The following is a 106762-nucleotide window of genomic DNA, read 5'->3' on the forward strand; positions in this document are numbered from 1 at the left end:
AGCCTCGCTTTAAAGGTGCTGGGTTTAAAGCTGAACTTTAATATTATAATGCAGAGAGATGCATTTGGGTGCCAGCTTGTTTGGTGCATAAATCTGAAACTAATGCTATAAAATGAATGCTATCTTCATAAAAGTTTTCTACTTAGCTCTTCTCTCAAACTGCTTTAAAGGGGCACGGATTCAATTTTATGGTCATTTTGGCAGACACTGCGGCTGAATTATGCTCTCCGTATATTGCAGTAACGTTCAGCAACACTGCAAACTATACCCTGCACAAAGGCAGGATTTATTGTGGTACTTGACTGTACATGTGCTTATAAATTTACGCTTTGGGGGATCATTAGTGTTTTGAAACTTTGTGCCCTGACAATAGATTATCCTATTGACATCGCCAGGTATGGATTAATCTGCCAATTAGTCCTGTGCATGCAGAAATGACCCGTGGAGCGACCCGTTCGTAAACTGTCGACCTCTGCCTATGGTTTACAAAATCTTACAGACAGTTGTGTAATGTTTTAAGACACGTATTCCACACGTGATTGAACTGGGCTTTGCTTTACATAGTACGCTAGGGGCACATTGGGGTGGGAGACCCCTCCCTCTTTCAGTAAATTCAAATCCATGCTGGGGTATAGCAGAGAGGATTCGCCATGTGTGATTCGCTCCACATGGCCAACGCTTCGTAGTTGTGCCAAACAGCCCGAAAGACGACAAAACAAATGGCGTGGCTGCACTCATTTCGCCCAAAGATACCCCCTCGACGTGACCAAGAGCAAATGGGGCCTGCTGTTGGACTTTGAGTTGTGGATCAGAGAGGGCATGGCTCCACTCTTTGCAGAAGATGGATGCCGTCATGGAGAGTAGTAGCCTACGTGTCATTCCCACAATGCGTGAGGGCCCAAGGAGTTTCACAGGACCTTTCCCCACTCAAAATACGTACAACTGAATGCGCTCTATATGCAATTTGACAATATGGTGTCAAAAAAAATCATTTATGAGTGGCCCCACCCCCTTTTCCATCCGCTGTGTCGCCAATATAGCGCACTTAGCACAGCCGTGCGCACAAGCCCTCGCAATATCAGCGTCTCCCTGCTATGGGCGTGCGTGCGCGCACCGCCGTTTTTACTATTCCTCATTTGACCAATGAGAGTCGAGGCTGTGCAGAGAAAGGCACACGAATGTGATTCTAGTAAAGATACACTAGTTTCTCACGGAATCCCTTTACGCACAAAGCTCGCCAGGTTTTTTCCCAACACCAATCCACTCTTCCCCTCCTTTTTTTCTTCACTCCCCTTTGCTGTCCCCACCCCAGACTCCCGTGCAATTTTCCCCAATCCCAAACACTTAATTGAGCAATTGGGATTCCTCACGTGTGGGCTGATTTGTAGTTTGAACACGTGGCTCATTCAAAAAAGCCGGAATAGCTGAGGATTTTTTTCTCTCCCCCCTTCTTCTTCTTCTTATTCTAGGCTCTAGACTTAGAGGCGGGCGCCAGCCTTACCGTGTGTGACATTCTCTGTCTCTTTGCCAAGGGGTTTGGAGGAAGACACAAAGTAGTTTCTCCTCCTTTTCACCCAGCCCGCCATCGTTCGGAGACACGAGATTAATAATTGAGCATTTATTTATTGCGCGATAGAGACAGAGGGGCGAGGGAGCGCAAACGCACTGTGAGGCTGCCAGTTTAAATCTATCTGTGGCTTGAACGACCGGGAAGCACGCTACAGCCACTCCGTAGTAGTAAAGGCGATTTAGGCTACTCCAAACACTGCACATCCGCGAGAGCAAATAACTATCTCTCCCTCAGCGTAAAGATTGTCCCTTTCGGCGCAGAACATGAATAAGCTATACATTGGCAACGTAAGCGCAGAGGCGAGCGAGGAGGACTTCGAAACTATCTTTGAGCAGTGGAAGATTCCGCACAGTGGTCCATTTCTTGTCAAAACTGGCTATGCGTTTGTGGATTGCCCGGACGAGAAGGCAGCAATGAAGGCCATCGATGTTCTTTCAGGTGAGACAATCTGGGGCAAAAAGGTGCTATTAGGAAATTATCCCAAACTGCTGCAATTGTGTGAAGATTGCTTTACTTCTGGTGTTGGTGGTGGGGGGGTACCCTATGAGAAACGCATGTAGTCCTGTAGGATGGGGGTGTATCCAAGCGTTTCTTTCTCTCACACAACCTTTACTTGGCCTTTTGACACCGTGGGGCTCACACAAATGGCTTCCCCCAGGTTTGAGTGAAATTCTGCCCTTGTAATTTGACTGAGTGTGGCTTGGTAAAATGCTAGAGTAAACTCCTCAGTGTGAGCAATGCACGTTATGTCCGTTCAGGGCAGCGAGCGGGGGTTGTGGAAGCCGTGAAGTGAACCCTTATTGTGAGCTCTATCACACAGCCCCAGCTTGGCACGATTGAAGAGTAATGTGTCGTCGCTTTCACCAGTTTCTACTGGAACTTGCACTCTTCTCCAGGTTTCAAAATACAGGCCTTCTCCAACAGCCTCCACTCGCTATACTGTGAAGCCATTTCGTCCATGCTGACACACCAGGTGGTTTAATTGTGTTGGCCTACATTTGGCCAACACAAACTCAGGCAGGCAATCCACATTTAGCCTTTTTTTGTACACTAATCACTCCAACCCTTCACGGCTTGTTGTCTAATTTCAAGTTAAGCGTGCACCTACAGAACACGTAACAGCTGAGCTAAACTCGTTCACTATTTTACGAATAGTGCTAATGTCAGGCTCATATGTCCTCGTGCTACCAGTGGCTCGCACACTTTGAACAATTTGTGCTCCTATGCGAGAAATATCCAGCTCGCAGTCATGCTTATGTATGCTTCTCTGGATTTTTAGTAGTAAACATTAACCCCGGTTTTCTTTTTTTGGGGGGGTTGTTTTCTCAGCAGTATGGAGGCCTACACGAGATGTCATGTGGTTAATGAAATTAACGTTGCTGTATTTTGATAATCTAAATTTCTCTTTTCTTTTTAAGGTAAAGTTGAACTTCACGGAAAAGTTCTCGAAGTGGAGCACTCGGTCCCTAAACGTCAAAGGTACGTGGGTTTTTATTAAATAGTGCTTGGTTAAACTCGTAGAAGCCCCGCATATATTTTTAAATTGTAGTCACCCTCTCTTCCTCGTCACTCTTTTTTTTTTTCTTCTTTTTTTTTTCTTTTACTTTGACCTCGTGTGTGTCTGTGCGAGTGTGTTTTAATAATGCTGCATGTGTGTTTGTTGCCAAGCTTTACATATTTATTTTAGTTAAAATACGTACGCCCATCACCCCCCCCTCTTTCTTTTTACCCTGAATGCTTTTTGGGGTCAAATAAAAGGGGCGTATGGCGCTCTGTTCCTTCCTCTCGCCATGACTGAGGGGGTGCTCCCAAAACCGTCGTGCATTTGAGTTAAACCACCTCATGGTTGTCTTCTCCTCGCTTGCTCCATTCCCTCTTGTGTGTATGTGTTTAGTGTATACGTGCAGTTCTTGGCGATATTAAAGCACAAAGCTCAGGGCGAGTACCAAAGTGTGCAGGCTGAAATGTGTGCTGAGTGAGTGCAGGCTGGATTTGAGGCGTACAGGCCTTGTGAAGTCGTCCATTTGAGAAGGATCTGCCCGTCATTCTCCCTTGTTTGCCCTACGCTTCCGCCCTCCTCAGCACATTGTGCTGCTGTTGCATGAGATGGACTCCAAACGCGAGTGGAATGGGAGGTTTGGGACCCAAGTCACGAAAACGCTATGGTTTCAGAGTTAGACGCCCGTAACCACACTGGGCGGTTCGGTGTATGATTTCCAAAGGTGCACAATATATTTTTTTGTGTGGTCCTCGGAATATGTGCAGTGGACTTAAAAATAGGGGCTATTTTTGACATGGTGTGTGTATTTTTATATTTGGTGGCGATGCTGTTTGGTGAAAAATTAGCATTTCCTGAATTAAATTGCTTTTGGTTGATGATAGTTGCGACAATTTCTGACTAGTATTGCAGGTTTGCATTGTTTGCTCTCAACGTTTAATTGTGATCTGCTCTTATGTAAAGAAATGGGTCACACTTGAAATCACAAAGTCCTGCTGAAACACGTTGGCATAAAAAAAAAACTGCTCCCCGTGACTTGTATTTATTTAAAAAAGCGTTTTGGATATAAAATGGAGCAAACGCAGAAATCGCGAGACCTTTACATGAAATGTATTTTCCACGTGGACATCATAGAAGCATTTCCCGGTGGGCTGTTGGTCTAAATTGTAGCTTGGTTAAATAAACCAGGTGTACTTAAATGAGAATTTGCGTCAGATCTTCAGACGTCCCCTCTAAACGCTGTGGTGATTGTGTTTTTGTGGACACCGCAGAGTCGAGTTTGCGCCACATTTCAGAAAGGTAAAAAAACGTGCCCTTCCTTTACAACATGGAACACAGTCAATGGGAACAGTATTCTGAGTATAAGCTACACACACGCGCACACACACGGACTCTGGGGCCCCTCTTTGCACTCCAGCTTGAAAATATGAACTGGGGGGCTTGGCCAATCACCTTTGAACCTATTAAGGGGGAAGTGCTAGAGCAGACGAGAATCAAGGTGGGGTGGCTATAGTTTGGAGTTCATACAGATTCCACTGAATACGATGACATGGTTTGTGGGGATGTGGTATTTTTATAGTTTCAAGCGAACCAGGTTGGAGCCGAATTACATATATATTTTTGTGCGTATTCCCATGGCTCTATCACGCGTGTGACCAAAAGGGCACCAAAATTATGATCTATGCATTTGGTGTAACATTGGGTTTGTCTTAAGGAGTCTTAAAAAATGGGATAGGCATTAACAGAATAACGCAACGTAATTATTTAATTGGAAACGCATTTTCTGCACATACACGGCGCTCTTGGTTATTTAACTTTGAGTTAATTTATGAACGTTTGCTTTTTACGTTGCATGACCTTTTTCTAAAATAAAAAAAGTGTTAGTCTTTTGAAGGAAAAAAAAATCCGCCATTTTAAAGATAACATTCACTTATTCTCGCCAATATCTCCTTTATACGATTGTTCTGTGGAAAGCGTGTAATTTTTCTTCAGCTTAAAAATTCAGTTGTGTAAAGCTCTGACCTAGTTTTATATTTTTATGTATTTGTGTATGTATACATTTAAAAAAATAAATAAATAAATGGTTTTAAAAATCTCCTATGATGCAATTGCACCACAGGTAAACCCAAACTGAGGTGGTGTATAGGGTTGAATTCTACTCTACTTGGATATATTTTTTATTTTTTTTATTTTTTTCAACAACTTAAAAAAATGCAACTTGCCCATTCCCACGTGCACATATGTGTCACATGTACAGGAAGAAAGAAAATGGCATGGTTGTAAGGGGGTGGTGGCCCCACGCATGTATGCGTGGGTATGTGTATTTGAGAGGAAGACCGACATCAAACGCATGTTTAAATGTACGCAACTTCCTTTAAACTCAGTTCTTTAGTAACATTTTAGTCCTGGTGATTTTGTTTCTAAAGCTGGGTTTAAATTGTAAATTAAATTGAGAGTGTACTCAAACTTCTCATGGTTGCTTATAGAAATCACTCCTAGTGTAAGAATTCTCGGTCACAGGGTCAGCGTGGGGCCCCACCTGCACCCCCCCCCCCCCCTCCAAAAAAAAGAAAAAGATGAGTTGGGGTGCCAGAGAATTATGAATGTGGCCCCTTGTTTTACTTGGACTGCAGGCAAATGCTAACTCTCCCTCAGTCTAGACTCAAATCAGACTGGCATTGCACTTATAGCTTGTTCTTAAACCTGTTCTGTAAGATCTGGAGGTAAAGACATCGGTGCGTAATGGCTTTTTGCATATGGCAAGCTCTAACTGTTCAACTCTGGAACTGCCAAGAATTTCAACATATCCAAGTGCATTAATGTAGTTTATTGGGTTCATGGTTTGCATGCACGTAAGGCCTGTGAGGGCAGTGGAAACCAGACTGTGTGGAGTTCAGTCATTCAGAACCTCTGCCTTCTGAATAAGCAGTGGCTGTGGATGGGCGTTGAGCACAGACCTCGTGTGTTTCTCTCTGTCAACAATGGTGTTGACGTACAGTGCTTCATTATGGGGGGGGATGAGTGAGGAAAAGAAATGGAGATGACTACAGGTATCATGTAGCATTATTCTGCTCAACTTGTGAACGCTGTTGTAGTATACATTTGCATGCTTGTGTATACGTGTCTATTGAAACCACCTGTATGCACGGTCTCCCATCAGGAGGCCACAGGTCTCAGCTGGGCTCCAAGAATGGGGACGAATGTGTAGAATGTTGGTCCGTTTGAAAGTAAATAAGGTGCTCGGCCTCCTCCTGGCCATCACATGACGAGCCAACCCTAGTCACTCTTGGCCCTCCCTCCTTTCCTCCCCCTCCCACTTTTAACCCTGCTCTACATGTTCCTGTCAGTGGACTTGTCCGTGTCCATGGCAACGGGGCCCCACCCCCACGGGGCAGAGAGGGCCCTTGTTACCCTTGCTTGAAACTGGGCTATCCCCCCCAATACCACACCCCACTCACACAGCCTCACACACACCCACCCCTCCCCAAATCAAAGACTGGGACTGGGGAATGTATACCACCCACACCCCCACCCCACCACATACCCTGGCTGACTTCTTGTGTGTGTGTGTGTGTGGGTATAGGTTAATCCAACTGGAAGTGCTTTGTGCATTTGCACATTTCGCATGGCGTTCCCACCGCAATGCAGAGCATACCAAATGTGTGGGGAGATGCTGCAAGATCAGCCAGGAATGGCACAGTGGGCCGGAAAGGGCTGAAATTCCTGGTGGGAGTTATTTGGGAAGTTTTCTTTACAATTTGCCCATTTAGAGTTAAGTAGTTTCTTTAATGCGTGGTACTAAATATATTGTACCCCTATAAGTGTGACTGTAGTCCTAGTGGCTAAGTTGAGTAATTTCAGCTTTATGGCCCTTATTGCAGCGGTCTCCAACCTTTTTTGCGCCACAGACTGGTTTATGCCCGACAATATTTTTCACGGACTGGCCTTTAATGTGTCGCGGATAAATACAACAAAATCAAACTGGTACCAAAAAAAAAGATTTATTCATAACACACGTGAAAAGACCCAGGAAATCAGAGTTAATGATCAAAACGATAACAAAATAACGCTGAAAACCGATTTTAAAAACCCTGAAAACCATACATTTCCCACCTGAGCCTCAACTCTTGCGGCCCGGTACCAAACGACTCACGGACCGGTACCAGCCCGGGGGTTGGGGACCGCTGCCTTATTGTACACATGCAGTACAATTTTTAGTGTGCGCACATTCATGTATGGCAAGTTTCAAATTTGTGTAGTAAATCTTGATCTTAAAAATTAAGTTCACTGTGTAAAAGGGGAGTTCATCAATGCTGCATGTTGAAAGGTGCCATCTTGTGCAAACTACCACACTGTTAATAGTCTTTTTTTTTTTTTTTTTTTTTTTCTTTAAAAAAAAAAAAAAAATTCTGCCCTGTACATGTAGATCCAGAGGAGCTCAGGGACATTTGAGGGAAAAGAGTGAAAATATGTAGTGAAATTCTAGACTTTACACAAAGGGCAAAAATGTGCACGTAACGCTAAACTGCCTGCACGGAAGTGTGTGTGTATAATGTGCGACGTGTGTGTGTATAATGTGCATGTAAAGGCGATGTGGAACTGGTCTGGGGTCAAGGTTTCATTCCACGTCGTGTGTGTGTGCATGCCTCAGCTCCAAGCCATATGTACGCCTTTTCTTTAGGGGGGTGTGTGTGTGTGTGTGTGTGTGTGTGTGTCAACAGGCAGCGGACTTTGGAGTGGCTTGTACTTTTCTCACATTTTTACACAACATGCAGACAGACCCTTATGAAACTTAGAGTAACTGATTCAGAAGGCCTACTGTCTGCATGACCTCCACACATAACCACTACACTTATGCAGCTGTAAACATAATGAAAGTGGGAGCCATAAGCAATAATTCTGTCTCAATTATTCCTTCCTATGCAACAATACAAAACTCAACTGTTTGTCTCCACTTGCGTCTGCTGCATGCACACTCTGAACAAGCGGACTTTTTTTTTTTTTTTTCTTTTTTTGACTCTTCCTATGTAGTGTGATGTAAGGAGAGACGAGAGAGGGGAACCCCCCCCCCCCCCCCCAAAAAAAAAACCAATGGGTCTGAGCCTTGAAGTTGTTAAAATCTTATGATTCTGTACTATAGGATGCATGCTAGAGTCAGGTTGCGTAGATGAAACATTTTAATACGTTATTCTCAGTGCGTTTCCCCCCCAGCTTTCTTCTTGATGCATCTTACTACTACCACCATCTGTTGGATTTACTTTTTATTCCCCCCCCCCCCCCCCCCCCTGTCCCCTTCTTCCCCTTGTCACTCTTTGCACTCTGTAACACAGCTGGTAATTTGGGAGAAGGGCGTGGTGTATGTGATTGTGTGCGTGTGTTACATTAATTTGAATTTTGGGAAACTTGAAACTAAACTACCCCACTTGTGTTTTGTTTTTTTTCTTTCTATTTCATGCAGGCTGTTTCAGTACACCTGAGTTTAGAGTGGAATTAAAGACCTTCTGTCAGTGTCCATCTTACTGAGAAATAAGTCCTTTTGTTTTTTTTTTTTGTTTTTTTTTTTAAAAAAAAAAACCCCAAAACACAAACCTCTTCTGTACTATCCTTGGTATTGTCACTTATTAACTAGCTGTTGCTTTCTCTTCCATCTTTTGTCCCATCTACCTTCACTTTCTTTATCCATTCACCCCTCACCCTCTTTCTCTCTTGTTCTCTCTCCAGGAGCTGTAAGCTGCAGATCAGGAACATCCCGCCTCACATGCAGTGGGAGGTGAGTGCTAACAGGCTGCTAACCGCTTCCAGGGCGGGGCACCATGGGGCAGCCCAACTGGGCTCTCATTTAGTGGCCTCTGGAGTTACCTTGCCTCCTTTTGGGTTTCAATTGAGCATGCACTTGATGATTAGTTTGACTTTGGCTGCTGTAGCTTAGTGCAACATACTGACCGGTATCGGTGGGTAAGGAGGGTGGGGGACTCTTACTAATGTCACTAGGCAGTTGACAGTCGGGATTAGAAGAGATTTTAATTTGTTTTTATTAAATTTTCACTACCTTTGAGTGTTGTGGTGTTTTGGCTTTTTATAGAAAAACAAAAAAAAGATTTAATGAGGGTAGACTCTCCAGATGATGCTGACGGGCTCAGGCAGGAGTATGTTTGTAGCACTGGTTCTACATGCGTTTGCTGCTTGCAGAGACTTGTAAAACAAAAAAGCTGCTTGCTGATGTTTTTAAATGGGGAAACGTGAGTTGATTGTTTTGCCATGGTGTCCTTCACCACTGATCACATGGGCTAGTGTGTGTGTGTGTGTGTGTGTGTGTGTGTGTGTGTGATGAGGCTTTCACTTTCTATGTGTGTTCTTGCACAAAAAAGTGGAAATGAATTAAAAATAAATCAGTGTTGTCTGAAGGGTTGTGAAAGATTCATGCAACCCAGGGGTTGGCCTGGCTTTAAGTCCTCCTTTAGTGTATGGCAGTGCATTTTTTTTTTTCCTTTAAATTGTCATTTTACTTGTTTGATACTTGTGAATTTTTCTTTGTCTAAAGCATACAATGCATGTGGGTATTGGTAGTTTTATTATTTGCTACAGGTATCGGTACCTGACATTGAGAAAGGTGGCTAAATAAAATCAGCCCTTGCTCAATTGTATGCAGACCACTGCAACAGATACATCTGTAATGCTTTTGTCAGGTTTGAGATGGTTAGCGGTGCAAGCTCACATGGAAGTGAGGTGGATCTTAATTTGCTGGACACATTTTACGCAATGCACAATTTGAGGCTTATTACGCTGTTGCATTAAACTGTAAAAAAAAAAAAAAACTGTTTATTTTAAGCATTGTCTGAAATAACAGTTCAAGACTTAGTGTTTGCTTTTCAGCTCCAAAATGACAGCTGCTACATAAAGTAGTATTTAACAGGGTGTATTATTTGACTTGATTTTTGAGTTTCATAGTGTACCTTGATATATTAGACACCCCCCTTCCAAACAAATTTTCTCTTAGTTCTGTAAATTCTTCAGAAAACTGATTTTTAAATTTTACAAAATTGTTCTCAGATAAGTTTATGAGGTTAAGAAGTGAGTATTCTGATAGGTTTAAACTAAGCTGACGTAATTAATTTGCACAAAAGCTACACGTGAAATGGGGGGTGGGATGAATACCAATAGAAATGTTGAGCTTTGACATGGTCAGGACTTCAAGGCCGTTGCCTGATTAGTAGGGGAAAGAAATGGTCTGTGTTGAGCAACAGTCGTGTGTGTGTGTGTGTGTGTGTGTGTGTGTGTGTGTCATGCGTAGCACCCCCCCCCCCCGCATTTAAAAAAACAAACAAAACAAAAACTGGTGTCTGCTCCACGTTCTTACACACTAATCTGCTGGGCACACCTAAAAGATTTTTTTTTTTTTTTTTTTAAAGCTTTGAAAATGTTGCAATTTATCTAAAGTCAAAATTACGCACTTACATGTGGAATGTGGCAGCTTTAACACAGCTTTACGTGACTCCCTCCCCCCAGCTACGTCACCTCCACTGCAGAGGTTTAGCTGTCTTGGCGTGTGCTTGCACTGCAATTTATATATATATATATTTTTTAAAAAGAATAATAATAAAAATCTGCTTTGTAAAGACCATGGAAGCCAAACAAGAGAATTCTCATATTCAATTGCACAATTGTTCCACACTGTTCTGAACTACAAGAGTGTAAAGGTTAATGCATGACTTTAGATTTCAGCCTGCTTCAGTCAGTATGATCAAATGGCTACGGACACGCTCAGGGTTTTTGTATTTTGTGTAAGTAATGGTGGGCTCGCTTTGCCTACGCATGTCCCTTAACTTCAGATACACCCATGTTCTTACTATGTAGCGAGGCAGCTTTCTCTAAAGGTGACATGGAGATTCCTCTCCCCTCAAAAGCGAGGGGGGAGGTGATTTAGAAAAATGGAGGAACTGAATAGAAAGAAGTCTTTTGATGCAAAGGCCTTGTTTGTATCTTATCAGGTAGATAAGACAAACGGGTCATATTTTGTGTGTGTAAAAACCTTCCAGCTAGAGAATGGTGGCGAGAGTAGCAGCGTGTTCACGAGCTGTAGTGAGTGGGTGGGCCTGGACTGTTTCCCCTTCCCTTCCATGTGCGCTGATTCACAGAATGTGTAGCATGAACTCACACCCCTCCCCCAGCTGCTGCTGTTTCCTGCTGGAATGTACCCCACCCTTTCCTGAATGGCCTGGATTCCCATTGGCCAGACTCTGTAGATGGACAGGCAGAGTAGCCAGCCAGCAGCCAGTAACTCCTAGCTTCAGGGAACTCGTATCGGTGCTGGAGCAGCCAATGATGGAGAGTGGAGATGGCAGAGAGGCGGGAGGCCGTCTGGTTGGTGGGTTGGTAGGGTTGGGGTGCGAGGTGGGACAGACGGGGATGCGGTCCTGTTGGCTAGAAAGTGGGGTTGAGCTCCTGAGGGTGTGGCCATGGGTTCAAGCATGGTGGAGGTCTTAGCTCAGATGGGAGCCGGCTCGCTCCCCCCTCCTCCTCTCGCTCACATTTGATCACATCTATGAAACTAAGTCCCGTGGTCTCGTGATTTGAGCGGATTGCTAGCATGGTGGGGTTCTCTGTTATGTGCATATGCTAAGGTTTCTCCCAACGCGCCTCTTCGATGTGTGGATTCAACATGCTGATGATCTTAATCTGGTACATTTGCCACTATTCAAATCCCACAAACAAGTCCTTCATTATGCAATTTATGCTTTTGTCTGCCTTTTACAGCGTTTCTAAGATTTTCTATTTAAAATGTTACTTATGTTTTATTAAAAAGAAACAATTAAAAATAAAGAATGAAAGACACCAGCTTCCCACAGGGAGTGTCATATTTTGAGTTGACAAGCTTTTACAAGAAGCAGCGAATTTATCAGTGTAACTCATCTTTGAACTTGGGTCCAGAATTGGTGGAGTATGTCCCGGCAGTGGGCTAGGCCTGTTCTTCTGGATGATCTTCTGTTCACCAGTGGGTTCAGATCAAATCCTTTAGACACAATGTACTCATTTTTATTTATTCATTTTATTTTATTTTTTTCTTCCCTCTCCCCTCAGGTTTTGGATGGTATGCTTGCTCAGTATGGTGCAGTACAGAGCTGTGAACAAGGTAAATATGCTGTTGATTAAGCCTCGTGTTACAAGACACACCCTGCACTGAAATCAGTTTTTTCCAAATCCTTCCTTACTGTACAATTGTTTTCAAGTAAATGCTTTATTAGCTTCCTAATGAAATTTTAGAGTAACCCAGGTTGGTCAACTTTCACCGTCATTGTTGGATGTGTGCTGACTTTGTGTATTCTCACAGTAAACACTGATACAGAGACTGCAGTTGTCAATGTTCGGTATGCTACCAAGGACCAGGCGAGGCTGTGAGTACGCACACACAGTATTCACGTCATTAACCTCTATCTCATCTGTCTTGATGCCTCTGACATGAATCTGCTCAAGCTCCCCCCCCCCCCCCCCCTTTTTTCCCCTTCCCCCCACATTGTGTTTGACACAACATCAAGTTCCTCTGTCAAGTGTTCTTACAGTGCACCTGATTTCCTCCTTCCAACACCCAGTCTAGTTTAATTTGACATGCAATGATAACTGGGGCTGTGTGTGTGTTGGAGATGGAGGGGGTTAAATTGGCCATCTGGTGCCCCCTGGTGTACATGTATCATACTACTCTGCAAGAGTGGTTGGAAGAGTCTCTTGGAATAATTGATCAGTTCATTAAAAATCTAAATCCTTGAGGCTAATGAGGGAGATGTGAGTGCTGACAGGATAACTGAAAGGTGGCGTTTGGCAAGATCCCCAGTACCTGCTGGGAATGTTGAGTTTGGACCTTGTTCTTAAGACACAAATAATTAGCATTAAAGCCTTTGTTTAAATGTCCCTACCTGCTTTTGGTTTCCTCAATTAATGAAGAGTCAAACTTGAAGCTTTGTGTAGGTCTTTTACTCAATGTCTGCAAGCCTTTTGCTCTTAAATTAAACGTTCGGTAGCAATCGAGAGGTTAACATGCCAACATCTTTAATTCTTTTCAGGGCAATGGAGAAGCTGAATGGATCTATGATGGAGAACTATACCTTGAAAGTGTCCTATATCCCAGATGAGACGGCGGCACCAGAGGGTCCTCCAGCAGGGGGCCGGAGAGGCTTTAATGCCCGCGGACCCCCTCGGTCTGGCTCTCCGGGTTTGGGCGCCCGGCCTAAAGTGCAGTCAGACATCCCACTACGCATGCTGGTTCCCACGCAGTTTGTAGGGGCGATCATTGGCAAGGAGGGCGCCACTATCCGCAACATCACCAAACAGACCCACTCAAAGTACGTACACGGAGGTCAGGAATTATACTCGGCATCGCATGTCAGCGGTGTCCTCCTTTCCTTTTCTGCACTGCTGGCCGTTGAGCAGCGATATGATGAGCGCCTTTTCTTTGTGTCAGGATTGACATCCACAGAAAAGAGAACGCAGGTGCTGCAGAGAAACCCATCACTATTCACTCAACCCCTGAAGGCTGTTCGAACGCTTGCAAAACCATCATGGACATCATGCAGAAGGAAGCCCTTGACACAAAGTTGTGAGTTTATAACAAAATAAGTAAATGTGTACCTTAGTTCAGTTTTGTCACCTATTAACCTTTGGCTGAATCTACTGTTACACTGAACTAAAATGAGGGTATAACTGCAAACTGTGATGCTGTTATTTATAATTTTATAAATAAATCACTTTGACAAATCGTATCAAAGCTGCTTCATAAAAACAGCTTTCCACGTCCCTATAATGGCTCACATTTTTAACTTCTTACGAGTTCAGACGTCATATCTTGGCTTTGCTTAAAAATATATCAGCCCTGTCTGTTTGCAGCATGTAGGAAAAGTAATAGAACTGATTGTATCAGATTTTGTTTTTCATTTGACTTCGCAACCCCTTTTCCCACAGTACTGAGGAGATCCCACTAAAGATCCTTGCACACAACAGCTTTGTGGGAAGATTAATAGGTAAAGAAGGACGCAACCTGAAGAAAATTGAGCAGGAAACGGGGACCAAGATCACAATCTCACCGTAAGTTGCAAAGAGTTCATTGAAACTCTACCTATTGACAGTTTGCAGTCTGTGCAGTTGGCTTATAAAATTACACCACACTTTGAGAACAAAATAAGTTCTAATGCACCTCCAACCTTTATTCTGTCCAGTCTTCAGGACCTAACCCTGTACAACCCAGAACGGACCATCACAGTAAAGGGCTCAATTGAGGCATGTGCAAAAGCTGAGGAGGAAGTGATGAAGAAGATCAGGGAATCCTATGAGAGTGACATGGCTGCTATGAACGTAAGCAATTTAAAAAATAAAATTTGAATGAATCACTTTTTCAAAGGGGAAATCTGAAGTAACTTTGTTCCAGTAAATATAAATGTGACCGGTCACATTTATAAGTGACGTAGATGGTCTGTTAATGTTCTCGGCTTTCAAGTACACTGGCCAGACATGGCCGTTAAACAGGCCCCGGGTGGGGGAGGTGGGGATTTTCTGGCAGGTCTTAGAGCAATCAGGATACTTTCTGTGATTAGGGTTTACATAAAATCAAGAAATCAGATAACAAATTAATCTGCTAAGGAACTGGAACAGTGACGTTTACATGTACGGGAGTGATCTGGAACTACCATGGTGTAATGGCACTCTTTCATCCTCAGTTTTCTTGTAAAGATACGTGTACATTTTTAGTGCTTTATTTTATGTATTAAGTCTTCAATACAAAAGACACTTCCACATGTCAGGTATTGTGAAATCAGTAGAAAGGAATACTTTTTTTTTTTTTTTGCTACTCCAGTGGCTGTGGGTGAAGAGGGAATTTTGCTTAGTTTCCTAGCAGAGCTCACTGACCCCCCAATATGTCTGTGGAAATCATAACAGCTCCAGGAAATTCCCTTGAATGCTAAGGAAAGGAGCATCACTGCTTCCTTTTAGCATGGGATCAGCTGGACCTCCTTTTTTTTTTTTTTTTGGTAAGAGGAGGAAATCCCATCTCACGATTCAAACGTTACACATTTAAACCATTCACGAAAACAAACTGTCAACGTAACTGGGAAGAGGTGCAGGTCATGTAAATGTTAACTAATGGGCCATGGCAATAAAATGGGAAAACGCACTTGATATTTTGAGCCTTCGCCAGCAGGTTTTTAAACCACAGGTGATTCTTAGACTGCTGTGATTTTTTTTTTTTTTTTTTTTTTTTTTTTTTTTCTTTCTAAATCTGTGTGTAAAGTTGCCTTCTATGATCTCATTAATTATACATTTATTCCAGTTAAGCTCTGTACATGAAGACTGAGCTATATCAAAATAATACCAATAAGTGAAGTCAATCTTTTAGCACACTTAAACTGATTTTCTTTTTTTTTTTTCTTTTTTTTTTTTTTTTTTTCCCCTTCATATCTTTCCTTGGCCTTTATTTATTCATTTTTTATTTATATATTTTCCATCAAAATCGGGGAGGGGAAAACCCCACAAAATTGTGGTGAGTAACTGTACCATTAGTCTTCCTTCTCAGCTGTTGAAACTGAGTTTACAAGGAATGTGAAAACAGCCTGTGAGAAGCTGCACTGTGCGATTGTTTACAAAGTGGACAATGCCTCATTTGAGATTTTCTGACTGTCCTAGAAAATATGCTTCAGGCTCACAATTTGATTCATTTTGCTCGTCCGGGGTTTGCAAATGTCCCAGCTGAAGTAGAGCTGTTTTTGCTTCGGGAGTTGATGTTTAATTCAGAAAATTGTCTTTTTTTTTTTTCTTTTTTTTTTAAAGTTTTCTTCACCTGAAGTGGTGCATGTGCAGACACGAATATGATTTGATGGCAGCTGTCGTTGGAGGTCTTTACTTGTCCACTTAAGTAGTAGAAATTCTGTGATGTAGCGTGGTTAATTGTCCAGTGAATCTTTCAGCTAGTGAGTGGGCGTGAAGTGTGCTGCCTCCAGGCTGCAAGGAGCATTTCCAGTAGTGCAGGCACATCTAAAGGAGACGGTTTCCTGCTGTGAGAAATTAAACTTAAAGCTTGAGGGTTTTTTTTTTTTTTTTTCCCCTTTGTCCAGAGATCATGTGTGATAGCAGTGTTGGTTAGATAATCCATGTGGTGGTGATGTGAAAGCATACAATGTGAGATGTGAATTGCTAACAGAGCTGTCCTTTCTTTGCAGCTCCAATCCAACTTGATTCCAGGCTTGAATCTGAATGCTTTAGGTTTGTTCCCCACTACAGCAACAGGCATGGGTCCCTCCATGTCCAATATCACACCTCCAGGAGCCCATAGTGGATGCTCATCATTTGGAGTAAGTGAGACGCTCTTGCAGATATGTGCTTACTGCATACACTACATTACACAACTCCAGTGCAGCCCATGTTTAATTGTTACACTTGGTGTGCTGGTTCCTTGGGTCAGGTTGGTGAAATCTGTTAGAGTAGAGAGTTTGTCTTCAGCCACTCGGTATCATGTTTGTTTTTTCCCCTTTAGTGCAGTCCTTATGGGGGTGAAGGGCCATTTTGGGCTCCTATACTGTCAGCGAGTAGCCAGTCCCTTGCTGTAAGTTGCCCATCCCCAAAGTGCTTTGCACGGCTTGTGGCTGCTTGCTGTGGGGTTTTGTTTTGAGTTTATTTTATTTTTTTTAGGGGGGTTGCATCCAGTTTGTCCTCTTGTGACATTTAGGCAGCTCCTAGTGTGTTTGTGAAGTGAATAGGGAGGCTGTCTTTCTCTGATCAGTTTCAGGAGATTGTTTCTGCTAAATGACATTTGAGTTGTCAGGGAAGGTGAAGGTTTGAACGGCAAGTTCATCTTCTGCATCAACAGCCCTTCTCCACATTTTGTAGCCTGCCAAAGCAACTTGTTAGTGTGCCCTCAGCTGGCACATGGACTGGAAAATTGGACTCGCTCCAAAACCAACAAGTACTACTTCTGGGGTTTTTTTGGTTTTGTTTTTTTTGGGGGGGGGGAGAGTGCAACCACCTCCCTTTCAGATCTTGAGTCAGCCGCACTAGAGACTGGTGATTTCCTGGTCCAGTTTGCATTAAGGCTCCATAGTGTAATAGCTTATTTAAACATTACTGTCCACTTGAGATTTTTATTTTTTTTTTTCCTTAGCAAAAATTAACAAGTTCCATCTAACGGTAAACCTTTGCATGCAGCCAACTCGGACTATAGCTTCTGTAAGCAGAATCGGTGTGTGACTCTGTTTGCAAATGTTTTAACACCAATCTGAGCATGCAGCACGTTCCCAAAAACACCCAACGATTTTTGGGAACATGCTGATCAGTAATGAGTAGGAACCCCACTGGACAACAACGGTAGCATCTGCGTTTACCGCTGCGGGGGCAAACATGGCTCTTCTGATCAACCAGTGATTTCAAGCAGAGGGTGTAAGCACCGATGACACTTAATGAGTTTAACAGCTTCCACAAGATCGACTGTTGGCATTTGCGCGTTGGTGTTTGAAAGTTGAGCAAATGTTCTGGGGGGGGGAGGTCTGTGCGTGCGATCTTCTCCTAGTCGCAGTAGTACTAAGCTGTTTATATCCAGCAGGGACACCCAGAATCGGAGACTGTTCACCTGTTCATTCCTGCACTTGCAGTGGGCGCCATCATTGGAAAACAGGGTCAACACATCAAACAACTGTCACACTTTGCCGGAGCCTCAATCAAGGTGAGTGATTGACAGGAGGGTAGAGACTCTGAATGTCAATGATAACATTTTGATGCTTGCCGTCTTCCCGTTTTCATTTGATGGGAACTGGAGCATAAGTGAAGTATTTTTTTCTATTCTTTTTTTTCTTAATGACCTCTTTCAGATCGCCCCTGCAGAAGGAATGGATGCGAAGCAGAGGATGGTCATCATTGTCGGACCACCAGAGGCTCAGTTTAAGGTGTTGCACGTTCACGGGCCAAATGAATGCATTAAACGCTCATGCTAAGATTAAAAATTAAGATGTCACTTTATTTAATCATAGCGGAAGTTTGCATTTATCTTTATTTTATTTATTCGCGTGTTAGTGGAGCAGAAGTATTACTGAAAGAAGTTTTACCTAATTCGGTAGGATTAACCTGTGCTTGAACACATCTGACTGCAGGCTCAGTGTCGAATCTTTGGCAAGTTAAAAGAAGAGAATTTCTTTGGACCTAAGGAAGAGGTGAAGCTGGAGGCGCATATCAAGGTTCCCGCCTTTGCTGCTGGACGAGTTATTGGGAAGGGCGGGAAAACGGTAATCTAGATTCTTTCATGCCCGAATTATATTCGGTTTATATTTTTGTCCCTAATAAATGTTTTGAGTTAATTTTGATCTGTTTGCAGGTAAACGAACTGCAGAACTTGACCTGTGCAGAAGTGGTGGTGCCCCGGGACCAGACGCCTGACGAGAACGACCAGGTTATAGTCAAGATCAGTGGACACTTCTTTGCATGCCAGGTGAGTTGCATAAAAGAAAAGTGCACTGGGCATGTTTTTCTGACACTGAATAAACTGCTATATATTCTTTGCTTTTCACTGTAGCCATACAGTTAATTTCCATTTATAACAAGAACAATGTTACGCACGCTGAGATGCTTCCAAAATTACTTGATTTAAAAAACAAAACAAAAAAAAAACACTAAATTTGGCTATTTGTCTAACATTTTGCACAGGAGGTCAGCATTCTCATTGCGTGGCATCCTTGTACACTTCATTTTATGCTTTGCTTGGCAGTTTTAGCTTAACACTTGTTCCTCTTGTCACCTAGCTGGCCCAGAGGAAGATTCAGGAGATCCTAGCCCAGGTGAGGAGGCAGCAGCAGCAGCAACAGCAGCAGCAGCTTAAGCCTACATCTGGACCGCAACCTCCAATGCCACGCAGGAAATAAACATCCAGCGGACCTGGAGGAACGGTGACAGAATCTTGCAAGAAGACTCGACAGAAGGACAGATGCAGCAGAGTCCAGGAGGGGGAGAAGACGATGACGGCAGTCGGTCCTAATGCTCATCTCAGGGGTTAAAGGTTGTTGGAGCCCAACCAAACATCCTCCCCTCCTTGTCTTACTTGGGACTGCGTAGCTGATTTAAGAAAAAAAAGAAAGACCCTGCGCCTCTAAAAGTTCCACCCACTCCGCCTCTCTGCATCTCTGCGAGAATGTACTCCTGAGGGCTCCCACCGTCGTCACCTGCCCTCACAAGTGCGCACCCCTCAACCGCTCTACTCCTCCCCCAAAGGATGTGTTTAAACTTGTATTTTTTTGTTTTCTTTTTACACTAGAAACACAAAGAAATAAGGACCCCCGCCCCCCTCCTATCACCGCCTTGGTGTTGTACTTTAAACATGACAAGATGTTTTGGTTGACTTCAGATTTAGCGAACACCTGGTATATATATATTTTTTTCTTGATGTTTAATTGGTTGGTGAAGCTTATGAGTTTTCTCTGGAATGGAAAAAGGCATTGCTATCAAGGTCCTGTTTGGACCACCTGAAAGATTTATTTGGGGAGGTGGCGTGGGGAGGGGGGTTGGCTCAGATTGTGTGGGCCGTGTTTAGGGGGGGTTGTTTTAGGACAGGACCCCTGAAAGGGTGAATTATATGGGGCGTCCTGCCCTTGTGATAAGTGGCATTTTATAAATTGGGATGCATTTTACAGATAGACCTATAAACAAAAAAGAATTATATTAAAAATATATATATATATTTAGAGTTGAGGGCAGCGCCACGACTGACACAGGGAAATGGTGCCGAACTGCTGCTGCCCAGGAAAACCAATTAAATATGCATTTTACTTAACTACCTCAGGATCTAGTACCTCAGAAGAGAAAAGATATTATATATATGGAAAAAAAAATTGTTCCTTTCTTTTTTTTCTTTTTTTTATTTTGCTTTGTGGTGTTTTGTATACTTTATAAAGCTGATAGTCTTTGAACATTTTTATTTTTTTAAGAAAATTTAAAATTTTGGTCAGCTGCCAACTGACCTTGCCTTCAACTCTGGTGCTTTAGGTGGCATTGTACATGTGTATGTGTGACTTAAGATGACCCTGTACATAAAGTCTGTTTGTACATAGCGGCCCCGGAGCAAGAGTTGGCGCCCCCTCAGCTGGCGGCTGACAGAAGTATAGAGAAAATCGCCTCAGTTTTTCCCCTGAGGGTCCACCATCTTCAGAAAGAAGTGCAAAACAACTACGACATGCAAATAATGCCAACCGTACATAACTGCAGCAATGCAATTTTTCTTTTTAAATTTTTTTTTTCGGGGGGGATTACCATAGTTAATGATAATGGTACTTTAATTTGTCAAAATTTCCTTTCACCTTCCTATTTGAGGGCTGTGGTCAGGGTGCTGCAGAGAATACTGTAATGGGGTCCTTCCTGTAGCTGCCCTTAAGTCAGCAGAGCATGTGTTTGTGGTCTGTTCTGTTCCCAGGCCTCCTGCCACCTTTGTTGGTGAGTGTCTTAGCGAGGTCCAAGCCCCCACTAGGTTTAATTTCACATAGAGCGAGCTTTGTCATTTCACAGTGGCCCTTGTAGCAAGGCCATCAAGTCGATGTCATTAACTGCCTGGTGAGGGTAGGGGGAGTCACACTGATAGATGCAAACGTAACTTTTTTTTAAGTTTCAAGGAAAATGATTTAAACAAAAGGATGTTCTCTGTAACCCGCAAATGTACTTGATGTTTCATTTAGTTATGCTTACAGGGAATAATGAGCCAGGATAGGCACACACCATACTGAGTGAACCCTGACTGGCATTTATTTTAGGAAAAAAAAAAAAAAAGGAAAGAATCCAAAAATGTAAAGATACAGTTTTCTTTTTTTTTTTTCCATGCCGAATGTAAATATGTTGATTGTGGTAAAAGTGCTTGAGTGTATCCATGCTTCCACAGTAGAACGCCGTCTACCTCAGCTGAGGGGGCGGGGGGTTGTTGTGGCACTAGGCACCCAGCCCTGCCCCCACTGAGCGCCAGCGCGCACTGATACCTCAGTCCCCCGAACACTTTCTATTTGGGCGCGCCTTCCTAACACCGTGCTTAACTGAGGGGCACAAGTGATACTTTAAAAAAAAAAAGAAAAAAAGAAAAAGTCCCTAACATCTCCCATCTCCCTGCCAACCCACCCTTCCCCCTTCCTCCAGTTTATTTTTGATCTACCTCTTTAGAAATGTATTTGAAGTAGAGGCATTCTTCTATTTGTTAGAATTTAACCCTTCTCCACACCTTTACGCTCCCCTCCCCAGATAAGATTAAAAACTAAGATCATGAACTCTTTAGAATTGAGAAGAATCAAGTGATCAATTTTTTTCCAGTGTTTATAAATATATACATGTCTTGACTTTAATTGAAATCCTCGAAACAATAGTTATTTCCTTCTGCTCTCTATTTTTGGTGGTGTGGCTTCCATGTGAACTTTTGCTTTAATTTTTCTTTTTGCATTCAGTAGCTAAAACAAGACAATACAGATTTTTTTTTTTTTTTTTTTTTTTTTTTTTGGATAAAGGGCCTGCCTATTGTTTCTGATTTGTAAGACTTCAAAATAGATAAAAGTCCTGTATTTTTTTTAATTTATATTATTTTTTTTTTCCTCTTTTCTTTTCTTCCCCTTTTGTCTTTCTCAGATGTTACACTCGCTGATTCGGTAGCTGTTTTGTTCTGTTAGCATTTCTTGGCTGTGTAACGTGGAACATCCTCCTTGGTATGGGACAGATGCGGGACCGGGCCTGAGTTTTTGTAAAAGTGATCAAACTTCAGCTTGATATTCTCTCCTCTGCAACAAAGCTTGTGCCCCTTCACCTCCCCCTCACACACAGCTCCACTTGTCAAATGCCTCTAAATAAAGGAAAAACAAAATGGAGAAAAACATTTGACACAAATGCATTTTCTTCTAAGATGACTGGGATGCTTTAACTTTTACAGTTAAGTATGATATTACAAAGTGTTTGGGAACCCCAACTAGAAAAAGTCCTGAGGTGCGTGGTGTGTGTAAAAGTCAGCCTCTGCTGATTCTGTAGCTGGAGTTTTTCAGACCTGCTCATGGTCTGGGTTTCCATGACGGAGCAGATCCTGAGGGTGTTAGGTCCTTGGTTAAACTGGATATGTGACAAATGGCCTTTATAATCCGGTTGACTGACCCTGTCAAACATAGTCTTTATTTATCACAATAGGTTCAAGAGAAAAATGGACTCACCTGCTCTATTTTCTATGAATAACACTAAAAGAAGCTGTGGGAAGTTGCTTGTAAGAAAAGGAAAACCAAACAACATCATGAGGTTTCAGCAAAGACCCACCAATCTTGTTTTTGATCAACTTGATTAGGTGATCATCAAAATGTGAGCACCTCTATAAAAGCAGCTGTCTTGGCACTGTGCTATTCAGGTGTGTGATAACACAATGCCACATTTTCTCGGGAGTGAGGTCCCAGCAAATTCACCCCAAGGTCAGAGCATGTAATGCCCAGAGGCCTCCAGAATTAGAGCCATGTCTTATACTCTCGAGGCCTCAGCAAAATTGGAGACACTGATCAACTATGATTTGTTTGGAAGGGTTCCCAGGAGAGTCTCTTAGAGCTTTACCCCATTGCTTAGCAGAGATGGGCAGTAACGTGTTACAAGTAACGTGTTACTGTAATCTGATTACTTTTTTGAGTAACGAGTAAAGTAAGGGATTACTATTGCAAAAACGGTAATTAGATTACCGTTACTTTCCCGTAGGAACGCTGCATTACTGCGTTACTAAAACCGTGATTTTGCGAGAATGTGACGACAGTGACGTAAGCGAGTGCGCCGTTAGTGACAACAGCTGTGTGCAGATCAACAATGGATCACATATAGATTGTGGGAGAGAGTATGAGCGTGCAGCGTTTAAAGCATGGAAGTACTGACCTTTGAGTTTGATTCCATAAAAAGTGACAAAAACATTAGCGCCCATCGTGCGTGGGAAGAAAACTTCTTTTTACAACGAAAAAACCCCCTAAACTTCCAAGCAAGCACCGAGTGCGCAACGAGGTAATGGGGAAACTCACAGAGAAACTCGCGGATTCTTCAACTGACCGCGGCACACCTGCACCAGGGTAAACCTCCGCCTACCGCAGTCCTGCTTTACAGGTGAAAATGGAGCAAAAGGACCGCTGAGTCTTTGACTTTATGTTCTGCTGTGTTTTACTTGCATCTATTTGAAAGAGTGAGTGTAAACACAAAAAATATTTTATTTTATGTGCTGGAATGTGTAGAAAATAGGTTTAAATGTTAAACTAATTTATTCAAGTCAGAGAATGTTGCATATAATTTTTTTGCTTGATGCATAAAGTTAAAAGATTAAAACTGATAAAACAAGTTTAAAAAAAAGAGACTTTTCCATTTGATTACATTTTGTATGATGGATTATGTAAAAAAAGTAGAATTGGGCTGAAAGATCTATCGCTTTATTACCTATTCAGGTTGTAAATCGTGTTTTTAAAAAGTAACTAAGTAATTAATTACTCTTGAAAATAAGTAATCAGTAAAGTAACGGGATTACTTTTTTGGGGAAGTAATCAGTAATTAGTTACTGATTACTTTTTCAAGTAACTTGACCAACACTGTTGCTTAGGTTTGTGAAGTTGCATCTGAAACAATAGACATAATACGCAGTGCTACATTTAGCAGAAACCAAACGGTGTATCCACACAGGCTCAGCCCAACTGTCTAGGTCTGTGGCAGAGGGGTAACAATTTGGGCTAATTGTGCAGCCACAGGACCTGGGCACTTTGCAGTGAAGTATTGACCATGAATTTCTCTGTATACCAAAGTATCCTCAAGTGAAATGTGAGTTAAGTCATGCAACAGGACAATGATGCCATGGATGGCACAAAATCTAGAACTGACTGGTTAAAGAGAACATGTTGCAATGGCCCGGTCAGCACCTGAATCACAGGGTGTACTTTACACAGGGATGCAGAGAGTCCTGTGAAAACATTTTCCACATGATTGAAGTCGTGTATGAACTCGATACAAGTTCCACATGTATTGAGTTGACAATGCCCCAAATTCCAAAGCAACATACGTTAGGTAGTGCTGCATTAGAGAAATATTTAAAGTCACCTGGTAAACTTTGCTAAAGGAGTGAAAAATGTTTAATAGTATTAAAAACTTTAAAGTTAACAATTTGCCTCTGTGCAGTTTAGTGTACTGTACAGCAAAAGCATTAAGTATATGTTGTGTGAACTACCTGCTTTAAAATAGGCGTCGTGTGATTTGATTGCATTTGATTTGCAGTGTTTGTTTTGATCACAATAATATACAGGATTGCGTTGGGTTACAGGAAAGTGGTGACTTCATTGCTTGCTTTAATAGCCCCAAACGATAGTGCTAATGGTTAAAATCTAGTTTTTCACTAAACCATGAATTTTCTGCAGTTAATGTGATTGTGTGAAACAGTCTTGATTTAACACACACACACACACCCCCCAACAACAAATTAATAGAACACTAAAATAACTTTAGTTACTGACACACTCTCTGATTCAAAATCACACCAAAAATCAGTTCATCTAACGTTAAATACATTTTTTTTTTTTTTCCCCAGCTCCATGCAAAGACAGATTCCAGTGTCTTCAAAACATAAGTGGTTAGTTCACAGCCTTTATTTAGTGACAGACTTATTTATCAGCCTTTCATCCTCCTTGATTATGGCTATGTTTAAATCTTGGAGTTAAAGAAATTCAATTTTTAACTCATTTGAGGAAAAGCATGCATGTATCACTACTAGTAGGATTTTTACCCATACATTAATATACAGTATTCTAAAGCAATCCATGGCAAACAGTACAAAAGCACTTTTCATCAAAAATGGCCATTGCTTGAGCCGAATTCATTTTATAGCAGCTACTACACCCTAGGTTGCAATCAAAATGAGTGCCTCAATCACGTATTCGACAGCCTCTTCAGTAGAAAAATCATCACACCAATCAGCAGCTGCTGTAGCAGTTTTCTGGAGCACCATCAAACAATTAAAACCAAGCAAAATATTAGTTTCTTTTACAAATATGGTATCCCTGCTGTTTTTGCACTTTAATGATTAAACTTTTGATTAGATTCATATCTGACAATCACATGCTTTAGGTATTTTTTTTATTTTATTTTAAGTGATGATGCAGCTCAAAGCCTACAGGGGGTTTCTCTCAGTCAGCAGGTGACGGCTCTCCTCACTGGAGGGGAAGAGTGCCTCCTTCAGGCGAATCATGTGACCTCCAACCCCAGCATGGGGATCCTCCACCAGTGACCTGCGAATGGGCCGGTACACCTTGTAACGCCTGGAAGAAAGATGCAGGACACAAAAATATGATGGGAGGGTAATGACTAACTGGATGTGAGCAGCAAGAGTTGGAAAAAGAATACAAGGTGTTTTACGAGCAGGGTAGTAATCAACTGAAAATTCAGTGAGAATCAAAGTGGCTTTGTGTGCATGTGTAAATGCTTTTTAATGTGGCAGTAAAAGCCAAAGTTGTGCATTAAAATCTTTCTGCATCATATATTCGGGTCTTCACACATTTACTGAAGGAATGCTGCTGCATCTGAAGACTACTCACTTGTAGACCACATAGGCAATGAATGCAAAAATGGCCCCCAGAACAGCGCTTGAGGAGAGAACGACTTGGGCAGTGTGAGAGGTTGTGGACACTGATGGGTACAAAGGACAGTGAAGAGTGTAAAACAGACCGGAAACTACAACACACCAGACAACAGTTTCTACAAAGCTGATTTCAAGAAATATCCTGTTGTATGTGTTTGTGTAGCTAACCAGGTGTGTCTTGGGACTTGTTGATGGTGATGGTGGTGGTGGTGAGGGCCAAGCTGCTGGAGTTCTCCAAAGTGATGTTCACGCAGTAGGTGCCCGGTTCCAGAAATCTTCGTGTCAGATGCACTTTGCACTCCGAGAGCGGCGGCACATCGTTGCACATGATGTTGCGTACCTGAGTGCAGCTGGGGTCTGACACGATGGTACAGGCTGAAGTGGGGACGCTGCGGATAAGGGATGAAGGATAAATCAAATAAACCTGTTTCTTTATCTAAAATGTATAGGTTTGTGGGGGGGTGGGGAGTGCCATTGCACCTAAGTGACTAAATTGGATGTGCAGGGAGAAGATCATCAAAAATAAAGTTGATAAACTCCAAAGGTTACTGTGATTTCCTCTTTGAATGTTTAAAAAATTATCTACAGTATTATTTTTATTTTTTTACATAAATGTAAACAAAGTATATAATAAATGCATACCTGCCCAGACATTTCACCAGGAAGTTGATGTCAGTGTTGGTGACTCTGTGGGCTGACACTTCCAAAATCCGACTGCTTGGCAGGGTGTTCAGTGGGTGCTTGGGCTCTGTGGGGAACAGATTAATTTTGTGGGTTTTGGATGTGTAATCCTCTTCCCCCTAAATAATAATATGATGAAGGAACCAGTCAAAGAATCATAGCACGGGGTTGCTTGAATACAAGTTTGTAGAGAGAAACTGGATCGCAACAATCAGGATTTAATGCAGTTTAAATGGAAGAGTGTTTCCTTTTCATTATCAGGGGTGGTTACGCCACACAAGTATGAGTCCCATCCCTAAGTCCATAGTTCGTGATGAAAGTGAAGCAATTCTGGGATGAAATGTGGGCTGGTTTCCTGTATGTTATTATGATAAATGTGACAAAATGGTTTTTGTTGGAAAGCTTTTAAAATCATACCCACTTCCATTAGCATTAAAGCCATTAAAGTATATTGGAAAATGTGCAAAGGTTTGCCCTCGCGTTTAGTTTTTTAAACTGCTACACCATGGCTTCTGTACAGTGGTTCATGAAAAAGACTCAGTGGTATACAACATAACTTGAAAGATCCCGCACACTCCCACCTACCAACGACAGTGATATTGCCTGTGAAGGTCCCGTAGGCGTAGCGGAAACACTGGTTGCTGTTGCGACGCCTGGTGCGGAGCCACAGCGGGGTGGTGGGGTTGGATTCTGGGGCAACAGTGGAAGGGAGGGGCTCTGTGGTGGGGAGACCCGTGGAAGCAAAAGAGGAGGTGGTCGAGGGCAGGCTGGTGCTGGGCGGCACTGTAATTTGAAGCATATGGGCTCTGCATAGTGATGCACGCTGGTATTTTAACTTCCTCACATGATATGATTCAGCCTCTGCATTCGATATTCCTACATAATCACAATCATAATACACATTTAGCTGTAAAAGCCTCACCCTGTGTGGTCTCCATCTTGGTTGTAATTGCATGAGTAACAAGTGGAGTTGTAGGAGCCTCTGAGGAAAAGACACGGGAGACACATGTTTTTCCATTAGCACTGATTCCCTGTCTTTTTGTTGTTGTTTCTTTTAAACAGATACTTGTCTGTGTAGGTTCTCAGTGACGTCATGGTAGTCCTTCGAGCTTTAAAAAACTTTTTTAAAGTTACTTGAAGATGTGTAAATACCCGAGACTCTCCATCTTTGGTTTTAGATCACCTCTCACCTCTTGGATGAGAGGTGAAACTTAAAGAAGTGCAGTCACCTTCTTTTTAAGCTCCTAAGAAACTGTAGGCACTTGCAGATAATGATTCTGTCTTTTAAAGTTTTACATGTATTTTTTGTTTTTACATTCTTTATAACATAACTGTTTAAGTGGCAGTTGCTTCATATCCCCAAAGTGAAGAGAGATAACTTACTTTGTGTGGCTCACATTTCCCTTTTTAAAGTTTATATTTTGGCATTCCAATTATATTAATTAAAAAAGACTGAAAGACATGCAGATATGGTATAAGAATAGACTGTATATAAAATAAGACATAGTCTCAAGGTCGAAAAAGTTAATCCAAAGCAGAGATGCAGTTTTTCTAATGGCCAGCAGGGGGCAGCTCCTCTTGGTTGCAAGAAGATATCTAATTGTATAGACACCTTTGAGAAAATGACCCAATTTTCATTTTATTGATGACTTCAGTGAAAACATTCCTCATTAGTTTATGGTCTCAATTGCTTGTTTAACATCTTAATCAATATTATACATTTTCTCCTCTTTTTTCCCCAATTGCAGAGAAATTGATGGCAAAGACTTGTCTGCTATGTAAGTGTGCAGTATCCTTGGGTTCTCAGTCAGAGCTACCCCTCTGGTTTCAAAACACCAAGATGGTGACACATGACAGTGTGCTGGCTATCTCCATCTGGTTATAAAGTTTGTATAAAAAGTTAACAAGTCTTCAGATAATACTTTGCTTGTTTTGTCATGTCTATATCTTTGTGACTACTTGTGACAGAACCTGTGGACGTGGTCGAGGTCGGGGTGTTGGCAGAAGGTGGACATTCAACTGGAAACGCTGCCTCGACCACCAGCTTCACAGTCATGGTCCCCAGCTTACTGTAGGCGTGCGTGGTTACGTTGCGATGCGTTACCAGCTGATTGCCGTCTCGAAAATCCCAGATGTAGTCAATGGAGGCAGCAGTTTTCAGGTAGCCGCTGGGGTCATGGAGGTGGACTTTGAAAACCACATCCTCACCACGGATGAAGATATTCTCAGATTGGTTGACTGCACCCTTCTGAGAGATGTCGACTGCCACTGGAATTTTATCTAAGGGAGTGCGTAAGAATAATGTAAATGATGTATTAGGTTTCTGCCTGTTTCTATCTCTGTTTGGCTGAAACATGTAGACAGATAAAACTGTATAAGCAGAATATTTGTTGTTCCCACCTGTGACAAAGAAGACGGCGTTGTCGGTAGAGAGGGGGCTGTACTTCCTGCGCTCGCGTTTCCTGTAGACCAGGACTTCCATGACCTCTGCCCCCAGAGGGATGTTGGTGGTATTGATGGTCACACTGGAGGAAGACCCGTCACACGTCTCAAAGTACTGGCCTGGGACAAAAAGAAGAGACAAACTGAGTTGGTTCAGATGTTCTTCTTTTTCCTTTCGTATCCTGTGTACATGCAAACTTGTAAACTTGTATCTCACCCATTGTGTGCCAAACATAGACGTAGCTCTTTCGTCTCCAGTCATTGCTCTGAGGGAAGGGTCTCCCATCTGGGAACATGTTGCATTTTGCCTTGTCTATACATTTTCCAAAGCCATAGTCATCCAACCAGGAAGTCCAGTTGTACACGTAGCCAGAGCGAACCTGCCCATTGGCTGTTTGACAGAAAATAAAGTGATGTAAAAGCTTTAATTTTTAAAAAATAAAAATGAACTGATTTTGCATGATAAATCTGTTCAGCGACTACACATGGCTGGTAGCTACAAATGCTAAGATAACTATACCATGATAACTAAAGACAATGAGTAGCCAGGTTCATTGAGGTGTCATTTGTCTATTTTAGTGTTTATCAGCAGCTTGTTCTGGTTTTTATCTTTAACTCTTTCCCTCATAATGACGTGTTTTGACATCTCAATATGTATCAATAAACATGTGGTTTGATGACCATCAGATTATGTTCCAGATTTTTTCAAGACTCAAGGGTTACTCCTAGTGGGCGACTAAGGGGAAAAGAGTTAAGCATGCTAGTGTATCATCTTTATTGCCATCTTTTTACAACAGTGTACAATTTAATTTGCTCTTTGGTGGGCTTACATAAATCAACCACAACATTTAAACCACCTGCCAGCTGTGCTGGTCTCTCTCATGTGGATAAAACTGCTCTGACCCATCAAGTACAGGCCATTTGATTGACTCCTCGTGATCAGTGTTTTCACTTCACCTGTCAGTGGTTATAATGTTGTGGCTGATCAGTGTATATGGCCCCATGATGCTTTGTGGTGGTGTGATGCTATGTGTGTGCAGGTTCATGGCCTGGCCCGGCCTGGCTTTCTTGGCAGCACCTGACGCCTCCAGCTCCGTACCATCCTCACAGTGCTCATCCCAGATCAGGTTCCCATTGGCATCCTCCTTCTGGCAGGGAGGATACTCCAGCTTTGCAGTGAAGGTGATGGAAGAACCATTCAGAGCTGGACTGTCACTGGTCAAACGGACTTTGGGTTTACCTGCAGAGAGGTGGACTTTCCAGGTGAATGACCTGAAATACCTAAGCAAATGTTTCAAAGGTGAAAAAAAAAAAAACCACCCAGAAAACAAATTACCCACCTCTGTGGTGCATAAAATCATTTAACTGTATGTTTAGTGGTGGGTAGATGTAATCATCCCATGGGTTGGTGTCGGGAAGCCAGCCAGGGATCGGTGGGATTGGAAATGGAAACTTCCCTGATAATGAGTGCTTGTGTGGGAATACATCCCTGTATGCTGGGGAGAGATACAGCAGAGAGACAAGGACAAGGAACCTTAAAATGTATTTTGGTTTGATGTGAGTCCCTCACTAAAGAGCTTCTGTCATTTACTTGAATCCATTTAGAGGTTAAATGTTTCTTTCCTTACTAGTGAAAAGAGAAACCTACTTGGATTTCATTAGGCTCCTTTAAAATGTAATTAAATGTTAAGTAACAGTGTAGCCCCAAAATACCCGCATAATGACCAAAATCGTGTTTATTTCCTGACATGGAAAAATCTGCTTCCAGTACCTGGTTTCCACCTTTAGTAAAAATATTTTACTAAAAGCTCCCATGACTGAATTGATGAAATGATTGAGGGCTGTACAACAGACTACATTTAACTAAGCCCAATAAAACAGGAGGAAAGCGTTTGGAATGTTAGGCATAAATAAAATGTTTATTGTTATACAAAAAAGATATTGGATTTATACATTTTTAGTAAGATGACCTAGTTTTTGATCTTTCATCTCCACATTCTTACTTTTTTTTTTTTTTAATTCGGATCTCCACGCCCTTGTTTTCTGCTTTCTCGTCATTTAGCCTGAGTGACATATTTTTCAGCGCAAAAACAAATTCAATCTGTATAATCTGGTTAAAGGCGAAGAAAAAAAACGATCCAAACATCTGGAACGTCTTTACGCAAACAGAAATTTATTCAGCCAAGAGAGCGCATGGCGTGAAAATAGAGGGGGAAAGGTGATTTTAAATTTGCATTTATTAAATTAATGTCACATTTGCTTTTTTTATGATACCGGAGGAAAAAGATTGTTAAAACTGCAGGAGGCTTCTTTTTACGGGATTCCATCTGCTTATGATAACAAATTAGAGAAAGCTACGATTTCTCCGTTTTTTCTGGATGTAGAGAATTGTCTGTTTGTGGAGTGAGTAGCAGTCTTAACGGAGCACACGCCTTAATCAGTCTCATGGGACTCTGACTGTAGAGAGCGGATGGCAGGACGAGTTAAATAAACAAATGAATAAACAAACAACCCTAGGAGATAAACATCAAACACCAAAATTATTCAATTCACGTAAAGACATTAAATTAAAAATCTGAAATCAATAAACCAACGTTTTTAAACCACAGCCACAACTCTTTCACTTCAAACTATTCCAAAGTTGCGCCACTTACTTTTGCGTCCATCAGCTTGATAAAGAAAGCAGGCACAAGCCAGGAGGGAAACACACTGCCAGGCTTTCATTTTCACTCGTCCGTGGGGGGTAAAAACAGTCGTCTCTGCAGCTTTAAGCACCCACGAATAGTGTCTCTGTGCGCCGACACAGCGTGTCCCTCTTTCTCCTCGTCCGGATTTCCCAGTACTACCCCTCCGTTTGTCCCGCTGTCCACTTATTTAAAGTGAGCGCACAAACATGTGATGTTTCCTAACGAGACGCAACTCATCACTCATTAGTCCCCCAAACTCAGGAAACTCAAGAGAGACGAGATGCGCGCGGACTGCACCGTGCGCATGCTCATCCTCTTCTTTCTCTCCCATTTGACAAAAAGTTCAGTGACTTTTAATCTGCTCAATCTTTCATACTCTTGCGTTTTTTAGAACAGTGTTATTCCCTTTCGTGTTAATCTGTTTATTTTATTTTTTTCTCCAGTTTATCATTTCTGTTTTTTATTGTTTAATGTAGTCGATTTTTTTAATTAACACGGCAGCACATTGTCCACAATAAATGTTTTAATTATATCGTTTTTTGTCCCTTCTTTGTTCTCAACTTTGAGAAGTTTTATTAACTTCATTAGATAATTAAATTGTGATCAAATAACAATGTTTTTCTTAAATATATAAAAAGAGGTTTTTTTATGTGTAATTTAGTCGGATCATGTAACTATATAATTACATTAGGAAGCCTGGATATCTTCTTATAATATTATATTTTCCTTAAGTTCTGCCACGGAAGTCCGATAACAGATAAAGTCCACGCGTGAGAGCTGTGCACACATGACTGAAATGTTTGACACGATGAATTTGAATCATGCTGAGACACCTCACTCCGCGCGTGGAGGTTGCGCCACAGATGAACCCTAAAAAAGCAGAAGGGAAGCCTAATGTTCCTTCTGCGTCGTGTTCGCTTGCGACACCATCCACCATGTGATGAAAGTCACTGTTCACGGCAGGTCTGCTGCTGCAGCTGCGGTCACAAGAGAGTTTGGAAAAGGGTTACAAAGGGATCCTCGCGTGCAAACAGATTTCTTAAAACTGGGATCAAAAGTCAGCAGAGTCTGAACGAACAAATAGCTCACGCGGAATATTTCTAGCAATGGTATTAATGGACAAAATACTGAAAATAAAGCAATTATTCGTCTCTATTTATATAAATAAAAGCAGAAACAAAAGAGAATGAGCTTGAATAAATTCTGTGTCCTTGCTGGGTCGTGCGATTTCAAGCATAGAAAAGCAAAGCAATGTCAGCAGACAAGGTTTCTAAATAATTACGTGTAAAAATAATAATAATAAAAATAAAAATAAATAAAAACACAAGAAATAAACAAATAAATAGAAACACAAAAACTCCATTCCGGGATATTGATTCTGATAAATCCCCCCCGGCCGGCAGGCGTAGTCGCCTGCAATTTTGCGAATTTTAATCGGTTCAGTTGTTGGGAGAGCTCCAACAGTGACCTTCTTTAAAGCTCTGAGACCTGCTTTGCATGTTTTAGATATCGAGCTTCAGAATCTGTTGGCATTCCAGTGAAATCTGTGTTTTAATTAATTAAAACCTTTGTGGTGTCCTCGGGATTCCCATATGCTTGTTTGCCATTCACCTAGGGACCATTATTGGTCCGAGGACACCACCATTTGAATAAATAAAAAGGAAGAAAGTCATCGTGGCGGTTAATTGCTGTCACATGTCAGAATAAAGCCACCAGACACTCAGCCGGTTGGAAAAGCTGCATTGATAAATGAAACACTGATGACCACTGATCAAGACCACGAGATCTGACAGAAGCTCTTGAAGAAAACATTATTAGAGCAGATGTTTAAAAACGGCACGTATGCTATATTTCTTTGATCCAACATGCTTTGTTTTGAAATTCTGAAATTAATATTCGTGCTTTTTTTTTTTTTTACACTTGTTGTGTTAAAATTCTCACAGGGAAGCAAATTTATCACGACTTTTCTTAAAATGACACTACAGTGCGGATCCTTAGATTCTTCTTCTTTTTTTTTTAATCAACCAAGTGTAGGGGAAACATCCATTACCTGCAATACCGACTTTCTCCAGTAGAGGGAAGCACCCCTCCGCAGCTTCTCATGGAGCCTGTCACTAAACCCCATTCCTCTTGAATCAGATCAACTCTTGATCATTTCCAGGGTTCAGTAAAACGTTACTGAACACTACAAATTAAGTGTTTATTCTGATTCTGCATATGTTGTTTTCATTATTAATGAACCTCCTGATTAGTTTCTACATACATTCAAGTCCTTTGCTATAAAAAAAAAAATCAATTTTAGTGAAATTTTGAAATGTTTTTATATCCTCAAGTTCAAACCTCCGACAAATGCAGCTTATTTACAGAAAACGGTAAAGCTGGAACACGTTAATTATCGACGGTTCAACTTTTAAAAGTAACCCAAATGTGTATTATTTGTCCAGCCGGCACAAAAATATGTCTCTGTCTGCTTGTCTTCTATGCAGCCCAGAGAATAAAAAGTGCTCCAGGTTGTAAAAGACAGAAATATGATTGAAAAACAAGCCAACTGTGCAGCCAGCAGTCCCTTTATCCCCCCCCTTCCTCCTTCTCTCTCACTGTCGTGCCGTCTCATTTACAGCTTAAGCTCTGGCTTCTAGCTGGTGGACTGGATGGAGGAATGCAGAAACATTCCTGGGAATGTGGACAGGATCTTCAGCGTGTCTGTGTGCGCGCTCGCGCGTGTGCGTGTGATCCTTTGGTGTTTGCAAGCTTGTCTGGCGGTGGAAACTTTAATTCGGCGTGTGTTTTGGCCGCACAGTGGAACATATGAGACTGTTCACTGCGCAGAGCTGGAGCTACACAGAGACATTCTTTCTTTTCCAACCCTGAGGCGCGTAAACACATTCCCACCAGAACACTGGAGTCAGGACCCGGTCACCGCTCTTTCTCATCTTCGATTTCTCTCTTTCACCCCCACCCTCTCTCTCTCTCTTTTGGCCTTTCAACTTGTCAGCCTGTCTCTCCAGGTGCTCTGTCCCAGTTCTTGAAACTATAATCATAATTATCAGAAGGCACTCTGCCCTGTTATCCAGGGGAGGTGAAGTGTCCTTGTGTGGTCTATAACACACTCGTTAAGCCTGCAATGGAGCTTTAAGAGAGCCACTGCCACCAGGACAGTGAACTGGTCTCTCAGTGCAGCCGACCTAAGCTCTTAAAGCTCCTCGGGCTTTCCTGCCAGCTTGTATGGAGGTCTTTCTCGCAGATGTTAGCCACAATACAGAGCAGAAGCAGAGAAGCTGCCATGGCGCAGAAGACGCAGAAGGGTTTGTGATGTGCACAGTCTGACCTTCTAATGCCATTATCATAATGTATTAGGAAATTGTTAGGCTTAAGTTTTTGCCAATTTTCCACTCAAACCTTTACATGATATATGGGCATGCTCCGAGTGTTTTTCTTTTTCTTCAGCAGTTCAGTTTTGTGGTGTGGGAAATTCCATTCACAGAATACCAAAAACAAGTTTATGACAACACACAAGCATGCACATTTCCACTTGTCGAAAAAGAAAACAGTAAAATAAACACGCGGACCCAAGTCATTCGGTCTTTACTTTCTTTAAGACTGGCTGCCAAGATCTCCACAGAGAACCAAGGAGATCGAAGCCGTGAACGCCCCGCTTCCCGGCACCAACAGACGGTCATGGGACCCGGAGGCCCGAAGCCAGCTGGCCAGAGGAAGCGTCTTTGATGTGTGACGCCCGGAGGGAGACGCCTGCTACAAGCAGACTCTGACACACAGACTGGAGGAAATGTAAAAACATTGTGTCTTTCCACTGCAGTGCGGACTTATTTATAACTGAGCATACCAGCTAGTAAAAATGTGTTTTGAAATCGCTAATTATGGCTTTTACCACTTAATTTAGAGTATTTTAGGATTCCCCACAAGGCGTTTCAGGAATAATAAGATGACAAGAAGACAATACTAATACGGCGTCTGAGCCAAGTAGACTTCCTAAACTTTAAACATTGTATTTTTATTGTGATGGAAAGTGAAAAGCAATAAGTGTATACTACTCTGTGCGTTCTGGAGAATTTTCTTAATTATATTTTTTCTAAAATTATCTTTTAATCCCTCTTGTTATGAAGTAGAGACGAAGACCTGAGCAGGTTGAGTAACAGGTGGATACAGGAAGTGACCCTTTACATGATTTACATGACGCAAAATATTTTGCACAGGCTCTAGGACCGCGGGAGGAGCTGGATGAAAGACAAAGTCAGCGAAACTCCATCATCTCAAAGTTGAGAACTTGTCTCAAACCTGCACTGTATGTCACTCTTGTCCCAGCTCTGGTACTCAATGAATGCGCCTCTACTCTTCTTCAGGGGATTCATGTGCGATCTATTTATTTCTTGAATCATTCTAGTCGAGTTGCATCACGCTGATGAAATGCAGTGCTTGTCAAGATGAAGCAAAACAAACACATCTGCAATTCAAAACAGCATCGGGCCGCCTTCTGAGCACAGTCTCACGCCTCCTGCGCCGTCGCTCAGCATGAGGCGGAGGAGCGCCGTCCGGAGGAAGATGCTCTGCCTCTGGCTGCTGCTCATCGGATTCGCTCTGGTTGCGCTGGCGCTCTCGGATCTCTTTAATCGGGACAGCGACCGCAATCTTCACAAACCCGGCCCTCCCCGCCAGCCCCTCCAGCGGATCGCCAGTCCTCCGGATCTAGAGGTCATCGTGGACTCCCATGACCCTGCTTTGGAGCTAGGCGCCGATTTGACTCCTCTGAAATCTCTGCAAGAAGACCAGCTGTTATTCGTCCCATCCATACATGGCACCAAGAGCTCGCCACAGAAAAAGCGGAGTTACAAGATGCTCCTTCCCGGAGCAAGTAAAGATACCACCGTACGCGGGCCACCTACGCACGGTGAAATGGGGAAAGCAGTGCGCCTTCATCTGGAGGGTTTGGAGAGGGATATGGAGCTCAGGGCTTTGCAGCAGTACGGTTTCAATGAGGTAGTGAGCGAAAGGATTTCTCTGCATCGCAGGCTGCCAGAGGCGCGCCATCCAGAGTGAGTGAACAAAGCGCACGATTGAAAATATAAACCAAAAGTTACCCCATACTGGAGTTCAACAAGTGCTAAAAGTTAGTGTAGTTGTTACTGCTTTCACAATTTGTCCCCCTCCCATCAACAGGTGTTTGGGGGAGCAACACATCGAGTCTCTGCCATCGGCCAGTGTTGTTATCTGTTTTAATGACGAGGCTTGGTCCACTCTCCTACGCACAGTACACAGCGTCCTCGACACTGCACCTAAACAGTATCTGCAGGAGGTCCTGCTGGTGGACGACCTAAGTCAACAGGGTGAAATTATCCATCCATCCATCCATCCATCCATCCATCCATTAATTCAGTGTGCTGACAGCTTGTTCCGCCTTTTCTCTATGCTCCTCCTAGGTCACCTGAAGACTGGGCTGAGTGAGTACGTGTCTCATCTGGATGGAGTGCGTTTGATTCGCAGCACCAAACGCCTCGGGGTTGGAGGTTGCCGGACATTAGGTGCTACCAGGGCTGTTGGGGAGGTGCTGGTGTTCATGGACTCCCACTGTGAATGCCAAAAGGGCTGGCTGGAACCGCTGTTGGAGAGAATTGCCCAGGACAGGTACTTTTTTTAAAATTATTCCAATTAAAAATCTATTTTCATATTTTACGGTGAAAAAGCTCCTGTTAGTATGCTGCATACTAACAGGATTCCAAATGCAAGTTCTTAAATGGGTGACATGTCAAAATATAAACAGTTACTGTGCCAGATTTTTTTTTAACTTTCTCTAATGAGTTCAGCCTTTGGACAGAAACACTTGTGAGGAGATGAAGGGTTCAGACTTATCATTCGCCCTTACTCATTAGCAAAGCAGGGCGATGCATGAGGTGTATGTGTGTGTATCGAGCACTGAGCTCCCATGATTTGGCTCTCGTCTTATGTCTCAGGCTGCCTGCAGCGTGGCTCTAATTAGACTAGGTAATTAAGCTGAGGGCTCGGGCTTGGAATCTGCAACCATTCGGCTCTCTCGGCCACATGTTTGACCCCTCTCCCATTTTTTCTCAATTCCCTTTTTGATCTTTTCATTTCCTTAAAGCATCACACCACACATGGTCATTTGGCATGGATATTTCAAACAGCACACACGGGGAGCCAAAACATTCCTCGACAAAGGACAGTACATGTTTCTGAACTTCCTGTGACACAGCCAGCGTTTGCAATTACAAACACATGCATACAGAAATGAAAACGCAGTGTCTATTTTACCTAGTTGTGCACAGATTAGTAAATGTAAACGTAGTCAAGGAGTTATTAGCTATAACTTGACTAGTAGTGGCATGCTTTACATCCAAAGTAGTCTAATTCACCACACTTAATAAATGCAAATAAAAAGAGCTGCTGAAATCCAGAATGTGGTGTCTTCTTAGGACCAGAGTGGTGTCCCCCATCATGGATGTGATAGACTGGCAGTCCTTTCGGTACAATGCCACCCAGTGGCCAGTTAGGGGGGTGTTCGACTGGAGACTTGACTTCTTTTGGGAATCAAATCCAGAGTTGCAAGATAAAGACCCAGAGATGGCTGTCCAACCTCTGCAGTAAGTGTGCAGCTGTTAAGGGGTGCAAGTTAGATTTAATGAGTTCTTATTTGCATGATAACAATGCTAAATGAACCATATTAAGAAAGACGGATCAGATATAATTTTACACGGTATGTGTAAGTGCATAACTGACCTTTGCCTTTGAAAAATCTAGAAAATATGACCAATTAGAATACAGAAGTATAAAAACTAAGGACCATACATGTGGATTTGTTTGTCCTTGTGTTGCAAACCCAGACTTTAACATCCTGAAGTCCATTATGTCACTCTACTCCAGAGATACCAACACATCCGTGCAGTTCTTTTTTTTTTTTTTTAAATGATGCTGGTTCTGATTGTGACAGGAGCCCAGCGTTAGGAGGTGGAGTTGTGGCTATCGACCGACATTTCTTCCAGAGCGTGGGAGCCTATGACCCTGGGATGGTGCTATGGGGTGCAGAGCAAATTGAGCTGTCAATCCGGGTAAAGGAAAACTCATTTGATGTCAACTTTCCTGCTAAATCCTCCAGTGCACACACACCAGACAGAGAGATGACAGACTGCATTTGCTTTTTATTTTAAGCCATGTAAGGTATTTTAGCAATGCTTCGCCTGAGTGATTCGGTTGCCTTCTGTTAGTGCTTTAGGATTGCTGTGCTATGAGATGATGCCTTTTGCAAATGGAAATTTCAGCTTGGATAGTGGTCTGGGAATGTCCTGGCCCACTGATGAATGTACAAGTGTGAGAGCAAAAATGTTATAAATCAACTTGTCTGCCTGGGATGACCATTAAAATATGAAACAATATGACTAACAAACGGGGAATTAAAAAAAAAAAAAGAAACACAGAAAACAATTATAATCTTTATTACTGAAATACTACTACATTCTTATAGGTGTGGTCATGCGGCGGCTCCATGGAGGTGGTACCTTGCTCCCGCGTGGGCCACCTCATTCGCCGCCACCTGCCGTATCGCTTCCCAGATCAGGACTTGCTTCAGAGGAACAAGATCCGGATTGCTGAAACCTGGATGGACACGTACAAGAAAATCTACTACAGAAGGGACACGCTTGCTCATTTCATCAGACAGGTGTTTGTGTGTATGTGTGTGTGCGTGTGTGAGTCAACACATCTGGTCAAGAGATTGTCTGGTGAGTGTGCATCACAGACAAAAAAATGAAACTTTCTTTCTTTGTCCAGTCTGAAAACCCGAACATCACGGAGCGTCTGCGGCTGAAGAGGAGTCTGGGCTGTAGGAACTTTCACTGGTTCCTAACTACAGTCTACCCACAGCTTTATATCCCCCAGGACAGAACTGCACTGTCAGGAGAGGTATCACAAGCTCTCACATGCTCATACATGCACATGAATATATGAACAAGTTGTGTATGGATGGACTGTGAGGCATCATGTCTGTATCTGCTTGCAGCTGTACAGTGTTGGTACTGGCAGATGTGCAGACTATCCCCAAGGTCGGGGACTGCAGGGTGGGGCCATGGATGTGGCACCATGCACTGGGACAGGTAGCCAGGTAACCATGATTACAGATTACTTGATGATAACAACAGATAAGTGAGACATCAGTGAAGCTGATCTCTTGCTGTTGTAGCACTGTGATCTAAACTCTGAGGGTGAAGTGCGATGGGGTCCCACGGGGACTTTGTGCTTGGATACTGAGGGAGAGAGGGCGGTCCTCTCTCCTTGCGCCAGCCACCGATTGACCCCCGGCAGACTCCAGTGGAAGTTCATAAAGGCAAGAGGAAGAATTGAGCGACAGACAGTTTTTATGACTACCCGGGGCATTTAGCTGACTCTCTGCATATGTTTTCCACTTTTCCACAGCTGAGCGGCCAGCTCGTTCACCAACTGTCTCAGTTATGTCTGGAGGCTGTAAAAGAGGAAGGCGACAACAAGCGCAGCACAGGAGGTCTTTTCCTGCGCCAGTGCACCCACCACCCCAGACAACAGTGGCACTTTGAACAACTAGTGGCTCCCAAAGGTGCCTGATAGAGGGACTAGCTTTAGCAAGATATAAATCCCAGGCAAATCTATCATCATATCACATATTTGTAGTGTCATACATATATTTATATTACACACACACACACACACACACACACACACACACACACACACACACACACACACACACACACACACACACATGTATTTTGCAACTTTTTGCTCCTGTTTTAAGGATTGCAATTATCATTACCTGTATTAACTGTATTAACTAATGATAATGTCAGTTTCAGTACCTGTTGTCTTTATGAATATTTCATCATATATATTATTATAAAAACTGTATATTAAATTATTTTTTGTGTCAGTAAATGGTTCCATGAATTTGTGATCTGTTTGTGTACATTTCTAAAATATTTAACCGGCAGACAAAACACCACCACAGCTCTGAATTCAGGACAGTTTTGCCATTATGCTGGCCTTCACGTACACCACATCTAAGCTAAAACTACAAAGAGTTTATTTTCTCATATCAGGAAGAGCAGAGGTGTTATGATAACATTAAAATGGCTGCATCTTGTTGAAGTGTCCAAACTGCTGAAAGAGTGTGTGCAGCATGGAGAGTGCCTGGATATTATATATCAACAGCAGAGGGAGCCATCAGCCTTCAAAATCATTTCTAAAAGCCAAACTCCTTATTTTGTTATTGTTAAACACAAATAGCACCCCTCCCTCCATTCTAGTCATTTATTATAATATATATAACATGTTCTTATATGCATTTCTGTCATTAGGGCTAACCTAACGGATGTGACAGTGACGTCCATCCGTCTGAGAGAAGTGGATTTGCTCGACAACAGGCAAATTTGGTTTTGTTTCTAGGTATAAACTCACAGTCTAATAAACCAGATTTTATTTAGGCCATGGAGCTTAAGAATAGGATGGACTCTAAACTGGTTCTCAGTGTCTCTCTCTTGGCCTCAAGGCAATGAGTTCTAATAACCCCCAATACTCAGCCTCAAAATAATGCTCTTCTTAACCCCTGCTCCACTTAGCCCAGTGAACTTCACAGCACCTTCTGAATAAAATAAATAAATAAAATCATATGGTAACCTCTTAGTATGTCTTCTTTAGTTATGCACCTACTGAGCTGTTGCAAAGGAAGTGCAACATATTTCTGTTGCAGTGGGTTTTTAGAGATGGGCTAGGGCTATCGTGTGGAAGCTGTTTGCTTCTCTATCAGAAGCAAACAGCTGCTGTTGATTCTAAATGGTCGAAATTGCATGGCTGTATTTACATCGATTCCCATAGAAAAATACAAAACAACCCCAATAATATATGTGCTTTCTATAGCTGTTGTGCTTACACTTTAGCATACATCCAAACACAACATTAGAGCAAAGCTTCAGTTTGCCATTGAATGGAAAGACAATGACAGAGTCATAGTAAACATGCTTGGTGCACACCAAAGACAGCTTTAAGGGACACCGTATTAAAAGTGAATTACATGCAAGAAAACCCCTCCACCATTCAAGCCAATGTTTTGCTTCCATTAACTATACCCTGATGCCAAGCATATACTTACTTTTTCTGCTTGCGCTTAGTGTGTGTCTCCTTTTTTTGTTAATAAATGACTGAAAAAGCTAGTTTTCCTTATGGCTTTGTAGTGATGTAATCAGTAAGGAGAAGATCTTTACTGGTCTAAAAATAGCTTAAAAAAGAAGAAAAGAATGAGACGTAATTACCTTTCCACATTATAAATAAATATTGTTAACACTGTGAGGTCTATGAGAAGTGTCCCTAATAACAGTCTTCTTTCAGTTAGAAAGTGTTTGATTTCAAAGAGTTGGGAAAATAAATTTCCGATAGATCATTCAGATTCATTCAAAAATCTCTGGTTTAAGGGTACTTGGACCTTCCATAAGAGAAGCCCACACAGTAACCACAGACTGCCACACATGTAGGACTTGTGCTGGTGGGGGACTGGGTGATCCTGGTTTTGATTTTATTACTGGGCAAGCCTGATGGTTCATCATAGCTCTAAATCCGTTTCCACTGCAGCGTAAGACATGTGAAAAAAAAATCCTAGCATTATATTGTTATATTAGTACTATTATAAGTTGTTTGTGCTGATTTAGACAGTAAGATTGAAATTCTCCTTCTCCGGAGGACTCTTCTTATCCTTGTCTGATGCTGTATGTGACCTTTTCCCTCCCCTCTGTCTTCCTTACACAGCGTCTTCCATCTCTTCTCCACGCTGAGGTGAGTGTGATGAATACAGTAGACTCCCACATCAAACGCTGATTGCTGCTGGGCATGTCACAATCTCACCAGCCTCTTTGTTTCTGCTATGTTTTTTTTTAAACACACACACACACACACACACACACACACACACACACACACACACACACACACACACACACACACACACACACACACACACTGCAGCGAACCTGCGTGACTCAGATGGATCTCAGCTGCTGCGATGGAGGAAGCTGTGGTGTCTTTATGAAGATCTATGGGGCTATTTCACCCAGGACCAGGGTGGCTCTACTGTACTGTGCAACCCTCAAAGAGCCTTGGGTCTTTTTTACAGAGACACTGTTGTTTCCAGTGATTCATAATGCGCAATTAGGTTGATGTGCATGGGCCTCAGGAGCGGGGCTGACACAAAGCGAAGATTAAGTGCATTAAAATGTGACAAAAACTGGGCTTGTGACACCAATTAAGGTCAAAGACAAAAACAGCTTTTGAATGTATCATTTAGAAAGTTCGCGTGAGATGCAAACACTTTTTACTCACACCCTGTAGATTCAGTTTCACAGCAATACCTATGTAATTGTACCATCCTGGAAACTGCTGGTTCTTAAAACACTTTCAAAAAATGACCCTAATGAGAAGAAAAACAATTGTTGCAGTCTTCCTCATTCGCCCTACATTGTTTAAAGTGTACAAGTCCAGTTTTCCACACAGACAACTGTTATGGAACCTCCCCTCCATGTGCATACTTGCAAAGCTGGAATGATGGAAGAGAGCGGGCATTAGTGACAAAAGATGTGTAAAAGGTGGAGGTTTGTTGCAAAGTGGCTTGCAGTGTTTTCTAACCATAGGCAGACTAAAACAGCTGAAAATAGCATGCCCTATATGAGAGTATCCCAGTTGCATCAGCTAATCTGCTGACTGTGGCTGAGGTACACAGAACTAGCACTGCACTCAATTTTATCTCATCTGAAGATGCGTTTTTGGTCATCTGGTGAATACAGGTCAAAAATTCATTCTCTTTTAGTTCTGCCTCTGGTCTGTACTCCTGAGAGAAGACCTCAGCTGAGTGCTGCAAGAAACAGCTTTCACATTGTTTTCACATTGTCATTTAATACACAGTTTTTCTAGTAAAAACAATAGTGTATTAGTCATATTAAAGCCCAGAGCTGTCATCCGACCAAAGCGTTACTCCAAATAAAGAAAGAAAAAATGTGTGATAAATGGTTGTGAATACACAGGGGGATTTTGAGAAAAGTGATAATTCAGGCTCCTGAACAACAGAAAATCTGCTTTAAAATCTGATTCAGTGCCACAGTAGACAAATTATTGATCTGTCTATCTATCTATACATACAATCTAACCACCACACCATTGTGCTATATATGTTAGCACTGTTGCCTCAAGAAGGTGATGGGTTCAAATCCTCCACCTGGCCTTTCTGTGTCGAGTTTGCATGCTCCCCTGTGTATGTATGGGTTATTTCTTCCTCCTACCACAGTCCTGAAAAATGCAGTTAGTGGGGTTAGGTTAACTGGTGATGTTAAATTGCCTGTAGGTGTGAATGTTTGTGAGGATGGATGGATGGATGGATGGACGGATAGATAGATAGATAGATAGACCACATAGAACACCTAATAATAGGTATAGTTACTTTAAGGTGAGAAAAAAAATGCCCAGAAAACTAATTAGGGCTCAGAGCTAAGAAACCCATGCTGAGACAAGAGCCTTATTATTTATCCTACCAGTTTAATGTTTCAGCTGGCATCTCAGGCTATGAAATAGTCTCAGCTTGGATGGCTAAAAGAGGAAAACTGCAGGTATCTTTTTTTTTTTTTTTTTTTTTTTGAAATGTTAATTTTGGCTAGTTATCCTTAACAAAACACACAATCACACAAAAGAATCTAAAGGCACTCCATATATGGCTGTCTGACAGTTTTAAAGTGCTTCAAAGGATAAAATGCTCCTCGGCATTACATTTACCGACAGACTAAAGCTTTCTTCCGTCTCACTTAAATGTCTAAACATTTTTGACCAGACTTTTCAACAGGGACCCTTTCACCACAAAAGGGAAGACCACAATTTACTAAGAGCTCTTCGTGCTGATGATCCTTCTATCTTGCATTTAAAAATGCCAGACTACTGCTCGACAGGTGAGCGGCAAAAGAGGTAATTTAGCAGCCATCTCCTCTCCTCCGCTGATGGGCCCAGCCAGACCTACATCCCTAAAAGAAGAAGCAACCATTAATCTCTACATCTCACATGCTCATTGTTCCGCTGCTACCCCTACCACCACTTATACCGTAGCACCCAGAGGAGAAGCTCAGACTCATTTATCAAACACAAAGATGAAACCGCCCCTCCCCGCTTTACCCAAATCCAAATATAAGTATTTGGTTGTGCAACAGCAGCCACCATCTCAGAGTGGAACAGATAAATGTAAAGCTCTTGTACAGAAAGCATCTCTATTTACATGTGTTTGTGTGCTCTCATAGAGGCCCAAGCAACAAAAAGGCAGCACCACACACAAACACACACACGTACAAGTCAAAGAATGACACACGACAATGAGATACAAACATAATGTGTTCTTCATTTGGCAGTCTAGCTTTTTTTCCCCTTTCAGATAAAGCTCTGTAAGGCTTGAATGAAAAGACCAAACCATAACCATCTGGCAGATTTATATATATCTCCATTATGACTGCTGAGACGAAAGGGGAGAAATTAACTTTTTTTTCCCCGTTACCTGTTTTTCATTAGTTCTCACCTCCCGCACAGTGATGGGGTGTTTGAGTGCTGAAATCTGGGGTGAGGGACAAGTGAAGTGGCTCTTTTAACTGGGATAAAGTGCTCATTTGAATGGAAGAGTGAATGTGTGTGCGCACACCCACGCTGTATTTCTGTGCGTGTTTCCGATGAAAAGGGTGGACAGGGATGAATAGTTGCTGTATTTGGGTCAGGGCCATCATCAAACAATGTGAATCGAGTGGATAGAAAACACACACTCGCACACACATGCACATATACAGACACACAGCAATAGAAAGGATATTAAACACAAAGTTCATTGTATAGTAAGTTTAAAAATGAAGAACCAGGTATTAAATCAGTGCACGTAGAACCTCTTTTAACTCCTTTTTTAAAGCATTTCTTTAGAGCCATTTCCTATTCCGTCCATCCCTCTAAATAAAACCCAACTTTCATTGAAAATTGTAAGTGAAAAGAAGAAAGATGAAAGGAAGGATGCAAAGCAGGAAGCCAGATGGGCCTCAGTTTGCTAATGACAGATAAAGTGGAAAAGCGGTGAATAAAAGATGAGTTTTCCTAGCAGGTGGATAAAACGATGCATAAATAGTCAGAGGATTGTCTGCACACCATTAAATATGGATGGGTCTCCAAGACCCTGGGCTAAATGACAGCATTCCCACAGATGTGCCGGAGGTGCTGCTAAGTACACAAGTAATCGTTCACAGTGCAAACACACCACCGCTTACCGGCTTGTCTGGTACGGGAAAAACATGACATTTTCTGGTGGGGAGGGGAGCGTTTTGACCCAACATCTTTGTTTTGATTCTGAAAATGCTTCGCCCATCAACACACATCTCGACATGATGGCTCTGGTGTCTCCATCATCTCCACTGAGCGTGTTTCTGATTCAGATAGATCCAGTATTCCCCGGAAAAAACACTTCCTAAGATATACAAAACCAAGCAAACACACTGGAGCGGCACCTCACCAGGTAAGAGCAGCTGGATCTTTGAACAGGTGTGTCAGCGTGATCCCCGGCACGCATACTTACTCAGGTTTCACCCCCAGCCTACGTCACTGGTGGGACCCGGTGGTTTCACTTCAGATGAAGCGCTACACAGCTAACAAAGGGCGAACACATGAGTACACAAAGAAAAGGTACATTAGTATTATAAACAAATCAAAGTACCTCATGTTGCATAACAGAAATTCTGTCTCCAAGTCCAGGAACAAAACATATTAGCTGCAGATCAAATAAAGCACAAAATAATAAGATTATCTCAGATCAGATTCATGATCATAAAAAGGTGTCAAATGATTCACAAAGTCCATTGTGTGCCATACAACAAAACATATTTTAGTAATTTTGATGCAACCTTGTTGTTGTTGTTTTTTTGTTGTTGTTCTTGCTTTTTTTTTGTTTCATTCACGTTCCTTAGGGAATGAATCCTATTCATTTTGGAGATTCTGTGAACTTCTTTGTCCTGCCATGAGGCTGACATTTGACAACAAAATGCTTCAACAGCTTTTTGATAAAATGCAATGAAAGTTGGTATTTATTATTATCCCCTGGGTTGTTTAAGTTCAATAAACCTGCACACTTCTGTGTTTATTGGCGCTAAGGAGCTAAGCTCAGGCACTCATGGCAGATCAGCTGATCTCCTTCCACACATCCGATTCATTTAAATAGTCTGCAAGCTACTTTGCAATCCCACCTTCTCCACTTTCTGCTATATCTGACTTGATATGGATCATTTTGATACTGATGACTGCTCAGTACTGTACTGAGATTTTGCTGCTTTCCTCTCTCCTTTATGCACTTAGAAGGACGAGAAGGCCCCAGAACAAAGTCATGCCGTCAGATACAAATTACTGCAGATGGATGTAACAATCCCCCTGTGATGATTCACATCATCACAGTTGTACTTGGACAAGGCTAAGCACCAACATTTCAGTACTGTCATGTGTTGTTCATGTCAATATTTGCTACATTTTCAACACAGTCTGAACTATCTTAGGAAGCATTCTCTTAATTTCTTTAAGTAGTCTTCAGGAATAGTTCTCCGGGTATCTTGAAGGACATTCAAAGCCCTTATTTGGATGTTGGAAGCCTTTTGTAGCGTTCGCTGTCGAGATGATCCCACACTCCTTCAGTAATGTTGAGGTCGGGGCTCTGAGGACGCCAGTCGGTGCATTTTTCTATCCAGGCATACTTTTGCTCCATTGGCAGCGTTTTGGGATCATTGTCATGCTCAAGAAAATAAGCTGCTGGCAATCATATGCTTTCCAGATGGTTTTGCATGGTGGATAAAAAAATAAAAATAAAATCTATCAGTCAGTTTTGACAAGCTGAAATGCATGAAAGAGCTTCCACTGTGTTTTACAGATGGCTGTAGACACTCACTGACCTTCTAGATACATACTAGTGACAATTTGAACCAGAAATTTCAAACATGGATTCATCAGGCCATAAGACCTGTTGCCACTGATTTTCAGTCCAGGTTAGTAGCATTTCTCCCTGTTTTTCTTCCTTATGAATGACTTCTTCACAGCCACTTTTCCACTGAGAGATGCTTTCCTCATGTCCTAATGCCCTATTTCTGGCACTTTTTCTTTTGTCATCCATTTATCCAAATGCTGCATACCATGATGATGCTTTCACTAATAGTTCTTAGTGAATCATCTTGTTGGTGCAAAAATACTATTTCATTCCTGTCAAACTATTTTTCCTCATCATTTTTTACAGAATCAACTTGAAAAATGTTGATTCTGTAAGCAAATTATGATAACAAAATTCCTGAAGATACAAGTATGGCTCCTTGTAAGGAAAATAGAAATGAGGAGTGGCTCAACACTTTTGCACAGGACATTGTAGCTCCTTGGATGTTGTGCCCTTGAATAACCTCTTTTCAGTTCTTGAATATTTTACTAAACAAAAACAACAACAAAAAACATAGTAGGTAACAGTCATAATTGCTGTTTATTAGCATAACATTTTTTTTTATCTAATAAATATCAAAATGTTAGGGATAAAAGTTTGATTACAGTACATTCCATTTGCAGAGAAGCAGAGTCAAACCTACATGAATCCAAAAGAGAACAGTAGATCTGTCGGGATGAGAGTTATGACCTTTTCCTGGTTTAGGATTGCATCAGCTGATACCAGCAAACAGCACTGCCATAACTTTTTTATATACAGTAGCATCATTTACTGCCATCCCACACTCGTGCAATTTCTGAGGTAAAAAAATACAGCTTTAGTATCGATACATTCATAGAAATATAAAAGCGTCTTTATGTCCTTATTGTGCTTTTATGTGGGGATATTGCCTTCACTCTGAGCAGTTGAGAAAGTGGATCTCAGGATTGATGACCCTGGAGAAAAAGTCTACATTGCGGATCATAAACCAATTTAGCATCGGTAATATTTGCTCCAGGCCTTTTCACAACATGGGCGACTATCTTGTGCTAAATTAATCAGATTTTTTTTTTAACTAAGCCCACATCCAATAAATATGCATCAGTAAAATGCCAGGTTCAGCTATTAAAGACTGAACTGTGTTTCCTTTAAATAGATAGATAAATGGCAAGCTGGATTTCCACAGGGTGACATGCAGCATGTTAATGTTTGTCTACAGGCACTACTCAAAAGGCTCGGATAGGCATGCAGAGAGAGAGAGAAAGGAAGGAAGGAGAAAGAGAGAGAGGTGTATGGAGAGAAACACTGGAAAGGAGAAACGGAGAGGGAGAAAGAAAGTCCCTGTGCTCTTAGTGACAGACAACAGCAGGGGCTGTGGTGCCTGAGGCACACCATACCCTACCACCACCTCCTTAACTGTCTTCTTCCACCCCCACCTCCCACACTTTCCCGAGGGCCAGCGGTGAAGAGCACAATACTTCCCATCTCTCTACTCACGCCGTTCTGTGCTCCAAGTCCAACCAGTCACTGTTCCATGAAATCCAGAGCATCTGACACTGGTTGAATGAGCAAGGAAAAAGGGGTTAAAAGAGAGGGTTGCCCTCCACAACACACCCTCACCACTTGTTCTAAACCCAGCACTCCCAGTGCTTTCTCCTCCTCCAGCATGAAACCATTTTCAGTCAAAAGCAAAAAAAAAAAAAAAAATTCTTCTTTTTCTCCTCCATCCTACATTATGGCACAGGCTTGCTGTGGGGGAAGGTACTGGAGGTAAGCTGATAGTTGCCGCTACGGACCAGAAAGACCAGAGCTCCACAACCGACCCAAGCCTCTAACAACACGTAGTTTCTATAAGGTAAAGCTAACACACCTAAACCTTCTGTACTTGTTTTCATGCAATGGAGATTTGAAACACGTGCCTTTAAACAAAAAGAAGAAAAACATCTGAGTTGTGTCCCTGTAAACATTTTCCAGTGGTAGAGGGGACCCCAGTTTATCAGTCTTAGCTTGAGTTTAGGAAAATATCCCAAAAAGTGTTCTTGAGAAAGTCCTGCAGACTCCAAGACATTTGTGATTAAGGTCTGCTACAAATCCTTGGTTGGGTTGTGGTTGACATCCCCGAGTCCAGTTTGAGGAGAACCACCAGAGCTCTGAATAAGACCCTCATGTCCTCCGTCCTGCGGAGGTGGACTGTGTGCACCTGGCCTAATGGAGCTAGAAGCCCTGCCTCTGCAGTGGGGAAACTCTGGAGAGCTGAGGTGCGACAAAGGCATGTGTGGCTCTGAGATCACAGAGGATGGCTGCACTTGAAGGGCCAATGAGCTGGCAGTTGGAGATGGAGTTGAGCTGGGAATACCTATGTCCCCCAAAAGGAGGTCCTGGGTTTTGTGTATGAGGGAGTGGCACAATGTGCTATGCTGCTGGGACATGATGAGGGGGGAGGAAGGTAACGACATGGGTGTTTCTGTCCACACTGTGGCAGTCTGAGAGGGGAATGGTGAAGGGAAAGTCTGACGGGAGGGGGAATGGTGTAGGTATGTGTGGCGTGCTGGGGAGTAGTGTGTGGGGCAGACTACTGCAGGTTGTGGCACTGACGTCATGAGGGTCTCCATGAGTTGAGCCATTCTCTTCATGACCTGCCCCAGGTCGGCCACTTCTCTCCGAAGGGTGCTCACCTGCAGAAACAAACAAGAATCAAGAGACAATCTGCCTGTAACTATGGCTGGTATACATCATCCAAAGCACTCCACAAGTATTGAAAATAAAAAAAATATTGTGTTGGTGTCATATGGGTTACAATGTTTTTTTTGTTTTTGTTTTTGCGGAAGCAAGCTTGTAATTTATTTTAAGTCCCTGTGTGGTAGCTTTTACTGGAATCTGCAGCTACCGTCCTAGATTCATATGCATATTTATAGAAAATGTACACAATAAAGTGCATCTTTATCCCACCCTTCCCACTGTATGTTCATTTTTAACAGTCCTACTGCTGCTACTGGTTCACACTAAAGGCATTCAAATGCAAAAAAAAAAAGGAAAAAAAAAGGTTGGCTTGGTTTGTTTGTCCCAGCGGTTAGTGCGCCGACTACAATTAGACAACCATTTAAGTTGTTTTTGTCAGTGGATCGTTTTGTTAGACTTTGCAGGAAAGTAGTGCAATAACGAGGATCCACAGTGAGCTGTGAAAAAGTACTGCATACCAAACAAACTGCACACCTCCCACCAGGGTACCAAAATTCCTCAGGCTGCTGAATACAGATCACACTCTCTGCCCCACGAAATCAGAACATGGCTGAAAATTGTTACGGCTGACTTTAGACAATGCTTTTTGGCTGTGTTATAAAAAAAAATATGCCACTAATGTTGTCCATCTAACAGCAATATTGGCTTTATTGTCTAGAGGATGAGTGTCAAATTTAAGGGCTGGGTCAGCTTTGGAAAATATGAAGGAGGACATAAGTTTTTGGAGCAGCTATTCACACTCCACCAAAGTAGTTAAGTGACAGATAAACAATTTAATGACATGAAAATTACTATTTTTCCACTGTCTACTATAGAAATTCTATTTTAAATAGAAAAAAGAACATTTTCATCAATCAACAAAAATGTTATGTCTGTCTGGGCGCTGAGCTACCAGAACCTTTTCTGTAATTTTACACATATATCACGAAGAAAGACTGAGACATTCTGTTGAAATTGCACTTCTTTTTTTTTATAATATGAAGATATTTTAGGGAAAACCGAAGAACTAACTTCCTCTACAGGCGGCGCAATAAACCAAGCGGAGATGGTTCCTATAATCCACTAATTTCCTTGATTACTTTCATACTCCCTCAGCAATTGAAAGGTGTTCCTCCCAAAGTGTACGGCGTAGTCTAAGGAGCGTGGAAAGATGCTTTTCTTTCTAAACTCCTTAGACTATGATGACTTGGATCACTGAGAACCTTCACATACAACAAAGCAAGCCAAATTATTCCATTAATATGCTCCAAAAGCACAAACAGCACCAGAACCATGGGGAGGCCCAGTTCAGCAAATCCATGTAGAATTGTAATGAAGGAAGAAATTAGACACATAACCCCAAAACTTTTACTAGACTGCAAACCAGTAAGGTTGGCCATTTCAGTTTATGGGGACTGATTCAGATCCAGCCTCAAGTGGCCACTGGAGGAACTGCAGTTATTAGAACTTGAACGTGGGCTTCATTTTGCAGTTCTGGAGGTTTATAGCTACAATCTACAAGACTGCATTTGCTATATTTTGCTTAACAAATTTGACTATAACTCTCACATTCCAGTCATTACCATCAAATTGATTTTTCTGAATATATGACACAAACTTGTGAGGAGACACTGCTAATCAACAAAAAGCCACAGATTATGAATTTGTTTTTTTCAGGTCAGCCCTTCCAGGTCAAATATCTATTTCGCGCCTGCCGTTTTGCATGTAACTTCAAGCTGCTATAATTGGTCATTACACTGATGAGGGGGGTTGCTGATTAGTAGCTCTCTGCACGTGGCGTGTCCACAGAAGGCACGACCATGAAGTGCTGCCAACGTGCCATCTGCTTCTGCCAGTCAAAGCACTCATGACCATTCATCAGGCCAATCATGCACGCCAGCGCAACTGGATGCACATCAGCCCCCAGCGGGACACACAACTCCAGGTGGGAATTGCTCTGGTCGCTGCATGAATATGTCAAGATGTGATGAGGATGAGCACTCAAGTATATTGTGATCACGACAGACCTAATCAGGCTGGGAACTTCCATTTCCTCTCTCAGCTCACATTGTTATGTTGCCGCCTAGGCGAATGTTGTCCAAAGTGATTGTCCGGCTCAGTCGTTTTTAGGCAGGATTTTTAGCGTCTTACAGCATTGAGGTTGTTAAACTTTGATCAGCATCACAAAATCCTGACCAAAATCCTACTTTTGCTTTTACCATAGAAAAACATCCCCCCTTTTTCAATCTCTCCCTCTCACATGTGGCCGGGTCTAAACTCTGACTCTGATAAAAATAGAAAAGCCAAGAGTGGCGGTCCAGTCCAATCTGACACGCTGTCAGCGTGATTCTAGTACGCCCACGTCAGAGATAGACGGGTTAGAGAAACAGCAGCGATGCAGCGACAGGTACCCTCAAAGTCAGTAAGAGCATAGTTAGACCAAACAAAGCTGATGTTTACTTATCCATGAGTGTTTTAAAAGTGTTGAGCTGTAGTGCTGCAGTGCATAAATATAGTAATCCAACATATTAAACAACAGCAGGAAATTGCATGAATACTAAAATCCTGATTGCTCTCTATGCCGCCTGGGAGATCATGCAGTGAATAAATTCACAGTGCTTCCCTTTGCTTACTGTTTAGCTTATTGCATGACATACATATGATTGATATGTACTCATTTTAGTTTAATTTAAGACAGGATTATTTAAATTTCTCTTATATGACAGATTGATTTAATTCTATCATCTGTTTAAAACTTCTGCTGTATTCATGCCTTAGTTTCAAGTACCTGACTTTTTCTTTGTTTCTTATTGTTCATTGTGTTCAAAAGTGGGTCGCTACTGATGAGCAGGCATGCCTATTGTGTTGTTTCATGTCTTTCTAGCAGCCTCTTTTAGTAATTATGCATCTAATTACTCAAGCTGTTCAGGTAATGCTCCCATTGCTCCTGCTCTCCTATGCACATGATGATTTCCTTGGCGTAGTACAGAGGTCACCATGTTAGGCCTCATTTGAATTTGAATTTCTCCCACTGGATAAATAAACGGTCCTGTCATGGCGCCAAGTCGCAGGGCAAGTGTGAGAGGCCAAAGAGCAAGAAGTATGTCTTATAGCAGCATGAAGAAAAATCTGGAGTTAAAATGGTGAGAATGTGGTATAGGTCTGAATGATGTTAACCTTGTAAGCCTTTGGCTCAGATGGCCTTACTGAATTTTGAAAAAATAAAGTTCGAGCTTTGTTATTCAGTGGTAGTGACTCCTTTGAATAAAGGCAGAAACAAGAAGTGAAAATTACCCCCTTGGATTATCATCTCAACAGGAACCTCTTCTGATTTTGATTAAAAATGACAAAATTGGGTATCTCACTAATGCTGAATAAATCAGCCAGTGCTAGCATAGCTTAAAATAAATGTAATTTCTTTTTGCCTATAAATTATTATTTTTGTCTCCTTTGTCGTGCTTTTGTTGGACTAGTGTACGTTTGCATGGGGAGCTGATAGGGTTCAAATCAAACGCCCCTTTTCATCTCCTATGGTGATCGCTTTGAATGGATCCAAGTGTGGATTAACAGCCTACAAGACCATGCTGAGGTCCTTCCTGTTAACCACCGGTCACCCACAGAGACAGAGGAGGCACAGAGCCAGTGTGCATAACTGTGAAAAGGCTGTGCCATTGTCTTTCCTCTCTTTTATAGATTTCTTTCATTACTCATGCTTTACACACATCATGTTTCTACTAGCAACAACAGCAAAAAAAAAAAAAAAAAAAAAAAGTCCAGAGTATCTCATTTATTTGTCTATTTTTTTACAGGTTATCTCTTTCTCTTTTCTCTCTACCTCAGTCATCCCATATGATACACACCAAGGCTTAACAGGAGGAGGCGAACACTCCTCCTCACCTGCTAAGGGGTCTAATGTCAATTTAGCCGCCCGCCAATCAAAACCATAGGACACTGCACGGCAGTCTGTTTGCGTGTATGTGTGGACATTTTAAGTTTGACAGAGCACCACGAGAATTACAAATAAAAATATGACTGAAATCTATAGCATTTCAACTGTATGTTAATGTGAAAAAATAGAAATAGAGAAAGATTAAGTAAACGAAACGAACTAATAGGGTTTAAAATGCTTATTTGTTTGTCGTTTTTGCTTCATTACTTCCCTCAGTCCTTTCATCTGTCTTGTGGCTGACATGCTGATACAGCCATATGGTTTGTGCTTACTTGAGCCCTGTCTCTCTATCTCTATCACTCTCTGTCTCACCACAGTCATGTTTCTATGAGAGCATTAAACTTAATCTAAGATAACAAACTCCTCTTAATTCTTGCTCTTACCATAAACTAATTTTTTAACTTAAAATCGAATCATTTAATATTGTGTGAACTTGCTTTTTGTAATCCAAAAGGAGACGAGGTCCCTATAAACGCACGCAAGATCCCACCTGTTGATCGAGGTGTCGCAGTTGTCCTCTGGTCTCCTCCGCTTTAGCTGCTAATTCGGCTGTGCTTATGCGCAGCATATCTGTAACAAATAAGAAATGTATAATTCCCTTCAATCAAGGACCAATATACACCCCATAGTTGATTGCACTACAGCCATTATACAGCCATTAAGCACTCTGTCTACAAAGTGTTTTTGCATCTGGGACAGTAAATGACATAGGTTCATGTCTGTGAGTTGCGCTACATGAAGAGAATACCTGTGGTTGGTGCTGAGGCACTGGTTGGTTCACTGACAGGATGGCCTTGGTTAGAGAAGGAGAAGGCCAGGGAGCTCTCTGTCCCCTGACTGTCTTCAGTACCATCCACTATCCTGCAGAGAGATATTATTATATTATTGTGCAATAACACTACACAATGTACACATTTTGGTTATTGCATTATGGTGCTATTCCCTAAAATATTTTAGGCCAGAAATATAAGATTATGTGTTTAAAAACAAACCGAAATTTTCCATATATTTGAAATTCATAGTTTTAACATCAACACAGTATTTAATTCAATGTGAAACATATTTGTGAATATAAACGGCAATTTAAAAAATATGTAGCTGAATTCTATATATATTGCAACAGATTTTGTGTATTTAGCCAGTTATTTTTATTTCTATATAAGATAGTTATATAAGTTATATAAGAATAACCAGCTTGTTTGGTTTATACTCTATGTCACTGACAAATATTCATCCCATTAAATTTATTATGTTGGCTAAATTAAAATGATCCAGTCTAAACCATGATGAGCATAAAGACTGGAAATGGGGTTACATCTTTAAAAATACAGAAATGTCTCTTATAATACATTTTAAACCCTCTATTTAACCCTTTGTCCAACACATGTCATACAATAGTGTGTGTTGGACAAAGGGTGAATGTGAGTATGATATGAACCCACGTTCATCTGCTTCACTTCCACACATTCAACTGGCAAATGAGTCATGTGATTCCTACTTAAGCTTCTCCAGCCTGTCCACAGTTGCCGTGAAGATGCAAGCCACTTTGCAACCCACCTTCACCTCAGTCTTTCTTTATATATAATGTCTGACTTAAGTAATACCACGTCTTCTGATGTCTGCTCTGTTCGTTCTGGGATCTTGCTGCTGTTCCCTGACTTCTGCTTTCCATGTACATGAGTGAAAGTGCATGGAGGTCTCTCATCAGGAATTAATTAATGCAGTTGGTTCCTCCTTTCCATAATGATTCATTCATGTGTGTGTCATTAGAGAAAGTTTTAACACGACTCTATTCAGTGCTGTGAGAAACGAAATGCCTCCCATGATTCAATAGCTTACAGAACCACTTTTAGCAGCAGTAACTTGCAGTGAAGGTTTTCTGTATGACTTTATCAATAACTCATATCATTGTGGAGGAATTTTGTCCCACTCTGCTTTACAATGTTGCTTCAGTTCATAGAGGTGTCATGTATGCACAGCTCCTTTACGTTCCTGCCACATGATCTTAGAGGATCGTAGAGGTCTGTTGTAGCTTTAGCTGCTGGACAAATAGCCTCATATTTGACTCTAGAATACTTTGGTTTACAAAGGTGTTCATGGTCAGCTCAATGACTGCAAGGCATCCAGGTCATGTGGTTGCAAAACAACCAAATGACCTGTGATTCTGCTCATATGCTGTTTTTGGATTTTACCAAACATGTTGCTGTATAGCCAAATAGCTTCACTTTGGTCTCATCTGTCAAAAGGACATTGTTCCAGAAGCCTTGTGGTTTGCTCAGATGCAACTCTGCAAACCTAACCTGTGCTGCCATGTTCTCTTTAGAAAGAAGAGGCTTTCTTTGTGCTGTCTTTCCAAACAAGCCATGCTTATTTAGTCGTTTTCTGATTGTGCTGCCATGAAATGTAACATTTAATATGCTGACTGAGGTCGTTGGAGTCCGAGATATATTTCTTCCATTTTGCAGTTTCTGTAAGAACTGCACGTTTCAGGGTGTGAAACCTTTTCTGTATACCCTCACTGATAGATCACATAATAGAAATTAAGAGGATTAGACTTCCATTAGTCTGTCACAGGGTTTAGTAAATACACATACTGTTTGTCACTGATGATACTTTTGACTCATTTCTAGTTTGCGGCATATGCACTCTTCCAAAGAAATATAAAAATAGGCATAGCGTGGATTCACAGGGAAACAGGCCTAGACAGGAAGTAAGACCAATCAGTGGAGAACAAACTCACCTGGGGCTGAGATTGGAAGGATCTAAAGTGTTGAGAGTAATTTCCTGGATCTTCCTCCGAGACCTGCTAGAGTTTTGTGCCACGCTCTTCTGGCTGGGTCCGCACATTGGAGACTTCTCACCAGCCCCCCTGAGGTTCACTGCTCGTTTCTGCCGTGATAACAAAGATACGGTCACGGCCTCTTGCTCCTCTTGCTCCTCTTGCTCCTCCAGCTCCGCATCTTCCTCGTGTTCCTCCTGTGCCTCTGTGATAGGTGGATAGCCCTGAACCACTCGCCCGTTCCTCTTCACCTCTGACTGAAAAAAAAGCAAAATTAAATTAAAATCTAAAATCACTTTGGCTCATCTGTGGCTCATCATGGCCATTTCACTTTTTTTCTCTGCAAAGTTAATAAAATGGTTCTTTATTTTTTTTTTAAGCAAAAAAAATGTACTAATGACTTGTAAGTGCAATGAGTCGCCCACTCAGTTGGATAAAAGGTCAGATCAACAGTTTAGGTTGCAAATGTGTCCTGCAGAACAGTAAATGCAACACCTGACACCTGTCTCATTGAACACAGAGCGCTGCGTCTATCATTAGTGGTCTGCAATGAGCCTTCAGCTACAAGATGAGGTCTCAGCCTGATAATAGCAGAAGTAAAGACCACAGTCGCCTACTGAACCATCTTCCTCTGACAAAAATACCACCAGCGTGAGATTAATGTCTCATCGAGAGAGATAGACTCTTCTGTAAAATATTGGAACAGCTTGACAGTATATAGAGCATCTTATCGCCTTCTATTCTGGTGCCGCCATGATCTAATGACTGCAACTAATTTTGTGCAGAAGTGATCTATTTCGTCCTTCATCAAGTCTCAAACAATGATTGTGCCCATTATCGGTGACTGAAGCCTTCCGCTGAGTCACCCAACAAAGTTTTCAGAGTGCAGAAGCATCAAATTTCTTAGTGAGAGCTGATTAAAAATTCGGTGATGGCTGTTAACAAACAACATGAACTGATCGGACAAGTCTTTTAAATTAATGGCACCTGTCTAAAAGCTGTTTAGCTTCTGCTTGTGAGAGTGAGAATTTGGGTACCTGCGTCTCTAGAGCTGTTGTGGACAGTCTGGCCTTAACCTGGAAGAAAGCCAAAGAGGAAACACAGTAAATGAACTGCAGATTAGAGCAATTAACCTGCCATCTTTCTTTTCTTGCTTTTAATTTACAGGTGAGTCAGTTCACAAGGTTATACAGTAAATTATTTTCTAAAGCCAGTATAAGAATAGAATAGATGATAATGACAAATACCCTAATGACCTTGATATAGTAGTACTGTAGTGGTAAATGCAGGATAGTAAGACCAAAAAAAAAAAGCAATCTCAACTTTTCAGCCGCAAAACACCCCTCCATCTCCTGTCTTCATTTAAAGTCTATTGAGCCCTGAGATTTGGGCTGCCCCTCTGCACATTAGCCTCACCTAAAAGCCCTGCGGCATGCAGTCCGAGTGAGTGCGGGTGTGTGTGTGTTAATGATGTGTGTGCGCGTGTAAGTGGGCCAGCGGCGTTTGGGCAGGCGAGACAAAAACACCTGACTGTAATTACAGCAGTTCAGCTTCTCCAAGTCGGCTCAGCTAGCTCTCTCTCTCTGTAATTTTAAAGTTTCCAGACCCTTCTTGCTTTGCCGTCTCTAAACTCATCAGTCATTCTCACACATTAGTACAGTATCGTGATTCATTTCACCGAGAAATTGGCGAGAGCACATTAATTGCTTCTCTTGCACTGCTGTGGGTAATACCCAGGCATCATTAATTAAAAAATATTAAAAAATCAGGATCTATTAAGGGTGTATGGAGATAATTAAAACAAATGAAAGATTTGATTTGGTGTTTGGCTTTGGGATCCCCAAATCTATTTTGCTTATTTAGTTTATTATTTCATTGCTATTGATTTAGCAAAATTAGCACCTAACGCATGTCTTCTCACATCTTTCTTTCTTTTCTGTAGTTCCTTCTTTTGGCATCACAATCAAAAAACGGTTCATGGGGGATGTATAGTTAAAAATCAGTTTAAATCTCCTTCCAAGGAAAACATGATTTGATCCCGTGCTAAATTTGTAACTTTCCTCATTTATTTTGCTTGGATATGCTTTCCACAATGTAAAATAATCTCATGAGATAAGCTTTAAGAAGCTCCAGACTGAGTGCTATTGCTGATGATGTAACTGTAAATGATGTAACTCTCTCCTTTAAAATGAAACTACCACGAAGATTACAAACTGTTTATACTAATTTCCCTCGCTTTATAAGTTAGCCAATTATATGTGGAATCAATACACCAATACTTGGATGGACTCACGTGTGCCTCGTGTCCCTCTCTCAGGTTGTACGTGAGGTCCTGCTGGATGTCCTGGACGAAGTGGTGAGAGTACTCAGGATAGAGGTCCAACACCTCATAGAGTCCTTTCAGGTTGATACACTGCAGGTCACAGTAGGTCAGGGCTTTCACATCTGCATTGGTTTTTATTACCCGGTTATCCAAGGACAGGTTTGCTCCGATCAGGTCACCTTTACCTGCTCAGGCAGAGAGAGAGTGAGATGGTCAGAAAAAGAGGTGACAGCATAATGTACACTGTGGTAAAGGGTGTTAGAGGCACAGACTCAGTAATCTTTTCTGCAGACGCATCGGGACACATCAGCGATAACTGAAAAGTTTATAAGCTTGGAGGGTGGAGAGGTCCTGGAGCAGAGTAATGCTTAGACATTAAGAGGATTATTCATTTATTCAAGACTCAGAATATAACTTCTTCTGAATTCTAATTAGTAACTTTGTCACTATTATAGACTGTATGTCTTCTATTATTACACTAAGTACTGAGCACAGTGTTGGTTAAGGCAGGGAAGGAAGACACACTCAGCTTGGTAAAGCTGAAAACAGCTGATCTCACTGCAAGCCCCCAAAGGTGATAGCTCAGCTAACACACTTTTACAAATCCTCATAGTAAATTTTATTAAGGGTACACTACTAAGGAACCTTGGACTACATATAATTGCTGCTGCCTCTGCAAGCTTCTTTGGAACCCACCTCCACCTCAGCTTCTCCTTCTCACGTGGTGTCTGACTTAATCAATGTCATGTGTGTTGTAATTTCCACCTGTTCAACTGTGTACCTGGAGCCTTGAGGCTGCTATACCATGACAGAGCCACATACCACCAAACTCCACCTCTATCGAAAAAAGAAAGGCAGCCTGAAATTCTTTATTTGTTTATTACCCAAACATCTTTTGCTAATTAACGTTTGCCACTGACTTCTTAGATGTTAAAGTATGAAGAGCATAAAGAGGCAACTGCAAATGCATCTGCAAGACCAAAAAGTGAGCACTCTATTAACGGGAAGGCTTCAAGTAATACTGTTTAAAAAGCTAAACACTAATGACCAAGTAATACCAAATAGGAAACAAGCTTAATGAGAGACAGAATAAACAGAATATTGCAGCGTTGTTTTGGTCTATAATTATTATTTATAAATCACTTCCACTGCTTTTAGTCAGTTTTACAGTTTGGGTGAAGTGGCTGTGACAGCTGTTCCTCTCCATACAGGATGAAGATAAGTGCCCCTTTAGAGTTAATATCCCTTAAGCAGATATTAATTATTCATTATGGTCATTTCGTGGTGTGAACGCGGCTAAATTACACCACAGCTGATGGAGTGGCAGTCATGACTGTTCATGTTCTCCTTCTCTGTCGCTTTCTCAACCCACTCCTTCTCACCCCGGTTATTATTCCTCTCCTCTTTCCTTCGCTCCCTCTGTTTTTAGAGATCCAACTGGTTCAGCTATATCAAAACCCTTTGTCACTGACTTTTCTTTCTTTTCCATCATCTTCCTTCTCCTCCATTTCCTCTTTTTCTTTTCTTGCTTCTTTGTTCCACTTCTTGTTTCCTGCTTTGTGTTTCCTGTCCGCTATTCATCTGCTACTTTGTGTTTCCCAAACTTCCATTTTATTCTTATCATTTTAGCTTTTGTTGCATCATTCTGGTTTTTAATTTGCTTTTTTGTCTTCCTATTTACTTCTTTCTTTCTTCTTTGCTGTCTTTCTTATCTTTTTTGTATCTGTCTCTTTCTAGGTTTCTTTCATTCCTGTCATCCCCATCTTCCTTTTTTAAATTCTCCTCTTCCTTTTCAGCTCACTACATGCTTCCCCTCTGCCTCCATCTCCTGTTTGCCTTCTAACCTTTTTATCTGCCATGTTTTACTTCTTTCTGAGTTTCTCTGTCTTCTCCATTTTGTGTTTTCTTTCTTTTTATTCATTTTTCCTTTTCTTTTCATTTTTCTTTCTGCTTATCTTTCTGTCTTGTTAACTTTTGATTCCTTCTTCCGTATGTTCCTTCCTTTCTCCCTTCACTCACCAATCTGGACCTCAGCTTGGCTCACTTTTACTCTCATCACTTCTTCTTCTTCTCTTTCCTTTTTTCTTTTCTCATCACTTTCTCTCATCTTAAGCCCCATCCGTTTTCATTTACTTCATCTCATTTGATTCCTCTTGTTTTACACTCTTCTGCTTCCTTTTTTGCCCTCCCTCTTTCAGCACACGTTCTCTCCATCTTCCCAAAGTTTCTCCTCATCCTCTCACTCTTCCTGTTTTTGGTCTTCTGTCTGTTATGTGGTACTGAGCTGTGGCTATGGACTCGCTGTGTGGCAAGGAAGGGGGTGATAGAGAGAGACGAGAGACACATGCTGAGAGAGAGAGAGAAGCTTTTTTTTTTTCTTCAGACACTCGAAGTTAGCCTGACCTTCAGCACACAAGCACAGAGACAACACTCTCCGCCTGTCAAGCCTACATACACATATGCACCCACCCACACACACACGCACACAAACACATGCCATTCAGCAGAAAACAGCAGAAAACAATTCCGCCTACTCGATACACACAAACAGGAAAACACAGAAACCTTTTTTTCCCTCTTTTTTAACAGGAGAAAAGGCATGCAGGTGTTGTTTCTACAAACAACTAGATACAAACACAAAGATAACAATGCCAAAAGAGGAAAAAACCATGACAGATGGAGTTTCTTGAACCATCTGGCTGTCTTCTATTCTCTGTCACACGCACTTGTGACAGATAGAGTGTATTCCTGTGTCATGAAGGTCAGAAAGCAAAAGCCAGTATGGTCACTTAGGGCAAGAGGTTGCATCGCACAGCAGATGTGCATGCTTGCAGATACAGCTCGAGTGAGTCTACATCTCGATTTGTTCTGCACACAAAGATGGGCATCATTTTATGAACTTTCAGAAAATTCTTCATCTCTAAGCTGAACATACTGGAGTTTTTTTTTTAAAATCTTGCTTAAAAAAATAGTCCATTACGTATTGAGTATTAAGTATTGAGCACTGAAGAAGTTGAATGATTACCTTTATAACCAAGTTTAATGTGTTAAAGTCGTTTTAGGAGCAGATTTTGTGACTCTTTTGTTCTTTTATCTTTCTATCATTCTACCCTGTTATTCAGCTTTGGTATTAATAGTGGCAATGAAGATACAGACAAGACATGTGGGTGGAGAGAGAGCAGATTTGCACTTTATATTTAAGTTCCCAGGTCTTAGCTACTTATTAACATGAATATTAGTTGCTTACTATCGCTTTATAAGTCATTGGAAAGCATAATGATTTATTCTGCATTGCTGTGTTTTACAACTGCAAGCTCATTAACTAAGTGCTTTCCCTCAAAAATGTACTCAACTGCTTCTTCATAGTAACAAATCTATTATACATGGATTACAAGCTTAATATGGTTTGTTCAGTGTTGCATGTTTAAGGTCGCACAAGAACAACCATTTCTTAAGAAACTAAATAAATATGATCTATTCTCAAGTAACAAAAAAACCCCAAACAAAAACAAAAAATGTCTAAAAAAACTCTTATTAAGACTACCAATTCTATAGAGAGGCCCTGATCATAAATAAGTCCCTTGCAGTTTGACATGTTGCACAGAGCCTTTTGATTGGGATCTGCTAGTTTAAGATGACCATTTGATACTTGCAATACGTGAGATGTTTTTAATCAGGCAAATGCATAATAAAAATGAATAATAGGGACAAAGAGACTTTGCTAAAGTGAAATCCAACTTCATAAATATGAAACGTCTGCAGCACACGTTTCTCTGTTTTATCTAATTTGTTCTTCTCAGGAGACACTACTGGCTGTGATGGCTTTTATCTTTATCAAGCTTTATTTTCCTTTATGCTTTATTTTAACCTTTTTCATCTACTTTTTCGTTCATTTGTATTTCACCAAGACTTCTGCTGTATAAACAAAACAGTCCTTTTTAAATAATTATTGTAATTTCATGAACAAAGACAGCGATATTTTTTCTCGGTTCAAGCTGACTCGCAGCTTTTGAGCACGTTGTGGAACCGTTAATGAGAAGCCCGTTTCTATTTTAGCACGCAGCTTCCTTTGGAATTGCTGAATTGGGGGGATCCACCTACTGAAATAGACTGTTTTTTGTATTTTTCTGTTTCTGTTGTAGAAAACACAGGAGTCAGTTCTGGCTTCAGATGCTGTAATTAGCTGCTGCTTTAGCAAATCAAATATCGATTTAAAACTGAAAGTGAAAAAGCAAATGAGTTTGGCCTGGGGTGTCACATAGAGACCTTCTTCAGCAAGCAACGAGGAACTGGGATGAGCAGCATTAAAATGATCAAGACTAGAAGAAACTAAAATGACCTAACTCTGTGAATTGGACTGATTAAATGTGCTAGACTCAACTGGACAGCACAGATTAAAGCTGACAGAAGACTGAATTACACTTCTGTGGAAAAGATATGATGAATGCTCAGCTGGACATAACTGGATTGCAATAGTTTAGCCTGGATGGAATTGGACAATTATGGATCGAATGGATCACTGGTATATGATATAAAACAATCGGCAAAGGTTGAATGTCTCTTTCATCACCTGCCAGTCAGCTCCGCTCATCCTCTGTGGGCTTCAAGACATCACTAAAACATGCAGCCCAGCTTAAAGAAGAATGCAGCTCCTTCATATTATGTGCACAAATTGACAAGTCCTTCTTTGCCTACTGCAAAAGGAGATTGCTCAAAAATGGCATTTACACTCACTGGTCACTGCATTTGGTACATTTTCAACTGCTCTTTAACTCAAATATCTAATCAGCCAATCACACGGCAGCTTCATCCATCCAGCTCCATCAATATAGGCCTGTAGACATGGTCAAGGCGACCTGCCCAAGTTCAAAATGATTGTCAGAATGAGAAAGAAAGGTGATATAGGAGACTTCAAACATGCCATTGTTGTTGGCCATTGGCTGGTTTGAGAATTTCAAACACTGCTGATCTACTGGGACTTTCCCACACGACAATCTCTAGGGTTATCAGAGAATGGTCAGAAAAGGAGAAAATGTCCAGTCAATGGCAGTTCCCTGGGTGCCTGTTTGGCTTCCAAGTTGAGCAGGCAATATGCTGCATGTGCTGGAGGGCTAAATGCTGTGGCCCGGGTCTGACTCAGATCCAAGGCTTGTTGTCTCATCTTCACTGCACAATCTAATACAGACAAAAAGGAACCCCCAAGACATGCTTCTAGCTGATTGGAAGGCTGCAGAAGAATGTACAACAGATGTGCTACTGCTGCAGAAGACCACACCAGGTGGCACAAGAACAGGATACTTAGGCTACAATGTTGCCTGGTCTGACGATTCTCAATTTCTGCTGCAAAATTCGAATGAATTTTTAAATATGCACGGATCCATCCCACCTTGTTTGTGTAAATTGTTACAACCAAGTGAGCATTGTTGCCTAACTGAGCTTAACCACAGCCTGAATATTGTTGCTGACCTATGACCCTGCACCATTATCTGATGGATGCTTCCAGCAGGATAACACACCATGCCACAAAGCTCAAATCATCACAAACTGGTTTCTTGAACATGACAATAAGTTCAGTGTACTTAAATGGACTACACAACCACTAGATCTCAATCCAATAGAGCACCTTTTGCAATGTGTTGGAAGATTCACATCATGGATATGCAGTCGACAAATCTGCAGCATCAGAGTGATGATAACTTCAGAGGAATCTCTGCTGAGGCCAGTGAGTTGACTTTTTAACAAGAGCTTAATAATAATTCACTGAAAATGCACAATAGCCTCTAGGACAATGTAATCCTTCAAATTCAAAACAATTAGCCTATTTTCAGGATGGGCTTTTACACAAAGAGCCACGCAGAGCTTCGTTATTAAGCTTGCTGTTTCCTTGTTAAAATTAGAAAAGATCTGTTTTCCTTCCGTCTTCCCACCCCCGAGCCCCTTCCTTCTCCCTTTTATCATACCCAGAATGGCCAGCACCATGCCATCTTTCAGCACTTCCATGGATCCTGAGCAGACAAAGAAGATGGCCTGGAGAGCGTCACCCTGTCGAAGGAGGTACTCTCCTGGAGCACAGAAAGAGGTCTTGATGTGCAGTGACAGGGAGCGCAGGCAGCCGCGACTGGCAGAGGCAAACAGCGACAGCTCCAGGATCTCCTTGTTAAGGTGCATGGTGATGTCAGATCGCAGCTCATCTGGGAAGTCCTTCAGCAGCTGTAGAGATGGGGGGGAAATAGCAATCAGAGAAGGATGTGAGCAGCATGACACTTGTAATTGTAAGAAAAAAAAACACATGTACCTAAAGTTAAAAGATATTATTATTACTATCATTATATAGTAATAATTACCTTTATACACCATTACCAACCAATGCAACACCTGTGGCTGCAACACAGACAATATAAGGTGAGAATTTGGAGAAACGCTGTCATTTGCACATCATCTATCTGTCCATCCCCTCAGCGGGACAAAGATCTGCAGCTCAGCAGCATCACAGCTGATCAATGAGTCATCAGAGCCAGGCTTACTTTAATCAACAGGCCCATCTATAATTCATTTGTCTGGGTTTCATCATCATCACTCCCTCCACTCCCTGCTCTGTTTTCTGACAGCTGTCTTGCAGGCATTCACAGCCTAGAGGGACGAGTTGCTACTATACTGCTGACTGGTTGCCTCTGTTTCCCTGAGCTTATCAAGCAGAGGTGTTGTTCACCCTGTCTTACTGTGTGTTTTCTCTACATGGTCCTGAAGCCACATTTGCACACTTAGATCTGTTTGCACGTTTCCTTTCACCTGATGTTGTCTTCAACATAAACAAAATCTGGTTTTGAAAACAAGCCTCGAATCATCATTTTTGAAACTGAAGGCCGAGAGCTTGTCCTCTAAATATCATCATGCATGGACAAAAAAGTCATGTATTCTTCTTCTCCCTGTGAGTCAGTGCTCAGGGCTAAACACAACTGCGTTCACTGTGGGTAATCATAGTACCATTGATTGTATTTTCACCTCTACCATGAGCCTAAATGTGGCTGACATGTAAGGAGTATGTGAACTTCCAAATGAGTTATCGGTCCCTGTGGGCTGCGCTGTTGGACATTTAAAGTACAAGTGAACAGACCAAGTAGGGAAAGGGTTAATACCAACTTAAGTAATTACTGTATTTGATGGTGATGTTGGGATATCGTCAATGCAAAGACACTTCCAATTTCAGTTTAGCAAAAACCAATCAGGTCGTCTTCCTTTCATACCTCGTTACAGTCGATGCCATTGTTGACCGACCAGGTTGTTTGAAAGTACTCCAGCATTCGCTGCTTGAGGCTCTGCGGCAGATGATGGACACGTATGAAGTCCTTGAGATCTTTGGTTTTGGTGTGGTACAGAGACCAGCGTGAGTACATCCTCTGGATAATGGCTGTCACATTACCAAAGACCAAAGCGTGCATCAGTGCTGCAGGTAAGAAGAGATGAAGAAGGAGAGTTAATGAAGTGGACAGTAAGCATGGATGACATACAGTGAAAAATGTGCTGACACTGAATTGTCAAGACAGGGAACAAAAATAGGAAACCTGACTAAACTCTTTTCTAGACTGGTTTTGTATCTCACAGTAAACCAAAGAGAAACAGCAGCACAAGCGTTACAAGTGCAGCACAATAATAGTAGAAAAACACTGGACTCAGATCACATGTTGCTCAAAGCAGGTCAGCGGTACATGGAGAGAAACATCTAGAAACAGGAACTCTGTCATATTTCTAAAATATTAAATAAGCAACAGGAATAAGGCTAGTTTTACAACAGTTCTGCCTCGACTTGATTTCTATGATCAAATAAACATCAAATCAACTAAATATACACATGCATATCCTGCAGCTCTGCTCCTAGAACACAGGAACATCAGGATTAGGTCTGGCAGGGTCATATTTGATTGGGATGACAGATACCTGTCCTGTCCACCTAAGCTCATCCACTTTTCAGCGGTGCTGCAGCTGCGTCGCACGCTGCAAGACGGGAAAGTGGGACTGCTGTGACAGCGATTACTGATTGTGGCATGAGCCATTAATGAAAGAAAACCGAGCTTTAAGCTTCACCACTGAAAACTAATTACATTTTATGTTTTACACTGTTGTATCCCGGTAAGGTCATTTAGTCATATTGTTATTCATGTTTGCATTGAATGATGGAATAAAATGATTTAATTCAATTCCACCCATCCAGTTTGGCCTATGTTTCCATATAAATATGAACAGGTGCTTGGTTCTAGTTTTTATTTCGTGTAAACCCAACAGGGATAGCGTGTGTGTGTGTTTGTGTAAGCACATGTTTGTGTGGTGTGTCTGTGACAGCTACTGCTACTGCCCCAGGCAGCCAGGGACATTTAGCATTTAGCTGAACCAGAATTGGGAGTGTCCACAGGGAAAACCCCCACCATGGTGACCTCTCCTCATCCCCAAAACACAAATGTAGTGTAACAAGCCAGTTTAAACCGGATCAGACCTTCCTGCAGTTGTCTGCCAGTGAAATATAACAGCTTACAGTGAAACAAATGATGGACCAGGATCAGATTTTGTTGATGTTCCATCCATCCGTCTATCCTGCTTCACTGCGTATCCGATTGCAGGTAAGGGTCATTTGTACAGGTAAGTATAATTCCACACACTGTTGTCTCAATCTGATCTCATGATAAATGTAAGCATTTGCATCATTTCCAAAACACGTGTGCACTCAAGTTAATGTGACGATATCTCACGACTGATCGTTTGTTCGTGTACCTCCTATAAGCATGACACAAACGGAGAAGATCTTCTCAGCGTCAGTGTTGGCTGACACATTGCCGAAGCCCACGCTGGTGAGACTGCTGAGTGTGAAGTAGAGTGAAGAGATGTAGACGCTTCGGATGGAGGGACCACTGCCAGAACCATTAACACCTCCTGTGGGATAGTACGGCGACTCCAGACGCTTTCCCAGTTCATGGAGCCATCCTGTTTTAATATAGTGTAAACAGCAAACGGATGGTCAGACAGACACGTGGCATTTGGCATTTCATAACAGCAGTTAATATAAAAATTAAACTCGACTTGTAACAAAATTTCCACAAAATTACCAGCCTTCATTTTTACTGGTTATCATGAAATCCTATGCAGTAATTGGTGAAAAGAAATCTGCATTGTTCTCATGACCCACTGGATATTGACCGGGATCCAGTTATGAAGACGCAAGAACAAGGTAATTGTGAACAGCACAGCTTATCGATGCAAACCAAAAATCAGCCTAACGGGCCTCGTTATACATAAGTGACCTGAGGACTAAAGGGGAAGCCTCGTGTTTCGTTATGAGAAGAATTAACACATTTTGCACTGATTTTACAATGCACACACATAACTGATACAGTTGTTGCGCCCACCTTTTTTTACGGCTCTACCGTAAAGGCTTAAAATCCCATATGAAGACCCTGATGACAAATGCATATACAGGTAAATATAAGATCTCACTTGCAGAAAAAACCCTGTATCTTTGGTTTTAACGGCACTTCAGAAATTTAAATATGACTTCTGTCCTGTTCAAGTTTGTCTTCTTGTGCACCTCTACACTATTGGTGATGAAAGCTTTTTTTTAAAAAAACAAACAAAAAAACCCCAAAACCTGCAGCCAGCGAGCCTGCAGGTAGTGCATCAGGTGTGAAGCATAAAAATGAACATGACTTTGAAGTTGCTGAGTTTTGGGAATGTCCAGTGTTGTCACAGGGAGAACATTCATGAGCCAGAACAGCACAATCTTTACTCACCACAAATCCAATTAAGTATATCTCACTCTCTTTGAATTTGTCCACTTCTCCATAATAATAGTTAAAGGCTAACCGTTCTGACACAGTGGAGTAGACCCTACATGCAGCATAGATGCACAATTTGCAGGTGCACCGAACAGGACTCTCCGGAGAACAATCTATCAATTGCAGCTGGCACTGGAAACAGTCCAGAGGTCAACATGAAGGTCAAGCTGAAAGGGCCAATTTTAAACGAGTTAATGTTTTTGGCCTTTAGGGATACAGTCTAGTCTGTCTGTCTGTCTGTGTCTTTTATTATACTAGGCTTTATTATAGCCTTTGTATGAGTCTGTTTATTGCACAGATTTTGGCCCATAGAAGCTCAACGTTTCTTTTATACTGAGTCTGACAAAACTAGATTATGACTCCTTCAGCTAGAACAGAAGCTGAGGCTGTTTTTTTAGCCCCACATTTTGTCCCAGCATTTGATGTCACCGGAGTCAGTTTTCCATTAGCATCCTGTAACAAAGTTGATAACAAATCTCTGCAGGCACACATCACATTACATGTACACTTTTACCACAGTGGTGGGTAGCTCTGAGACTTATTAAATTATTTATTTTCACATGGCTACAATATAATGAATTCAATTAATTTTTGGTACAAAACACAGCAACAAATCTTTTTCTTTCTTTGTCTGGTTCTCTGTGATATTCTAGCAACATTTGTGGTGAATCAGCACATTCAATGTCTTCCTGCGAATGATAGGGGGTGGGAAGATTGTATTACATTACTAATCCAAGCACCAACAGCGCCTGAAGATGCTACAACTGATACTGGCAAAGTGCCCAGTAGCACCTGTGCTATGCTGAAAAAAAAGGTCTCGGTTACAAGTCGTTGTTTGTTTTGACATCATAGGATTTCAAAGGCGCTTCGAAGGAAGAACACTACAGATGCAATGTTTTATGTGAGACTGTTGATGGAGAAGTATAGAAAAGGTCGAAAAAAGTGGCACTGTGTCTTTGTGAATCTAGAGAAAGCATATGATATGGCGCCAAAGGAGGAGCTCTGGTACTGCAAGAGGAAGTCAGAAGTGGCAGAGAAGTATGTTAGGGTGGTGCAGGACATGTATGAGGACAGATAGACAGTGTCGAGGTAGGAATGACAGATGGCTTTAAGATGGAAGTGAGATTCCATTGGTGATCTGCTCTGATCCTTTTCTTGTTTGCAAGGGGACAGATGAGGTCAGGCAGGAGTCTCCTTGGACTAGGATGTTGTGACGACACTGAGATCAGCAGTGAGAGCAGGGAGCAGATGGATAAAAAATATGGAGGTATCCTCTGGAGAGAAGAGGAATGAAAAACAGGAACTACGTGTGTGTGAATGAGAGGGAAACAAGTGGAAAGGTGAAGGTGCAAGGAGCAGAGGTAAAATAAATGGGGTGAACCATCCAACACAACGGACAGTACACGTGAGAGGTGAAGAAGAGAGTGCAGGCAGAGTAGAGAGGGTGAAGAGTGTCAGGAGGAATTCGTGACAGAAGGATAGCAGCAAGAGTGAAAGAGAAGGTTTACAAGATGGTAGTGATGGTAGGAAGCAGATGATCCACTGTGGCAAACCCTAAAGGAAGCAGCTCAAAGAAGAAGAAGAGTTTGAAGATTTGCGGTTAAGATTTCCCCCGCCACTGACCAATATCCCAGTTGTTCGTGTTGTCCTCCATTTCCTTCTTGCCGATGATGTACCAGATGCAGGCCATCCAGTGAGCCAGAAGGGCAAACATGGACATCAGCAGGGTCAGAACCACAGTGCTGTGCTGCGAGTAGCGGTCCATCTTTTGGAGCAGCCTCAGCAGTCGAATTAAACGCACAGTCTTCAACAGGTGCACCACTGACACCTGTAGGTACACAATAAACCAAGGTGAATCTATTTGTAGATAATGAAGTAACTGGTTACATACAAGTTTTACTGTTAAGAACTTTCACATTAAAGTGAAGTGGAATTCACATTTTGGATTGACAGATGTATTTTTAATTATATGGACAAGGATACATTGAATCTTCTTTAAAATGGTTCTTATTATCAAAGAGTTTAAAAAACACATAAAACTGACATTCTGTACTAAATTTCAAAGCCAGCATGAACTTTAAATGATTGTCAGTTATTAACAGTAGTCTAACCAACAAATTCTTCTCAAGAGATATAAAAAGAAGTGTCGAAGAACTAAAACATTAAATGTATTTTCAGTTTTCTCAAATTAACCAGCCAACTGGTGTTAAGAAGCTCCCCACTATGATATTTATGGGAGGCTTATCAAATAATAGCCACCGACTATGTTAATAATATTTGATTAAGGCACTTTTGTGCACATGCAGCACTAATTATAGGAAAAAAGAAGCATTAGTTACTCAGTTGCTCTCTGACTCTATAATGTGATCTGTATCAAGATTTGCTGATAACCTTGAATGCAAGAGAAATCAGCCTGTGTGTTGGTTTTGTGTCTTAACTTAAAATTCCCACCTTCAGCCGAGTTTGCTTCTCTGGACTTTTTATGCCTTTTCTGTTTTCCTTCATTCTGTAACCAATTAAATTTTGGCCCATGTCTTCTGAGCCCTCCTCTGACTTGCACCTGCTCCTCAGGCAAACTGTGCGAACAGTCTATCATTTGGGACTTGCTGTCATCTTTCCCCACAGGAGATGTACACACCAGGTATTATTAAGAAAGATGTAGGACAAAGAGGACATGTGATACATGTTACATGTGTATTTGTGTAGCGAGGAGAGGAAGCAGGGAAAATTGGGTGGGAAAGTAGGCCAAAAAAATACTGTATATAAAGATAGGGTGTAGTCAAAGCATCCAGACAGTTATCTTCACTTCCACAAAAATAAACAAATAAATAAATACAATAAATCATTCAGCTGTGATATTCCAATCAAGAAATGTCCTTAAAAGGCATTATGATCCTGTTCATATCAATTTAAGGAGAAGAAAAACAGGAGATCTCAAGATCACGTCACTATATTTAAAAAAAAAAAGGACTTGGTTTTGGATTTCTCTGTGCAGTAGCAATTAGTCACTGAAGTAGTTTAGGCCATCTAAGAGAAAACAAAACACAATGATTAGATAAACTTCCTTAAAGAAAAGGAATTCTCCATCAGCTGTGTATAACGGGGCCAAATCACCAACACTGCTGATAAAAATGGTCTCCTGCAAGTGCTTCCAGCAGCACCTTAGGGTCCTCTATACCGAGCAAATGGAAGAGTGACACATTAGAATGATAAAAATAGTGTGCAGGAACACTGGGACCAAAGAGGTCATGCTAGTTAGGCCTTGCATGACCCAGGTAACATTATATATTCTGTGCACAGTGTTTAATGTCTCAACTAAACATTCAAGGCAAGATAACAAACATCACATTGCAAACATTGCAAAGCTAGCCCCAAAGTATGTGGTACCGGACCCAGAGGGTTTGTCTTTAAAACTGTAGAGGCTGGGAAATTATAGAGAGTCAGAGTGAGGAACCCTATGCATTGAAGATGGGGCCCATCAAAGGTGGCCAGATTAGTACAGTGAGATTAATCAGTCTGTCACACTACAAACAGCCTCTGTCATGCACCCAGAAAAGTCGCTGACTAGTCAGCGCAATCAAGACTTCAAGGAAAATGTCAAAGAAAAAGCATAAACTGCCAATTGTAGATAAAACATTTCTCAGTATTGCATAGGTCAGTCTCACGTCTAGACGGTCACTTTAACCTTGCATAGATGTGCAATGCATTGACTGTGGTGTGGTGTTGTCAGGGTACATCTCTGAATGCTAAGCTTATGCAGACAGAGAAGCTAAACCAGGGTCCATTAGAGTACCATGTGCTGACACACCGCTGCATACAATCCACACATTGTATGCAAAGCTAACCACACCATAACAACACAAAATCTGTGTGGATGGATGTCCAACATCTGTGTCCACAGCACATGCATTATTTAACATATGTAATAAAGAGTGTCTTTTCTTTGGGACAATTTGTTTCTCTGGCCCCTGGGTTACATTTGATGTGCAGACTCAGATATTTTCTCAGGCTCTGTGCTGATTATCAGCAGGGCACCGTATAACTATTTCATGTAGTAATAACTAGAATATATCAAGGGTTGTTTGTGTGTACATGGGTGCATGTGAGGGGACAAGGAGGTAAAGGAGGGAATTACAGTGCTTGAACAAAGCTAAGAGGAGGAGATATGTGGACTGTCCTTATCAGAGCTTCTCCTGCACATGTCTCCAGTTTTATGGTAGCTTGTCCTATCGCCGTGAGAAATAGAGAGCTGGTGCAGCACGAGGCGTAATGAAGCCTCCTACTGAGCCCAGGGGAGAGGCACCATCTCCCCTCCACTATCTATCACCACCCCACATCCCACCTATGGAGCGAGCAGGCTGCGCCACGTCCCGTTCTCTCCAGCGCCATGAGTGGTAAGCAATATAATGTAGCCAGCAATGCATATGTGCACCACCTGCTACTTTTTCCTTTAACTTTTCCTCCTGTCACTTCCATCTCACCCCTGCCATTCACATTTTCATTTCCTCTGCTTATCAGGTGTGAAATATATATGCTTTGCAGCCTGATTGCTTACTTCTGCTTTTTGTGCGCGTGAGACCATAAGGTTGCAGAAATGCTCATTATTTCTCCCCCTGTAGCCACGCCTTTAGCCCTGCACGCCTATCACAACAGCATGGCCAGTCATGTTTATTTATTTATTTATTTATTTTATTAATGCCACGGTATCGGCCCAATAAGCATGAATAACATTGTTCTCTAATGCCAACAGGGCATCCAGCCATGCAGACCCAGGAGACCTACTCACAGCAGCTAAATCAAGTGGAGGTTTCTGTTTCATATCAGTAAAAAGCCAGATAAGCTCAGCACACTTTTCATTTAAGAAAGAAGTAAGAAGTGAATGAAATGTACATTGGTGGTAAACATTTTCAAGTGAAGAAATGCTATTCAAATTTCCGCTCAGGACAAGTTTTTGGACTTCCTGTGTTATTTTCTTGAAAAAATAGTTCAGTCATGCAGATAAAACCAAAATTTCTGTGGGAACTAAAATGTACAGTTGTGCATGGAAATGCACACAAAATTTCAAGGTCAAGGTCAAGTTTATTTATAAAGCACATTTACAACAGCTCATGCTGGACAAAGTGCTTTGTAAACTAAAAGGCAACTAAAATAAGTAAAATGCACAACAATGATGTTAATGGGGCTGTTAAAACAAAAAATGTTCGGGCCAACATGTGCTAAAAGCCAGTGGATAAAAATGTGTTTTCGGTAAAGATTTAAAATGTTCGAGTGTTTGTGCAGATCTAATATTTAGAGGCAGACTAGTCCAGAGTCTGGGACCCGTCACAGAGAAGGCTCTGAAAGAGTAACGTTTTAAATTGGATCCTGTAAGCAACAGGAAGCCAGTGTAGAGAGGCCAACTCTGGGGTTATACGCTCCTTCTGTTTTGAACTAGTCAGCAGATGAACAGCTGCATTTTGGACCAACTGGAGATGATAAATAGAGGTCTGGTCCAAAGTACGGAGAAAAAGGGAAGAGTATTGAAAACACCCAATAAAAAGGAATATATCCAAGGAAAAGGACTAATTGGTGAGTATTGGTAACCTGCCTGGAGCTTGCTTGTAGAAATGTTCATATAAACAGTGTTTTTTTATATTATTTAATTACATATTTCTTCTGTTCCTTTATTCCCTCACAGTAAGAGTACAGCATTGTGCTAAAGCCTTGAGCCACCCCTCATATCTTTTTAATTTTGTAGGAAAATGCAAAATAGGTGCGATGCAGTGAAACAAGTGCAAGCATAAATGATAATATAATCTATATATATCAAAAATCAGTCATGCTGAAAAATGAAGCTGCTCCCAATGAAACTCTGTGTAGAGGATCAAAATGTGCTGGTACTTTTCTGTGTTCATAATTTCATCAGTGTTGATAAGCTCTCCAACACTGCTGATTGAAATGCAGCCCAAACCCATGACAGAGCCTCCACCATGTTTTACAGATGGCTGTAGACACTTGCTGTTATACATCTCTCCTGACCTCATCTGTTCATACTGACTTTTTGAACCAAACATTTCAAAATTGGATTCATCACTTCTGTTACCACTAATTTTCAGACCTGTTCTTAATTTAATTTTGAATACCATACCTGTTTCCCTTCATTAAAAATGGCTTCCTGACAGCCACCCTTTCACTGACACAATTTCTCATGAAGCTTCAGTGAACAGTAGCTGGATCAGCTGAAGAACCACATGCATCTCTTAGTTCCTGTGTCAGGTCTTTGCTGGAATTTTCCCCTTTTCCTTAAGAAAACAACTTTCAAATACTGTTTATCGTTATTTTTATTTTTGTTTTTTGATCAGTCTGCTTTAATGACTTACTCCAGACAATATCGAGATACGCTTCCAGTTTTAAGCTCATATTTCTTTGGGAATCACTTTGTTGGTGCAAAAATAATATTTTATGTCTGCCAACTCTGTTATGTTTTGCATTTTTTGTGCATTCAGCTATAAAATTTGGGTAAAATTATGTGTTTTTGTGACAATCTGCAGGTAACAAAATGATGCACAGAAACCTTTTCATATATACACTTTCAGCGATAACCAGTGTATAGACACCCAATATATACATACAAATTACAGCACCCAGAATCATAGACTTGCTTTTGCTTTATTCTATACTTTTCCCTCTGTCCCCTTCTGTTTCCTAAACTTGTGAAATATGTACAAATATTATCTGCATTTTATAATACACAGAGCAATGATCATGGAAAATGAGAGCATTATAGAGACTATGAAAAAGAGCAAGAAAGTGCAAGTGACACAAAACAACAGAAAAGTCACAAGATAGAATGCGAAACGCACTAAAAACAGAAATGACTGAGACATATGACAAAAACAACAGGGAAACAAAAGAGAGGAACACCGCTGAGGCCCCATGGCTCATTTAGGTGAAAGATGGCTTCTGTTCTCAAAAGGGACATCAGCATGAATGCTCCCGTCCTTAGAGGAGACTTCACGCAGAACGTTCCTCAATTACTAGCCATTCCTGCTGATCCCAGCGGGGAAATGGAGGAACTCATGGCCTGGTACCCCTACACACAAATCCTGGCCTACTGAGCATGTGGTATTTCCATTAATAGAGTCTTGTATCAAACCGGTACCACTGCCTGCAGCAGCCTTTTACTACTCGCATCCTTTCCCTCCCTCCTTACCTTGAAAGTAATTTTTTTTTTTCATTTTGCTGATTTTTTTCAAACAGCGGCCGAATTCTTCTATTAACCGTCTCCTTTCATAACACAGATCTGTACACTTTCTTCCTGCTCTTTAATACCTGTTCTGTTCTGAGCATTTAGTCAAACACGCACCTATTTGAGACTGGATGCTTGTGTGCATCCATCCAGTACTCCGTATTGAGCTTTTGATCCACTCTACAGCAGCTGAGTGAGCAAACAGTGATATACAGCACAGTCAAAGCATCCCATTCTCTAAATTAGAGACCAGAGAACGAAAAGTTCTATAAGCAACCAATCAAAAGCTCCCTAAAGTGCAATGCTTCGACTCAGTGACATCATTCAACCGGGGACAAGACAACACAGTCTACCTAATTGCTCCAGATCTCTGTTTCTTCCTCTTCTCAATTGTTCTTTAGGGGGATATGTATTTTACTAAAGCAACAGAAAAAAAAGTTTTAATGATGCAGATGTGATAGTTTTGTCAGTGCTTGCTCAGTGCACGTAATTAATATCCCAAAAAGACACTGAAAGAGCTCTGGAAACCAAATTATGTTGCGGTGTTAGGCATCGAGCCAGTTGCTACTCACCACACTGACTTTCACGGCGTAGAGCAGGTCAAAGGGCAACGCGGCCACCAAGTCGATGATAAACCACGTGGTCAGGTAGTGGATGCATATCTGTCGTGCGTCGAAGACCACCTGGCCTGACTTGCTGACATAAGTGGTACGAAAATTGAAAACGATGTCTGGCAGTTGAAGAAAAAAGACACACACAGGCTTGGTGGTTATTATGAAGACTCAATTATTTACAAGTGACAATAAAACAGTTTTAAGACAGCAACCGACCTATGATGAACAATATCTCCACGGCAATGTCACTGACGGTTGTGCTGCGGGTCAGGTCGTCATCGTTACCGATGAAGCACACGTTATAGGGCACCGTCACGGCAACGTAGAACGTGGCGAGCAGAATCAGCCAGTCCCATCCTGCTTTGAATGTGCTGTAGTGTAGTAAGATGAATTTGGACTTCTTGGCATCTGCTACTTTATACTCGGGCAGAGCAGGTAGGTCGCCAAACACATTCTGGATGGGACAAGATAAGGGGGAAAAAAGCCAGTTTATCCACCTATTTCCACCTACAGTCAAGCAAAAAAGAAAGCACGCCTTCTTTTAATTATTCAGGTCATGAAGGTTTGACAGCATTTATTAATGCACAGCTCTCATAATGTTCCATCTTTCAATCAGGTTGATGTACTGGGCCATTGTAGCACTTTGATAATTTTCTTTTTCAGAAATTCTGTTCAACATCCTGTTGCATGTCCCAATTTGGGCCAAACGTTAGCTGTTTGACAGCTAATGTCCTCATTCATGACTCTGAAATATTTTGGTATACAGAAGGGTTCATGGTGTCGTAAGTATCCAGCTCCTGTAGCTGAATTTCTAAGTCTTTACCCCCCATCAGCGTGCTAAAGGTTGGTATGAGTTTGGCTTTCACCGAGTGTGGTGTTGCACATTATTGCCAAATATCTCTGTTTTGGTCTCATCTGTCCAAAGCACATTGTTTCTGCAGTGTTCAGTTTAGTGAGAAGAGGGTTTCTTCTGACAGCTCTCTGTCATTGTTCTGTCTTATTCCTATTCTACTGTCTTTAACTTTAACATGTAGAGTTTGAGATGTAGCTCTTGGACTTTTTGCAATTACTCTGAGCATTGCACAGTCTGACCTCGGGGTGGATTTGATGGGACATCATGCTGGCAATTGTCTTGAATATTTTCTACTTGTGAATCTATTTCAATGTAGAATGATGGACTTCAGATGGTTTAGAAACGGCCTCATAGGCAGCAACAATTTCTCTAAGATCATTGCTGATGACTTTCCTTCTTGGCATTATGTAACACACACCTGAATTCTGCAGACCAACAAACTGCCAAAACCTCTTCTTTCATAGAGGTGCTCACACTTGCTAATATTCAGTTAATCAAGTACATTAGACCCTCTTTTTTACCACACTGCTTTTGCATTTGACTTGATTTTTTGTTAAATAAATAATCACATTATTAATGCAGGAATGAAATTACTCAAACTATTCATATTGTTGTAAATTCACTGTTTGTGAGAGATGTTTGCTCCTAGCCCTTGAGTGTGTCCATTGTGCTTCACTAACAGCAGTTATCTTCTTAATTCCCAAATTGCACAATCTGTCCCCATCCACTTTTTAAATGAATCCTTCATCACGATGCATCCTGTCCCATTGTTTGAAGAGGCTGATGATATGATGATACCTTGTTGAGTTTAATCTTGCTCTTCTCTCTGCTGTGTAGGTGCCCAGAGATGTGGTAAAGTACGGTACTGCTCCGCAGACGAGCCGAGCTGAAAGGAGAGCCTGTTTTCACCCTGCCGCGCCGTCGCTCTGGAAATGCACACAGGGAAAAATTAGTACACACCGATCTACAACACTTTACCCCCCAAGGTTAACTGATGACTGAACCAGCCATTATACTTGATGAAATACATAATATTCTGCCTTGAACAGGAAAACATGAATATGCAGCAGTGGGAATAATTCATTTCTAAGCAAACTGTGTTATTTGATCAGAAATGCAAAGATAGTGAATGATATTTACAGTCCTTTGGCCTTTGTTTGGTCAAAAAACATTTATTATGCTTTCATCCTCTGTACTGGACAAACCCGTTGACTGATAATGTCTTATTGTGTAAGTACCATCTCGAACAAAACAGTGCAATTTTCAGCTTTGATAAGTCGCCACTGGGGCAAAGAGGCAGTTCAGTAAGGTATATTTTCTGTGGTAAATTGCTACTGGTGTGGGACTGTGTGTAGCAGATAAAGTAGATAGTGCAGGATAGTGCAGGAGTGATGTGTTCAGACTGAGGAGTTGGGTAATGGGAGAAGGCACTTTATTGCTGCTGGGTTCTGGGCCTCATTCTCAACGCTGCGCACCCACAGGAAAGGACTAAGGCTAGATTGGCTTGAAAGGGGATAACAACGATAACAAAGCTGCAGAATAGAAGTGATAACTGCTTCTGAGTGTCCTTTGGAAAGTATATGAGTTCTCTGGTGTGTGTTGTGGGTGTGTGCGCGTGTGGACCACAGACAAAGAGAAAAGACAGGGCTCATCCATAACACGGTGCAGCCTTGGGGGACGCGACACGGCAGGAGCACAGAGGCAGAGACATGCTTATTTTTAGATCTAATGAATTTCCCTCCACTTTTAAAGCCATTCTTGTGTGGGTAGAGGGGGCACACAGGTAGGGAGGGGCGGATGTTGTGCATAAGTAGGGGAAGCCGTGGACAGATTGTAAAATCAGATGGAATAGATGAAAAACTCATGGAGGGATGCAGTTGTGAAAAAAGTACTCAAGGATGCAAAAAGTCAAGTAGAGGTGAGAAGCGGTTTTGCCAAAGGTGAAAATGTTATAAAAGAAGAGAACAAACAAAGGAATGACAGGAGATTGAAAAGATACACAAGAGTCTCGTCTTAAGAGCTTGAAAGTTTTTGAAGTCTCTTCACCTCTCATTCAAGAGGCTTCTTCAGCTCTAAAAGCAAAAGGTGGAGAGTCCCACGTATTTAAACGTGAGTTTTAGTGAGTTGTCCCTCGGGAAGTGGTTGTTGACCAATATTAATCATGAAATAAGGTGTGAAAAAAGGTGTGGGTCATTACCACCGGAGGTTTTGGGTGAAACCACTGTCAGACCTTGCCCCACCCAATCATCTAACCTAATGAGGTTACTTGACACATGATTTGTGTGGGGGGTAAGGTGCTTGTGAACGGAAGAAAGAAGAGTGACCTTTACCCTTTAGGTGCACTTGTACAGTGTTGTCCTGTCGAGCTCGCTCTTCTATGTTGTGTCCTGTCTTTATGTAGTGGCTGTTTGGGTTTTTGGTTAAAGCATAAAGTTCAGGTCATCACTAAACGGAAGATCGGTGGTTCGATCCAGTCTGCATGCCAAATATCCTTTGGTAAAAATACTAGATGGCCTAAGTTGCTCTCCAAATCATCCATGGGAGTGTGAATGGGTGTGACTGTTGGAGAGCAATTAACCATAGAAAAAAGTGCTTATATGAATGGGTGAATCAGACAATTTTTATAAAGCACTTTGAGTGCTCAGGTCTAGTAGAAAAGCACTATGTAAGAAGAACCAGTCCATTTACCATTTACCTTAGTTCACAGGAAGACACACATGATTAATAGTGGGTCTCAAACCCATTATACTGTGCTGTTTGTCTGTGTCAGAGGCATGCAGCATCAGCCTCTTTCCTTTTCTATGAAAAGCATTTCATTATATGGGCAAAAATAACTTTGCTTTCTGCTTCCAGTTCCGCCTTATTTACAGAGTAATTAGGCAAATCCAGAAGAGGAAGGTCTGAGATGAGAAACGTGAGTTTGCTTACTTCACAAGCACATACATTCACACACATTGACTCTGGCTTTAGCTTAGCTTCTTTTTGTATTGATGAAAATCACAAAAGCTGGAAACATTGATTGAAGTTCATTTTTAAATTCCCTATCAAGCAGAACATGCTAATCCTGACCAAAGCACCTGAATAAATACTGGTTTTAGATTAAAAAAATAAAAACAAAAACCGATCTATTGTCTTGAAACGCAAGTAAAGGCTTTATACATAATTTATTTAAAGACAGGGACTGATACAGTGGTTAGCACTGTTGCCTCACAGCAAGGTCTTGTATTTGAATCCACTGGACATCTGGGACCTTTTTAGGGTTCGTATGTTCTTCCTCATGCTTGTGTGCGTTCTCTGTGGTAAACTTGCAATTATAATTTGACCGCTGGGATAGGCTCCAGCTCCCTGACGCTGAATTGAATGGATGGATGGATGTTATATTAACTCTTGGTCTTTAGTTTGCACTACAACCTTTTGCCCCACAAACCTAACTTGTACAGTATGCAGTAAAGAAAGATGAATAACAGTATAAGGGGACCTTACTACTTTCCGTTGGAGAGATCAAACACACTCAGCTTCAACACATATTTTATGCAACAGCTTAAGGGGATTGTTTTTGTCTACATCATGAAACACCAGTTTAACTATTGAATCCGATGGATAAGCTGTGGCTGCTTACATTATAAAAATCCACATGCAAAATGAAGATTAAATATTTGGGGATTCTGGTCACCTCTCTTTAGAGGACATAACTTCCTGTACATAAATGCACATACAGACCTTCCCTCTTGTCTTCTTGGATGGCTTTGACTTTAGTGTCAGTGATGTCCTTAAATGAAGCCAGAAAGAGCACCACGTCGCCTTTTTCGTTCTTAATTGGCACGATGTCCAGCAGGCACCAGAACAACACAGCTGAAAGGGGAAAACACACACAAGATTTACAGTTTGTGCGTATACCGGTGTGTTTATGCAAAAGCAACAGTTCCAAAGATTTAGACTTATTAGTGAGCCTGTCTACAGCTGGATGCCCCTCGGGGGAAGCAGAGACTTTCAATAGATGAAGCCACTTTTCTCCAGGCACAGCAAGAGATGAACCCATCTCTGAGGTCTCATCTCCTGCTAAATAGATTCCTTGTCAAAGAGACTACAGGTCAGTATTGTGGGCAGTGTTTCTGATCAGAATGAGTGTGCTCGTTGTGGTTATTGTGCACTTGTTAAACGATTGATTTACCAAGGGAAAGTGTCATAGGAGACAGATTTGTGCATCCAGAAAATACAAGTAGACCACATTGTATCATTTTGTATGTACTGTAGATGAGCCAAAAAGTTAACAAAATGCATACTGTGGAATTATCTCCAGCCTGCCGTCTGCCTCAACTTTGTGGAACGTTTCTTTTTAGTTCATTGTTTTGGTTCCACAGATCAAAACTTTGGGACTGTTTTTACAGCTCTCATTAAAAGCCACTGTACGCTGCCTGCCGAGCACCGAACAGCAAACAATTAGGAGCATGCTAGTGAGCACAGTGGAGCATTCAGTAGCTAAAGGACAGATGTTTTTCACAGAATTTTGATGAGACTACAGCAGATTGAGAAGAAGAGCAAATATTGGGCTTGGATGGACTGAAAATTTGAAATGAAAATAAATCGTGTTTCGTGTCCTCTGGATCTGCATATGTGCAGCTGTCTGCTTATGAGTTTACTCCATCAGCTTAAAAAGTGATCAAGTCAGGGCTGTATCTAAAAGCGAGTTTGTGTTCCTTAAGGACCGTCTGGAAGTCTTCTTTATGTTAATTATTTAATCACATCAAATTATACCTAATCCACATCAAGCCGGGGGATTGTGCATGGCTGGCAGTAAATAATGACAATATTTAAATAAACCTAATCTAGGTAGGTAGGTGAACATTTTAGTTCTTTAAAAGGATTCGTCTTTTTTTAGCACACAATGTCACTGTGACAGTAGAGATCTTTGCTCTACCTTTACTCCTTTTCTGCTCAGTAATTAGAAATGAGTTGTTGATCAAGAGGGATTTCCCATGGAGTTCCCTCCCATCTCTCCCACTCACTAAATCCCCCTCGCCTCATGATAACTAAATCGCAGTATTTTTCGTCTCCCCGTGTGTACGTGCGAATATCTGTCTGCCTGCAAGACAAGGCAGCACTATCAAGTACACAGTGAGAGAAAGAGCCTTCTTGATTGCGATCATGCAGCGTTGGCTTTTCTCAGGCAGACAGACGGAGGACAAACTGAGTCAATCAGCCGCGTTTACTTTCGGGACGCTGCTGTGACAGACGAAAACGAGAGGGATGAGGCAACACAAAAAGGCTGAGGCAGGGGAGGAAGCAGCAAGATAAGGAACAGAGACATAGAAAAAGCGGTGCCAAAAGAACAATGTGGAGATGGTAATAAGACCGGGACTGAAACAAATGGCATTGCCATGAGAGAAAGAGAGAGAGATGAAATGTAACAAAAGGGCTGAGTGAAAAGAAAAGGAGATGGTGGCAAAGACAACAAAGATGCGGGTAGAAAATCACATCTGTGATGCTATTAGCAAAGCTGTGTATACCCTGCACGACCTGCTGAATTTGCTTTAAAAGCCAATCAAAAATAAACACATGCAAACATGCTAAAAAATCTGACATGTGCACGAATCACCATCTCTGTTTTACTCGTTTTGAGAGAGCATGCAGCATGGCAAATCATCTTCACAGCTGCTGTCAAAACAGCGTAATCACAAACAGCTTTTGATCAGTTCACACAATGGTGTTTGCAGATCTCTCAATTTCTAAGTCCTCTGCAATATCAGACAGATTTGTGTGTTTTGAACATCCTCTATTAGGCGTGCACTAAAGTGCAGTAAATATGTTGCATGTGCATGCAAACTTTATTATAAACAGCAGTGAAAAAAAAACAAAGCAGGTAGTAAGGCAGTCACACCTGAGTTCTACTTATTGCCAAACGCACGGGTGCAGGAACATCAATTACCCCATGACTAGATACTAATTGGACTTTTATATTAGCAACCCATCTACACGGGAAGCCTTTAGAATCTCCTCTGTGGTTGATTCTGCTGTGTATTGCCTAATTGATTTTGATGTGAATTTGATAAATGTTGTGAGTTTCGAGTCGATATCCTTTTGGGCTCCTGCAGCTGTCCAGGTTTTTAAGATTTTTGTGACTGGTGGAGCATCACTGGTGAATATTCCACTCATATCCTAAGTGGAAGCTAGTGGAAGCAAGTAGAAAAAAAAGCTCTTTTTGGTTAATTAAAATCTTTTTTCAAACCTCGTTTTAGTCTTTAGTTTACTTTTAACCAACTACAATAACCTTCTGGGCAGGACTCGAGATGTGACAGAACATGTAGGTAGAACAACATCAGTCAAAGGAGAAGTTGGACTTCTACTGCTGACTTTTACTCTTCTGGAGATGAAGAAATGTGTGCGGTAAAACCAAGATGGAAAATAATGATTTAGCATCCAATAATTTGGTTATTTATAATATTTTTCTGTCTTTACTCTCACACCCAACCAGTGTTGGTGGAGTCTGGTTCTGCTCGCGGTTTCTTCCTGTTAAAAATGAGTTTTTCCTTCCCACTGTCACCAAGTCCTTGCTCACAGAGCCGTACCATTTCTTTCTACTATTGTTGGGTCTTTATCTTTCAATATAAAGTGTCTTGAGGAGTTGTCATGAATTGGCACTGTAAAAAAATGGAACTGAATTGAATTGAAAGTAATATGATGGTCCTCTCAGCTGTAACCTCATCTACAGTATAGACTGGCTGAGCCCAGTGCTGTGTAAATTGATGGCAGCTTTAGAGACATTGAACCAACACTGTTTGTTTGAATCAATGTTTAGAAACAACAGCTCGTAAAGTGACAAGCTCATTTGATCGATTTAAAAACATTAACAGCTGCTGGAACTTGCGGTTCTAGCAGCTGTTGCAGGCTCCATCTCAGTGCCAACAGAAAATAATGTCGAGGCAGGTTCATTGTTCACCACTGATCTGTTCGGACAAAACAAAACAGAAATCTCCACAACCGAAAGTGAAAAATAAAGCAATCCAGTCAGATTATCAAGGAAGAGACTTTGCCCAGTTGCACAAGAACAGATTTCTTTTGTTTCCACAGACTTTATCAAATGTGTCATGTTGAAGGCTCAGTTGGAAACTCACGAATGAGCCCTAATGTGAAGTGAAAGAGAGACACCAAACTGATAAAATGAATAACTTTCCTCCTGGATTGTGACAGAGGAACTGCTGAGGTATTCACTAAAAAATACAACATTTGGCTGGCTGGGTGGAAACGTGTTTTTCTAATTATTTTGTAGATTCACAACTGGATCTGTTTAAAAAACAAACAAACAAACAAACAAACAATAAGAAATAACAAAAACTCTTAAATGCAGGGGTACATAGCACCATCTCAGCTTGTATCACAGCAAGTGTGTATCTGCTGGCGCCCTGACGATCTCATTATTTTGACTCCATTTTGTTCATTGGCCGGCTTGCTAATCAGCGAATCACACACCGAACCATACTGCACCACAGCTAGTTTCTGGTCTCAGTTTAATTGAAGGAGACGGGGTTAAGGAGTCACTAGCAGACAGCTATTAAAGTTTAATATGTCTCAGAATTAAATAATAACTGTAGGACATTCCCGACTGGTGGCTTTGTTTAATCACCATTTAATGAGAATGGCTCAATAAAAGAAGTAATACATCCATGCCTTCTGCCATTGCTTCATCTATCGACTGGCCCATCTACGCCAGTTTAAATTGACCTTCCTCAGAAATAGCCACACACAACTGCCATCCATTCGTGGAAATCTGAAAGACAAAGTACCCCATGGTGCAGTATCTAATAGCTTTCTGAGCCTGCCTACCATCTATGATTCCACAACCTAATTGGCAAATGGTAAATAAAGGCTCAGACTCTGCACTGCGTTGTGAAGCAACTCGGCATGAGCTGTAAACAAATGATAAATGAAGGGAGCCAACAATAATTGAGCACGCAACTCAAATACTACAGCTAGGAAAGTGACATTTGACTGACCTGTCTTTTTGTAGAACATGATCTCATCCTTAAACTCTTTGCGCTCCTCCAAAGCCTCGTCAATGCTGAGGATGATGCTTTCGCTTGTCTCGGGACCATACAGGAACTTACAGGCGCAGCTCTTCTGCATGACCTCTGCCCGAGAGAAGCCTGTGAGCTCACAGAAGCCATCGGAGCAGTACACAATGGGAAACCCCTTCGACACCTGAGCATTGGCCAGGATGAAGTTGCTGTCTGCAAGAGAAAGAAAAGATTGCATTATTTTCAAGGTTATGGTAGAATTTTCTTTTGTTTGTTTTTTCTATTTACCTGGACTTGGAAGAAATAATGAATGTTTCTGCTATAAAGGAAAAATAATTGGAGCGCTCAGGATAGCTTAGTTCAATTCATAGCTCCTTTCCAAAGAAAAGGAGTACACTGTTACATTTGGCCAGTGACTGAAAATACATATAAAACAGAACTCTAAGAGCAAATTTCATTTTAATTCTTCTTTATTTTGCTGCTTCAAGAGGCCCTTCAGGTCCCAGAACCAATCTCCTAGCAACCAAAAAAATACACCATCTAAATTCACCATTGTTACTAACATTTCTTCTTTTTCTCCTCTTTACCTTGGTGCTTGGGTAGTAGTGTACAATTGGTTTTTAGAGCATTTTCACAGAAAACAGTAGTTCTGTATGTCTGAAAAAAAAAACCCATTGATGAACCAAAGCACTAAGGAAACTAAGAGACAGCCTTTATTGCTGAAAAATGAGGCCAATGCAAAAGTGTCTCTAATGGCCACTTGAAGCTCATTCCAAAGGCGAGTCTGTCCCAACAGATTCCTACGACGAATTCAAGAGTATTAAAAGCATGTTTACAGGCTGGTACAAAAAGCAGTTTGGCCTTTATTCTTCCCCGTTTTATAACTACAGTACACTTTAATGAACTTTTTTTTGTTTTAAATAACTCATCCATTTGGTTAAAGCCTATAATTAGGGGTGTGGTTGCACTGACTGCTTTGGGTCCTGACAATTAATTTATTTCTAAAACTGCTTGTACCTTTGGGGGCCTCCTGAAGCATTTTAATGTAATTATCTGAAAAATGACTGACAAGGAAATTTGTGCTTCAGTTTTTTTGTGAATGAAATTCTGCTCTTTGATGAGTCTGTTACTTTGCACTGTTTAGCAGATATCTATGTACACTAGTACAGTTTATGGGTGCAGCTTACTAGCCATGGTTGGTAGCATTAGCTGATAATTTGGTGCTCTATCCTCTCATCTATGTGCTATATGGACAAAAGTACTTGGCCTTCTACATTTTATGGCTACAGGAATCATTTGGCCATCGAAACTCATGCCACGAAGCTTCCAGTGCACAGTCTCTGTGCTGATGTTTATGGCAGAGGAGGTTTGGATCTCTGCAGTTACTTAGCGTTGCAGACCTTTATGCACTATGCACCTCAGAACTCAGCGAATCCACACTGTAATTTTATGTGGTCTTTTACTTTGTGGCAGAGTTGCTGATTCTTAAAAACAACACAGCTTACAGTTAACATGGAATAAATTTGAATAACAAAGTGTCAACACTGGCATCCTATTACAGTATCATGCTCAAATTCAGTGAGCTCTTTAGAATGAAAGCTTGCAAAGGCCGATTGCACCTGATCTGAAAAATTAAGGTGTGGCTTCATACTTTTGTCCACATAGTGTAACCTCTGGTTTTCCAAAGCTAACATGGAAATGGTCAAGACACTAACATCAAGGATGTCAGAATGTGCAGCCCAGAAGCCAGTGGATGACGTCACGGTGGGTATGGCTGTCTTTTTTATACAGTCTGTGTACAAACCCCAAATTTGCTAACAGATGCCAGCATGCTTCAGAAAGCCAGAAGGAAAACCACAAACGGGTGTCAATTTATTATTTTTTTTACCGGCCCACATGCCTAATATGAGACATCTTTCATATTGCACACTGCCATCTCATCCATATTGAAATGAGAAACTAGCTATCATCATTTCTTTTTTTCTGGAAAGCTGAACATTATGAACAGAAATTTGGCCTGCTCATCTGTGGAAACTGTACTGCCAGCACTGGGACACCAAAATGCTTTTATCACCACCAACTTCTGAAACTTCAAACAGTATAAATGGAATCGTTTTCAACTGGTCAAGGAGTGCCTCTCTAGCTGTTTCAATGACTTGCTCTCACTTAGCCACTGCAGTGATATTTTAACACAGAAAAACTAATTCTGATAGGATGGGGGTTTTGTTTTGTTGTTTTTTTTAGCTTAGACACATAAAGGCCTGTGTGGGTAAAATAAAGGTTATTTAACTAAATAAATGAGTGATTTCTGTGTACAAATATGCCTATGAAACTCCTTGAAAGTCCCTGGCTTCAATAAACACTGATTTCTCATTTGTAATACTCTTAGTGAGAGTCGTGTTAAAGATAAGCCATGGGCTCAAGAGAAATTTTGGTAAAGAGTGAGAGAAAAATCTGGAGAAGGGGATCAGTAAGGGAGACGTGACGTGATGACAGTGAAAAAAAGAATCACTGTGCTGAAGTCTATCACAATTAATTAGCCCATTTGTGTCTAACTCTAAATACCCAGTTGAAGTGGACCAGCTGTTTCTACCTGAATCCATCTATTAAGGCACACAAACATACACCCATGTGTGCAAACAAACACCCACAGTGGCAGGATTGTGCAGAATGATGCTGAGCTGTGCTGACAGACAGCTACTGTTTACAGTACAATGCCCATTATACACGGCAGTTGACTATGCTGCTTTGACGGTTTCTATAGTGCGTGAGTGTCTATAGGTCTATGTATTTGCATGTCCACTGCTGTAATTTGATAAGCAGTCAAACCAGCAAATCCTTGTCCATGAATTACACGATGAAGTAAGAATACAGATACATGTATGGCTTCATTTGGTATTGAGAAATTATACAGAACCCACACAAATTTTGAGACATTTGTATAATCAGGGCAAATAAATGAGCTGCAAGCACTTTACTCGATACACCGAACACAAACCCACAAAGTGGCACGAGCTTGTTTATAATCACTGGCTGAGACATCCTGCAAAGTGACTTGTTCAATTATGTTTCATTGCAAAAATCAATTTTCTGCATCAGTAAATCTTTTTTTTCTTCATCCCAGGTAATTAATAGTTTTATGTTTTATGTCAGGGTTTGTTGAAGGCAGACACCTTAGATCTGAACTGGGAATTCAACTACAGGGAACCATAATCTTGTATGTGACACAAGAGGAACGAGCAGCTTGTTCCTTTTCTCGAATCCCATCAAGAAATCAATAGTTGCTTCAGCACTCTGACAGTGCTCACTATAAAAAAAAGATATAAATGTCATTATACCCGATGATTATAGGTTATTTAATAACAGAAACACACTTGCTTATTAAAGCTTTAGTACTATTTCCATCATCACTATTACTTATTGTTTAATGTTGGCTAAGATGTGGGAAAACAGAACAGTACACTGTTTTGGCCTCTTTATTAGCTACACCTTACTAGTACTAGGTTTTACCCATGGTTTAATGGTGTTTATGCCAAGTTCTGATCGAATGTGCTACAAAGCACAATCCCACGTTGAAAGTTGCATAAATCAACTTTCTTCCTCATTCTAATTCTTGGTTTGAACCCCAGCAGGTTCTCTTTACCATGCCTAAATACACTGAGTTGCTGCTGTGTGATTGGCTGATTAGATATGTGAACTTCCCAAGTAGTTGAATAGATGTACCTAATGAAGTAGCTGGTGAGTGTAGTTTTGGTGGCAATTTGAACTGTAATAACCAATAAATAACCAATAAAAACAAAAATAGTCTTTAGCCTTTCCAAGTCCACAAGTCTGCTTGGGTCTGTTTGATGTAAATTCAAAGAATAAAGAGTTCAAAGAATAATAGCAATGACTACATGACCATCATGTCTCTAGTCGTCTGTGTCCAAAACAGAGTATAATCTATTCTTTACTCTGTCTTAAAATACTTTCTGGCTATTTGAATACCAATACAGGAAAACAAGTAATTTACAAAAACTTGCATAATTCATTTGCATTGACAGAAAAATTGAAATGTTTTGGTTTTTTACCAAGAGCTGTGGTAAGCATGACTAGAAAAACAAAATGTAACAATGTTTTGGATTCATTAGCATACAGAAAAGTCTAATTGACAGTGATCCCAATTTGTGAAAAAGAAAAACACATATGAACGTGTCTACGTCAGCAGCAGTATTTGGCCTGAATGGCCCAGACAGATGGTCAGAGTGGGTCTTAGCACTGGGACTGGCTGTCAGGCATGAGGCCCCTGAGGCTGAGGGTATGAAAAAGCGAGGCAGTCAAGACTGTTGGAGATTGAGACTCGTGAGTCCTGAGGAAAGGCCCGCAGCCTATCTCGTGGCAGCTCTCAGAGCACAGGAGGTTGGTGTTGACAAAAAACTATACTGTGTTTGACAGCAGATTAATTTGTTTGCTTAGAATTGACAGATATGCAATATATTGTCTGCACATACAGTACACTTGTACTGCATCACATGGTGGGGAGACAAGGTCATCTTAGGTAACTTGTTTTACCTGGCATGACCTTGTCTCCCCTCCCCTCAGGATCAAACACATAATATGAACATACTCTAGAACAAAGCAAACATTAAGCTAAGCATGTACATTAAACTCTACTCTCCTTTCATGCCCTGTGTTAAATTCAATATGTTAAGAACTATATTTAGCCTATAGTTGCTTTCGCACAACAAAATCAGGTCAGGGCAATGAAGTTTTCTTCTCACATGCAGCTCACAGCAGGGAATAGCTTCAGACAAATTCTCACTACTGGAAATTCTCTGTTTGGTTTTGTCTAGGCAGCTGCCTGGTGTTCGAGAAGCAGGACACATGACACTCACTCATCACTGTGAATTCACCAGAAAATCACCTGGGCTATTTTTCCATGGGTGCAACTGAACTTCACATGTGCTTTGCAGTATGCAACTAGTAGGTTAACGACCAGTTAATTTCTGGTCTGACTGTGTCTGACTTCTGACATGCACCTAACCTAACCTATTGGGTTATCTATAGAAAGGACCTGGACTAAAAACACCTTATAATTGTGTCTCAGAACACATACTTCAAACTTACACTTGCTATTTTGAACACATAAGAGCACTCATACCAACAAGTTAGGCTATAAGAAGTGGCCCAATAAGCTACCCATAATGGTCCAAGTTGTAAGTGCATATAGCTGCACACTTCTTAGTCATCAATTATTATTTATTGCTGGGTCTGCTGCTTTAGAGTGGTTTGCATCACATCTATCTGAACCATTCTTTTCCGTGGCTGCCTTTTAGTACCAGTCCTCTTTTACTTTGCTTACCTATGATGTGCCACAAGGTTCATTTTAGGGGCCCTTATTGTTTTGGTTATTTCAGTTATTTCTGCTCTTTCTTCAGCACACTGCGAGCACCTTTAAGGACATCTGTTATCACTGCTATGCAGATGACATTCAGTTATATATCGATTTTAAGTCCCAAGAGCTTTTGCAACAGTGCGCCCCAGACTCTGGAAATCTCCCTGTAAGCTTGAAATCCATGGACTAAACAACTAAAAAGTCATATTTTTAGACTTTTTAACTTTTGTTTTTATCCTCTGGCATTTTGTTGTGAAGCATTTGTGTGATGTTTATCTTTAAAGGTGCTATAGAAATAAAATTTTACTTATTATAATGGATACACTAGAAAAAGGGAAGGTAAAACAAACAACTAGATCATCATGTTTTTGTGTAGAAGATAGATGTGTGGTGAGAGGGTCCAGTAGTTGTAAATATTTGCAAAAATGCAGGAGCTAAGAGAACAGCTTTAGTCACAGTTTTTAACTTTTACACTTGAATTTGTGTGTAATGTAATTAAGTACAGTGTATAGAGTGCTTTACATGAAAGTGTGCTACCATTAGTACGACCACCACCACTAAATATTATTATTTTTGTTGTTTTTGTTGTGGTTATTAGAAACTTTATTTATATAGCGCATTTCAAAAAAATTTTACAAGATGTTTCACAAAAAATAATCATGGTAATACAATTAGTAAAACAAACATTTGAAAAAGGAAGAGCAGTAGCCCATGAACATTAAAATAGAGACTAATTATCACCAAGAATTCAAAAAAGAAAGAACATCACAAATTCTACACTTGGAAACAGTCAAATAGATTTTGCATCTACTACTGTAATAACTGGACACTTGTTTGTAATCACCACAAAACTAATTTCAACCTTTAAAAAATAATAAATAATGAAATAAATCTGTTTTTTCAACTAAATTTCTTTATACTTTTCTTTCTCCTCCCTACCCTCCTGAATTTCAGACTTTTACTTCCTTTTCTTGCTCCTCCACTTTCTCAATCACTCCAACTTTACTCCACTATCAACCTTTGCTCTCCTTCCTTTCCCCTCCAACTCTTCATGATGTCCCTCCTACCATTTTTGGCTCTCTCTACCTAATTACTCTTCATCTCCTCTCTAGCCTTGGAATTCCATCACACCTTCCTCTTACCCCAATCTGCTTATTCCCTGCATTTTTGCACACGTCCACCTTCTTTACTGCCTCTAAAAAAGTATAAACTATCTAAGTTTACTTTATCTTTCCTCTGCACCCTGAATCTCTACTAAACTAAAATTCAATAATCTTTCCTTCTTACTTCTTCTCTGCATCTTTTACCTTCTGTCGTACCCTCTTCATAACCTCAAGTTGTTCTGTGTTCTCCATTTAAATTTTCTTTTGGCTAATTGCTCCAGTGTGGAAGCCAATAGATCATTTTGCCTCATGCTCACATTGCTGCATGACAGCTGCTGGTGAAACCCCACAGGTACACAGAGGATAGAGGGAGGAGAAAAGGCAGTGACAAAGAAAGATGGAGCAGGAAGGCAGAAGAGGAAAGAGGTCAGGAAAAGAACAAAAAGTGCAAGAAGAAGCAAGACACATGTGGTTACAGAGACTACTTGTGTAATTAAAGTTAAGTGAAGGTGGTGAGCAAAAGATTTGCAAATGATTTGTGATCAATTAAACTTTCTAGTGTAAATAGTAAAACCAAAATACTAAAAAGACTGTTTTCAACTGGTTTGCTATTTACTCACATACAGAATTTAGACAAACACACAAAATAACCAGTGGTATAAATTTTACGGAAAAGTGCTCTTCGTAATTATGCAAATAACGACTGTTTTCCTCACCTTAATAAACAGGTTTTAGTGAACATAGGAGTGTGGCTCTTGGAATAGAAATTCTGGTTGGTCACTGGATTGGTTGAACTCTGGTCCATATTAAATATCTCAGCAATCATGTTTGCATTTTCATTCAATATGCATAGCCTCACAGAGGCACTGGCATGTCTCATGTACACAGTTGTTTTATGGGTTTAAACTTAAACAAAGAGAACATAAACCATATCAGCAGCGGATAAGGAAACTTTAATTCTTAACACTGTGGGGCTTTAAAACATGGCTTTACAATATAGGAGCTCCATGTCAAATGATCATGTTGGTCGATTTTGTCAAGATTTGTGGTGGAGACGAGACCCAAATCCAGAACACAAAGGCAGACAAAGTAAAACAAAGCAGAGAAAGGAAAGTCCAAAATAAATAGCAGACAATCTGACAGGGAAATGAAGAACCAGAGGGCTATATTTACTTGGAAGACTGAATGACGACATCAACAGTAGGTGAAAATAGTTAGCACAAAGGAAAAGCAGAAGGAGACACCACAGACACCACAAATTATTCTACAAAGTAAAACAGGGAAATATCAAAAGACAGATGACATTTGGACACCAAACAGTCGGGGTGAAGGACACAAACACATAAATGAGATCGAAGGAACGCAACATGGAAACGCTGGGGAAGCAGAAAAATAAAATCAAAACAGCAACTGAAGTTCAATATGTCACAAAACAACACAAGAACAAAAATGAGTCTGAATTTTAAAATATCACAAAACCAAGGCTCAGCAGGACTTTAATAATAATCGTCACAGGAATCCAAAAGTTAAACAACAGATGACCTCGGGACTGTGAAAGCATTGGTATAAGCAAAGACAAAACAGGTTGGGTTTACTACAGTTGATCAATGTATTTTTTGATGAGTCAGATGTGGCAAAGCTGAAAGTGAAGTCTTTCACCACCAATTCTTAAACCAGCCCCTGGCATTATACAGCTCACAGATCTCTTTCAGTCCTTTGGTTGTACCTGACCAAAGGTGTGTAGACAACGGGAAATTAGCTTTCAAAGGTGAAAAGTATAAGATGCTTTTGACCACGCTTTGCTCAACCAGGGATGGAGCAGCTTTGTGACATTAAGCCACTCTCTGATGGGGATCAAAGACTGTTTGGTGGAATGCACGCCTCTGTTGGTGAAACCTAACAAGACAGATTGGGAACACTGAGGGAAATCTGGAGCTTCATTTGAAAAATAAACTGATCCAGTTTGACTTTTTACACTTGGCTCTGGATGAGAGCTGTGATATCTGTAACGCAGTCCAATTGCACATCTTTGTTTGTGGACTAACTAAAACTTTTGAGATTACGGCGGAACTGGCAGCAATGCCATCAGTGAAAAGGTCTATGACAGGGAGTGATTTCTTTGTGGAGGTGACTGCATGCTAGGCTGCGGCTAGCTGGAAAAATGTGAATGCTGATAAAATAGTGAAAAAATGTTGACTGTTCCAGTGTTTCATTGCCTAATTAGCCATACCATCAGTTCAGTTTGTTGGTGCAATCCTCCACAACAGTCCCAGTTTCTCGTGTGGCCCCTAGGGAAAATGAATTGCGCACCCCTGCCTTAAACAGATGGTATATTTGAGAAGAGGTGAGTGTGTGTTTTTGCTACCTTGTCCGCACACTGTTTTGTCCCAGTTTTGGGGATTTTAAACATACACACACACCGGGAGCAGCTCGTTGTCAGCCTTGTGCCGTCACTGCAAGCAACCCCAGAGCTATTTAAGTCACGACAACAATTCCTATGATGGGGAACAGAGCATGAGGAAGCAGTGGAGAGTCAGCGAGAGGGAAGAGAGAAAGTAGGGAAGTAGAATCGGACAGCACTGCACAGCAGGGAGAAGAAAAGATGGATGGCAAATATGATGAGAGAATGAGAGAGAAGGGGGATGTGGACAGATAAGGGGACTAGAAGGGGAGGTTGAGAGATACACTGTGGCAGACAGATGAGGGTGTTAGAGGGGCACAAGGTGAGGGGGTGATTTGGAAAGTTGAAAGTAAGTGAGATGGAGCTGTGAGAGGCGGAATGATGAAAGATGGAGATGGAGTGTGGTAAAAATTGGTCAGGAAGTGGGGAGATGGATGGAAAAGACCTCACCACCTTTTTGACGAAATTCATGTGGGCCTCTGAAAATGCTGCTAGAGCAGCAGTTACATAACCAAAAAAAAAGTCACTCTACAGTTGCCACAGTAACCACTGACACACACCATGGCAACCAAGGTTACACATGTACAGTTTGTCTTAAAAGTCGAGTCAGTCATTGTATGGGATAATGAGATTAAGTTTCTGTGCTGTATCAACAAACTGTGTCTCGGTTATTAGTCGGAGCATTCTGTACACATTCATACAGTATATGCATGCACATACTCTCGCACCCATTCTAACAGTGGTAATCCTCTCACACCCTGTAACTGAAGGAGGAAAATCATTACACAAATCCACAGCCTTAATCACCTCTGTGCCCCTTTATCATACAATCCCCAGAGCTCTCACCAAATGAAACATTACACTGTGCATTACATTCCTGTAATTTGCAGGTCGCACACCTGCTGTTCCTTCCATGTCTGTCTCAGTCAGTGTCTTTTTCACGCTCCATTGTCTATTTCCCCCTCTTCTTCCAAATGCATAAAAAACCCAAAACAAAGAAAAGCTTTCCTCCCCGTCTCACAAAATCTCACGCAGTTAATTGAGTCTAAAAATGGCTGACTTGGCCCAGGCTTCCTCTAGTGAAACCCAGTTTGTCGATCGTTCTGGACAGTCCATTAGGGATGGTGATTAGGAGAGGAATCTCGCTAATTAGGAGGTTTAACAAGGCAGAACGTCCACGGTGATGGGGAGGCTCTCAGAAGTCCCAGAAGTTTGGTGGAACAGACGAGAGGCTCACGCTCCTTTAAGCTCACGGTAATAATCAAGTCCAGTGACCTTACAGCGAGGACAGCATTTCCCAGCTAAGTCTGTACTGATGAGGGTGGCTGTGTCTTTTTAACTGAATACTTTATCAAAGCCTTATTAAAGCCAGTGGATAGCGCTGGGTTGCTATTAATGTGACACTGAGATTTACATTTTTCACAGTTGGTTTACAGTGAGTATGGAGATAGATGCACTCTATCTCATTGCTTTTAGCATGCAGCTGGCTGTGTTGTAGGAAACAGCTTGTTTGGGATAATACAGGTTAAACAGGTTGTCTAGCAGCTGATACAAAAGCTGCATCTCTTTTAAAATCTTGTCAATCTCCCTTTCAAAATCAGCCACTCGTGCACCTCTGAACTGCTTCTAGCACAGCGGCTCTCTTCTGTGATTTCAACACAGACATGCAAAGTCATCAAAATACTTCTGTTTTAAACTTGCATAACTTTTGTTTGGAGGATCGTTGCTTGTGATGAGCTGGGTCTCTGGTCATGACCGTGCAGCTAGGGATTTGTTGAGTATGGGTTTTTTTATCATTTACTGGATAAGTCACCAAAAATTCAAACCATCAATGCAGAGGCACCTGATGAAGAATGTTCTGCAGAAATGACCTGAATTATGGCATGGGACACGGTGTCACACCAACACAATTATCAGTCACCACACACTCTAGTCCCTGTGAATTTGTCCACTTCCTTTAAATAAAAATTGAGTGGAAGGATTTGTGTTTTGACGCACTGCAAAGGCACAGCTGGAAGGGGACAGAAGAGGCTTTACTGGGAGTAATCCAAAATTAGGTCCCGTGCTAGAAACCATATTGTCACAATAGTTCACTCACGATGCAATATTGTCGCAACTTTTAATATTTTGCAATATGCTGACTGTTGCAATAACATATATTGCAATCCATCACATTTTTTTAAAAAGCTAATTATGTCCTCAAAGTCAAACTTTATCAGTATCTCTTTTATCCAATAACAAAAGGTTTTCCCACTTTTCTGTGACGTTAGATCAGACGTTAGAGCCGAGTCCCCTCAAGTTGTGCTCATTGACAAAGACTCACTCAGACTGATGGCAACATGTTGGTATGTCTACATTCATAAATCAGATGACAATCTCCCTGAGAGTGATTGCAGTCAGACAGTGACTGTTTGCAGAGGGGTGCAAGTGCTTTACCTTCATAAGTAGTTGCAGCACTCTGGGCAAACACTTAGCCAGCACAAGTTGCAATTCCTATTTTTACTTATGTGACTGAGCCATCAGTTTGCTTTGTGTGTGTGTGTGTGTGTGTGTGTGTGTGTGTGTGTGTGTGTGTGTGTGTGTGTGTGTGTGTGTGTGTGTGTGTGTGTGTGTGTGTGTGTGTGTCGGCTGTTGGATGGATTTTATAAGTTCGCTCAACTAACGTTATCTCAGGATGGCGTTAATTTATTTGGTTTACCTGTATTGATACAATATCGCTACACAAAATATCGAGATACTGTGCTGTAATGATGTTTCCCCACCTCCCCAAAACACTAGACATACCCAGGAAGTTTAGAAACTCCACCCTGGTCTGAATGGCCTTATTCCACCTTCAGATCAGAGAGAGGATATTTTAGAATATAACTAATGGATCCTGCGTTTAGGTGTGCACACCAAACCCTGTGTGGGTAAACACAATAATCTTTACTTAAGCTGTTTTCTGCTAGAATTAAGCTAAGAAAGTGAATAACAGACCTAGTTACAGATGCATCGCATGGTCACAAACAAGACTTTAAATGAAAGCTTTGTTTCTGGTGGATGTGTGAACAGGCAGCTGTCTCTTTAACATGATGGATTTTTTAGAGCTCCCGAGCGTGCAGCACAGCACCATTACTTTTTGTTTTGTTTGCCCTGAAATGTAAGAGTCTCAATATTAAGTGGGCTTTGGAGAAAATTGGAACAGTAGTGGCAATCCACTGCCAAATAAGTGAGGGCCCCTCTGCACCCTGCAGCACAACAGTCAATGATGATTGATTACTCCCTCACAGTCTCATAACTGCGCTCATTATTTCTTTCACAGCCGTTCTCTGACCGAGGACAATATCGGAGCTGGCTTTTTCACAAGTTTGCATCTATTAATAAGCATCTGTTAAGAGAAGTTAAAGTCTCGCTCTTGTTTCTGTTACTATATGACATATACAATCTTGGTTAATGCCAGCACACAGTCCAGGCTTTCCTCGCTTTAATAAACCTTCCTCAAACGTACTGTATGTGCGTCAGTGTGCGGTCTGTGGTCTTTTATACTCGGTAATTAGCTTCCTCTGTCTTCTTGCAGGTCACGGGGTTGCTGTTGAGACAAAGCCGTAGAGACACCAACAGTATAAACTCAGCTCACTGGAGGCAGCTTCCTTTATTGTGTAAGAAACTCCAGTAGGCTCTTTTAACATTCACCTTGCAGCGAGTAGTAATCACAATATGGATCCCTCAGCCACTTCTTAAGCACGTAATTAGGTGTGCTGCGTTAAGGAACGTTAATCAGCAGGGAGGAAACTTCTGTTTTACTTCCCTCACATTCAAAGGCAGTTGAGCAGGAACTACACACGGGCAGTTCGGTGACACAAAGCAGCCAAATGCAGAAAATGTAGCATACTCTCCTGCTTCTTCTTGATCTCCGGTCTCCCTTTGTTTCCTTTTAAACACATGCTCTCTCTCCTTCTCTCTCCTTCTCTCTCGTTTTCATTCACATGCACGCTTAAACATTACGACTGGCGTTGTGTTCCAACTCAACACACAGCTGTTTCAAGTCTTGGCACCAGCGCTCGTGACAGTAATTACGTGCCTAGTGGAGGTGGAACTAGTCTGTGCTGAGAGCTAGGAAATAGCAATCTGGAAGAACAGTGCTGTACGGGAAGAAGGCGACACTCTGTGAGGCAACCAGACCTTCTGCTTAACTTGGAAGCAGGACACCCCAATATGGTCTCCTTACGAAAGGAGGGCCAGCATTAGATTGCAGAGCCAAGGCAGCAAGTATTGTGTTTTTGATGATGAGGCCGCCTTACCATTAGCATTGATAAATTAAGTGACTGCTGTTTAGATAAATGTAGTTAAGATAACTAAAATAATAAAAATGAATCTTATGCCAAATGAAAAATAAGTTTTGGATGTTGAATGATTAGAATTTCTCACATTGAGTTTTGGAGATTTGTCTTTTTAGATTATTACTAAATCTATACTCCACTCCCCACAATAATTAACTACCAGTGCTGGACAGGTGGTAAGATTAGTCACCTGGATGGTGTAAGGTTGTAGTGATGACAGAAGGTATCACAGCATAAGCCACAGCCATATTCTGTTATTTTAATCACAGCATGGGCAAACAGACCAAAATAACAGTGATGAGCACTGTACTAAAAAGAGAGTTCACCATATCGAGGGATATCTTTCCATTATCTGGATACATTTAGTCTAACTGGTGATCAACTTGCTAACGTAACCCAGGGTTTCCCCAGCATGTTCATCTGAAAGGAGTGGCAACATCTGGCCAATCACAAACACGGAGAAGTGTACTGGCAGCACATAGGCTGATTTTACAAATAAAAATAAAACCGTTATAAAAATATAAACATGTTAAAAAAAACAGTGCAGACTGAAAGCAACACATGCAGACAAAGCTGCGAGTGTGTGTGAGTGTGAGAGAGAAAGCACTGTATAGTAGTTCAGTATTAAAAGTGTATGAATGTGTGAGCGCTGTGAATGATTTGGTCAGCAAGACTGCAGAAGAGCTACTAATAAAGTTTAGCCTATCTGAAGCCAGAAAAGAAAGCCAAGAAAAATGCTGACTGCGTAAGTTAACAGACTTGTTAGTATCATTTATTATTGTTAGGATCATTTATTAATGCTCATAAAAACTAAAACTCTGGAAGATTGTAGCCAACAAGAAAAAAAAAAACATGGAATAAAGTTGTGTCTAAGAATGTGTTTTAATTACTGATGCTCATCTAAGAAACACAAAGACTTTAGATGCTATTAAAAAATCTAGACCATCCTGCTGTTCGTGCACAGAGTTTCAAGCGATCTTCCAGGAATGGATGACGCTATTTACAAAGAACTGGTAAATGGACTGGTTCTTATATAGCACCTTTCTACTCTATCTGAGCACTCAAAGGGCTTTATACACCATGCCTCCTTCACCCATTAACACAAGCAGCTTTTATAATGCTGAAGTGGATTGTATCTTACATTCACACTCTGATGGAAACATCAGAGAGAAACTTGGGGTTAGTATCTTGCTGAAGGATATTTGGCATGTGGGCTGGAGCAGTCAGTTGTCAAACCGCCAACCTACTAATCAGTACATGACCTGACCTGTACCATACCTCCCAAGCTACAGGATCACTAGACAGTGACTTCATACCTGTTGATCTCTAACCTAGAGCATAACCTGCTGCAGAGAAGGTAATAATGTGAGTCACCATAGTAAGAAGTGAACCAATTTCAACCAAATGTAATAAAATGCTTTAAATACTTTCAGTAAACACATTATGCTCATTTCTACCTGCACATTTTTATTCCTGGAACACACAAGAGTAGCTTTGCATGATTCATGGTTCATAATAATCCTTATTTATCTTATACTCTGTCTTTGTTTTCCCTGCCTTTACCATTTAAGCCAAACTTTTTCTGACTGGCTGCCTCTTGCAAACAGAAGAGTTCAGCTTTGCCTCTGTGATAGTATTTTATGTCACTCCTCTCAGTGACATCATACAGGCTAAGAGTGGAAAACATTGTCTGGAATGAAGCATTTAGAGTAATCTGAATTTAACATTTTATATCCCCGTTTGAACAGCTCATCTGAACAGGCATTATCTGTTTTCTCAAAGCTGTTAATAGAATTAATTCTGAGTGTTTTCAGTTCTCTATAGACTCTGGTTGTGAAAGGGGAAACTCAGTTTATTCAGATAACAGTTGGTTGGAATATAGAAGTTAATGTTACTGTCCAGGAAAAAAGTTAAATTGATTTAAATGACCACCACTAAATGTAAAAATATTTCTCCAAGAACAAATCAGATCAACTTAAAGAGTTTTCCACTATTGCTTTCAGCCATTTATCACCGTTTAAAGGTCTGACCTGCTCTTGGATTTGGTTGATGTGATAGGAGATCGCATAGCAGCGAAACTACCTCTTCCCTTATATTTGCTCTTGGCCAGGCCATCATAGCTAATTTGTCCCGTCAGGCTCTGCTACCTCCAGTCTGCCCCGTCTTGCAGTTCAAATCCAACATTAATTTCCTTTACTTCACCAACTCAAGGACAGCAGTTCATTCTCGGGAGCTTGACAAACTGCTTGTGCTACAGGTACAGTACAACCCCAATTCCCCTTTGTTAGGACAGCCCTCCTGCCAAGGCAGCTTAATAGTTATTGTCATCGTGTGCCTTTACTGGTCGTCAACCAGCAGATATTTGGACAGAAATAATGATAAATGTCTCTGGTTATTATTGCTATTCTCCAAGTGAACAAGCTACAGGAAAGGTAGAACATCCCAATCACATACCAATGAGCTAATATATTAAACTGGAGCTTGAATCAGCCCTAAATGTAGGAAGCACTGTGATGTAATAAAATGTGGCAAGTACTGGCACAGAGAGAACAGACAGAAGTGAGTTTTTAACAGGTTGTCATGACAATTTCTAGTAAATTTAAATTTGAATCACCAATCACACAAAAAGCTACTGTTCGTGTGTGTGTTTTTAAAGAAAATGGTCAATATACAGCATTGCCTTTGTTCATTCCTGTTTACTCTACGATATAACGATTTGTATTAAAGAGCAAAGACGGGAAAATTCAGCCACAAAGTCCATAATAATCCACGCCTAAGGACATGAGCAGTTGCCCAAAACAAACAGCAACAGAGCTGAAACAAAGCTGAATGGAAAATGAGAGCAGAGCAGTGCATTGATTCTATTTGAGCAGCTGATAATTCCTGGAAAAAAATAAAATAAAATAAAAAAGAATTCTCAAAGAGAAACACGAGATAGTTATGAAATAGTTAGAATAGAGTAAAGTTGAAGAAACGTCTGTGTGGGCTTCGCCTGGGGAAGGACTTGCTGTAATTTCGTCGTCGACCAATTAAGTTTGATAAATGTGACCTCTGCTTTCAGACCGGCGGGAGGAACGACTGCAGTCGGCGCCTGCAGGAGTTAGCCAGATAATAAAGGTTAACTTCACTGTAGAGATAAAAGAGTGGAATGCCACAGAAAGTTGGGCTGTGTGTTTTTTTTCTTTCAAAAACACAAATATTAACACTGGTTGCAAGTTGTGTGCATGCTGCCCAAATGCCTGGCGAGAAGCTGTACTGTAAGCTGGGAGTGGACCTTTGTCGCTGTCTGTGGTGCTGAAAGCCTCAGCGCTGTCTGCTTTTGATACTGGAAACAATTTGGGATTACCTTGAACTTTAGTGAAGTCTCTCTTTGGACAAGGAAAAAAGAAATAGAAAGAAATGTGAAATACCTGGTGATCTAATGTCGCTATCTGTATCGAGGACAGCAAGCGTGCAATCATACTGAAAGGCGCTGACAACTCCCTATTCTCTCTATTACAGGTGTTGGGCGTTTTGGATCAGCCTGCTTTGTCAAGCTTATTCTCTGGAGAATCCCAGCCGGCCAAAAATAAAGAAGAGGGGGGAAAGGAACTTAAATCGCAAACTATTACACATCCTTAAATGAGTCAATGATTTAAAATATATGGAGATTAAAAAGCAAACTTACGAGTGCCATCAAACCGAGTGGCTATAGTGTCCAGAAACGTGTTCTGCGGCGCTAGTAATCCTTTCATCACAGGCATTTTCCCTGCTTAATGTCGAATTCCCCATCAAAGTTACTGAAGAGATGGTGCAAGTCGTCCAAACGCTTGAGGTGCTCCCATCGAAGGTGCTGATGGCTATATGACCGAGCAGCTATCCAGTCAACTCAGCACAACGCAAAAGCCCCTAGCTGGTGGGGAGCGCACGTGATGCGCTCACCCGTGCGTCTGTTGCGTGTGTTAAGGACAGGAGAAGAGGGAGACCACAGGTGCTGCTCAGGTAACAGCGAGGGACAGGGTGACACTCCCTGTCAGCGATTCCATTATTATGTCGGTTGGAGCCAACGATCATCTATCCACAGCGTGCAGCGGTGAAAGACGAGCATTCTTAACAGCTGTGATTAAAGCCGCAAATCTGACAGTTTCTCGGCGTGGAGACACGGTGACATCACAACAGAGAAACACAGCTGACTCCTGAACTTTTATTGAAATTTTGATTTACAGCTTTTTAATTAGTTTTCTCCCACTTAGCGCGTCACTCAAGTGAGTCGTGAATTTCTCTTATGCCGTTGCTCAGTGTGCTCTGCTTAAGGACGCCGCGGTGTTAAAATAAAGCCCATAAACTACATCAGTTGTGCAGACTGCAAATAAGTCACTTAAGTAGGTGCACGACTCATTCACGTCGTTGTGTTGGAAGCGTGTCCGCACTGTTTTTAGCGACATCTGGTGGTAGGATCAAGGTACGGCCTGCATGGAAGGCACGGAAAGATGGGCTGAAGTCTGCCATGAGCTGCACAACAGCGCTGCGCAGCTCGGATCCGCTGTGCTACATCGCCATCCTGTGGATGCTAAGATACAGATCTCCATTAAGCCTGTAAATGTGCAGCACATAAATGCTCCTTAACTAGTTACAGTTTCTTATATAGATATGTGTATATAACATTACTCACACTGCACTTTATGTACATATGAAAAAAATAATCAGAGTGTATTTACTGTATATAGTAACCATTTGTAAATAGTAGAAAATACCGGTATAGTTTTGAGGCTTTTATTATTTGTCCACAATTTTTTCTTAGGTACTTATTTTTCTATTTTTTTCTCATATACTTCTCATTCCCTTCTTCTTGTTGACCCTTGTGCTGCTGTAATGTGTGAATTTTCCCAATGTGGGGTCAATGAAGTCTATGTCTTTGTCTAAAAAAATCACTTAAACCATTAAGTGAGACGTACAATGAAAATGACATTGAAGAAGCTGTAACGGCAAGACTCAGTTTTATCAATGTCATAACAGTACGGTCGAATATTTCAAAAGCAACATCCCATGAAAATGTTTGTCTTTTTTTTTGTTTTTGAGGGATCTGGACAAGCATCCTTTTTGTGGCTACAGTGGACCACTCCTTAGTGTATCACTCATTTATCAGCTAAAAGCTTCATTGAGATAAAAATCTCTTTTCTAAGAGAGACTACAACCAAGAGGGCAGCAGAAATTACAAAATATCATTCTGTTGCAAGATATTTGGGATTTTCATTTATATGTTTATATGATTGCTTAACATGGCCGTGGTCAGGAGGTATAGTGAGTCATCTACCAACAGGAAGTCAGACATTTGCTTCCTAGGCATGGAAAAAAGCACTAGTATGAATCTATCAGTGTGTGATTGGGGGAATAAGGCTTGTAGTAACACCTGCTATTAAGTACGAGTCCATTTAACATTTATTTTAATAGGATTCAAACATGGACTATACTCTTTAGTCTTTCTGAGGCACTCTTTAGTAAATTTCCTCCTGTGCTTATGTTGTAGAGAGGTCCACTTCTGATTCTGCTTCACATTTTGGACAGATGGGCTCACATCTTTAAATTCTTTGATATGATACACAATTTATAGTTGAATCAATAGCTGCACACTGCCCAGCTCCTGAGGCAACAAGAAAGCCTCAAACTAAACATTTCCACCGTCGTGTTTCCCAGCTGATATGAGGCTCTTCTCTGGAAAAGCTGTTTTTGGTCTGCAGCAAATATGTCTGTTGTTACTGTGGCCAAACAGTGATATCTCTTATTCACTGATCCAGGATGTGTTATTCCAAAAAAACAAAACGTTGGTATGTTCAGTAGTAACGTGTACCTTTGCTCTAATGCTCTTTATAGATAGCAAATGCTTTTTCCTGATACGACTCCCATGCAGCTCAGATTTGGTTTTGACAACAACATTAGCGACAGATCCTGGAGATTTCTTTGTGCATTAAACAGTTTTGTTCTTAGGCTGAATTTTCTGGAGCGGTAGGTCACGGAGAAACTGACAGTCATTAGAAATCACTGCCGCTTGTAGATGATTTTCTTGCAGTGGAATGATTTGATGTTCTTTTTTCCACAGACTACCAGACTCATAAACATCCTCAACCTTTTTCTAAAGACCTGAGAGAGCTTCTTAGACCCTGATGACACGGCACACTTCAGAAGTAAGACAGCTCCAGAACTGGCAGAGGACTAAATTAGACAGTTTCCACTTTCCCCACGAGTTTCTATTTATTGGTACTTAATCTGCAAGCCTAATTCCTAATTTTATGGTTCTAAAGTAGTAAAATTTGTACTTTTTCCACATCATTAATCACTTTTCTAATTAAAATCTGCCTTTTTTCTTAAATCCATGTACTGTTATATACTGTTTAAAAGATGATAACGCGAAGTCATTCTGTGCTGCTGGGCTTGGTCTTTGCTGTTGGCTGTGGGCACTTGTGGTTTCTGGGTTCGTGCGGGTTCTCATCACCACTCTGTGCTCTGATGTTTTGACTCTAGTGATCAGGGAAACTTGATGGAAATGGGGTTGTCCTTACAAACCACCACACTGCTTGTTGTTGCGCCCCTCCCTCGTCCTGCGGAAACCCTGATAAGGATAAGTGGAAGAGGATGGATGGATGATGGATGGGAGTAGGACACCTGTAAATACTCTCCTGAAGCTCAAGAAAAAAAGAAAATAAATAAATAAAAGATCTTCAAATGCTTCACTTGTTTGGATATTGTTCAAATAGTAATTTTTCTCATGATGTGCTTCTTTTCCACATGATAATATCTTCTAAAATGCAAACCTTTCCTCAACAGGAAACATTCAGTATAAAAAGCAATTTATTTCAGCATAAGCTCACGGTGCTCCTAAGGAGCAGAGTTACTGAGATATTGGCTAACAGTAAGAGACACCACCTGCTACTAAAAGGTTGGGCAGGAATGTTTAAGAAACTGCCTCGTGTAATAAAATCCCAATTTGCAAATCCTTATTTTCTCCAGTACGTAAATCAAGAAATAGGACTACATCCAAGTTTTCAATTTCAAGGTTCACGCTGTACAAGTACAAGATACCTCTAGGAAATATCTTGAAATCATTAGTAAGTTCATCAACCCACAAATACACACATGTTCAACAAAAGCCATAACTAAACTCCATTCTAGGTCAGTCCCATTACCTACAGTACTACAGCATGGGCCTAAACAGCAAAAGTAAAAAACAGTGCCTCCTACTCAGCTCTTTCCCAAAAGTGAAGCAGCTGTTTTAGTGTTTATGTCATGTGGAAAACGTGTAGTCATCAGGCGCTCCCAGGCCCATCGAAATGTGAATCATATGTCTCCTCTGTGCCTTCCAACAAGCTCACGAACTGTACGCGCATTCAAACAAATGCATTCAGGATCCACATAAAGAAATATGTGAGTCATGTCCCCGAGGTGAGCCAGAGCCAAGTAGTTAAGCACACAGAGCTTCTTCCATAAATGTGTCAGCTAATAAAATTAAAACAGACAGCCAACACACTGCGATGCTCCACCTGAGTAATTAAATGCTTAATGCATCGTTTAATCCTAATCACTGCACCAAATACACATCTTGCGTGCATGTGCGTGTGCGCCTCACAGTTAAGTTCATAGCAAAGTGACAGTCGAGCCAAAGTGAGTCGCTGTGGATTCCAGCGTTACCTCACCAGAAATGTTATTAAACCTCCAAAGATTAGAGCCAATTAAGCTTCCGCGTAATTATCAATCAATCACTGTAGCTGTGACAACACTTAAGGCACTAGAGAAAAAATATTTGGGATATTAAAGAAAAACCGTTT

General features: G+C 41.3%; 4 protein-coding genes across 7 annotated transcripts; 2 read left to right on the forward strand and 2 right to left on the reverse strand.

Moving 5' to 3' along the window:
• Nucleotides 1-1332: 1332 nt before the first annotated feature.
• igf2bp3 (insulin-like growth factor 2 mRNA binding protein 3) lies at nt 1333-21901 on the forward strand. Of its 3 annotated transcripts, none has more exons than XM_040020440.1 (15): nt 1333-2008; nt 2989-3049; nt 8790-8838; nt 12147-12198; nt 12397-12460; nt 13124-13402; nt 13522-13656; nt 14019-14141; nt 14273-14408; nt 16268-16399; nt 17641-17763; nt 17909-17983; nt 18188-18319; nt 18409-18522; nt 18833-21901. In XM_040020440.1, exons 1-15 carry the CDS (start codon nt 1834-1836, stop codon nt 18950-18952), a joined length of 1770 nt encoding a protein of 589 aa, XP_039876374.1. In that variant the 5' UTR covers nt 1333-1833; the 3' UTR covers nt 18953-21901. The 3 variants fall into 3 exon arrangements, with proteins under 3 accessions (XP_039876374.1, XP_039876375.1, XP_039876376.1); XM_040020441.1 differs by having other exon boundaries at nt 1334-2008; nt 17644-17763; XM_040020442.1 differs by lacking the exon at nt 1333-2008 and adding an exon at nt 2084-2827.
• Nucleotides 21902-24660: 2759 nt separating this feature from the next.
• gpnmb (glycoprotein (transmembrane) nmb) lies at nt 24661-31688 on the reverse strand. 2 transcript variants are annotated; one of them, XM_040021293.1, is made up of 12 exons: nt 31449-31688; nt 30135-30290; nt 29894-30034; nt 29012-29185; nt 28753-28914; nt 28324-28632; nt 27275-27334; nt 26938-27135; nt 26314-26419; nt 25840-26060; nt 25628-25718; nt 24661-25351 (listed from the first exon to the last, which is right to left on the reverse strand). In XM_040021293.1, exons 1-12 carry the CDS (start codon nt 31516-31518, stop codon nt 25204-25206), a joined length of 1836 nt encoding a protein of 611 aa, XP_039877227.1. In that variant the 5' UTR covers nt 31519-31688; the 3' UTR covers nt 24661-25203. The 2 variants fall into 2 exon arrangements, with proteins under 2 accessions (XP_039877227.1, XP_039877226.1); XM_040021292.1 differs by having other exon boundaries at nt 29873-30034.
• Nucleotides 31689-35536: 3848 nt separating this feature from the next.
• LOC120727286 (polypeptide N-acetylgalactosaminyltransferase 15-like) lies at nt 35537-40208 on the forward strand. The gene is made up of 10 exons (XM_040021541.1): nt 35537-36532; nt 36657-36823; nt 36917-37121; nt 37928-38095; nt 38443-38560; nt 38974-39168; nt 39279-39410; nt 39508-39609; nt 39688-39831; nt 39921-40208. The coding sequence occupies exons 1-10, from the start codon at nt 36012-36014 to the stop codon at nt 40083-40085; spliced, it is 1917 nt and encodes a 638-aa protein (XP_039877475.1). The 5' UTR covers nt 35537-36011; the 3' UTR covers nt 40086-40208.
• A 7666-nt stretch (nt 40209-47874) lies between these two features.
• kcnh8 (potassium voltage-gated channel, subfamily H (eag-related), member 8) lies at nt 47875-103544 on the reverse strand. Its single transcript, XM_040021281.1, has 16 exons — nt 102631-103544; nt 85746-85979; nt 81475-81606; nt 78553-78680; nt 77118-77355; nt 76860-77017; nt 70683-70887; nt 68002-68211; nt 66483-66682; nt 65199-65448; nt 59209-59423; nt 57953-57991; nt 56877-57172; nt 54885-54997; nt 54627-54706; nt 47875-50144 (listed from the first exon to the last, which is right to left on the reverse strand). The coding sequence occupies exons 1-16, from the start codon at nt 102704-102706 to the stop codon at nt 49554-49556; spliced, it is 3165 nt and encodes a 1054-aa protein (XP_039877215.1). The 5' UTR covers nt 102707-103544; the 3' UTR covers nt 47875-49553.
• Between the last annotated feature and the right edge of the window lie 3218 nt (nt 103545-106762).

This window comes from Simochromis diagramma, unplaced genomic scaffold (genome assembly GCF_900408965.1).
Source record: "Simochromis diagramma unplaced genomic scaffold, fSimDia1.1 OVJJ01000753.1, whole genome shotgun sequence".
NCBI lineage: Eukaryota > Metazoa > Chordata > Actinopteri > Cichliformes > Cichlidae > Simochromis > Simochromis diagramma.

Coding starts and splice junctions, on each gene's coding strand:
- kcnh8 (XM_040021281.1), bottom strand. CDS start 102,706: ATGCCTGTGATGAAAGGATTACTAGCGCCGCAGAACACGTTTCTGGAC. Junction 78,681..81,474: donor CCAAGAAGACAAGAGGGAAG/GTCTGTATGTGC, acceptor GTGCATTTCCAG/AGCGACGGCGCGGCAGGGTG. Junction 66,683..68,001: donor TTGTGTCATGCTTATAGGAG/GTACACGAACAA, acceptor TCTTACCTGCAG/CACTGATGCACGCTTTGGTC.
- gpnmb (XM_040021292.1), bottom strand. CDS start 31,518: ATGAAAGCCTGGCAGTGTGTTTCCCTCCTGGCTTGTGCCTGCTTTCTT. Junction 27,335..28,323: donor GACCTCGACCACGTCCACAG/GTTCTGTCACAA, acceptor TCTTTTCCTCAG/AGGCTCCTACAACTCCACTT. Junction 26,420..26,937: donor AGGCAATATCACTGTCGTTG/GTAGGTGGGAGT, acceptor TGTTCCCCACAG/AGCCCAAGCACCCACTGAAC.
- LOC120727286 (XM_040021541.1), top strand. CDS start 36,012: ATGAGGCGGAGGAGCGCCGTCCGGAGGAAGATGCTCTGCCTCTGGCTG. Junction 39,411..39,507: donor GAACTGCACTGTCAGGAGAG/GTATCACAAGCT, acceptor ATCTGCTTGCAG/CTGTACAGTGTTGGTACTGG. Junction 39,610..39,687: donor GCACTGGGACAGGTAGCCAG/GTAACCATGATT, acceptor TTGCTGTTGTAG/CACTGTGATCTAAACTCTGA.
- igf2bp3 (XM_040020440.1), top strand. CDS start 1,834: ATGAATAAGCTATACATTGGCAACGTAAGCGCAGAGGCGAGCGAGGAG. Junction 13,657..14,018: donor GAAGCCCTTGACACAAAGTT/GTGAGTTTATAA, acceptor CTTTTCCCACAG/TACTGAGGAGATCCCACTAA. Junction 18,320..18,408: donor TTGGGAAGGGCGGGAAAACG/GTAATCTAGATT, acceptor ATCTGTTTGCAG/GTAAACGAACTGCAGAACTT.